The sequence below is a fragment of the Zychaea mexicana genome (genome assembly GCF_025766255.1).
Source record: "Zychaea mexicana strain RSA 1403 chromosome Unknown BDB00scaffold_82, whole genome shotgun sequence".
Taxonomy (NCBI): Eukaryota; Fungi; Mucoromycota; class Mucoromycetes; order Mucorales; family Lichtheimiaceae; genus Zychaea; species Zychaea mexicana.
Genome location: NW_026516745.1, coordinates 79,928 through 204,757, shown reverse-complemented (window position 1 = coordinate 204,757; position 124,830 = coordinate 79,928). Strand labels below are relative to the sequence as shown.

The 124,830-nt window shown below is 42.0% G+C and overlaps 13 protein-coding genes and 1 non-coding gene across 14 annotated transcripts in view; 6 read left to right on the top strand and 8 right to left on the bottom strand.

The window, feature by feature from the left end:
• Positions 1–24,363: 24,363 nt before the first annotated feature.
• Positions 24,364–24,863, top strand: BDB00DRAFT_931770 (uncharacterized protein; the record flags this gene model as incomplete). Its single annotated transcript, XM_053129051.1, has 4 exons — positions 24,364–24,415; positions 24,477–24,533; positions 24,591–24,777; positions 24,836–24,863. 4 exons carry the CDS (start codon positions 24,364–24,366, stop codon positions 24,861–24,863), a joined length of 324 nt encoding a protein of 107 aa, XP_052976000.1.
• A 9-nt stretch (positions 24,864–24,872) lies between these two features.
• On the top strand, positions 24,873–25,500 carry BDB00DRAFT_790864 (uncharacterized protein; the record flags this gene model as incomplete). Its single annotated transcript, XM_053120994.1, has 3 exons — positions 24,873–24,930; positions 25,170–25,331; positions 25,385–25,500. The coding sequence occupies 3 exons, from the start codon at positions 24,873–24,875 to the stop codon at positions 25,498–25,500; spliced, it is 336 nt and encodes a 111-aa protein (XP_052975999.1).
• Positions 25,501–38,146: 12,646 nt separating this feature from the next.
• BDB00DRAFT_841801 (uncharacterized protein) lies at positions 38,147–39,179 on the bottom strand (the record flags this gene model as incomplete). Its single annotated transcript, XM_053124843.1, is given in 3 exon segments — positions 38,147–38,240; positions 38,253–38,381; positions 39,157–39,179. 3 exon segments carry the CDS (start codon positions 39,177–39,179, stop codon positions 38,147–38,149), a joined length of 246 nt encoding a protein of 81 aa, XP_052975998.1.
• A 2,388-nt stretch (positions 39,180–41,567) lies between these two features.
• BDB00DRAFT_841786 (uncharacterized protein) lies at positions 41,568–41,848 on the bottom strand (the record flags this gene model as incomplete). Its single annotated transcript, XM_053124842.1, has 1 exon — positions 41,568–41,848. A coding segment is annotated over one exon (216 nt), but the record flags the coding sequence as incomplete, so codon positions are not given.
• Positions 41,849–42,073: 225 nt separating this feature from the next.
• On the top strand, positions 42,074–42,908 carry BDB00DRAFT_841779 (uncharacterized protein; the record flags this gene model as incomplete). The annotated part of the gene is made up of 4 exons (XM_053124841.1): positions 42,074–42,143; positions 42,166–42,371; positions 42,409–42,511; positions 42,661–42,908. Coding segments are annotated over exons 2-4 (418 nt in total), but the record flags the coding sequence as incomplete, so codon positions are not given.
• Positions 42,909–46,018: 3,110 nt separating this feature from the next.
• BDB00DRAFT_876079 (uncharacterized protein) lies at positions 46,019–46,483 on the bottom strand (the record flags this gene model as incomplete). The annotated part of the gene is made up of 2 exons (XM_053127437.1): positions 46,019–46,369; positions 46,472–46,483. The coding sequence occupies 2 exons, from the start codon at positions 46,481–46,483 to the stop codon at positions 46,019–46,021; spliced, it is 363 nt and encodes a 120-aa protein (XP_052975995.1).
• Positions 46,484–58,842: 12,359 nt separating this feature from the next.
• Positions 58,843–59,715, top strand: BDB00DRAFT_876073 (uncharacterized protein; the record flags this gene model as incomplete). The annotated part of the gene is made up of 5 exons (XM_053127436.1): positions 58,843–58,924; positions 59,036–59,188; positions 59,252–59,287; positions 59,367–59,537; positions 59,699–59,715. 5 exons carry the CDS (start codon positions 58,843–58,845, stop codon positions 59,713–59,715), a joined length of 459 nt encoding a protein of 152 aa, XP_052975994.1.
• Positions 59,716–60,314: 599 nt separating this feature from the next.
• On the bottom strand, positions 60,315–63,584 carry BDB00DRAFT_941448 (uncharacterized protein; the record flags this gene model as incomplete). Its single annotated transcript, XM_053129369.1, has 2 exons — positions 60,315–62,989; positions 63,430–63,584. The coding sequence occupies 2 exons, from the start codon at positions 63,582–63,584 to the stop codon at positions 60,553–60,555; spliced, it is 2,592 nt and encodes an 863-aa protein (XP_052975993.1). The 3' UTR covers positions 60,315–60,552.
• A 23,148-nt stretch (positions 63,585–86,732) lies between these two features.
• Positions 86,733–87,016, bottom strand: BDB00DRAFT_841693 (uncharacterized protein; the record flags this gene model as incomplete). The annotated part of the gene is given in 2 exon segments (XM_053124840.1): positions 86,733–86,965; positions 86,985–87,016. Coding segments are annotated over 2 exon segments (265 nt in total), but the record flags the coding sequence as incomplete, so codon positions are not given.
• Positions 87,017–88,941: 1,925 nt separating this feature from the next.
• On the bottom strand, positions 88,942–89,355 carry BDB00DRAFT_770070 (uncharacterized protein; the record flags this gene model as incomplete). Its single annotated transcript, XM_053119858.1, has 1 exon — positions 88,942–89,355. One exon carries the CDS (start codon positions 89,353–89,355, stop codon positions 88,942–88,944), a length of 414 nt encoding a protein of 137 aa, XP_052975991.1.
• Positions 89,356–107,494: 18,139 nt separating this feature from the next.
• On the top strand, positions 107,495–107,566 carry BDB00DRAFT_t92. Its single transcript has one exon. It is a non-coding gene; the product is annotated as a tRNA-Glu (tRNA).
• A 1,290-nt stretch (positions 107,567–108,856) lies between these two features.
• BDB00DRAFT_841644 (uncharacterized protein) lies at positions 108,857–109,245 on the bottom strand (the record flags this gene model as incomplete). Its single annotated transcript, XM_053124839.1, is given in 3 exon segments — positions 108,857–108,973; positions 109,081–109,202; positions 109,214–109,245. Coding segments are annotated over 3 exon segments (188 nt in total), but the record flags the coding sequence as incomplete, so codon positions are not given.
• A 6,663-nt stretch (positions 109,246–115,908) lies between these two features.
• Positions 115,909–116,468, top strand: BDB00DRAFT_601547 (uncharacterized protein). Its single transcript, XM_053117990.1, has one exon. The coding sequence runs from the start codon at positions 116,080–116,082 to the stop codon at positions 116,368–116,370; it is 291 nt and encodes a 96-aa protein (XP_052975989.1). The 5' UTR covers positions 115,909–116,079; the 3' UTR covers positions 116,371–116,468.
• Positions 116,469–124,320: 7,852 nt separating this feature from the next.
• BDB00DRAFT_931765 (uncharacterized protein) overlaps positions 124,321–124,830 on the bottom strand; it is a 654-nt gene continuing 144 nt past the window's right edge. The window contains exons 2-3 of the mRNA XM_053129050.1: positions 124,743–124,830; positions 124,321–124,649 (exon numbers count right to left, since the gene is read on the bottom strand). The exon at positions 124,743–124,830 is cut by the window's right edge and continues 43 nt beyond it. Coding sequence (XP_052975988.1) covers positions 124,397–124,649; positions 124,743–124,830 — 341 coding nt within the window. The 3' untranslated portion in view covers positions 124,321–124,396. The remainder of the gene's footprint in view (positions 124,650–124,742) is intronic.

Genomic DNA, 124,830 nt, shown 5'->3' with positions numbered 1-124,830 from the left:
AATATAGCAAGTGCCGTCGTCCATTTGGGATATATGTTGCTAACAAACAATTAAAGAGAGGCAATAAAAAAAACATAAGTTCATACTCAATACATAAGAGTTTGACCAGAAGACATACTTTCTAAATAGTTTCTATATACGGTCTGAACCATCACTGCAAAAAGAAACATGTATTACCTAGGAGTTTTGGGGTGAAACGAGGGGAATATGAGTTGACGCCACAAACACGAAACGGGTATTTCCCTGTCCTCACGCTCATGATAATGCTGCTCGTTCAAATGGATTCCGATTTGCATCTGTGGATGGTGAGATATCGGTGTGCGCAAGTCGTTGCAGTTGCTCGTTATATATAACGAACTAATATACACATGGTCTGTCCACAGTTGTTGCCGCTCCAAAAAAACAATGTCACAATCACGAAGCCAGTTTCGTCATATTCTCACGCTCATGATACTACTGCTCATTCAAATGGATTACGATTCGCATCATTAGATGGTGAGATATCGTCGTACGCGAGTTGTTGGAGTCGATAGGTATATATAAAGCACTAGTATATCCATGGTCCATCCACAGCTGTTGCTGCTCCAAAAAATGCCACAAACACTATGCAAATTTCCTCATATCCACACGCTCATGATAATGCTGCTCGTTCAAACATATTGCAAATCGCATCAGTGGATGCTGAGACATCGCTGTGCGCTAGTAGTTGTAGTTAATGGTTATATATGACGCACTATAATACACATGGTCCGTTCACGGCTGTTGCTGCTCCAAAAAATATGCCACAAACACGAAACCGGTATCGCCCTGTCCTCACGCTCATGATAATGCTGCTGATTCAAATGGATTGTAATTTGCATCAGTGGATGGCGAGATATCGTTGTGCGCGAATCACTGCGCGAAAAAGTAAATATCACCATGTTTGAAAACAGGGTGATATCTACCTATCACCAGGTTGTGCGCCAGAAAAAAGAATATGCAGCCTGTAGCAAATGCAGCAACCAAATTCAGTAGTCATTTACGCTGTTTTCCTTTATGTACAAGCGAAAAAGGGGCTCATGCACAATATCTGTGATGAACAACATCATTTTCATACATTTATTCTTTTTTGATGCATTCACTATACCCCCTACTGGACTTTTCTTCTTATACAATAGCCATTAGTGTAGCAAAACAACAATACGTTGAACTGTATAAAATGCAAGCATGCACCCTTCCCCCGACCAACAATTTAGCGTTCACAGGGTCATGTTCCTGCCCTGTAATAAAATATTTTGCGTTGCACTGAGGAGGGTAACGCATGATAAGAAAATATTTTGCGTTGCACTGAGGAGGGTAACGCATGATAAGAAAATAGGACCAAAGGGGAAGTGCATAATGTGCTTACAATGTAGTATCAAAAAAATAAGAAAAGCTCAGTACAATTATTGGAATCCCTGATCTTGTTCTTAATCTACACTTTTTTTTCACAATGGAGGACAATGGCGAAGGGCGTTTATTTCCATGCTTTTGTCCTACATGTGCGTCGACAAGCTTCGGCTATCAAATGGTGCCTTATAGAATCCGAAACTATCACCAGCAGCGTATTCTCAATGAATCTACAGATGGATTTTCACACAATGGTACTTCTTTCAGGCACGTTCTTCGAGGATTAGTTATTAATATTATGCGTTGCATATGTAGTGAATGCTATCGTAGCTTCTATCGAGGCTAGCTTCGGACAAGGACATCCATCCTCACCATCGCCGTTGCTTTCGGGCGACGATATGGATATGGATACGGATGTAGTAGCTGATCCTTCCTCTCCTGGTATGATGAGCTGTTACAATGATACTAGATGTGAATAAGTTATTTATCATTGTTGGGCTTATAGGCGCTGCAGCTAGTCGTCATGTTCCTTTTTCCGTCGAGGATAATGTTTTTGCTGCTGAAGACAGTGAGGCTGACAATGGCGAGTTGTCCGCCGACGATCTTGTTGTAAATGCTGAAGACATTGAGTTTGGTTATGATGGAGGCAACTTTGACAGAACTGCCAATATTGAACCAGGTTGGTTTGTAAAAAAAAATTTATTAAAGCAAATAACAGACTTTAACCATACTATATATCTCATTATTTGAAAAATAGACACTCACCTTCATCCTCCTCCTCCTACCGTTACCGAGGTTCACACCTACCCGCACCCCTTTGCCCTCGTCGTTCTCTTCCTCGTGCTATTCCAGCTACACTTTGTCTCCGAGCATCTCTCCTCCACCATCATTGACTTTTGTGTCCTACTTCTTGGTGATCTGCAGCCAAACTTCTCGATCCCTACCTCGCTTTCTACACTTCGTCGCATTACTGGCTTCTCTGCATTGACTGACCACTTGCGCAAATATGTGTGTTGTCCTCGCTGTCACAGCTTGTATCGTTCGACTGATCCACAGTGCCCAAGAACATGCACGAACGACGACATCCGATACAACAGCTTATGCGGCAATGAATTGTTTAAAGCCGCAGGCAATCCTTGGACTCCCATCAAGGAGTTTGCATATCAGCCCTTGTCTGCGAGTGTTGATAGACTTTTTCGGCGGCCAGGGTTTGAAGCAAAGTGCGAGGAATGGCGAAATCGAACACGCGTTGCCGACACCTTCTTTGACATATACGATGGTGATATGTGGCGAGAGTTCCGTGATCGTGACGGCAGCCCGTTCGTCGAGCAGCGCCGTTCACTGCTGTTGACACTCAACATTGACTGGTTTGGGCCATTTCTAAACTCGACTTATTCATGCGGTGCCATTTACATGACCATCAATAATCTTCCACGATCCGAACGCTACAAGACAGAGAATGTCATTCTTGTTGGTGTAATGCCTGGCCCACGAGAAGCGAGCACAACCGACATAAACAATTACCTTCGACCCCTGGTTGATGAATTGTTGGAATGGTACGGTGGAAAATCGATCAGTACGCGCGAGCATCCACAAGGAACTTGTGTCCGTTTAGCCTTGTTCATTAATGCTTGCGATATCCCTGCTGCACGGAAAACCAGCGGTTTTACGTCGCACGCGAGCCTTTGTGCCTGCCACAAATGCGTTCGCCAATTCAATGTTTTTCCTGGCACAACCAACATTGACTACTCTGGGTTTGATGTCGAAAATTGGGACTTGCGGACGTTCGAGGACAATCGAGCATGTGCTGAGCAGTGGCGGGGTGCAGAGACGATGAGTGCTCGACGAGATCTGGAACGCGCAAATGGGACGAGATGGTCAGAGTTGCATCGTCTTGGCTACTTTGATCCTGTCCGTTGCACCATCATCGACCCGATGCATAACTTGTTTCTCGGCACGGCAAAGCGCATGGCAAAGGTCTGGATGGACAGAGACCTCATTGACCGAACCGACCTCCAACAGATGCAGGTGCTGGCGAATGGCATTGTTCTTCCTCCTGACTATGTTACCTTGAACCGAAAAATCGAAAGTGGCTTCTCGTTCATGACCGCTGACGATTGGAAATCATGGTGCATTGTATACTCGCCTTTTGTGCTCGACGGCCACCTTCCCAGAAGATATCTCGAAAACTGGCTGATGTTTGTTGATGCGTGTCGCTTGCTGGTCAAGCCATCGATTACTGTGGATGAAATTGCAGAAGCAAACAACCTGCTCCAGCAATTTTGCACTGGTGTTGAACGGTTGTATGGCCCAGAAGAAATCACACCGAACATGCACCTGCATATGCATTTGAACGCGACGATCGAGGATTTTGGGCCGTTGTACGCGTACTGGCTCTTCTCGTTTGAACGGTACAACGGTTATCTGAAAGAGATCGACACCAATCAGAAAGACTCGTTTGAAATCACGTTTATGAAGAAGTTCTTGCAGAAGACTGGTGCTCGCGATTTTGTCCGTTCGTTTGAAGCCCACTTCCAGCACCACCAACACCATTTCTCTTTTTTGAATCGGTTCCTTGACCTTGTACAGCCGATCCCACGCGCAGCTGATGTTGTCCAGCGTCAATTCGATGTTCATGCGTTTTTGGCGTTGTCGACGGATGTTGGTACCATCCACTACGTTACAGGAAGTGAGCCGCTGCCGCCAGATGTATACCCCTTGCATTATGGACGGATAGCGTTTATGCCTGAGCAACTGTACAGTTTCTTGTTGGCATTTTACCGTGCTGTATATGACGATCATCTCGTTCACTATACCCAAGCTGGTGATGGGCAAGTTTTCATCAGTAACCAGTACTGGAAAATGAAGACGATAACGATGATGGGGCAGATTTACTGCAGTGCTGAAGCGAGATCGCGACGTGGTGCCCACGCTCAAGTTCTGTTCCACGTAGACGATCGCGGAGAAGCAATGGCCTGGCCATGCGAGATCCAATTTTTCTTTCGGCATGTGCAGTTGATTCGTGGGCAGCAGAGAGAGCATGTTTTTGCGTATGTTCGATGGTACAGCATCCACAGAGACAATGACGGCCGACGATTCGTGGATCCCTACGTTGAAACTTGGTGTAGTCGTTTTCGAGGCGAAGCGATGGATTGTATTGTACCGGTCCATCGTTTATATGGACAAGTTGCTGTTGTGAAACTGGGTGCACAAACTAGTGCAAATGCTAGAACAGTAGTCCTTCCCTTGGCGAAAAAGATGCTAGCATAATCAAAGCGTTGACTTTTCTTATCCATCCCTTCTAAGTTTCCGCTATTATTGATGAGTTAAATTGTTGTATATCGCAAAGGGAAATTCGGTAACTAAGTTGCAAAAAAAAGATGAAGTTAAATTCGAGATCCAATGCGGTGCGAACGAAAGAAGAGCAAAGCTACCAGCAGCTGTATACACACCACGTACAATTCGTATTATCCAGTAGCTTATGAGAACGGTTGTTAAGACTTTTTATCGAACTTGAATCGAAACTAATCGTACAGCAAATGTTATGGTTAACAGATTAGACGAAAAGCTTTTCCACTGTTGCTGTTTGTAATGCTTTAACGAGCACATTGAGTGACTCTGTTGTCTGTGCTGCAATAAGAGATGACAAAGAAGTGACGTGTCTAAGAGCAGTAGCCAAAAAGAAAAAAGATACATTTACCACGAGTGATATTTTTTATAGACTCCCCCCACTCCGAAAACAACAGCTGCATATGCAATAGTAACTTTTCTTTTGCCCACCCCTTACCCACACGACATGAAGCCGTGCAACCATTTTTTTTATTTTTTATTCTTAAAAATCAACTGCCCAACCCTCCAATTGCGCTCTTGCATCGTCAGACAAAGGTGCACCACCAACACCATCCACCCGCATCAATCTATTGACGTCTGCGTCTAGTCTCAGTCCGTCGAGTGTGCTTAAGAACTCATTTGCCTACAAACGATTTGTCAAACACAACTTCGACGCATTTACCAAACAAGCACACAACAATTACCCTCTCACTCCTCCACAAGGGCTTAAGTACAACCAAACGCTTGTCACCATCACCTTCGACGTCCGTCTCTTCTTCAGACATGTACTCCAACTGGAGCAATGCCTCCCCTCCCGGATATGTTGCATCTAGCTGTGCCTGATGCTGTCGGTAAACTTGAAGTCGGCGCTTGTGCTTCTACTTTCTGTGTCAGAACTGATTATACTAAAAAGAATGGATGGTTGTTTCTTTTTCTTACACTGTGGCGACGACTATTTCGGCGAGCCGACACTTTTCTTTGTGCTGCACGCACAGCCGACCGACGACCCTCACGACGCATATTAGCAAAAAAGTCGTAAATCTTTGTAGACAGTTCAGCGTGTGATAACTGGTACCGTCCACCACCATCGATGTACGACATGATGCGGGTACGAACAGCGCGATTGCGTGCTGAACGATAATCGGCATCCAACTGGAAGCCGCCGTCTCCCAGAGAACGATGGAAATGGCGGATTGCGCACTATAATTCGATGATACTATTAATCGGCTATTTACCTAGATATATCCATTAGTTTTCTTACAGAAACATGCCGCAAACGATGCACTGGAGGTTGTTGCATTGGAACCTCGGCTCGAGCTGGATGTTCAGCAGGAGAGGGCACAGGCTGCTGTTGTATGGCCAGGTTCTGTCTGGCAACGACGTTCCCCATCGCTTCAAATTGGTTCTCCAGCGCCAAGTTTCGCGCCTCCAATGCCCTGAGGCGATCCTCTATATTCAAAACGACGTTCCTGGCGTTTTCTTGCTCAACTGCCGCCCTACGCTCGGCGTTCCGTTGCTCTCTGGCGGCATTACGTTCTCCTATAGTAGGCATCTACACAGAGTCTTAATATACAACACTCAATGGATGTACACTAACTGCTACCTATTCACTTTTTTTTAGTAGTTAAACGTGAGGGAAGGTAAAGCAAAAAGAAGGCAGATTGTATTGAGGGGTTTTTAAGGGGAACACTTTATCATAGGATAGATCGATCGATGGTCTCCTTCCTATGCATAGTGAGGATGGAAAAGAAGCTAGTCTGCATGTACGGCTTTCTTTCTCTTTTTTCGTGTTTTCCACACATCCATTTTTTATCTCTTTCTTTCACTTTTTCCACTTTTCATACTTCTCCTGCCCTTTTCCAATTGCTAAGTACCCATTCACCAGGTATGTTATATCATCATGTACTATACGTTGTGTGCTATATGATTGTTGATATGTGTAAGCTCTTGCTATATACTTATAGCTCTTGTTGATTATGTTCTTTAGGTTATAGCTTTCATTTTCGCTATCAGGATCGGGTGGTTATGATGTAAGGTTTCTCTCCGTTTCTTTTTTATATGATCTCTACAAATACGTACAAGAATTGACTACTAACACTCTATCATGCTATAAGATATATCATCCACTCGACTGGTTGCTAGTAAATCTCAACGTGTCTCAAGTAGTAATACCTATGGTAAGTATCAAACGGCTTTTCTTCCCTTTTCCTTACTACCTCTGTTCTCTAAACCAATAACTGCTCAATCTCTTTATGTGGTCTTCCAATTGACGACACTGCTCCATTCCACACTTTACCATCTGGACATTTCGCTTTTGCTTTCTACCATTCTACTATATTCCGCTCTCCTCTCTATCACCACCGTCCATTATAGTATAAATCGACTACATTAGTACTAGTTTCCTTCTATCAATACTTGCTCCTGTTTTCTTTTGATGCTTGTAAAATTCTAGCCAATGACTATAATAAAATAAAATCGTTTCATTCAACTACAACGTAAATAATTTTACAATATCCATAACCCATTGGACAGATCAATACTGCTATCATTTTAATCCTATCTACACCTCCCTATACGCTAAATCATGCACATGCAGACCTCTGTAAAGAAATTGAGCAACACCCCTTTTTACGGAGCAACCCCTATTTCCGCGTGCATGCAGCAAAATATCACCATGCTCAAAACATGGTGATATGTTACATTTCACCAGGTTTCTACAAAAATATCACCATGTTAAAAAACCTGGTGAAATATACCTATCACCCTAATATCACCTGGATATCACCCTGTTTTTCACCTAGTGATATTCCCCTACCCACCTAGTGTTAGACCTTAATATTGAAGATATTGAAATAGATGATAAAGAAATGGATATAGAAAATAATGATGTTTTACAAGATTCATCTAAAAAAAGAAAACGAAATAAAAATAAAAATAAAGAAGATGTATATGAAGTTGAACAAATTTTAAATCATATGATAGATAATAATGGTAAATATATTTTCTATGTAAAATGGTGTGGTTATAGTAATGGGGATAATACTTGGGTTAAACAATCAGAATTTAATACAAAAGATATTATAAACCAATATTTGAAAGATAAAAATATCCAATAGTTCATCCCAAATAAAAAGTGTGATACCCCAAGTTCCTTATTCTGCCCCGACTTTAACTTTGGGCCCCCCCCAGTTTTCAATTTTTTTGAAAGTCAGATAGGTGAAGGGTAGCAGGCACAGAATAAAGGGACTTGGAGAAAAAATTGAGTGCAGCAGTATATGTTCTGTCAGCGATCAAAAAAAAGCATTGTAACTATATGGTCTGCCATTCATCTTGAGACAAGGTAATTATGAAAGTGCATCTGTAAATCGTAAAGCTCATTGAGAACGGGGAGCAGTAGTAAATAGTACAGGGAGAGCAATTATGATTTGCGGCAGAAATAAGCATCTGCACTTTTTTACTAACGCTCACTGTCAGGCCTGCTCAAATCAATTCTAATAGACACAACTGTAACAGCAATTCGAGATGAAGTTGGATTCAACACGTAATTATAATATATGCGGTGAGATGGAGGTAAGAACGAACGTATATATTGGATATACATAGGTGTGTGCGCGCGTGTGTGTTTGTTGGTATAGCATTGCGGTAAAAATGAAGGCCTTTCTTGTCTTTGTTCTTGCTCCAAACGCACACGATCATTTTGCCGATTCCTTTTACCATCGACGTCGACGCTTCCACTATTCAATAATCCAAACGTCGATGGCCCTTGATGAACGACGAAAAACATACAAGAACTTGTTACGGCGTGTTGGTACTCGATGCGCAAATACTTTTACAATACTCGTTTCCATACCTCGCGTATAAACACATACAATGTCCAGCCCGTTTGGCATTCGCCATCTCAAGGAATGGTCAAGGCTTATTTATTGTAATCTACAATGCTGATGGTAAGTGCTGCAAGTGTTTTCTAAGTTTTTATAATTATAAAGGGTGCACAAGTGTCTAATATTACTACTGTTCCTTGCTCTATCATACCGCCTCTTTCATTTCAGCAACCAGCAAAGATATCGGTGCAGCTAATGGGTACGCAGATCTTATGAAAGAATGGGTGGGATGCACATCCATTATGCTATTGAGCGGTCTATGTTATGTTACATACTGCACTTATTTTATAGCCCCGGAAACGTGCTCCCTCAAAGGATAGTATCAGTGGTTGGATATAGGAGGGATAAAAAAACCGTATACAGTAGTCGCTTTTAATAAATAATTGGTAGTACATGAAGAATATATAATGATGCAGTGATTAGGTACCTTTATTCAAAGTGCTTTAGATATAGCATTGAAGTGACAAAAAAACGGTTTTTTCATCGAATATGTAGTATTGTGGAATCAGTTGTTATGTCAGATTATTAAAAAGGCAATACTGACAATGTTGTACACGTTTCTTGTTCATGATTCCTGATCTCATACCTACATCTCGAAATCTCAAACATGAGCAACATCCCAAACGCTTCAACTATTACTCCTACTACTACTACTACTACCCTCCCAGTTTTGATCTCGGCCAACCTTGCCCAGGCGCGCCCTGAAAAAGTTGCCTGTCTTGTGTGGGAGCAACGCTTAAAGCAGCAACCACAGGAAACTGGTGAATGCTGGGTGTACAAAGACAAGTGGTCCCGCGAGGATGAGGAAGCGAAGAAGCAGAAGAAAGCAGAAGCGGCAGGCGAAGGTTAATATAGACACGCATAAAATAGAAAATTTAGCACAAATGTTTACACATGATGCAGTAGGCGTTCATGAGCCAAAACGACAGCGCAAGGTGACGAAGCTTTGGACGATCCGTTACCGCTGCCATCGTGCAACTCTGAGCTCCAGTACTGTGGAACTCGATCAAGAGAACTACGATGTAGATGGTGTTAAGCGACGTCCAGTTCAGAAAAAAAGCAAGCAAGTTGGATGCACAGCTAAGCTTAAGGTCACTTGCTATGCTGATGATCCTAGCTATGCTCATTTTGAGTATACTGGTGACCATACTGGCCATACACCCGGCAGCGTTGAAGATGTACAATACCTGCGAAATACACCAGAGGTCAACCAACGAATCTTGGAAGAATTGCGCAAAGGATATAACATTGGTGATATCAGAATGTACCTGCAGCATGAATATCAAGCATTGCCGAGCAGCAGCCGTGCAGCACACATCAATACTGTTGATGTCAATAATATATATTATAGATATCGGCAGGAATTGTACTCGAAAGCTGAAGATGATTTTGCTTCAGTTGAAGCATGGCTCAATGATTTCCGCTCCCAAGGCTATCATGTTTGGATTGGTGCTAATCCTAGCTACACAACAAATGCCAGAACTCCTAGCCAACAGCTTTCGAAAGAGCACTTTGCTTTCGGATTTGTTGCTCCATGGCAAAAGAACTTTTGTTAGGTACCTCTGGAAGGTTTATCTGTTTGGATGCAACCCATGACGTCTCCCAATATCCTGAATGTGTCCTATACACGATGGTTATTCGTCACCCTGTAGTTGGCCGTGGCGTTCCTGTTTCATACTTGCTGACCACTGATACGTCATCGACTCCTCTGATCAGTTGGTTCCAGTCATTGGCTTCTCTCGGACTTGATCCTACTCTCTTTACGATCGATCGTGATTTCGCCGAAGACAACGCCATCAAATCAGTTTGGGCGCAATCAACGATTTAACATTGCCTATGGCATGTTAAGCACGCGTGGAATAAAAATGTTCAATCCAAGGTTGTTGGCATGAGAGGTCGTACGATTGTGCAAGCCAGAGAATATATCCGTGGTCGTTTGGATGAAATCATGTACGAAAAAGACAAGGAGAAATTTACGTCGATTTTCCAGTCATTCCTTAGTGAAATGGAGAAAACGCAGCCATCCTTCCATGTGTATTTCGTACGCGAATGGGTTGACAGTCTAGGTGGCAGTGGATATCAGCGTTGGGCGGCGTGCTTTCAGCCAACAGTATACACCAATATGCAAACGAATAACTATATCGAAACCTGGCATAATCAGTTGAAGACAGAATATTTGAAACGCAAACGCTTGCATCGACTTGATGTTTTGCTTGAAATTCTTTCTTCTGATGTGGCGTTTGATATCCTTAAGGAGGTAAAACGGCTACTCGCGAACGTTGGCAAAATGGGTCCTTATGAGCACGCTATGCGTAAAGAAGAACAAGAAGCCGAAAAAGTGAATCGTGCAGAGCTCCCATCAAAAGTCCATGTGGTGTCTGCAACGAAGTATACAGTTCAATCCTTTGTTGACAGCAGCACTACTTACAATGTAAATCGATTTTTCATATAGTCATTTCCATGTTTCATTTCTTACTCTTATTACTTACTTTATATACTATCTATTCTAATAGGTCATTTCACGTAATAGCCAACTCATTTCTTGCTCGTGTCCAAAGTTTGATAGATCGTTGCTCCCTTGTAAGCACATGTTTTTGGTGGAACAGCATGTAAAAACCGGCACTGTACGTCCATCTATGGCCACCCACTAATATTGGATCGAGCATGCCACTGGATCAACGTCTCAAGCACTGCCGCACCAAGGTCAACGTCTTCCAACGCCAATGGATAAGCTCAAGGACATTTACTAACAGATATCACAGGAAACAACAGCAATAAGGCGCCTTCTGGAGAAATCCACTGTTCACGATGGGCAAGAAGCTGATTCTGTTGATGCTGTAATGGCCCGAATGACTAAACTTGCTGAAGATGCATCGAGCGTCAAAACCGATCTAAACAACATCCTATCCCTACCATCCAATGCCAACTTCCACCGCCAAAACAATTCTTGATCACCATTTCCTTTATTTCATCTTATTATCTATAAATATATCGTATAAATTATCAGCCAACTATATAAAGTATCACCTATTATTGCTTTCATAAAGTACTTACAATACAAACGATGAGAGACAATCCCACTCTTTTCTTTTGTCCCTCCTATATCCAACCACTGATACTATCCTTTGAGGGAGCACGTTTCCGGGGCTATAAAATAAGTGCAGTATGTAACATAACATAGACCGCTCAATAGCATAATGGATGTGCATCCCACCCATTCTTTCATAAGATCTGCGTACCCATTAGCTGCACCAATATCTTTGCTGGTTGCTGAAATGAAAGAGGCGGTATGATAGAGCAAGGAACAGTAGTAATATTAGACACTTGTGCACCCTTTATAATTATAAAAACTTAGAAAACACTTGCAGCACTTACCATCAGCATTGTAGATTACAATAAATAAGCCTTGACCATTCCTTGAGATGGCGAATGCCAAACGGGCTGGACATTGTATGTGTTTATACGCGAGGTATGGAAACGAGTATTGTAAAAGTATTTGGGCATCGAGTACTAACACGCCGTAACAAGTTCTTGTATGTTTTTCGTCGTTCATCAAGGGCCATCGACGTTTGGATTATTGAATGGTAGAAGCGTCGACGTCGATGGTAAAAGGAATCGGCAAAATGATCGTGTGCGTTTGGAGCAAGAATAAAGACAAGAAAGGCCTTCGTTTTTACCGCAATGCTATACCAACAAACACACATGCGCGCACACACCTATGTATATCTAATATATACGTTTGTTCTTACCTCCATCTCACCGCATATATTATAATTACGTGTTGAATCCAACTTCATCTCGAATCGCTGACAAAACATATACTGCTGTACTCAATTTTTTCTCCAAGTCCCTTTATTCTGTGCCTGCTACCCTTCACCTATCTGACTTTCAAAAAAATTGAAAACGGGGGGGGGGGCCAAAGTTAAAGTCGGGGCAGAATAAGGAACTTGGTGATACCCTACCCTATAATTTAAAGAGATTAAAAATATTTTTTTTTATTTTAATTTATTCAAGTAATTTTTCTATTATTTTTCCAAAGTTCATATATCCACCATTACATATGAAAATTTTCTTTGTTCTTTTCTTTTTAAACACCTTCTTAATATCTTTTTTATTTTTTTCTATCACTTTTTTATTTTTTTCTATTACTTTTTTATTTTTTTTCTTAGGTATATGAATCTTACTATGAATACAACATAGATAATCAGGCTTATTGTTACCTATGTTAGTATTTATTTTTTTCTGGCACATATGACCATCATTTTTTCCTTTTTTATATATATGAGTACAATAATTATCGCTACTAATCATATACCAGAAATGATTACTACTTTGATTGTAACTTATTTCATCTTTCATAATTTTTTGCATTAATCTTTTTTTGTCTTCTTTTTTTGAAACCAATACTTCATCTTCAAAATAATTATCAATAACTTGTTTCATTATATTTTGTATATAATTAATTATATTATCTTTGTTTATAGTAATATCAGTATTAAGTATGACCATTTTTAAATTTCTGTAAATACCAAGAGAAGTTTGATGTATTTATTTTTATATTAAAAAAAAATTCACTTTTTTTTTGATAATTAAATTTAATACTGATTTTGAAAACTCAGCCGATAATATAAAATCACCAGATGTAAAGTAATATAGAGACAAACCGACATGCCCTCTGTGTGAGCAATTTTGAGCAAATGAAAAGGGGTGTATGAGTGGTTTTTAAGGAAATAGAATTGGATAAAGGGAATGGAAGTTTTTTTCTCCTAACGAATCATTAGCAAGCCTTAATGCATAGGAAGCCACGAACTCGCCAATGTCACTGTGCCGCTTAAACATCTCCCCAACCAGTAAGAAGCTATGAATGGTATGCAGGAGATGTGTATCACCCGTAAACAAAACGGTCATTCAGTGTACTCTGAAAGTACTCTGAAAGCCATCATGAAAGCACTCTGAAAGCACTCTGAAAGTACCACTTTCAGTGTGCTTTCAGTGCCTCTGAAATCGCTTGCCAACTCCAGTGGGGGTTTGACTACCATACTTCTGGAGTGTATGTTTAGACCAAAAATAAGCTCACAAAAATAGTAGTCTATATAAGGCAGCTTCAGTGGCCATGTGACTGCTATTGCCGTTTTAGTATGTTGTTGCTATACATGGTAGGTACATGTACTGCAATTTATAGCTCTTTAGCTACAATATTGCACCTTCTAGAGGTCTTAATACACCTTAAATAAAGCCACTTTCAGTGACTTTTATACATCCTCATATGTAATGTCTAAAATAAGCAATGTGCCTGTCTTCTATAAAAGCATATTTAGATATATATACATCATATATATATGCCTACAAAGTTTTATAGCAATAGCAATAATAATAGATGAGCTATGGTACATGAAAGGAGAGATACTTAAGGATAGATTAACTAAAAAACACCTATATACTTAGTAACTTTTCATATCCTGACAAAACTTCAAAGGCTATCAGAGCAATGAGAAATGCTTTTCTCAAAAAACAAAAACGTACAATGTGTTAAGAATACCTTTATAAACATGTTCTACGTCGCAGAATATCGATAACTTCATTTCAGACAGCCCTGATAGGATTACTTTTTTTTCATGTCGGTGATCAAATTTATTCATGGTTTGAGACAGTATACACTATAAAAATGGATAAAGTTGAGGAAGATGAGATACTGGTTGGAAAAATTATACTTAGCCCTTTTTATATTCTTAGAGTGTTCTTTTTATTCCTACAGCAAAATCATTTAGTAATCAGTATTATGTCATTCTTCTCCAATTCCCTTATTCCGGCCCAGAAATAAGAGTTGGGTGTTCCCCCAATTCCCTTATTCTGGCACAAAAATAAGAGTTGGTAGTTCCCCCCACTCAATTTTTTTGAAGTTTAAGGTCAGCCGCCAGAGACACTGTACTGGGCAGCAGAGGGGCATTTGACAAAGTACTTATTCTGCCCCAAATTTAACTTTGAAAGTCAGTTGCGAGAGAGTGTAAAGACAGTTAAAAAAAACCGTTAAAGTGTACTTGTCATCTTGTTTCATAAGAGAATTGTATATTTCAACCATATGAAAGGTAAGTAAAGAGAGAATGGGAGGGGCAAGATCTTACCACTACAAGAGGAGAAACAAAAATGGAGGTAAAAAACAAACCACTTTTCATATAAGAAATAAACTTGGTTTGTTATTATTACTTCTTTACAACTTCCTTTTTCACCTCCATTTTTGTTTTTCTTATTGTAGTAGTAAGGTCTTGCCTCTCCCGTTCTCTTTTTACTTACCTTTCATATAGTTGAAATATACAATTCTCTTATGAAACAAGATGACAAGTACACTTTAACGGTTTTTTTTAACTGTCTTTACACTCTCTCGCAACTGACTTTCAAAGTTAAATTTGGGGCAGAATAAGCACTTTGTCAAATGCCCCTCTGCTGCCCAGTACAGTGTCTCTGGCGGCTGACCTTAAACTTCAAAAAAATTGTGGGGGGGAACTACCAACTCTTATTTTTGTGCCGGAATAAGGGAATTGGTGTTCCCCCCCACAATTTTTTTGGGATTTCAAGGTCAGCCACTAGAGGCGGAAACGGCTATTTGCACCACCCCACCTGCACCACCCCTCGGGTAGTGACTAGCTTTTTAGAGGTGAAATGGCATGGTGGGTGGTGAGAAACGATGAAGGGTGGTGAGAGGAGGCATATATTTCAATGAAATCTTTATAATGGGTCTATCTGTTATTGTTCAAGGTAACTATTTTTTTAAACCAAAAATTAATTTCACTAATTATTATCTATCTTATTAAAATAATAAAAGTTACATATTACACAAAAAAGGAAATATGTGTTCCTCTGCCAGATATTTTATCCTCTCTTCTGCGGAGGTGTGTATAAATTGCTTGCTACACAACACGTTTTTTCTTTTCTTTTTTTTATTTCAGTAATTTAGCGATCTAAATTGAACATGGCAGCAACAACAACAAACAAGTATCCGCCACGCCCTACAGATGAAGAGATCTGGGCAAAAGTACTCACTACGAGTCTATACGTGAGGCCTACCCCACTGGAATCAAGCACCTCGCATTCAGCTACAAGACTCTGTATATGGAACCAAACGCGTGCATGGGTCAAATCGACGAAGCAATTGTAGAATTTCACCAGAAGAAACAGCACGCTATGGAGAAAACCAAGAAATAGTTTTTTTTTTGTTATAATAAACTTTAGTTTGTCATATTTATGCCTTAAGTAAACGAGCGAAGCGAGTGAGTTCGGGTTTAGAAGGAAGTGTGGTTGGGGGGTACACCCCAACGGGAGGGCTCGCGGGGGAGAACGTCCCGCAAAAGTTTTTTTTTTTTTTGATCCCAACGCAGTAATAGTCAAACGTTCTTTTACTTTTAACTCTCTGACATGTCAACACCCATTTGTAACTCTTGCGGTTTGCCGGGCCACCAATGCGTAACTCATCGTGATTGCCTAAACAATCCTTCTAGATTGGCAATGCGCCAAAACAATGAGATTGATGAGCGCGATTTCGACATTGTTCGCGAAGCGCCAGAAGCTGTGCCTGTCTGTTCCAGTTGTGGGCAAGAGGGTCACTCACGAAGGTCACATCGTGATTGCCCTAATAATCCGTCAAACAACGAGAATCTCACTACACCTACTGCTGCTCCAGTTCATGTATGCTCAAGCTGTGGACAAGAGGGTCATTTGAGACGCACGCACAGAAGCTGTCCTAATAATCCTGCAAACCAGATCGAGCAAGAAAACGTTAGTTACTATTTGGATCTTCACAATGACACTGATGATTACTGATGACGCCGTTATAATTTAGCTTCATAGTATTGCCCGCGTTTCCACAAACTCCCATCCACTGCGCCATTTCATTGGTTCCATGGATACTGAATGTAGTAACTGCCATGCTCGCCTTTGGATCCAAGAGCGTGTATCTCATAGCTCTCTCCGTACGCCACGTTTCAATCTTTGCTGCCAACAAGGGTCGGTTGAGCTCCCACCCCTCAATCCAACACCTCCAGAGATTTCACAATTGCTACGTGGTACTGATGCTGCTGCTGAGGACTTTCGTACCAACATCCGAGTATACAACAGTGTTCTAAGCTTCACATCTCTTGGTGTCAACGTTGATCAAACTGTTGCTAATTCGCGTGGTGGAGCGTACAATTTCCGAATTCATGGAAGTGTCTACCATCGCATAGGTTCATTGCTACCGGCTGAAAATAATAGACCCGCCTTTGCTCAAATTTACGTGCACGATCCATCCACTGAAATTGCCAATCGACACGCCGTTTCCCCTGTACGCCTTAATGATTCCACTCTACGCCAATTACAGGCCGTAATGCATCGTATCAATCCTTTTGTCGAATCCTTCCAAGATATGAACGAAATTGCCCGCGACCAAGGGGTTGACAATGTTAGAATGCTCATCAGATCAGAGAATACTCCAGACCGTCGACGTTACAACGCGCCAACTGCCAATGAAATTGGTATCCTTATCGTGGAAAACAACAACGAGGATGCTGGCCCGCGCGATATTGTGTTGAGAACAAGATCCAATGAGTTGCAAAGAATTAGCGAAATGCATCGCTTCTATGATGCACTTCAATATGTTTTGCTTTTCCCTCAAGGTTCGTCCCTGCAATTATTAGCACTGTCTATTAGTATTTTGTTGTATTGAGATTACTTTAGGTGATGAAGGGTGGGCGATTAACGCAAACTCAAATAATCATGACATTACCATAATGGAGTGGTACAAATACCGCCTCATGGTTCGTGACGGTGCTGATGGTGATGCTGATGCCAACGATTTACATCGATTCGGAAAGTTATTCCAACAATTCATCGTTGATATATATGCGAAAATGGAATCCAACCGCTTGGGATTCATACGCCTGAACCAAGATCGATTGCGCTCCGATCTTTACCGCAATGTTGTAGACGCAATGAACGTGGGTGATAATGACTTGACCAGCGTTGGAAGACGTGTTATCTTGCCGTCATCATTTATCGGCTCTCCACGCCATATGCAGCAGCTGTACCAAGATGCCATGAGCATTGTGCGTCGCTTTGGCAAACCTGACCTTTTCGTTACTTTCACCTGCAATCCGAACTGGCTAGAAATTCAAGATTCCCTTTTACTGGGACAGCGTGCCCCTGATCGCCCTGATATCACTGCACGTGTTTTTAGACTGAAATTGAAGCAGCTGATGGAAGATCTCACGAAGAACATGGTCTTGGGCGATGTCGTTGCACACGTTCACACTGTCGAGTTTCAGAAACGTGGCCTCCCACATGCGCACATATTGCTTATCCTTTCGGACGAAGACACGCCACGCACAACTGCTCACTGTGACGATATCGTTTCGGCTGAACTCCCCGATGCTGAGCGCTATCCAACTGCACGTGCGACTGTTGAGCGGCATATGATGCACGGTCCATGTGGCATGTTAAATGCTCGATCCCCATGCATGGAAGACGGTAGATGTACAAAGCGATATCCTAAAGAGTTTCACGAGGACACGGCAATGAATGACGATGGCTATCCTGTGTACCGCCGACGTAACAATAGAGACTATGTTACGAAACCAGGAAATATCAGACTCGACAATCGCTGGGTGGTCCCTCACAACATCTACCTGTGCGCCAAATATGATGCACATATCAATGTGGAAATTTGCACGTCTATTCATTCGATCAAATACGTCTACAAGTATTTCTATAAAGGTCATGATCGTGCATCTGCCGCAGTTGTACAACAACAAGTCAACAACGATCCTGCAAATGCAAATGGGAATGACGAACAACCGGTCGATGAAATCCGAACCTTTCTTGACGCACGCTACGTTTCTGCTTCGGAAGGATGTTGGCGACTGTTTTCGTTTTCCTTACACCATGAATATCCTGCACACCAGCGATTGGCGGTTCATTTGGAAAACGAGCAGACAGTGAATTTCGGAGACGATGAAACTCCTACCGAAGTCGTTGGACGGGCACACGAAACCACGCTTACAGCATGGTTTCAATACAACCAAGAGTATGAGCATGCCCGCACGATTTTATACCCTGATTTTCCAGAACGACATGTCTTTGTTTCTGCTCAACGTCGATGGAAAATTCGTGAACGTGGTTTCAATGGCACCATTGGTCGTATCTACGCTGTCTCTCCTCGCGAAGTAGAAAAGTACCATCTTCGACTTTTACTTTATCATGTCCCTGGTGCGACATCGTTTGTTGACATGCGCACAATCAACAAAGGTACTCCAGAACAGGAGATCCTGCCTACTTTCCAGGCCACTGCTCGACGCCTTGGTCTTCTAACCGGCCAGCAAGAATGGAGTGATTGTATGGACCAAGCAGTCACTTACCAGCAACCACATGCATTACGGCGGCTTTTTGCTATCCTTTTGGTGTTTTGCCATCCTGAAGATCCTTATGCTTTGTGGTTAGATCATCGTGATAGTATGGCGGAAGACTATCTTCACACTGCACGTCAGGACATGAACGATCAAAGTTTGCAATTCACAGATGCCATATATAACCGCGCTTTACTGCAAATCGAATCCGTCATGGTTCAGTTATCGAGATCACTGCGAGATTTTGATGGATTCGTTGTTCCAGAGCCTGATGATGAGGATGATGACGTCGGTGCTGGAGAGCCTTTGCTCATCCGCGAGCACCGTCGATTGATAGCACGTCTGGCTTTACAGCCTCAGCGTCAGCTGCAATTCAATGAGGATCAGCAAACAGTTTTTGATGCTGTGATTCGCTCTCTCGATGCTCCCCAAAACGAGCCCAAACTGCACTTTGTTGACGGCCCTGGAGGAACTAGAAAGACATATCTTTTCAATGCTATACTTGAAAATGTCCGGCGCGCTGATGGTATCGCCCTTGCAGTGGCCACAAGTGGTACAGCAGCTCTTTTGTTGGATGGAGGACGTACGGCTCACTCAACCTTCAAGATTCCATTGGAGGTGAATCGAACGTCTATGTGCAGTTTTACACCTCGATCTGACACAGCAAGATTAATTAAAATGGCGCGTATCATTATTTGGGATGAAGCGTCCATGATAAGCCGCGACCTCATCGAAACTGTGAACCGGAGCATACAAGATACCATGCGCACTGAGGATCCTGCCCTTGCTGATGTCCCTTTTGGCGGTAAAGTTGTTGTGTTTGGCAGTGATTTTCGTCAGGTATGACCTTAATTTAGCACTAAGGTTTGGGGTGGTCAGAGTTAACAATGGGAGCACATCGGCATACGGTTTAATATTGTCTTATGTTTTGAATAGGTCCTTCCTGTAATTCCGAATGCTGAGCGCCCGCAAATTGTCGAGCAATGCTTGAACAGAGCTACTGCGATTTGGCGCTATGTTACAGTCCACCACTTACGCAATAATATGCGTGTTCAGCAAGCTGCTCATACAGCTGATGCTACAGAGCTACGCGAATTTGCCGAATACCTACTTCGAATTGGTGATGGTGCTGAGCCATTAGTTCCAAATACAGAAGATAGAGTCTTAATTCCTCGCCAAATGCTGATGTCGCGTTACAACACTAACGAGCTCATTGACGTTGTGTTCGGTGATCTGAACTCACCAAATGTGGACCGTGATTTTCTAACCAGTCGTGCAATTTTGACACCTAAAAACAAGGATGTTGCTGTTCTGAACGAGCGGGTTCTCGATCAGTTTCCAGGTGAATACCTTGAGGAGGTAAAAAGTGCTGACTCGGTCGACGATCCAGAGGACCAAATTGCTTACCCTCCTGAACTCCTCAATTCCCTTGATCCATCCGACCTTCCACCACATTGCCTCAAGCTTAAAGTTGGCTGCCCAGTGATGTTGCTACGAAACTTGCATACTGGAAATGGTCTCTGCAATAGTACTCGATTGATTGTTCGCTCTGTCCGCCGATATGTCCTTGAAGCCGAGATTGCCACTGGACCACAAACTGGCACAATTGTTCTAATTCCGCGCATCACCCTCACACCGTCGCAAGCCCGCTGCCCAATACAATTCAAAAGAACGCAGTTCCCTGTTCGATTGGCATTCTCAATGACAATCAACAAAGCCCAAGGTCAAACTTTTGACAGCGTTGGTCTCTACCTACCAGAGCCGCCATTTACACATGGCCTCCTATATGTAGCAATGTCTCGGGTCCGTAGACCATCTGCCATCCACATTATGGTCGATCCAGAAAACTCTACTTCACCTGATCAACCTGGGCTCAATACAAGAAATGTTGTATATAATGAAGTTCTTCTATAACTCATATACGAGCATTTATGCTTTTCTCTATCCATTACTATTGATATACTGTCCCTCTTTCCGTTGCTTCATATAGTTCTCTTTTCCATTTTTCCATTGACTTCACTCTACTCTAATTTATTTTTTTAATCCCATTTCAATACTTAGATTTCTCTTCTTTTACACTCATACCGAACATATATTATGTACTTATACTTACAATTGATAACACATAACACATTAGAGTAATGTAGGGTTTCGGGTGCTTTAGCAGTTAGGGTTTAGTAATATGCAAAGCGAAGTTGTTTAGGCTTGAATACTTCAAGATCACTGATTCAGCCATGAATAAGCAACGAGAGGGGGGTTTGGGGGGCTTGCCCCCCAACCTGGGGGTCAAGGGGGGAACCCCTTGCGACGCGTTCCCGTTGAATGACACGGAGCGAAGCGGAGGGGCTCATTCAGCCGAGCGAAGCGAGGCAGGGACCGCTTAAATACTTAAAAATTATATTACTTATAATTTTTTACATATTTATAATTTTACCAAAAACATAAAACTAAGAGTCACCCCCCCCTCCTTAACACTTTAACCATTTTACCATAATGAGTCCAAACTGTGCTGCTAGCAGTAGTTGTGCATGCTCCATGTACTGAATAGTTGGTAGGACTAGTTGAAGATAAGCAAGAACGGTGTTGGTTATTTTTGCAGCGCCTTGCAAAGCATAAAGAAAAGAATAACCCTTACCTCTTCCATTTCACTAAGTTATTAGTCTTGAGCCGTTGCAGTGAATGAGTTCAAAGGATCCATCAGTAATGCCATGACCTGTGATGCCTCGACTGTATGTCCTATAGACGGGAAATATATTAACAAACGATTGTTACTTTTTGTTTACAGGGCTATACATATGCAAAGAGAAAAAAAGCTTGTTCCATTTTGTACCAAGTCAATAATCCTGATTTCATATGTAAATGAGCTGTGGACAGATGCTAATAATGCTGCTACTGTCAAATGCCTTGCGAATGGGTGTGCAGTGACGATGAACCTGTTCTGTAAAGTGTAGAAAAAGCAACTATCAATCACGCTGTTACTGCCATGTTATACAAAGTAAAGAAAAAAAACTTTCTCTGTCTTTTTCCTTCCTCCATCTGAGACATTTACCATAAGAATCCGTCACCAAGTTGATCCTTTTGTGCAAATCCTCAATTTGGAAAGGGTTGTTGTAGCTAGAGCTTGAAGAATGCTTGGAGATGAACTTAAGAGAAAAAAAACTTTTTATATAAGAAGCACATGCACTTGGTGAAATTTTCCCTCTCTGAAATACTACATTGCTGCCTAGCACAGTGCCTCTAGTGGCTGACCTTGAAATCCCAAAAAAATTATGGGGGGAACACCCAACTCTTATTTCCGGGCCGGAATAAGGGAATTGCATTCTTCTCACACAGATTTATATTTGTCATCTACATTCCCGTATATGTCATCCTTTTTCCCATATAACAAGGTTTCTTTTTCCCATATAACAAGGTTTATTTTTCCGATGTAACAAGGTTTCTTTTTCCCATGTAACAAGGTTCTTTTATAAAATGCAATTATTATTAGTCACTTTAAATGAACTTACTACTGATAACTCTTGAGCTTTATATCTTTCTCTAATTGAAATTTCGATCAAATATACCCTTATCCCTTAGATATCATAGTAACGATTACTTATCTTCTAGTATTTCTCTGAGCTCAACACATCTCGCTATGATATAGCTTTTAGTAGTATGTTTCTGTAGCTATTATACCTAATTATATAAAACTTCAAAATTTTAAAAATGTGAACTTTCACAAAAACTAACCTCTTAGCTTCAATGGCTGGTTCTCTTGCAATTTCTGTGCTGTGGCTTAGAAAATTAGAGATATAAAAATTCAGATACTGAACTAGATATAGGTAAAATTTGAGGTCCGATGGATGACTCTATCTATAATTAGAGGGGGGGTACCTATATTGCTCATTAGCCTATCGCAGAGACACGCGACAACAATCGTTGTGTTCAGGAGACGTTGCACGTTCGATTAGTAGTCGTTGTGTGTAATTCGAATCAGTGTATCATGAGACCGTCGTCGTCTTCGTGATTGTTACTGCTATTTTTGCTGCTGGTGTATAACAATATCCACCACCGTTCCTACTGTTACTCCTTCCAAAATCATCGCAGAGACATGCTACAACAATCGTCGTGTTCGGAAGATGCTGCATGTTCGATTAGTGGTTGTTATGTACAATTTGAATCAGTAGATCGTGAGACCGTTGTCGCTTTGTGTGGTTATTGCTGCTCATATATGTTGCTGTATATAAAATAGCACCACTATTGTCCATCTTGGCTATACATTGTACAGGAAATCAATAGATAAAAAACAAAAAAAAAGAGGCACTAGGCCGTAAGAATGTTCATGAGTGAAAAGAAGGCTGGCCTTTACCTCTTTTCCTTGTAGATTTACACCAGATTTAAACAGTAATCGTTGGAGCGAGTCCATTTCCCATAGAAACAAAATCCGTCAGCATAATTCTGCTCCATCTACTAATTAAAACATAGCCTCCCTCCCCAATGCCTGAATGTTCTCCAGCGAGGTCGTCATAAAATATGTTACCTTTTTTTTGAAACCGTCTTCACTTTTACATTAAAAAAAGAATATGGTAAAGTATTTTTTTTTGTGGTAGAGAAAAAGAAAAAGTAGAGCACCCTTTGCTATTCCCTAGTAAATTCGCCCATTTTCCACCAATTACATTAGCTAAATCCCGTTGTCATTCCGTTGTCATCGGTCGCTACTTGAAATAAATTTTCGTTGTCATCGTTGTCATTATTTTCGTCGTGGCGACCAGGTTGCCATACCGAAAATGATTCTAGGCCCTAACAGATAGTTTTTCTTAAAAACTATCCTCGAAAAATCACATAGAAATTTCGTAATGGTAATGTGACGTCTTTTTTTTGTGACGTTTTATTTTTTTTTGTGACGTTTGTTTTTTTTGTGACGGTTTTTTGTGACGGTTTTTTTGTGACGGTTTTTTTTGACGTCATTTTTAGGTAATAAATATATAAATACTGCTGTTTCATCTTTCTTCCCTCTTTCTCTCACTTTTCTCACTTAAGGTAAGTTATTTCCTTTTTTGGGTGGTTGGGAGATTTTTCCCCTCTTCTTCCATATTTGGATAGCTGGTACTTTTTTCCCCTCTTCTTCCATATTTGGGTGTTGGGAGATTTTTCCACTCTTCTTCCATATTTAGATACTTGATACTTTTTTCCCCTCTTCTTCCATATTAGTCATTTCAGTCCTTTTTTCTCCTCTTCTTCCATATAAAGCAACCTTGGGCTACTAAGCTTTCTTTGCTCATTTTTTTCGCTCTATTCATTGCCATCTTTACCCCCTTTCTAAACATGCTCCTTGACATGCTATTTCCATTTTACACTTTTTTTACTAATGTTTTCACCTCTAAATCATCTTAATCCTCTACATTATCTTAATCCTCTTTAATAGCTCTTTCAAAATGCCTATCGACTGCCAGCTCTTCACCACTCTCCACAAAGTCACCGTCAATGGTAGGTTTACTTATAACTTGAACAAAATATGAACCATTAAAACTAATATCCCATTCACTAGTCCCCAATGCCACTCTCAAGCCCACCTTAGAAGCCATTTTAGAGGCAATGGATCGTGGTAAGTACTACTAACTGCTAACTACAAAATCATCACAAACTTACATAGTTATATTAGTCCCTATTGAAACTACCAAGAAGACCCTTAGAGGTTACTTGGCTGATCTGGACGATCTGATGCAATTGGAGGCTGATTGTGAAGCTCTGGTCCAACAGCAACAGCAACAACAACAAGAACAAGAAGATGTCGAAGAAGAAGATGTCGAAGAAGAAGTCGTCTACTTGACTCCTACTGAAGATGAAGCGTAAGCATTTTTAATACTTAAAATGATCATTTCCTTACTAAAATTAAATAATATATAGCTCCAACGTTGAGGAACTCCAACCCTAGGAAGCAGCAATGCGTGAAGACCCCTTCTACCGCAATTTTTGGTCCACAAGTAACCAACTAGCTAAAGGTAACCTTTCTTTATCCCATTATTTCTCAGTCTATTAATATTCCTTCATCTAAGTATAGTCTACAAGAAGTTCCATACTTTGGCTACCCCTAGACATGGTGCTCCTCTCACTTCAGTCATCCTTGAGCTGAATACCACTACAGTTGCTACTGCATCAGCTTGTTGTATTCACCTAGACCAAGATATAGAAGGCGTCAACTTTTTTAGTTACATCCATAACTACAACGAACAGTGACCAGAGCAAATCATCAACCATGCAATCAGCGGAACACCGTTCGAAGCCTTAGACCAAAAATTGATAAAGTCCGTCCGTGCCATCTTGTGTGCTTACCTCTACTACAAGAATGGCGGTAATCTAAATCAACTTGGCTATAAGAGAGAACTGAATAAATTGGCTAAAGGTACTTCCCAAATACAAACTTACACAAATTATTGCTAATTCCTCTTTTTCTAGTTGGATTGCCAAGATCTGCCAAGCCTAGCCATACAATAACTGTCGGTTATCGTATGCTGGCTTTCTACAAGCAAGCTGGCGCCTGGCCAATCCTCTTTTCAGACAAGTTTAACTAGCCTTTCTTCCTCTCCGTACGTAACCTTTTTCTTTCTCACCCTGCTTTTTTACTAAGAACACTGTTTATAAGGCATTTGTAGACAAATGTTTGGAATAACTACCGTTATTCTAAGGTTTCAACTACTGTCTCAATGACCAGCTACCCACGTCATCAAAAATCAAAGATTTTCTCTCACCACCCCTAATTATAATGATCATTATCTATTATTTAAAAATAAAACTTAATAACTAAATATATAAAATAAATTAAAAATAAGAAAATTAATAAAATATTGAACAGCCTGCTAACATACTTTCTTTAGTTCTCCTCGGATAACTGGGCTTATTTGGAGGAAAATGACTTTTCTCCTTTGCATCCTTTGATTACACCTATAATTCCTACAATGAACTACTTGACACCGTTTGAGAATATTGGCTTCTTCCTACATCATATTCAGTTATTAGTAAATATGATAGCTGAAGCTAAGAGTCAAGAACGTGCCTATGGCCATTTTTATCATACTTTTGGTCATTAGAAAATACATTTTGTCTCTCTCTCCCTTTTCATCATAACTTTCTTATCTTTTTCCACTAAATAAAATCATCAATGTCTTATATAAAAAACATGTCTTAACAAAAAATATACCTAACAATAGCCTTTTGATAAAAATTCCTAAGATACTGTAGAACCTTCTGGAATCTATCAAAACCAGTCACCATCTCTTTAAAGCTCCGTTTTCCAAAGCCAGAAAAAAGTATATAAAGAGCCAACGTTTGAAACACTTTTCTCCTTCCCCCAACTTTTAGTTACTAAAATGTAAGTGCACAGCTGCTCTTTACTATATAAAAGTCCTAGTTCCTTTTCTGTCTTTTTAGTGGGTTTTTTCTCCCTTCTTTCCTATTTAGTCATTTTGGTAGATTTTTCTCCTTTCTTTCTTGTTTAGTCACTTTGGTAGATTTTTCTCCTTTTTTCCTTTTTAGTCATGTTGGTGTATTTTTCTCCTTGCTTTCCTTTTCAGTCACTTGGGTAGAGTTTTCCCTCTTTTTCCTTTTCTGTTCTTTTGGTAGATTTTTCTCCCTTCTTTCCTTTTGGGTCATTTAGGTGGATTTTCCCCCTCTCTTTCCATTTCTGCCATTCAGTTACATTTTCACTCTTTAGCCATTATTTGAAAATCATCTTTTTCCTTTTCTTTTTTTACGTGATTCCGATGTAAATACTTATACTAATCATTTAACAATAGCTTTTTCAAAAACCCCTTTTTTTTTAAAATTCAAATATGTCTGCCAACAACTCTAGCTCTTACACTTCCAAGGTCCGCTCGTAGGCTTCGTTTGCCAAGTCGTCCGTCACTGGTAATAGCCAGTTGCCTGTTGAAAACTCGGTTTTGCCTTCGCCTTCGCTGCCGCAGCAAGAGCCTTTCCCTGCTTTGCCTGCTGCCCAATCATCTCCCTTGTTGACTTCTCTAGCTATTGCTTTGCCCCCTGTGCGTCAGGGTAATCGTTCACCTCGTCCGGAACGTAGAAACTCCTTGGAAAGTCTTCCTTCGGATTTTAGCTAGGACGATTCCCAAGAGGCTGCTACTCGTAAATATCATTCCTCTCTCATTTTTCTTTCCTATTTACATCTGATTCTCTGAAAATGAAAATGCACTTCTTTTTTTAGCTCCAAAGGCTGCTTCCCCTCCTTTATTGAAAAAAAGAAAGGTTGTAGGATCAAGCTCTCTAGTAGGAAATGCTCGTTCTAGTATCTCTAGTACACATACAAACCAGCCACTAGTCGCTCCTCGTCGCTCAGCCTTGGAAAAAGGAAAGTTCCGGGCTCAGCCCAGTGCTGTACATACACAGCAACCGGTATTGCAATCAACCCAAAAGTCTTCAATTGCAATTTTAGAGTGTTCAGATATCAGCCAAGGTAAACTTATAAAAGTATTCACACTGTCATTTTCTACTTACTGAAAATAATTCAATCGTCAAACTTTCAAAATACTTCAGATAATTGCAAAACTACAACTCCAAGCAAAAGTATGTATCCATAGTCAGTTTACTCTTTTACAATCTCTAATTTCTTACATCTTTATAGTCTTCAAAAGACGTCCAGCTCCTACCATCTCATCTACACCACTTTCTGCCCAGGCATCTCATCACCAATCAGCTCTGCCTTCATCAACATCGTCATTTACCCACCGTCTACACCAAAAAATTATTGATGCAAACATACCCGATAGCGGCAGTGACTATAACCCTAGTTGTTCAGTACATTCCTCAACATCTAGTGGTTCAGAGAGTGAATCTAGCAACAACAGCGGTAGTGAAAGCGACAGTACAGACCTGGGTACATCGCAACCCACACAGCATTCTGGTATTCTTTGCGGTATCGATGAATGCATTTTATATTTTTCTTCAAAATCTGCTCGTAAGCGACATATTCGCAAAACACACCAGAAAAAAGTTAATGTTAAATATCCAAACGATCATGGTGTGTATCTTTCCTATACCATCTACCATTTATATTGCATTGAAATACTAATCACTTTATAGGAAAAGTAACTACACTTCTTGTTGATGCTAAGCACTATGTGCATTGCCGTTGTGGCTTCAAGTCTACCAACTTTGAAGTTATACAGCGCCACTGTAAAAATTGTGATTTGCCAGTAGCTGCACCAACTGAGCAACCAACTGTCACTGTACCTGCACCAGATGTTTCATTATTAAGCAATCATGCAATCATTACCAATGCTTTTACTCGTCTGGAACCTGCCTTTGGCCAAACGTCAAACGTTGATACCGACCGTAAGCTGATCCCATGGTTTTTTGTTCACACAAAGTGGTATGACATTGTCGAACAGTGGAAAACAGGTACTTTTTTTTACTTTGATAGCTATTCTACATTTATAGCATTGTCAACTTGCTCACTATTCTCTTTCTAGCACACAACCAACACCAACAACAACATCCTAATCGCACATCAAGAAACATCCCTATCACTATCTATGATTTAACAAAGAAAATCCATGCAGAGGAAAATGTGCTAAAAGTTGTAGCAAAAGTTAATAAGCAGCTTTTTGTCCGCTTGCACAACTCTATTCACGAAAACGACTAAACCCTTCGTCGTTATCTTAAACAGAAAACGTAAGTGTCGCAACTATCTACTTTGTTTCAGTCATCCACTCTAACTTATTTGCTTTCTTTAGGCTCTCCGAACCACTCCCTGATCATAGATTCAACCAACTTGAGCGGCCCACTATCCAATGGTATACCCAAACTGGCGCCAATCTATTAACCTTCTTACTTCGCATCCGTCGTTCTCCTCACTGGTCTTTTGTTTTGGGTACCTGGTCTTCCACTATTTCTACCATACTCACCAATATCGCAACACTGTCCGCAAATGTCAATCCAGCCCAATTGTCATCACACACCGCCGCACAGATTGAATCAGAAATCTGTAAATTGTGGATAGCATTATTGAAAGAAGAAAAACGTTTTGATGTCGCAACCAATGGATATACTATTGCTCGTTTCATCATTGCTTCATCCTTGCAGTTTAATGGGCAATTTAAAGACGTAACCTCTATTGCACCTTTAATCTCCCAAGTCAAGTACTGGTTCCGCTTACTTTTACTTAACGATATTTACACACGCCATACAAATCAAAACTTAATTACAGTGTAAGTTCTTTGCTTTTTCCATTCTACATTAAACCTTCCACACTTGCATAACAAACTCTTTTTTAGCTTTACCACAAATTACCAAGATTACTTGATCGATGGCAAGTCGTCTGCATATGCTGCTATTGCCGAATACAGCCGGATTGCGTCAATCTCTGACTCGTCAGAGTTTGTCACTGACAAAATAATATGGACACCACACACAAACCATCTGTCACTTGCTATGGTCGAAACGAACGAGCGCATTCATGTACATGATTTGCGTCTCCTAGTCACCAACTTAAAAACCAGTATACAGCAAAACATCAACAAACTCACCTTTAACATCAACCTCGACAATCTCCTTCAATTCCGCAACAATAAACCAATCCACCTATACAACGATTTCAACAATCGCGACATCAATTATTCATTTTTCACCGACCCAAAGAACAACCTCCGTCACCAATTCAGTCATATTCTCCAGCACATACACACGACCCCACACCTATCACGTACTTATATTCAATATATAACCAATAACAACAATACAACTTACAATCTGTCCACCATTAAAAATTACATCACCACAGCTGAACAAATCCAACGCGATTTGTTCATGCTAATGCACCTCACATACGGCCAAACAGCTCGGGCCACAGAGCTAGAAGGCACTTTATTACAAAACACAACACACGCAACACGCAACCTGTATTGGTCAAACGAACATCAGACATTGATGCTTCTAACCACATATCAGAAAACACGAAATATCAAGCAACGCGACCAAGCAATTGCCCGTTTCATTCCTCACTCTCTTGTCCGCTTGTTTCTTAACTATATCACCTTCATCCGTCCCATAGAAAGGTATTTACATTTTAAAAGTCTACCATGCAATGTCTAACTCTATTTATTTCACTAGCCTCTTCATTTATGAATGCTCAAATTCCGACCAAAAAATGCTTGATACAATGGCATACTTCTTTGTGTGCAATGGCGTAAAAATGTCAGCCGACCTTCTCCGCACATATTTTCAAGCCCGCTGGCATCAACTCCTTCCTTCTCATCTGAGTTTTCAAGATTACCGCCATGTATCAGTCGCATTTTCAAGATAACACATCCAACATTTGCTGGCTCATCATGGCTCAAATTATACAGTGGACCTGCAGGCAGGCCACTCATCCAGAACTGCCGCATATAACTACGCACAAGCATCGACTGACTCAAAAGCACTTTCTTCAGTAGCAATAGAAGAGTATTTTATTGCTTCTGAAATGTGGCATGATTTTCTTGGTATGTTATCTTTGTTCTCATACTTTCACAACCTATCATTGAAATGTATTCACCACTCGTCAATTATAGGTGTCGGCCCTGGGCGTCATCTCTTTCCGGGTGCTATTCCGCAGGCGGAGCAGGATAGAGTTGCTGTCCAACACGGACAATTTCTGGCAAATGTTGCTGCTGCTGAGAACGTTGCATTGCTCGAGATGCAACACCGTTTGCAAGTGCGAAATGACTTGGATAGGCGCCAGTCAAAAACTACTTCCGCATCACCAGCACCTCAGCAAGGTATATCTTTTTTGCATTGATCTTATGTAAAAAATCATAATTAATATTGCTCTCTACTGTAGGATCACCTGTCACACCACAGCTGCTTAACGCACTTGGTAAAGCAACCAACTCGCTGTCGCCTTCCTTCCGCTCATTTGAACAGGCACAGCTTGTCACCACCGTCATCTCTCGGAAATCTAGCATACTTGCCATCCAACCTACAGGCTCTGGTAAGTCCCTGCTATTCCTTGTCCCTGCACTAGTCGAGCCACACTTGACAACAGTTGTTGTTGTTCCTCTCGTTGCACTTTTGGCCGATATGAAACGGCGCATTCAGCAAGCTGGGTTGTCTGTAATAGAATACACTCCCAATATTACTATACAGCACCCCTTGCCCAACATCATCATCGTCCAAGTGGAACATGCCAGCAGTCAACGGTTCCTCAACATTGTGCAGCAAATCAACGACCATAATCAGCTAGCCCGAGTCGTAATTGATGAGGTGCATACAGCAATCACATGGCGTTCATTCCGTCCGGCATTTATACACTCCTTTTCCTCCGTTCACTCACCGTACCATTCCTTCTTTTATCCGCAACAATTCCACCATCATTCGAATCCGACTTACATGACATGTTTGGCGCAGACCTTTCAATCATACGACAGCCGTCAATGCGACCAAACCTCTGTTACCAAATCATCAACACCAACAATCCGCAAGCTGCAGCAATATCACACCTCAAAGCTCAGCATTCACCATCATCATCACCATCATCAACGATCATCTACTGCTCTGCAGTAGATGCAACAACATCAATCAGTAATCGCCTCAGACAAGCATTACCACACCAAGCAGCAAAATATCATACTTCCATCGTAATCTTTGGTGGAAGAAAAACATTAAAGAACCACTTCCTTCGTTTCCGGTGAGCTTCAGATCATGGTTGCAACAAGTGCATTCGGTGCTGGCATCGATTGCTCTATAATCTCAACAGTGATTCACCTCGGTGGCTCTGCATCAATCCTTGATTATGCTCAAGAAACTGGTCGTTCTGGTCGTAGTGGTTCCCGTGCACGGTGTCTGTACTTTGTTGACGTTGAACGCCAAAAAAGACAGATACAAAATCTAAAAAGAGTAAACCAGCACCTATCCCCGTGGCAAGCATTCAATGATGTTATTTTAGCATCAAAGTGCATCCGGCAGATACTTGCAGAGTCTTTAGACTCTCAAGTTACCAACTGCTTTGGGTACGGTAATGTCGAGCTTTGCTCATATTGCCAAAAAATCAAAGGTATACACACAGTTTCATTTTACTAATCAAATTATTAGACACTTAAGCTTCCAACCTATTTGTAGATTCTCCTCTCCCTCCTTCTACTACTGTCCGCCCCTCAACCGATTGGATTATCGATCACACACCACCATCAATTGTACGTATCTACAAAGTCATCTTTGTTATTACTCTATCAGCATTTTGTACTAAGCTATACACCTTTCCTTAGCCGACACCAATTGACGCATATCTTGGTCTTTCTCGAAAGAGAAAGTACATATCAGATGCTGACAACTTCAAGTCAGTTATGATGATAGCCAAGGATCACTGCATCCCATGCTTATTCACTTTTGGCATAGCTGAAAGTGAGCATACAACCTCTCCCTAGTGCATTGCTCACATTGGACAATGCTTCCGTTGTTTTGGTGAGCACTATGTATCGAATCCTGCATATGTCAAGCCAGTAAGGGATGGCTTCTGTAAGAAATGCCTTGTGCCCAATCAGTGGAACCAAACCATCTTCCATGATGGTAACTGGTCAAACTGCAGTGGTACGTATGAGGACCTCTTATACCGTCTCTGCTGGGCAGCCTATCGGCGTAAGCCCCAATTTATCCGCCAAGCTGGCTACAACAAAAACCACCTTACGGCAATCGAAATACAACAAGACTTTGCCTATTGGCTTATAGCTGCTGGCCCCCACACATATCCCAATAATGCCATGCATCTAGGCCACATCATTCTATCACACTTCTTTGTTACATAAAACATTTACCTCTCTGCTCTCCTCTTTTTATCTCTTTACACACACTTTCTCTTCTCCCCTTCTCTTTTTTATTATACTATATCTCCCTTATCTCTATTTTCTCTTTTTCTTTCTTCGATTGCCACCCCCTTTTCTCTTATTTTTAAAAATATATCATACTTCTTTATAGATCGATTTACACATAAAAAAAAGTGTTCTAGTACTAAGTGTTTGCCTTTGTCCAAAAATGATACTTGATATCATTTAAATAGATACAATACAAATGCAAATCAAATACTTGAAGCTGCCATATAGCTATTTGTTATATTTTTCAGGTCGAATGTTTTCCCTCAAATTCTGCTGAAAAAATGACGATTGTCATTTGAACGTACATGCATGTATACTGAGCCCACTGCTTAAAGGGGCCAAAGATTCAACCTCAAAATCCACCTAGTCTACATAAGAGTATACTATATATTCAATAGTAAATTTCTCATATCACTATCATGTATTAAGTAAGTAAAGTTTTTCATCATAATAAATCGTGTTCCTGAGCCGTTTCTGATGCCAAATATCTAACAATATTGTGGAGTCCACCTGGGGTCTACCTGGGTGGACTGGGTGGACTGGGTAGACTTGGTAGAGTACACCTTCTGCTCAACAGTAAATAGCTTATATCTCCGCAATGTACTAATTAAGTAAGGCTTTTCATCATAATAAATCGTGATCCTGGGCCGTTTGGGATGCCAAATATCCAAAAATATTTTGGAGTCCACCTGGGGTCTACCTGGGTGGACTGGGTGGACTTGGTAGAGTATACCTTATGCTCAACAGTAAAAATGGCTTATATCTCTGCAATGTAGTAATTAAGTAAGGTTTTTCTTCATAATAAATTGTGTTCCTAGGCCTTTTCTGATGCCAAATATCCAAAAATATTTTGGAGTCCACCTGGGGTCTACCTGGGTAGACTAGGTGGACTTAGTAGAGTATACCTTATGCTTAACAGTAAATGGCTTATATCTCTGCAATGTATTAATTAAGTAAGGCTTTTTATCATAATAAATCGTGTTCCTGGGCCTTTTCTGATGCCAAATATCTAAAAATATTTTGGAGTCCACCTGGGGTCTACCTGGGTGGACTGGGTAGACTTGGTAGAGTATACCTTATGCTCAACAGTATAAATGGCTTATATCTCCGCAATGTACTAATTAAGTAAGGTTTTTCATCATAATAAATCGTGTTCCTGGGCCTTTTCTGATGCCAAATATCTAAAAATATTTTGGAGTCCACCTGGAGTCTACCTGGGTGGACTGGGTAGACTGGACCTACTAAGTAATTGCCGTGGCAACTCTATAGAACCGAACCGAACCGAACCGTGCGGATCCCTAATATGTAGGATAAATCATATAAACCAGTAATGCCAAAATCAGCTTCCATCTTAACTGCCAAGCATATTCTTTATGCCATTGCAGAAAAGCATCGTACATTCTTTTGTAGTTTATAACAGCTATGAAATACTAAGGCATGCAGCTATAAAGTCAAAAGCAATTATTGGTGCCGCCTTTAAAACTGTTCCATTTTTTAACCAACTTTCAAAGTTTTTCTCCAATGGAACTGTGATGATAGAGCTTTAATAAAAATAATAATGGACAAGATTAAGTATCTTTGAGATGATGTTTTATTCCAACAAAAGATAAAGCTCTTTTATATTCTAGCTATTAAGACGGCGATATCAATTCATCCGACTAATGGATAAACTATGTGATAGAGGATGGATCAAGGACGTATCAGAACTTCTATTAAAGTCGCTATGTTAATCGGGCACATCTTTGAAACCGGTGTTAGCTGATGTAATGGCCGAGGTACCTGTTGATAGGTTCATTGTCCTGTTCACGTAAGGTGGATCATCTGAGTGAGAGATTTTATTCAATAGTGTTTAGCCAAAATGCCGTAGTGTTCATATGTGTGTGCTATAATGTTTAAACGAATATCTTATTGTTGATATCTTAAGCAGTGTATTAATGTGGTTCACCATAGGAACACAATTATAATGTTAGAAGAATCGTTCGTCTGGGAACTACAAGCAACCATACAAAACTCTACTTAGGTATGCCGTAAATGATCCTCATAGCTTTACGAATGAGGTATTATACACACAACGATGCTTTATCTCTATTAGCCTTTATTCTATCCAAATACTGACACTATCTTCTTTCAAACCCGCCAAAATAATGCAACATTGACCCTACAAGATAATTCCTCTTTCTGTTCTTCAAAATATCGCAATTGTATTGCCGTGTTGACATGTTGACGTGCTAGTAGATGGTGTAGTATTGTTGTGCGTCGATTGGTGTAATCTAGCAATTTGCTGTTTATATGTGATCCAACATAACATATATGGTGCATTCACGGCTGTTGCTCCTCCAAAAAAATGTCACAGACATGAAACCGGTTTTGTCACATCCTCACGCTCATGATAATGCTGCTCGTTCAAACGGATTGCGATTTGCATCAGTGATAGCAAGATATCGTCATGCACAAATTGTTGTAGTTGCTCGTGATATCGACGCACTATCATAACAGCTCCGTTCACAGCTGTTGCTCCTCTATAAAAAATACCACAAAAATGAAACCGGTTTTGTCACATCCTCACGCTCATAATAATGCTGCTCATTCAAACGGTTCATAATTCGCATTGGTGGATGCTGAGATATCGTCGTGCACAAATTGTTGCTGTTGATGGTTATATATGACGCATTATAATACACATGCTCCGTTCACAGCTGTTGCTCCTCCAAAAAAAAATGCCACATACACGATGCAAATTTCCTCATATCCACATGCTCACGATAATACTGCTCGTTCAAACGGATTGCAATTCGTATCAGTGGATGGTGAGATATCGTCGTGCTCGATTCGTTGGAGTTGATGGTTATATATAAAGCACTAGTATACACATAGTCCGTTCACGGCTGTTGCTCCTCTACAATAAATGCCACAGACATGAATCCAATATTGTCACATCCTCACGCTCATGGTAATGCTGCTCGTTCAAACAGATTGCAATTCGCATCCGTGGATGGTGAGATATCGTTGTGCGCGAATCGTTGCAGTTGATGGTTATATATGACACACTATAATACACATGGTCCGTCCATAGCTGTTGCTCTTCCAAAAAAAATTGCCACAGACATGAAACCGGTATCGTCATATCCTCACGGTCATGATAATGCTGCTCGTTCAAACGGATTGTGATTCGCAGCAGTGGATGGTGAGGTATCGTCATGCTCGATTCGTTGGAGTTGATGGTAATATATAAAGATATATAAAGCACTAGTATACGCATGATCCATTCACGGTTGTTGCTCCTCCAAAGAAATTGCCACAAACACGAAGCCAGTTCTGTCATATCCACACGCTCATAATAATGCTGCTCGTTCAAATGGATTGCATTTCGCATCAGTAAATGGTGAGATATCGTCGTGCGCAGAATATTATGATTATAGCAATACACCAGTTATGTTCAGGTAAAAACCAAAATACTACCAAGGTTATTGATCGTAGATAAAAAAAGCGAATGATATGGAAACGATGTCGCCATCTCGTTCCACTTTTGTATCCAAGTATGTTGAAAAACCGGTCTATACAGGCTAGTGCACGCTATGTCGCCTTTGTACTGTAGTTTTTCTGATCGCGCTTAAATCGTCAAGTTAATTCACACTGACCGTTCTCTTTTATCTCTCAAAGCAAGTGATGGACAATGTTGTGGGTTTATTGAATGGCGTTTTTTGTGTATAATGTTGCTGTTCTTGGCGATTGGCATTGGCTTTTGCGACTAGTTGACAAAAGAATCTCTCACTGTCGTCGCCACGCCAAAGATATTCCTCAGGAAAAGGGACTGTGTTGATGGAAGCAAATTTTCTCTTTTTTAAAATAAACCAAACCAAGCACAGAACAATATTGTATAAAGAGCGTACACACCTTCTCGCAAACTCACGCACTTTTCTACTGGCACCACTGGAATCGTCAGCTTCTCACACATCTGGCTGTCTTGATTGTTTCTGGGTAACGCTTCTACAACAAATGTTTTAGAACTGACCGCCTTGCAGCAACTACAACATATCCATATCAAAACGACCAAGCTTACGCAACACTCGTGTTCACAGCACGCGAATTTATACAGAAACGATTGCAGACAATCATTTAGCAAACGCTGTGTACAACCCGTTGCATCCATCGTCATAAATTGCTTGAATCAGCAAACACGGAGAAACTGCACCACAGATGCGTGCATTTCCGGCGACAATCTGAACGATAAATGTAGCTCACTTTTTTTTTCGCAAACGACTTTGACTACGCTCACAGAATATGTCCAGCCCGGTCGGAAAGCAAGAGACATTGTTGTGATGCAGCAGTGACGCCATCTTTCTTTGATTCATCGGTACACCAGCAAACGAGCTCATAGCATGCTTGTTTATTCTCCACCAAGCACAGCCAAAAGCAATTACAATTGCTGCACGTCCACATCAACGCCACATTAGCAACAAGTCGGGTTTCTCAACAACCACTGCTATTTTTGCCACGAACTTTCTTTGATGGTCGGTTATCACTTAGAAGGTAAGCATTTTTTTTTCAATCGCTATTGTTATCAGTACATAATAAAAATAATTTTTGCAACGGACAATAACTACAAGTCTTGTGTATGCTGTGGATTTGACGTACGTGGGGGAACAGGCGTTGGGATTTACTGCAAGGAAGAGAAGGCTTAATAGATGACAAAAGGCTGTTATTTTATTTGCCTTGCAGTGCCTGGTAACCGATTGCCCATATGCATGTGAGAAAAGAGAAAAGTATTTTAATCAGTGGGCCATACACAGTACAATAGACTTTTTTTTAATAAAGAAGGGCGTATTTGTTTTGCGAAAGACTAGGAATGCGGTCTTGATACAGCCATTCTCATACTCACTGTAGTATGCCTTGTTCGTGCTCTGACAACAGCTTGATATTTTTCTTTCAACAACCCTGACGACTACGACGATGCAATAGATTCGACATTATGCATTCGTTTTGTGACGATCAAACCAACGATTCAACGTACACCTTATATTTGCAAATAATGCCGTGATATACAACACAGCTACAACTACCTACACGTGAGCACACACTTTTCTGTTTTTTTATTGCGATTTCGTGACAAGATTCAGAACACGGCAGTGTGGTTTGTGGATGAGTTATTTCACAAGCAGTAAATCGTACACTCTGAGGGAACAACAACGTGCGTAGATATCAATCTCTTTTTACACCTCCCAAATACCGTTCAGTATTATTACATACGCGTCCACTGTGTCTCTCAAAGCACTTTCTTTTGCGCAACCGCAAAGACAGTTTAGGTAAAGTCTAGCTTCTAAACCGTTGATCTTTATTGAAAAAGCAAAGTATAGCAACGTTTCTACTATGGCCACCACATCCATCCGTCACAGCCATGTATCCACGTATATGCCGCACAGAACCAACACAGATACGAACCATCTCCATCAACAGCCATCCTTGCATAATACCTCGTAAATATATATATGATGCTATCTCCTCCTGTCATAAACGGCACAAGCTCAAGCAAAAAGAGTATCTTCTCCAAAACCAGAAGCATCTTACACGGATAGACAATCAACGACGACCTTGTACTCGTGCTACAAAACAATCATATTAAGACCATCAAACACAGTCAGCCTACCACTAGTGCCAAACAGCATGACACCGGTCAGTAGAGTCGCAAGCATATACAAGTGCTTATGCTATTGAAAGTTCGATCGTGGTTTTTTTTTAGAAACAATTCACAAGCTGCATCACTATAAAAAAGTAATAACTTACATTTTTGCGAGCACAACAACAACAGGAATCAAGAACGAAGAGCGGCAGCACTGAGGCAAAACAATATGTGCTGTTTAGTGACGTACAATAGGCACCTCGATGCTGAGACGTGTAGGAATTATCAAGTATCCGATAAGAGCCAAGCAAGAGAGATGCCGGACAGAGTCAACAGTAACAACACAGGAATAAAGAGTTTGGTCCAAGGATCGTCCATTGCCGTCAAGCGAATGCCACGTAGAAGAGCACAGCAAAATGAGAGATTCGTTTCAATCGAGGGGCGTTCAGTGAAGTTGAAAGAAAAAGTGCGAGATGGGTAATATTCGAGTGCTGTTCGAGTGGTGAGATGTGAAAAAAAAATATAGGACGAGTGTCGTTCGAGTGCTGTTCAAAAGAAACGTGAGATGCGGCAAAGCTGGATTCTGATGGAGCGTGTGCAAGATGGCATGGAGCAGTTCGAGTGTTGGAATGGCGGCGAGCAGAACATAATAAAAAACAAGTAGAGAAAAAAGAAGTGAAAGAGCGAAAGAGATGCAGAAGCTACCTTTTGTGAAAATTTTTTCTTTGAGGAGCGCTACACCTTGAAAGGGACTTTACCCAAACACGGTGCTCATGACCATGGATGCCATCCCCTTTTCGCCTTGCCTTGTCGTTTCCTCACGTTCCCTCTGCCTTTCCCACCCGTTTGTGCTTGTGACAACACGTCTTTTACAACAAAATCTTGGTCACCGTCATTTCACTTTCCTCTGCTAAATCGTGTCCGATATACGTTTATATCTCTCAAATACACGTACACATACATCAGCACTCAAGAAGTATATAAAATAGCCAACAAATAAAACAATCCAAAATAAGAGGTGGTGGAGAAGAAGAAGAGAGTCCATATACATCCAAGCTCATCAATTGGAAACTCTAAACCCGGAACCTTAGTAAACCCGGACCAGGACTTGCGCGTTCGACTAAACCTGCTCGCTCACTGGCGTTCGCTGCCAGGCCCCTAAACCCGTTGCGCTTAATACCCTTCTTTTCAGCCTATTGAGTGTCTTAATGCCCCACGATGTCCTATGTTCATCAGTAACGTAGCTGCTTGAATTCATGCCAATGCAGTAAGATTAGGCGGATCGCGTGAACAACAGCATTTGCATCTATAGCATGAACCTGCATACAGCGGAAATGCTGCTGTTCCTTTTTTTCACAAACATCCAGCTCCACAATAACAAGCTTCAACGACGACGTATTGATGCTGATGCTCTCTTTTAGTTGCAGGTTTATTCTTCAACTGGGCAACCAGTGTCTCTTACACAAAAATCCACAGACCGGCCTTTTTATTTCTCCATAGCGTTTCCTTCATCACTATAGCATAGCCAGCAGAAATGTAAGGATCACATACCGATTATTTTTGTCTAGATAGTTTGCTGGATCTAAGCCTGAATCTGTGCAAAGATGATATGAGCAGGACGATGGATTGTATTTTTTTTGGTCGTGAGACATAGATTCCAAAGTGATCGGTGCTGTTGCTGTTCGGTGTGATGGGATCTTTGTTTGTATGTTTATACAAGTTGCACCAACAATATAATCAAAAAATTAGTACTGGATACCGTCTTTGTTTGAATGGTGCTGTGTACCTCTCCTTTTCTTTACAAGAAGAGAAAAAAAACACCGGCTGGCATAGAACATATTCATACGAGTTCGTATGTACGTGCAATGGCGTTGTTAATATCAGAAAACGCCGGTTTTGACCAGCAATTGGAATGACCACTGAGGAGTTGTGTAAAACGTGTGTTGTATATTCGTGCGTCAAAGTTTTATATGTGTTCGAGTGCTGTGGGTACGACTGCGCCTTAGTTTTCTCATTTTGATATGATAAACACGCGTGGCCAACACTCTGTATATATTACATCGTTGCAGGCGTGAAGATCTGCTAATCGTCATCCAGAGAAATTGTTGTATGCAAACATTCGTGAGAAGCACATGGTGTCAGTGATATCAGTAAAAGTGTATGCTGAGTTGTCAGAGATGCTTGTACGATCGATGGCTGGGAGCGTTCGTGATACTCATGATTTTTAGAGCTGTGCTGTTCTTTTTCAGCAGCACAGTCACTCAAAGACAGCATGATCATGGTTCACCGTCATATTCTTATGTATACGCTGATAATCAAGCCAAGTTATAAAAAAGAGATCCTTCTGTTTTTATTTCTTCTACTAGCGCCCTCACACAATCCGTCGTATCAGCAATCCGACAAAAGAACTGCCGTTCACAGCACATCTTCTAACCCGCTCAGACAGTAGCTTTTTTCTTTTTTAAAATTGATCGTCTTTATTCAAAATTTCTATTCTTCTAGTCTAACACTGTTGCCTTCAGCACACCAATACCGGCACTCGAAATTATATACCCCCATCACTCATCTACCATCAGCATGCCCAACACAACACATCCTGCCCAGCAATCACTTTTGACCACTTACCTGGATCCTCACACGTAACAATGATACAAAAATGTAGTATCTACATTACAAACCACTGCCGCAAGTTAGAATATGGCTCAAGCTGATCCAGCAATACATATACACCAAAAAGTAAAGTACCTTATCACACCAACAGCATATTGATATGGCTACACGATCAACGGTCTTGCACCTGTTCCATAAACAAACAAAATAATCGCCCATCCAAATTCCTCTGCTACCGTCACCAATACCCACAATGCCTGCCGTCAACGATCGCGCGTGTACATGCACTTGTTCATCCTATTAATCATTCTTGCTTTTTAATAAAACATTCCATAAGTGCTAACCAGCTAATATAAAGGAAGATCTTAAATTAGAAAAACTTACCATATGGATCATAACTTCGGCAAACGCATGTGTCCGAACAAAAGCTTAGTTCATCCATAGAGACCCACAGCAACAACACAGTCTCAGCCTTGATCTTGATAAATCCAAAACGGCGGATGAAGGCATACAGCTTAAGCATACACAGGAACGCTATGAGAACAGGTCATCCGTTTGGAGCGGCAGAGCAGCATCTATGCACAGCATCGTTGGTAAGCACAGGAAAACCATAAAATAAGACCGTCAAGCAAAGGAGCCTTGGAAACAAGCACGCCAAGAAGAGCCATAATACGTCCAGCAGAGTTAAGACACCCACGGAAAAGAATTCGTCTGCACAATGAGTAGAATATCCAACACGTCCCCAATCTTCGGTGGCAAGAGAACTGCGAGATGGAGCAAGTCAACGTATACGACAGCCAAAAAAAACAGAGTATGTATTGCAGGAGGCAGAGCAACATGGGTGCCGGCATTGCTGGATTCCATATACAAGAGCAGGATAACGTCACCACAGATGGCAGCCAGCACGATTGACGGTAGTGACAGGAGAAAACAACGTTCTGTTGACGGCAAGGACAGAGCACCCGTAGCAAGTGAAGATGACAAAGAAGCGTAATGTTCGAGTGGCGTAAAGTGAGATGCAGCAAGCGTGACCAGATGGCAATGAAGGACGTTGAAAGATGAAGCAATGTTGAGTAATAGTGAGTAGCAAAAGAACTTTGGTAAAAAAAAAAGGCAAAGTAAAAAGTAAAGCAGGAAGAAGAGGGAAGAAAAGAAAAAAAAAGAAGAGCGAAACAGCAGCGGTACCCCCTTGCTTCAGGTATATATACCGTTCTGGGGCCCCGAGCCCATCGGAAGAAGATGCTTTCCTATACATGCAGTGGTGGTAACTATGACAACCGCGGCTTTACCCCTTTCAACCCTTTTCCCATGCTTCCTTTCTTTCCTTTACTGCTTTTGCTACGCCCTTCCTTTTCCATTACTCCTCCTTTTACTTTTCGCTTCTTCTTGTTTACGTTTCCCTTTTCGTTTTCATGCTGTCACTCTGCTCGACTTGTTCTTTCTTTTTTACGTGTGCTACGTTCTTCCCTTTTCGTTCACTCTTGTCATTTTCCCACCCATTCCCTTTTCGTTACCATGGTTCCCTTTTCGTTTCCGTGTTCCCTTTTCGTTTCCGCATTCCCTTTTCGTTTCCGCGTTCCCTTTTTGTTCAGTCTTGTCATTTTCCCACCCATTCCATTTTCGTTCACTGCTTGTCATTTCCCCCCCATTCCCTTTTCGTTCATTGTTTGTCATTTCCCCCCGTTCCCTTTTCGTTTCTACGTTTTTCTTTTCGTAACCATGGTTCCCTTTTCGTTTCCGCGTTCCCTTTTTGTTCAATCTTGTCATTCTCCCACCCATTCCTTTTCCGTTACTATGTTCCCTTTTCGTCACCGCGGTTCCCTTTTCGTCACTCTTCCAAAAAGAGTTTGTCATTGTCATTTTGCTTTCCCCTGCTTAAACGTGTCCGACATAGATTTATCGCAGAGACATGCAACTACGACCGTCGTGTTCGGAAGAAGCTGCTCGTTCGACTGGTTGTCGTTGTATGCTATTTGAATCAGTGGATCGTGAGACCGTCGTCGCTTTGTGTGGTTATTGCTGTTATTTTTGTTGTTGTACATGAAATAGCACTGCCATTCTCCATCGTGGCTATACAATGTACAGGAAATCATTAACACAAGAAACAAAAAAACACGCACAAGGCCGTACAGAACGTTCACGAGCAAAAAGACGGCTAGCCTTTACCTCTTTTCCTTGTAGATTTACACCAGAATCAAACAGTAATCGTTGGAGCGAGTCCAATTCCTATAGAAACAATCAACACAATTCTGCTCCATCTACTAATTAAAACACGGCCTCCCTCCCCAATGCCTAAATGTTCTTCAGCGAGGTCGCCATAAAATGTGTTACCTTTTTTTTTTGAAACCGTCTTCGCTATTACATTAAAAAAAGAATATAGTAAAGTATTTTTTTGTGGTAGAGAAATAGAAAAAAGTAGAGCGCCCTTTGCTGTTCCCCAGTAAATTCGCCCATTTCCACCAATTACATTGGCCAAATCCCGTTGTCATTCCGTTGTCATCGGTCGCCACTTGAAATAAATTTCCGTTGTCATCGTTGTCATCATTTTCGCCGTGGCGACCAGGTCGCTATGCCAAAAATGATTCTAGGCCGTACAGAACGTTCACGAGCAAAAAGACGGCTAGCCTTTACCTCTTTTTCTTGTAGATTTACACCAGATTCAAACAGTAATCGTTGGAGTGAGTCCAATTCCTATAGAAACAAAATCCGTCAGCATAATTCTGCTCCATTTACTAAATAAAACACGGCCTCCCTCCCCAATGCCTAAATGTTCTTCAGCGAGGTCGCCATAAAATGTGTTACCTTTTTTTTTGAAACCGTCTTCGCTATTACATTAAAAAAAGAATATAGTAAAGTATTTTTTTTGTGGTAAGGAAAAAGAAAAAAGTAGAGCGCCCTTTGCTGTTCCTCAGTAAATTCGCCATTTTCCACCAATTACATTGCCCAAATCCCGTTGTCATTCCGTTGTCATCGGTCGCCACTTGAAATTAATTTCCGTTGTCATCGTTGTCATTATTTTCGCCGTGGCGACCAGGTCGCCACGCCGAAAATGATTCTAGGGCTGATGCTCCTTGAAGAAACCTAATCGCTTATATTCGATGTTGTCCTTTCTTTATTCGCATGCTCGTATAGCGTATACAAAAAAAGCGGCCTGTACTGTATAGACTGGTGCCAGTTTTGCTGTCTGTGTGCTGTAGTCATACTTCAATGTAGTATGTCGTTCGTATAGTAATTAACTTTGACTGTTGCTGTAGTGCTGCTGTTGCTACTAGAGTACGTTGCTGTCCTCGTCAAGTGGCTAATAGTTTCAGCAATTGCTACTAGTAAAAGAGATTAAACCATTCGCCATCCCAATGCCACAGCTCTTCTAGCATATAAACATCCCTTAAGCTAGATACCTTTTTTTGCAAGCGCCCTTGCTTCAATATGTATAGAATAAAAAGCGGCAGTAAACAAGTGTGCTGAAGAGTAAAAAAAATAATAATGATAAAAGAAGTGGAGCTGGCTCCCCTACTATTTTGCTGTCATGCTCGCCATTTTCCACCAATTACATTGACCGAATCCCGTTGTCATTCTATTGTCACGGGTCGCCACTTGAAAAAATTCCGTTGTCATCGGTCGCCACTTGAAAAAGTTTGTGGAAATCACACTGTTTTTGCCCAATGAAAAACGCCTATGGCGCTGGAAGCACTATTTCTCCGAGCACTCCTGCTGAACATACATAGCTCAAGTAGATATAACGCAACAGATGACAAGTTTATTTTTGCGGCAGTATGGTATCCATGATTATTCTGGTGGTGATGATGACATGATGACGGGGATGACAATAGTGGTAAAGAGACAGAGAATAACAGTAGAGGATCGTAAAAAACGTCGTTCTTTTTGGTGGGTGCTGATTTATTTCTTTTGTTGCCTGGTGTATAATAGAATCGCATATCCATCCCCGTTCCTGTCTCTACTCCTTCCAGAATCATCGCAGTGCCATGGGACATGAATCGTCGTGTTTGATAGACGCTGCTCGTTCTATTAGTGGTCGTTGTGTACAATTCGAATCAGTGGATCATGAGACCGTCGTCGTCTTCATGGTTGTTACTTTTATTTTTGCCAGTAGAGTGTAATACAATCGCATATCCACCAACCGTTCCTGCTGTTACTCTTTCAAAAACCATCGCAGAGACATGCTACAACAATTGTCGTGTTCAGAAGACGCTGCACGTTCGATTAGCGGTCGTTGTGTACACTTCGAATCAGTGGATCGTGAGACCGTCGTCGGTTTGCGTGGTTGCTACTTTCATTTTTGCCAGTAGAGTGTAATACAATTACATATCCACCAACTATTCCTGCTGCCACTCTTTCAAAAACCATTGCAGAGACATGCAACTACGACTGTCGTGTTCGGAAGAAGCTGCTTGTTCGCCTGGTTGTCATTGTATACTATTTGAATCAGTGAATCATGAGACCGTCGTCACTTTGTGTGGTTATTGCTGTTATTTCTGTTGTTGTATATGAAATAGTACCGCCATTCTCCATCGTGGCTATACAATGTACAGGAAATCATTAACACAAGTAGCAAAAAAACACGCACAAGGCCGTACAGAATGTTCATAAGCAAAAAGACGGCTAGCCTTTACCTCTTTTCCTTGTAGATTTACACCAGATTCAAACAGTAATCGTTGGAGCGAGTCCAATTCCTATAGATACAAAATCCATCAACACAATTCTGCTCCATTTACTAATTAAAACACGGCCTCCCTCCCCAATGCCTAATATTCTTCAGCGAGGTCGCCATAAAATATGTTACCTTTTTTTTTGAAACTGTCTTTACTTTTACATTAAAAAAAATATAGTAAAGTAATTTTTTTTTGTAGTAGAGAAAAAAAAAAGTAGAGCGCGCTTTGCTGTTCCCCAGTAAATTCGCCTATTTTCCACCAATTACATTGGCCAAATCCCATTGTCATTCCGTTGTCATCGGTCGCCACGTGTAATAAATTTCCATTATCATAGTTGTCATCATTTTCGCCGTGGCGACCTGGTCGCCACGCCGAAAATGATTCTAGGAGCAACCATGGGGTAGGTGCTGATAGGAGCAACCACGGGGCAGGTGCTGACAGGAGCAACCACAGGGCAGGTGCTGACAGGAGCAACCACAGGGCAGGTGCTGACAGGAGCAACCACAGGGCAGGTGCTGACAGGAGCAACCACGGGGCAGGTGCTGATAGGAGCAACTACGGGGCAGGTGCTGACAGGAGCAACCACAGGGCAGGTGCTGACAGGAGCAACCACAGGGCAGGTGCTGACAGGAGCAACCACGGGGCAGGTGCTGATAGGAGCAACTAAAAGGGAAGGTGCTGACAGGAGCAACTATGGGGCAGGTGCTGATAGGAGCAACTAAAAGGGAAGGTACTGACAGGAGCAACTACGGGGCAGGTGCTGACAGGAGCAACTAAAAGGGAAGGTGCTGACAGGAGCAACCATAGGGCAGGTGCTGACAGGAGCAACTAAAAGGGAAGGTGCTGACAAGAGCAACTACGGGGCAGGTGCTGACAGGATCAACTAAAAGGGAAGGTGCTGACAGGAGCAACCATGGGGCAGGTGCTGACAGGAGCAACTAAAAGGGAAGGTGCTGACAGGAGCAACTATAGGGCAGGTACTGACAGGAGCAACTAAAAGGGAAGGTGCTGACAGGAGCAACTACGGGGCAGGTGCTGACAAGAGCAACTAAAAGGGAAGGTACTGACAGGAGCAACCACGGGGCAGGTGCATCGACATCTGCTGCACACCTGCCCGACAAGAGCCTTAGAGTTAAATACAACCAGGTTTTCCTTTTGGTACTTGAACTTGGTCTACCTGAGCTTTGAACTCTGAAGACCTGATAATATTTTATCCAAGGATGCTTTCCTACACTAGGCAGAAGGGGTAATATAAAGGCGCAAAAAACAGCTGAATATAAGCTGAATATACTGCTTGTCATCCAAATATAAAACTATTTTATAACCGCTTTATAGTTCCTACAAAAGGCAGCTTTTTTATCACATATTCAGCTGTTTTCAACAGCTTTATAGTTGGTTTCCAATTTTGATAATAGGTAGTGCATATGCATAGAAAGGGACCCCCCAATTGCTTTACATACAGACTAGGTACTGAAGCTTCATCGTACATACAGAGGTCTGCATAGCATATTTTAGCGTGATCAATTTTGGGCATATACTAAACGGATGAAATAATCACAGCAGGTTTTGATTATTGTATAGCAGTGATGATTATCACAGTATGGTCATATACAACCGAATTTATTTATTCCATTACTTAAGTTTCAGAAAACATTTATAGAGCAATAAAAAGCATTAAAGGGGTGGTAAAGAATAAATGCAAAGGGTGAAAGGAGTCTTCTATGTATATGTGTGTGAATGTGGTGTATAAAATCTCTAGATGGTGATGGGGCAAAGGCAAAAGGGTGAATCATGCTGTGTATGCTAATGAGTCCACGATTCACTTAAGAAGAATGAAGGTAACCTGCACTGCAGCTAGACAGAAGCAAAAATATGGGTAGCTTTACCATACCTGAAAAGTTCCGCTTGGACGGTGCCAACAGCGATCGGACAGTGGGCAACCTGCATGCAGCAGTGCAAATGGGGATCTACGCGGATGTCCAGGATGGAAGACCATGCAAAGTATAAACAAGCTATAAATGAGGAAAGAAGGCTTTTAGTGAAAGAAAAACTGTAGAAAGAAAGTATGTAAACATTACAAAGGGAATACTTACAAGCTTCAACTCGTGTGGATCATGCCTATAATTTTGGATAGGAAAACCGGTCGAATCATGAGCTACATGTACATACGAAATAAAATATCCTTAATAAAAGCTGCAGAGACTTAGAGGTAGTTGAAGAGCGATAAAAGTAAAGAGTGCCTTACAAACCTATGGTATTGGGTCCTTGAGAGAATAGTGTATCGTAGCAGCCAGGAAAGAAGAGAAAAGGAAAAGAAAGAAACAGAAAGAAAGGCGTAAAATACGAAGGAACGATCGATGCGAAATATAACTAATCTGCAATACTGTTAAAGTCATGCTGACCATGCATTAAAAGAGTACCAAAAAAAACTAGATCCCCTACAATAAAATGATCCCCTGTAGATCCAGGTACTTGCATTTCATCAAACCTCTTTCCTCCAATACTTCTTGTGCCTGCACGATAAAATAATAAAACGAACGTAAACTATAATAACTACTGCAGCTATTAGTTAATGTTGTATATTGAGAGATGATAATACTATTTAGATGCCTACTGTAAGCGATCTCCAAGCCCAGCGACAACGGTGCATGGTGCAGCGTGAAAATGATGCCCAATAGCAGAACTATGTCCTGGATCAGTAGTAGCAATAACAACAGCATAACGTGCTCTTGGATACTATCCGTAATTTGCAGGCCGAGAACCAGGTACTGCATGAAAAGGTTGATAGAATTGGCCAAACAGTTGCCAATATGGCATATCGTACTGCCATAGTTGGTAGTGGGGCCCTTAGTGAAGGTCAAGGTGGTGGCGTTGGCGTTGGCCGTCAAGCTGAAGCGCGTGGTCGTCGTGTTCCACTTGTGTCTGTAGGTGCCATACTAGAGAACAGAGAGACAATTGTAAAAAAAAAGTGGTAAATATTAGAACAAGTAAAGTAATAGGAGGTTGAATAAGAGTATTGTCTTAACATCTGAAACAGAAATTAGTACGACGACTCAATGTTTTCTAGCAACATGCGATCGAACTAGAGGAACAGTACCCCGGTGGAAAGTCGTTGCTCCAGGACGGATGTATGTCGGAAGAGGAGACCGACAACGAAAGCAGCAGCACTGGTGTCCTGTGCAGTGGCAAGCATGTCTCAGTCTTCGTGCCTAAATGGTGTAGTGAGCGGGTAATTACTTTCAAAGTAGATTTCTTTACGCGTGAATCTTGACAGAGATGTTGTTTGTAGGCAAACGTCTTTCTGAAAAGCCTTGACGATTTCAGACCGGCTGTGGATGTTGACTTGCAGCCGAACGTGGTTGGACGATCAGTAGCACGAAAGGCAGTTACCTTGCGCTCGGCTGTGCATGAGCAGCTGCAAGACTGGATGTTTGTTTAAAGTAAATAAAGCGGTTGCCGGCTTATGCTGTATAGGTTAGGGGTGGGCAAAAATACGTCTGTATAATATGCGTATGTGAGTGTGCTATTTATTTGGTGGGGGGAGGAAGAAGCAAGAGGCCGCTCGTTTTGAGTAGTTGGTGGGGGGAGAAAGAAATAAGAAAAAGATAGTTTTGGAGGGGGAGGAGAAAAAATTGCTTCTCTTTGTTTTACGCCAACATCTTTTTAGGCAACGGAATAACGACTGTTCTACCACTTGTGTGCGTTTGATCGCCGTACTTTACAACTGCCACTTGACTATACAGACGATGAATGGGCACGATGCAGTACATGTCCTCAGCAAGGAAGTGGCTACGCCATATCTCCAGTTTTTAATCCACGAACAACAACTTATTACTGCTATAAATGCTATGCCAGCGAACAAAGGCAAAAACATGTTCTTTGAGCTGGGTGTCGACCTTTAACTCGTGGCGGAAGAAGTACTGGATTTCGCATGGCCAAGCGATCGGTTCGCCTCAATTTTCCGCTTCATACAGCACCTGTGCGTGTGTACCACGCCGCGATCTTGCTTCTTTGCTCCTATAGAGCTGACCCATAATGGTGATCGTCTTCATCTTGTTATAAAGATTGTTCACAAACACCCGGCTACCCTGCGCATCTCTGTAATGGTCCAGATGGGTACCATAAACGGATCGATAAAAGGCCAGAAGGAAAGTATATACTGGGTCAGGCATAAACGTTGCTGGTGCAAAATCTAACAGGTATGCATCTGGTGGTAGTGGCTCGCCTCCAGTGGCCTGTTCAGTACCAGTCGACAGCGCAAAAAATCTATGTGGGTCGAACGCACCACTCGTAGTGTCACCAGTTTGCTTCATCGGCTGCACGATGTCCAAAAAGCGATTCAAGAAGGCGAAATGGCTTAGCTTGTCCATGAAGCGGTGCTCAAACGACCGGACAAAGTCGCGAGCACCTGTCTTTTGCAAGAACTTCTTCATGAACGTCATCTCGAATGAATCCTTCTGGTTCGTATCGATCTCCTTTAAATATCCATTATATCTCTCAAAACTAAAGAGCCAGAAAGCATATAAAGGTCCAAAATCCTCGATCGTTACGTCCAAGTGCATATGCAGATGCATATTTGGCGTGATTTGCTCTCTGCCATAAATGCGTTCGACACCACAACAAAAGTCCATGTAACAGTGTCGGCCCAGATACTTACAATCGGGAACGTGAATGGGTAGACAGTGTGGATCAATGAATAAGGTGAGACTCGGATATATCAAAGGATAAAACGATAGGGATCCATATAACTCAGGATCCCGTCTTTATATATACGTCGAGTAATAGGGGGCTAGCTATCGTCTAAGTATTGATCTACATCATAACTTCTATCTAGAATATCCACGCCTATTACTCTATATTCAACCATGCGGTTGACCGCAAGTCATCCTATCGTCTGAACCATGCGTTGTCGATCGTCAACCATGCAGGTTGGATATCGTCGTAACGGTATGCACCGTTACATCCTCCCCCGTCTACTTCAAGAGGTCGACTCGAAGTAAAACGTCAGGTGCTCGCCGTCGATCCGTCGACTCGTCCAAAGTAATTCTTGATTTGCGTCGTTTCAATCGCCGTCCTTTGTAGCTCGTTAATGTCTGTGCGTCGATCTGCGAGTAGTATGCACCGTCCTTGTGCGCGTCCAAGTGGGTTCGTATGCTGGAACTCTTCTACAGCAGTGACGGATCGTTTTGTGCGTCGACTGGATAGAAATCGTCCCGGTCTAGGGTTCTCCCCCCGCAAATTAAAACGTCGCGAGAGATCCCAAAAGGTGGTCGTCGTGGTGAAATAGACCCAGAGGAACTATAAAAAAAATAAACACCACAACCCATTGCACATACAGTTACCTGTTTCGTCTGTGTTTGGGCGGACGACCACGGCGTCGAGGAAGTAAATTCGTATCCGAAGCTTTTGATGGCGTCGCTTCCTTGGATTGTTTGAAGTCTTGAAGAGCCTGGGCGCATTGGAAAGGTGTTCGGCGGGTTCCCACGTCGCCTCGTGTAAGGGATAACCTTTCCACTTAACCAAATATTGTAGCTTGTTTCGTCGCTTGCGCTCGTCGAGAATGGCTTCAACTTCCCATTCGTCTTCGTCGTCAGAAACATTGGTGATCACTGGTGGTGGCCGTTCTGGCTTGCGTCCCACATCGTCAGGTTCCAAATATTTCTTGAGGGCGCTCACATGGAAAACGTTGTGAGCCCTGATCGAAGCCGGCAAATCAAGCTTGTATGCCACGGATCCAATACGTTCAAGGATTTTGTAAGGACCCGCCCACCGTGGAAGTAACTTTCTGGCGGGAGCGTTGGAATAAACATCAGGATTCAAGTAGGTCGTCTTGACTAATACGTCGTCATCCACGTCGAATTCCAGATTACGTCGCTTCATATTGGCATACTTGGCTTGGTGATCCGTTGCTTCCTTGATTGCCTCAGTGACTTGAAGACGGATAGACTCCAAACGTGTAGCGAGAACGTCTGCTGAATCAACATCGGAGGAGGCAGATCCTGTGGTCAAAGCGAGTGACACCTATCGTCCCAAGTCAGCGTAAAAGGGTGTTACCCCTGTAGAAGCGTGCTTGGCGTCGTTGTAGGTGTGCTCGAGGACCGGCAGCCATTCGTCCCAATCCGATTGATTATATGCAACGTAATGACGAAGCATATCTTCAAGCGTTCGATTCGTGCGTTCCGTCTGTCCGTCTGATTCTGGGTGTAGACTGCTGGACAAATTTCTTTGTACCCCAAGCATCGTCGTCAAGGCCTTCCAGAATCTAGAAGTAAAGCGGACATCTCGATCCGAGACTACGTCTGATGGTAAGCCGTGCTGTCGGTATATCTCACGCAAAAACAGATGAGCAAAATCCTCTGCTGTATCAGTCGTCTTGCATGGAGCAAAATGTGCGCGCTTTGAAAACCGATCCACAAAAACGGCAATTGCATCGAACTTATGTAGCGTCTTCGGCAAGTGTGTGATAAAATCAACCGAAATCGAGGTCCATCGTCCAGAAGCTAGTTGCAATGGCTGCAACAAGCCTGCTTTTTTGGCATTTGGCAACTTGGTACGCTAGCACATGTCACACGTTGCAATATAACGTCGCACTGTTTTGTTCATATGTGGCAGTAGTAAGTTCGTCCAAGTCGTTCGACCGTTGCATCGATGCCGCGATGACCGGCGATTGGTGCGTCGTGTGCGTTATGCAAGAGGGTGTTGAGAAGCGTTGGCATGCGCGGCACACAGATTTGGCGTCGTCCATCTTTTTTGCGATAGATGATGCCGTCGGCTAGTTCGAACTCTTCGTCGTCGTCGTTCGTCCGAAGCCGAGTCAAAACGTCTGCCCAAAAAGAATCGTCCTTGTAGTGCTGAGTGCATTCCTTGCCAAGCGTCTCCCCCCTCACTGTGAGGACCACAGCACAAAGTTCCATTGATACGTCGGGGTGAGAAGGAGCGTTGGGCGGTCGTTTTGATAGAGCGTCTGCACCAGTATTCTGTTCTCGAGGAATATGATGCACGTCAAACTGATAGGCCATCAGCTTTTCCAACAAGCGGATCTGACGCTTGGAGAGATTCTTGTTGTTGGCGTGTAACGTCGAGATGGCGCGGCTGTCCGTGAACACTGTGAACTTTTGACCGTCCAGATGATGTCGCCATTGTTCTAAACAGTACGACACTGACAAAAGTTCTTGTTCGTGAACCGGGTAATTCATCTCTGCGCCCTTCAACGTCCTCGAAGCATAAGCAACCGGATGCAATAAACCGTCGTCCTACTCCTGTGAGAGGATACCACCAATTGACACCGTTGATGAAGCGTCCGTGTGTACGTAAAAGTGGCGGTCAGGATCCGGGATTGCAAGCACCGGCGCGGAACATAAACGTCGCTTGAGTTCCTGAAAGGATCTTTCACAAGCATCATCCCACTCCCAAGGAACGTCCTTACGCAGTAAGCGATTGAGAGGGGCAGTGAGGCCAGCATATCCATCACAAAAGCGTCGATAGAAATTACACAGGCCTAAAAAGCTCTGAATATGAGCAATTTTCGTTGGTCGTGGCCAGGTGGAAATTGCGTCGAGCTTATGTGGGTCGCATTTGATGCCGTCGCCTGAAACAATGTGGCCAAGAAATTCGACGGAGCGCATCCCAAACTGGCATTTCGACCGCTTCGCGTACAGTTTGTGGTGTCGCAACTTTTCCAACACCAACTTCAAGTGCTTGACGTGATCCTCGGCCGTCTGGGAGTAAATCAAGACATCGTCCAAGTAGAGAATCACGAATACGTCGAGATATGGCCTAAACACGTCCGACATTAAACGCATAAAGGTAGCGGGCGCCGATGATAGGCCGAAGGGCATTACTAAGTACTCGTAAAGCCCATATCTCGTCAAGAAGGCCGTCTTGTGTGTATCCTCGTCCTTGACCCGGAGTTGCATATAGCCGGAGCGGAGGTCAAGCTTGCTCAAATAGCGCGCCCCAAGAAGCTGGTTCATGAGATCTTCGCACGCCGGTAGAGCGCATTTGGATAGCACACTCGTCTTGTTCAAGGACCGATAATCGATCACCATGCGCAGAGTCTTGTCCTTTTTTGCGACGAACAGGACAGGAGCACCGTAAGGTGACGTCGACGGTCGAATCCAACCGTTAGCCAGCAAGTCGTCGAGCGTTTTCTTGAGCTCAGCCAACTCATGCGTAGAAAGGCGATACATACGATGAGCTGGTACTTTGGCGTCTGGCAGTAAAGGTATGGCGTGTTCGACACTGCGCTTAGGTGGTAGACCGTTGGGAACGTCGTCTGGGAAAACATCTTCGTATTTTTCCAATACGTCGTCAAGTCCAGGAACAAAAACACGATCGCCGTCCACCATAATTTTCTCTGCACATATACAACAAAACCGTCATCAGTAACGTCATTAACGAGTTTGTTGCCAGTACAATGAGAACGTATTGTATTTCCTTTGGTGTAGGTGGTGGTCGTGGGTGAACGTCATTCGTACGCCAGTCAATTTCCGGGTTTTCGTCATATAGCCAGCTTTTTCCCAAAATAACGTCATGGTCGTCGCTGCGTATTCCCGAAAAAAGGCGAATAGGTGTTGAAAAGTCGTCCATTACTACTGTTGCGTCCAAGTAGCATGTTGAATCGGTTGTTCGTGCGTCGGCAACTTTTACGAAAGAGCCAGGTGTTGATTGAGTTACGGAGATGAGTCCTGTTTGTTTCAGGAACTCAGCCGTCACAAAATCATGTGTTGCCCCGCTGTCAATCAAAATCCTTGCTTTGTGCCCACTAATAAAGCCATTTCGTCAGATCAAGATATGTCTAGCAAACTCCAATTCTCCCATATGAACAGTAGCGTCTGTTAAAGAGAAAGCATGGGAAGGTGCAATATTACAAATAAAAGGATCGTCTTTATTTGCAAAAATGCTACTAGGTAAGGAGGACAGAACGTCTACACTAGTATATGATGATGGAGGGGGGTCGGGAACCAAAGAGGAACCCTCGTCGCAATGGTCGTCCGCGGGATTAACTAAAGAAGTTAATGGCAAAGAATCGTCGCCAACTAGGCCACCAGCAGGAGTGGGCGCGTCTGCTGGTCGAACTAGTTTTTTCCACGGCCTTTGTTCTTCGAAAAGAAGGAGCCGCCGCCGTTGCCGCCGCTGCCCTTGCCGTTGCCGCCGTTGCCTCTTGTGGGCGGATCCGGGAACTTGGGGCAGTCCTTGCCCATGTGGTCGAACCCATAGCAGCGGAAACAGCGACCTTCGGCGATGCACTGCTTGGCAGAAAGGCCGCTTGCTTGGCCGTTGCGTTTCTGCCGGAACTGTTGCTGCGAGTGCCGTTGCTGCTCAGCTGCTTCGACCTCCATAGGGGTCGGGCCGGAGGGGGACAAGCTTGGGCTGTCAGCAGCTCGTAAATTGCTGGCTGACGACGTCGCCAAAGAGTGCGGGCCGGAGAGGACTTGGCCGCGACCGCGAAACGGGCTTGCTTCACCATAGGAGCCGTCGAAGTGCTCCGCCAAAGAGATGGCTTCGTCGAGCGTCGCCGGGTTTCCATGTGTGAGATGGGCGGCCACGGCTGGCTTCAGGCCTTCAATGTAGCGGTGCAAGGCCTCTGTGTCATGGATGTACCCCGCACCGTCTCGGAGACCGAGGAAAGCCTGGGTGTACTGCGCCACAGTACCGTGTTGACGGCACTTGGCCCAGGCTTGACGTCGCAACAGCTGGCTGTTTGTTGGAAGCTACCGTGCTCGGAACACGTCGCAGAAGGACTGCCAACCCGAAGGCATTTTGCCCCTCGTCGTTTCCGTCCGGAACCAGAGCAGGGCCGAGTCGCGCAGCAGCAAGGCAGCGTAGGGGACTTGCTTGCTTGCTGGTACACCTGCCAACGCGAAGTAGTGGTCGAAACCAAAAAGCCAGGCCTCGACGTCCTCTGGTTTCCCCTTGCCATTGAAGGGCGTTGTTGGCGTGGGGATCTTGACGCTCGAGTGCTCCCGTCGCTCGGTGCAGCGGTGACTGCTGCGTCGTCGCGGGTGGCGATCGTCGTCGCTGGAGTCAGAGCCGTTGCTGCTGCCGCTGCTGCTACTGCCGCCATGTCGTCGCGGAGCCTCTGCATAGATTGAGGCCCAAGTGCCGGTGATGTCGTTAACCACCGGTGGTTTGCCGGCCTGGGGCAACTTGTCCTTCGTGGTGGCTGGTGGTGCAGTTGTCGTCGCAGGCTGTGCCGCAGGTGGCGCATTGCTGGTCGTCGCATTGCCAGAGGTGGCAGTCGAAACCTGCGGTTGCACCAGAGGAGCGTGCATGGCGTCAAGGCGGGTCGACATGCGCTCGAACATGCTGGCAAAGTTCTCTGCCTGCGTCGCATGGCGCTGGTGCAAGTCGGTGATCAGATGCTGCTGATCGGTGACCGTCTGCTGCAGTGTCATAAACGTGACACGCAGTTCGTCCATGCTGCTGGCAAAGTTGGCATCGCCAGCGGAAAGCAGGGTGCCCAACCGCGCCGTCAGATCGTCGACAGCTGTGGTAGTGCGGGTGGCGGCCTCCTCCAGGCGGCCGAAACGACCGTCGATCGTATCGAGGTCCGAGCGGATGCCCTCAAAGTTCCGGCTCGTCGTTGCCGTGTGGCGTTGCAACTCGGCAATGGCCGACGCCGTGTTGGTGTCCATGGGGAGAGCCGTCGTCGCAATACTTGCTCCAAGGGGTATGGTTGGCTGCCCCTGATCGACAATGGGCGTCGTCGCCGCCTCGGCTGCCCCTTGATCGGCAGTGCCTGCGCTGGTCGTGGTTGCTACGTGCTCGAGGGTTGCCCCTGAGGTAGCCGTCGCTGAAGATGCAGCATCGTCTGCAGCATGTGCTGCACGGGCACTCGGACCCGAGGTACGTCCAATGGCCGGCGAGGACGAAGCACGGCCAGTCGTCTGGTTTAGGTTGCGGAGTGGGTGGTCTTCTGCCATTTTTGCTCCGGGATACGAGTGGTCAGTATCAGAAGAATCGGGTTGAGTGCTTGTACGTAAAGAGGTGCGACGAAACTTGAGTTTTTTTGTAAGTTTGGAAAAAAGAGTTCTAATACGTCCGAGGCCAAGAGAAGACTCGTTAGAAATTTTATTCTTGATGATCGTGCGACCAAGAGAAGTCGTGTGCATATCGTCTTGATATAGTCTCTGCTCAGAACGTCGAGCACGGTTTTACGAAACCGCTTCCGCTACCAGATGTAACAGTGTCGGCCCAGATACTTACAATCGGGAACGTGAATGGGTAGACAGTGTGGATCAATGAATAAGGTGAGACTCGGATATATCAAAGGATAAAACGATAGGGATCCATATAACTCAGGATCCCGTCTTTATATATACGTCGAGTAATAGGGGGCTAGCTATCGTCTAAGTATTGATCTACATCATAACTTCTATCTAGAATATCCACGCCTATTACTCTATATTCAACCATGCGGTTGACCGCAAGTCATCCTATCGTCTGAACCATGCGTTGTCGATCGTCAACCATGCAGGTTGGATATCGTCGTAACGGTATGCACCGTTACAGTCCAGCAAAAACGTATTGGCTCCTTCTATCTCGTTTATGGTGATGGAAGGCTTGACCAGCAATCGATAGGCGTTTACGAAGCCCAGCCAGTGAGCGAGAAGATGGCGGGGCAGATGGTTTTGCAAGACAAAGGGCGAGTATACGATACACCACGATTTCCAATCATCAGCGGTCATAAAAGAGAAGCCAGCTCCGATCTTCCGCTTCAAGGAAATGTAGTTAGGATGGAGCACAATGCTGTCTACTAAAACCTGCATTTCACAAAGGTCCTGCCTGGTAAGGTCGCCGTTTTCGATCCACATCTTGGTCATACGTTTTGCCGTGCCAAGAAACAAGTTGTGCATTGGATCGATGATCGTGCAGCGAACGGGATCGAAGTATTCAAGGCGGTGCAATTCAGACCATCGTGTTCCAGTGTCACGTTCGATCTGTCGGCGAGCAGCAAGTGTCTCGGCTTGTCGCCATTGCTGGGCGTTCTCTCGATTGTCTTCGCGTGTCCGCAATTCCCATTCGTCCAAATTGAATCCCGAGTAGTCGATGTCTGATGTACCAGGGAAAACAGGAAATTGGCGAGCGCACTTATGGCAAGCACAAGTACTTGCATATGAGGTGAATCCACTTGTTTTTCTGGCGGCAGGTATATCACAAGCATTGAGTAGGAGTGCCAAACGTACTTGCGCTCCGTCTGGACACTCATTCGTCCCGATCGTTTTCCAGTCATATCACTGAAGCAAATCATCAACCAATGGGCGCAGGTAATGATTCATGTCAGATGTGCTGGGTTCTCTCGAGGACCTGGCATTACTCCAACGAGTATAACGTTTTCGGTTTTATAGCGCTCAAATCGGGGGAGATTGTTGACAGTTAGGTAAATTGCACCACAGGAGTAAGTCGAATTTATGAACGGGCCAAACCAGTCAACGTTGAGCGTAAGCAAAAGCGATCAAATCTCTTCGACGAATCGACGACCAGCACGATCAATAAGATCTCGCCACATCACCGCACGAAAAACCAAATGTCAAGTGGTTAGAAAACAGCTTGACATGTGGTGGCAAGCTGTTGGGGTACCAAGGAAAAAACTAACCAGGTTGTATAGACTAAATTTAGTAGATATGCACCAACTACCTGATCTGCATTCGAGGTTATCCCATAACAGTAACTGAAAAGCGCGCTAATGCATGAGAGTGCTAAGAGCAATGCTATGGTTTCTGGCTACTTTGCTTTTAGAAAATAGTTGTTGGGGGGTTACATCCCCACTTTTTTTTTTACAATTTCATCTTACCCTATGTGAACACCCCCTATAAAAATGGCTTCCAGCAACTCTGTCCCCGATTCTATGCAAAATGACGCATCTTACTGCTCCTTCCTTCATGCAGAAGAAAAGCTTGTGTGATATTGTATTCCGTATATGTATCTGCATTATATATTTTTTTACATGAAGTTTATACACAAGCACAACGCAACAATGCGGCGGATGTATAAACATAATATGTAACACAGTATAAAAAGGATTTCTTGATCCCAGTAGTAGCAGGAGGAAAGACCCATTCATAAGTGAGTAAGGGACAACAGCGGGGGTCAATTTAAGGAAGAAAATAAAAAATGGAATCGTCCCAATTTGTTGTTCTTCGTCCTCATTGCATTCCCATCATGGATTATAATCCAGAAAGGGTCGAATGCTTTTGTCCGGAATGTTTCAGAAGCAGCATTTTCGGTTTTCGCGAGGTTACTCGTATACAAAGAGAGCAGCACACTCAGCGTGCTGTAAATTCGGCTAGAGAAGGAATCTCACACAACGGTATATTTGTTTCATAGTAGCGTTCAAAGTGTTGACATTATTTAGTAACCAGACGTTTCGTGAACACAGTAAGCGCTCCCATAGCCACTTTTGAAGGCGAACAGCCTTCCTTATCTGAAGCATCAGATAATATGGATATTGACGAAATGGATATTGGTGATGATGTTTCGAATGAGCCTTCCACTTCCCGTTCTCTTGGTATGTCGAGATAATTGATCGATAATAGAAAGAGAGTAAGATAACTTATTGTTGGATGAATAGCTATTCATGATATTGATGCTCCTTCTTCCTCTCCTGGTATGTTGAGATAAGTGATGGATAGTGTCAAGGAAGGGATATATGATTTATTGTTGAATGGTTGAACGGTATATAATAGCTGCTGCGAGTCATCGTTTGTCGTTCTCTGACGAGGACAATGTCTTTGGAGTGGAGGAAGACAGAGACAGTGTTGGCGGCACCGAACGTTTGCTCGATGCCGAAGATGTTGAATGGGATGTCGAAGCAGACAATGTGAATGAAGAAGAAACAGCCAGCATTGACGAACAAGGTGTGTGCAATTTTTTTTTTGGAAAACCCATTTTTATTTCACTCATTCAAAGTTTCTCATATCCTTCTAAAGATGCTGCTTACCTTCATCCACAAACACCCTTGCTTCCAGGGTATTCTCATCCCTACGTTCTTGTCCTTGTTTTCCTTGTTCTGTTCCAGTTGCACTTCCTCTCTGAACGAACGTCGAGCACGCTTATTGAGTTTTGTGCAATCCTTCTCGAAGATCTTCCTTTTCTATCTTCTGACCGTCTTCCTCTCTCTCTTGCCACATTGCGTCGTATCACCGGCATCGCTACCCAAATTGATTCTTTACGACGTTATGTATCATGTCCGACATGCCATACACACCCAGAGGAAACAAATCCTTTTTTGTATATAAATATTGATAAACTTTAAGAAACCATGATTTTATTGGATACAATTTCGGCCCGTTTTCAAAGGAGGTGAGCAGCCTCCCCCAAATCAACCTGGGAGACTTTTTTGGTGCGTCTTTGTTTGCATTTCTTGTACAAAAAGGTGTTTTGTGCACCCTCACCATCCGTTTTCAGGTGTGGCCCCCAACTCTCTCGCATATTCAACACCCCCCTCCTGGAGGTGAGCACCCACCACGCACACGATCTGTCCAATCACAATTGGTTTCCGCTAATTAAGCCGCCAGTTTTACAATGTCATTGTAATGAAAATGTAATTACGCAATCACAGAAAAATAATCAGTTTGTAGTTGTAACAACACTTTACTGAAGAGGCATAAAATATATTAATCAAAACTGGCATGTAAGAAAAGAAGCGAAAGACAAAAAATAGGATTTGGAGGGGCATAAAAAACGGACATAAGAATCATACAGAAAGAATATAAAAGGTGGTCATAAAACGCATAGAGAAATCATACAGAAAGAATATAAAAGAGGTTGGTTAAGATGCATAGAAGAATAATCAACAAAGGGTATAGGAATGAGACATAGGTAACGTATTAAGAAGAGAAGTGATGTAATGAAAAGATTGAAGGAATGGGTTTAGTAAACGATTTTTTCAAAGTTGTATGTCGTGTTTTTGAGCCACCAGCGAGTCCCAAACTTCGACTTATTGACGCTCAACGAGTCTCTCTGTGGCGCTCTCATTATTAGACTTTGTGACATGTCGAAAACTTCGACAACAAGATCTTCGTCAGTGCTATTAAGGACGAAATCATCGCGAGGTAACCGCACGACGATAAAATTGCTTGCGATGTCTTGAACGCAGCAATCAAAAATGCTTCGACTTTGCATTGACGCAGCTTCACCAGCAGCCAGAACAAAATCGTAAGCCTGAACATAGAGCTCGTCGCCTTGTTTCGCCGTGATGACACCTAGGGTCAATCCACTTGTCTTGGAAGATGTATGGCGGTTATAGAACAAGGCAGCTAGGCCAACCTTAAGCTTCTTACTGCTGTTTGTGTTGTCTGCCAGAACGAGCCCACTTTGTACCAACACAGGATCATACGAAGCGATAACACCTGGACAGCAGGTTTCCCAAACTCCTGAAAAACAATCCACGAAACGACCACCTTCACATGTATGACATAGCATATATTCTTCTGCAAATTTTCTGGCCACGTCTCGTCCACCGTTCTGCCTATTGGTGTGGCATAGAAGCTCACGCATAAATTTATGGTGTTGTTCACACCTCTCTGCTTCAGTATGAACGGCTCCACCAATTCGATCCGCATCTTGCGACAGATGAATAAGAAGATGTGCTTTCAATCTGTTGCACAGAGAAGAAAAGTTCATTCTCTGTATAGCGGTTGTTCGAGTAGCTGGAGTTCTTCTGCTTTCGGCGATCGGCGTTGTTGTATGCTGGAGATTATCTATTGCAGTCATTGTTTCTGCTACAGTCGTATCTAATTCCAACTTGTACTGATCGAAATTGTCGATCTTTTGCATATAGACAAGCGACGATAGTGCGGCAAGCTTATTGAAACATTCAAACATTGCAGAAAACGAATCGTGGTCCGTTGACAGTTGAGGGCTGTTGTTTCTTGCTCTTTGTAACAGCGAGGGCAGAAGCTGGACAAGAATTTTGAAGTCACCACCAAGAAACGATCGGTACATTTTCAACGAAGAGGTCAAGTTTCGGTGCAAGGCAGGAGAGTTGTAGTTGCGAAAAAGTAGAGTCAGACTATCCGTTTCTTTAGTTTGGATGAAGTACTGCATCGAAATCTTGAGACAGTATTTTGTCATCCCGAGCAAAATGGTATGCAGAATCTCGACTGGCAAATCTTTTGAGAGGTCCACGGCATTCAAGTTCAGTAGTACCTCTGCTCCAGTTAGCTTAAAGCTGAGGTTACTCCAGTCCGCTGTGGAGGAGGGCGTCATGCTGTTTGTGCCTCCGTTAAGTCGAACGACTCGGCCACTGTTTAATAGATGTACTCTACCATTTCGCTCTTCAGCTCCTCTCACAAAGTCGCGGAAGTCGATCCAAGTTCGTTCCTGTACCAAGTGAGATCCAGCACTGTATCGCAATGCGACAGGCTGACCAGTAGCATCGATGGGCTTGAAGGGATCCGCTTGCCAATAACAGTATCGACAAGGGTGCTTTGCCATCGACCCTTTGTTCAACGCCAGCTTGGCTTGTCGCACATTGTCACCACGGAAGAAAAGTACAGGTGCAATTACAAAGATGTCTTCACCAAGAATGGCGTCGTACATAACTTGGCCTCGTTCTAGCTGGCAAAGATCTTCACCAAGTGGCCCGGTCATCTCCCTCGCATTTATAGAGTGATTGCTGGTACATAAAAAGTAGTGGTTCTCGTACTTATTACTGTCCGTTAAATCAAATGCAGCGACGTTCATCATCCAAGTACCGTAGCAATTCCACTTCTTGGATCGATTGCCACTGGTATCATCGGAAAACAAGGAAAGTAGGACGACCCGAACCTTCAAATGTCTTCCGCTTTGAAGATTGGTCGGAACGCGATTACGGTATCCGAGAGCTTTTTGTATCATGCTCAAATGGATATCAGAGAGGCAATTTCTCGGTAACCATTCAATTTGGCCAGAGACGGTCAGTTGCAACGAGCAGATATCGTATCTTCCCTCCAGTTCTTGAATCGACATATACGGCATTGTCATGTTGGACAAAGGTATGTTCACTTTGTAATACGTAAGAAGAAGCAATCTGTTGTTGTCGTCTAGCGTTACAGGGTAGCATGTAGCAAAAACGTTTTGCTCCATAGTAAAGAACGTGTCGATGATTTGATATTGGCGAGTAGAACGGCAATAAACAACATCGCCAACCCAATAATCCGCCTCAGTGTTGAATAACTCCTTTGGAACCATTGGTGCCTGGAAATGATAGTTATCCTTCCATTTTCGACCTTGATTCAAGGTATAGCGTTTGTTCGCCGTAAAGTCAGGAAGAAAATGCTTGAGGAGTTTGACCTTGACTGGGTTTGACATGACCATACCCAAGTGGCTAGACGATAAGCCCCAAGTGAATGGTGTTAGTATTTTTTATCTGACGTGCACTTTTGTGAAAAGTGTAAATGTACTGCTAAGATACTACCTGGAAGGTTTGATCATGAATAGATCGGCAGGCTCCTGGCTCTCTCCTTTGTTGATTTGGCAACTGTGAACTTTGAGCTTGGGAAATTTTCTGCTGGGATCATGGCTCTTGCAAATTCTGTCATCCTTTGGTACGTTTTTAATCAGGTCGAAGCCCTCCGGTCTTGGTTGAATCAAATCTCGCTCCTTGTGAGATAATTCGATAAATTTCTCAAGAGCTGCAAAATCTTCTTTAAAATTCTGTTGGAGAATCTGTCCTGAGAGCCTTTGAAAAACAACAGGGCTTGCATCTCCATTTCGTTTTTAAATAGATAGAATGGGTTGGAGTCCCATCTATGGTAGGCGCCCTACTGCTGGTTGAAGTCGCTAACTTCCCCTTCATCAGCCTCGTGACTGTCATCAACTTCAAGGTAGGAGAAGTCCTCTTGATCAATAACCAAAGTATCATCGAAGTCATCTCCTTCGTCTCTAAGATCGCTATCCTCGGTTTCACGCGATTCGTACATCGACTCAGCAGGGACGTTTTGACTTTTAACAAATGATATGCATTAGTACTATATGAAACTCAGTTTTATATCCTCCACGGTACTTGCAGTGTATGCTTTTCACGAATATGTCGGTGAAGGTTTGAGTTAGTTGCATAAACCTTGTCGCAGTATTGACAGCGATGGATGTTATTTTCAGGTTCGTCAAGACGGAAAGTGGAAGTGGACATTTTGGTTTGATGTAAAAAGAAAGAAAACGACACTTGGTGCAGCTTAATTGTGTATTAAAGTTGTGACGGTGATGAATAAGGGGGTATATATATGACTTTTTCCGTGATTCTCACGTTTTTTCTCTCTTTCACATTTTCTTCGGCTAAAATATGGTAAGTTTCAACGTCTCAAACTACTAAAAGGGGGTCTTGTCCTCATTTTGTGCCCTTTCGCTTAAGTCAATCTTACTCAATTGTAACCTTTTTACTTCTTGTGTAGTTTCACGGGGAGGACGAGAGAGAGCAGGCAGCTCTTTTACATTAATCGCATGATAAGGTAATGGACGAAGTTGATATGTGTATTAGTCCTAGGATGCCTTTTCTAATCAACTGTTTATACCATACAGAGCAATAGCAAATACTTGCCGTCTTATGTTGTCTGATAAGTGAGGTAAGCATACTCATCCCCTCCCTTAGAATATCTACCTTCGTCGTGACCTGTATCCTAGCTAGAAGTATGACAGTAATAGTAGTAGTAGTAGTAGTAGTAGTAGTAGTAGTAGTAGTCGCGTCCGTAGTTCCATTTCTCTTTCTACTGTGTACTTTTTTCAAATGTCGTTTTTACAAATAAAAATTTTTTTATTCTGAACTGAAAAATCTGAACGCCCTCTTGCTTGCTTGTTTGTTTACGCCTATTGAAACGATCGTTGAAGCTTTCTCTCAATCCCCCAAAAAGCATAACCCCCACTCCCCCCACCTTGTTAGATGCTCAACCGAAAAAGGCAATTTTTTGAATCCTTCATTGTTTATAAACAAATCTGCACAAAAAACCTCTGGGTGTGTAGCATTTACCTTTTGACGCCAGATTGCCTACGTACATACACAAATAACGATATCCGTTACAGTCGCCTATGTGGCCGAGCATTGTTCAGATCAGTGGGCAATAGATTGTCGCCAATCAAAGAATTTGCTTACCAGCCCTTATCTGCGAGTATTGAGCGACTGTTCAAACGACCGGGATTTGAGACGATGATCGAAACATGGCGCGATCGCAGACGTGTCACAAATACATTTTACGACGTTTATGATGGCGACATGTGGCGAGAGTTTGCTGATCGTGCTGGTCGTCGCTTTGCCGCAGAGGTTCGTTCGCTGTTGTTGACGCTCAATGTTGACTGGTTCGGCCTGTTCACGAATTCGACATACTCATGCGGTGCATTATATTTGACCGTCAATAATCTCCCTCGATCTGAGCGTTACAAAACGGAGAATGTTATACTCATTGGAGTAATGCCAGGTCCGCGAGAGCCAAGCACATCCGACATGAACCACTACTTGCGCCCAATGGTCGATGATTTGCTTGAATGGTATGATTGGAAAACAGTTGGAACGAACGAGCATCCAGAGGGAGCACAAGTACGTTTGGCCCTACTACTCAATGCTTGTGACATACCTGCTGCCAGAAAAACCGGTGGGTTCACTTCCTATGCTAGCACTTGTGCTTGCCATAAATGCGCTCGCCAGTTTTTCGTATTTCCTGGTACAACAGACATCGACTACTCAGGATTCGAAATGGAGGAATGGGAGCTGCGGACACGCGAAAGCAATCGCCATGACGCCGAACAATGGCGGCAAGCTGACACACTTGCTGCTCGCCGAGAAATCGAACGCGACACCGGAACTCGATGGTCAGAATTGCACCGCCTTGAATACTTTGACCCTGTTCGCTGTACGATCATTGATCCGATGCATAACCTGTTCCTCGGGACAGCAAAGCGTATGACAAAGACATGGATCGAGAATGGCGACTTGACGAGGCAGGACCTTCGAGAAATGCAGGTATTGGCCGACAGCATTGTGCTCCCCCCCGACTACGTTTCCTTGAAGCGAAAGATAGAAGCTGGCTTCTCCTTCATGACTGCTGATGATTGGAAATCGTGGTGTATTGTGTACTCGCCATTTGTTTTGCAAAACCATCTCCCCCGCCACCTCCTTCAACATTGGCTGCAGTTTGTAAATGCCTGTCGACTGCTAGTCAAACCATCAATCACTATGGATGAGATCGAAGAAGCCAGTACGCTTTTGCTGTCCTTTTGCCGTGGTGTGGAACGCTTGTACGGAGCAGAAGAGGTCACGCCGAATATGCATCTACATATGCATTTGGATGTAACGATCGAGGATTTTGGACCTTTATACGCTTTCTGGCTATTTAGTTTTGAGAGATATAATGGGTATTTAAAGGAGATCGATACCAACCAGAAGGATTCGTTCGAGATGACATTTATGAAGAAGTTCTTGCAAAAGACAGGTGCTCGCGACTTTGTCCGGTCGTTTGAAGCCCGCTTCGATGATAGACCAAGCCATTTCGACTTTTTGAATCGCTTCCTTGACATCGTACAACCGATTCAGCAAAGTGTTGACATTGCGTATAGTACGTTTGACCCTCACGATTTCTTTGCGCTGTCGACGAGTACAGAGCTGGCCACTAGAAGCGAGCCATTGCCGCCAGATGCGTATCCATTAGACACTGCGCCAACAAGCTTCATGATTGAGCCAGTGTATGAGTACCTTCTCGCATTTTACCGGTCGGTATATAGTGCCGAACTCGACTACTATAGAGAAGCGCAAGCAGGCCGAGTTTTTGTCAACAACCGATACGAGAAAATTAAGACCATACGCATTATGGGTCAGCTATACAGAAGTAAAGAAGCGCGATCACGTCGAGGTGCACATGCACAGGTGTTGTACCAGGCAGAGGATCGAGGCGAGCCTATCGCTTGGCCATGCGAGATCCAGTACTTCTTTCGGCACGAATTGATGGTCAACGGCCAGCTTGAAAAGCACGTTTTTGCTTTTGTTAGGTGGTACAGCATCTTCAGCAGCAATGAGCCGCTATTTGTTGACAGTTACCTGGAGACGTGGCGTAGCCACTTTCGTGCTGAAGACATGGACTGCATCGTGCCCGTTCATCGTCTATATGGGCAGGTGGCAGTTGTAAAGTATGATCAAACGCATGCAAGTGGTAGAACTGTTGTAATTCCATTGCCGAAAAAGATGTTGGCGTAAATCAAATAGTAGAAGCAGTGCTACGATTCAATTTTCAAATTTTCTTTCATCCTCTCCGAAGCAGTCTCTTTCTCCCCCACACACCCCCACCCCCCATTCAGTTACATATGGTATAAACTTCTTTTGCCCACCCCAAACCCGCACAGCATATAGCTGGTAACTATTTTATTAGTTATGCAAGCATCCAGTCTTGCAGCTGCGAGCGCACCTTCTCGACTAAGGTGCCCGCCTTTCGAGCCGCTGTTCGTGCGAGCGCATTCGGCTGGGCATCAACAGTGGGCGCACTGTACTCGTCGAGTCTCGCTAAGAAAACGTTTGCCTATACCAATTTCTTCAATAAGATGTGTATGCAAAGAACACCCGCTTTCTAAATCATTACCCTCTCACTGCGCCATTCGGGCACAAAGACTGACACGTGCTTAACACTACTCAAGCCTTCAGCGCTCCCCTCATTATCGGTCTCCTCATCCGACATACATTCGGCCTGCAGCAATGACGATCCGCCAGGGTACTTCTCCTCCAGCTCGAATGCATGGCGTCGGAAAACGTTAAGTCGCCGTGTCGATTTCTGTTAACATCGTCAAGCTTCATTATTTTATGCGACGCCCTTCTACTACTACTTTTGCTTACATTGTATCGACGTTGGTAACGCCGTTTCGTCACTTTTCTCTGGGCTTTTGTTGCAGCCGACTATCTCGACATCGTGCGCTTATGGTCGAAGTGGTGGTAGACCATATTCCTGATATGGCCCTTGCTCAAGTTAAAGCACCCTTGACCGTGGACATACTCAACAAGGCGCTTCACAGCCTCCTTGTTGTAGCTATCGGTGAAACTGAGGTCGAGCCCTAGGCCAGCGTTTCCAAGCCGTCCATTGTAAGCGCGTATGCACTCCTTTTATATATGAAGGCAATATTATTTAATGAGCAATTTCTTTGCACCAGCCATCTCAATCTCTCTTGACAGAACACGACAAACTTACAGACGCAGTTGGAGTACGGCGGCCACGAGCTTGCACTTGCTCGCCACCATTCCTCTCATCGGTAGCATCAGTACCAGTAGTGGCACCACGAGTTACCATACCAGCAACTGCTCGGCCCATCGTGGTGAGCTCGGATCGCATCACCTGGTTCTCAGCTTCCAAACCAACGACTCGATCCAAAAGCGCATTTTGCTGCTGCTGCTGCTGCTGCTGCCGATCCAAGGCACTGTTGGCCTGTTCGACATCGGCCTCACGCACTGCCATACGTCGTTGACGTTGGGCTTGCAATTCAGATACAGTGGGCATCTATACAAGATCATCTCAGTATACATCACATAACTACAGCTGTAATGCTTCGTCTTGTCAACGCTCACTTTTTTTGGAGTAGGTACGAAGATGTATGTGGACAGAAAGAGGTTGGTATAATAGATTGTTTTGGATGTGGGGGGAACCTTTTATCGGGTGGGGGATTGTTTTGTCTGGTGCTCTTTTTTGTGCATGATCAGGGTCACTTTTTCTTTTGGTATTGCAGCTAGTTTTATTCCGCATCAATCTATCTCTCTCTTTATCCCGCCTCTTTCTCTTTCTTTTCACTTTACTTCCTCCCTTCTTGACGCGACGCACTACTCTCTCAAGGCTCGTAAGTACAGGTTCATGAAGCACCTCTTTACTCATGTTGTGGTCAAACTAGTTTTAACTTTTATGGCTCTATCTAATACCACTTTAATTTGGGTATTCTTATAGCTCAGGACGCGATCATCTGTTCTCCTGTCCAAAAGTGTAGGCGGCGCCATCATAGGACGAAGCTTGTAAGTTCTTCATTCTTTCTATCTATATACTCCATTTTTTGTCTTTGAACTACAGCCTTCTACCCATAATGCTACCACTGTTGCTACGATCTCTCATGCCAAACATCTAACTGGATCCTTCATACACGCTCAATCTCACGTCATTCCTAGTGTTGCTGCGAAAGCTGGTCAGTGCTGCCACACTTCATATGGCGCTTTTAGAAAAAGGTAACACTTCTATATTCACTTTCACCTAGTTGCAGCACAAACTTTTTGAGTGGACCGTGGGTCATCAACACACACGGCATTGTTGCGATTCACTCTTGTTATTTTCGGCCCCATCACCAGCTAGAGATTGTATGCATATTCACACAGACATACACATATACATAGATGCTCTCTTTGCTTTTGCTTTTATTGTTTGCTCCCGTTTTGACTCCTTTGAATCCTTAATAATTTTGTTTTGCTACTCTAATATTGAAATAAATAAAATTCAGTTGCTTATTACCATACCATCATAATCATCGCTGCTATATAAAAATTGATACCTACTGCGGTCATTTTATTCGTTTGGTATATGCACAAATTATAACATGCTAAAACATGCTATGCAGACCTCTGTCAGCTTGATACAGCTCTAGTACCCGGTCCATATGTAGAGAAACTGGGGGAACTACATTGCTCTTTGCATGCATATGCAGTAACATACACGCCTAAATTTGGATACCATATGTCAAGCTGTTAAAACAGCTTGATAGACCCTTAACTTGCTGTTACTACAGAAATGTCAAGGGGTTAAAAACAGCTTGATATCATCTTGACATGTCCTTGCCACCCACATGTCAAGCTGTTTTTCAACCCCTTGACATACCCTCTCCTGTCCAGTGCATGTCACCATCATAAACGTCAAAAAAAGCATTTGCCACACTTCTGCGATCGCGCCATGCTTCGATCATTGCTTCGAATCCCGGTCGCTTGAACAGTCGCTCAATACTCGCAGACAAGGGCTAGTAAGCAATTTCTTTAATCAGTAACAGGCTATTACCCGTGGATTGAAACAGTGCTTGACCACAGAGGCGGTTGTAACGGATATCGTCATTCGTGCATGTACGCAGGCAATCTGGAGTCAAAAGGTAAATGCTATGGCATTTTGGGCAAGATATATAACGACACAGGGAATCGATCTGGGCAGAGATGCCAGTGATTCGACGCAAGGTAGTAAGAGAGAGAGAAAGGCGGCCGGTGGACGGGAACGGAAGATCTTCGAGGAGGAGTCCACAAAACTCAATAAGCGCCGTTGACATATGCTCAGACATAAGGTGCAGCTGGGAGAGGACAAGGAAAACAATGACAAGGACATAGGGATGCGAATATCCCGAAAGCAATGATGTGCGTGCAGGAGAACTTGTAGTAGCATCTTTTGGAAGGTATGAGAAATTTTAAACGATTGTAATAAAATGGGTTGCCTTGGATACATATTAGTATATACACACCTCCTTCATCATCAATGCTGGCTGTCTCAATTACATTGCCATTGTCACTATCGATCTCCCATTCGACATCGTCTGTATCAAGCAAGCGATCGTCGCTTGCTATTGATTCCTCTTCTTCCTCAACCCCAAAGACAGTGTCCTCAGCAGAGAATGATAACCAGCGAACGGCAGCAACAGCTATATATGTTCAACTATAATTATTTTTTACTCTTTACTACTTTTTGATCGCTTCTCTCAGTATACCAGGGGAACGGGAGGGAGAAGGCTCATTCAAAACGCCATCGTCAATATCCATAGCACCGATATCCATATTATTCGCTGATGCCGACGGTGACGGTTGGGAGGGTGAAGGCTACTCACCTTCAAATGTAGCTATAATTGCACTCACTGTAATACGAAATATTTTATTAATACAGTGCCAACACTTGATATCCTACATCAGCAGCCATACCATTGTGCGACATTCTAGATCTTGCAGCATTCACAGAACGTTGAGTATGCTGTTCTCTTTGCAAGCGGGTAACCTCACGGAAGCCAAGAACAGTGCTTCTGCTACATTCTGGGCAAAAGCATGCAACTAGCTCCGGATTATTCTCTATGACGAGATGGGAATTAGAAAAAGAACAATGATCAAGACGATCGCTCTCTCTTTTCTTTTCTTTTGTAAGAGTGCACGTGTCCTTTCTTCTAAATTATTCCTGCATCCCTTTATCTTTTCCTCTTATTACACATAATAAAAACGAACGATGTATGTTTCTGCATCAAACACATTGATGCATTGCTCTAGTACAAGCTACACAACACAAGGAGCGGAATAGAGAAAACGCATATATAGGGTATTTAAGTATATGGGTCTTTATTGTTGTTAGAGAGACAAGTAGGTGTGCTGCATCATAGATGCACATGAGCTACCTGGTGCATATCTACTACATTTAGTATATGCACTCTGATGTTTTTTCTAGCTCATACCCCCAAAGCTTGACATCTAACTAAAAGCTTTTTTTAAACTACTGAATATTCAGTTTTTCGCGTGGTGCTATCTTATTATTAGTTATAAAATACAATAATCAAAGTAGAAAGAGAAATATATATACCTTTGAATATACTCTCCATATCTTCAATAATTAGTTGAAAGTAATCATATCTTATCTGGCGAACTGTCTCCCAAGTTAGTTTAGTCTTATTAGTAATATTACACACCCGGCAAAGGATTTTATAAATTAGGAAATAATTTTGTCTCCGATGGCAAATAACGAATGCTGATTGGCTAATACAGTGCATCCTGAAAAAATGAAGTGGGGGAGACTCCAAAATTTGAGGTTGGGGGTGCGATTTAAGGGAATTAAGGGGGAATTTCGGGTCATCTGATCCATCCCCACTCCTCAAACCACACATCTGTCGCACAATCGTTTCAAATTACTCGAAATTTCGCTAAGTCATCACCCTCTGGTAAACCTGTCAAGCTGCCAGTTTTTTTTTTCGCGAGTATCTTAATTTGCAAACATTGCAATAGTTGCGAGTAGAATGCGGGTTCGAAGAAAATCTTCCCATGAACGTGTTTTGTGTTTGATGTGACATTTTGCTTAAGAGAAGTAAGAATTGAGGAAGAGCATATTTGCATAAGCTGTTCTTTATATATTGTTCTGATTCGCCAAGACGAAGAGGAACAACTCCGATATATTATTAGGCAGCAACACGTACGCGTAATCTGACTCAGCAAGCTTTTCTTCTTGGCTTTTTTCTTCTTGGTCTGGCATGCGTAATCCTCTGAGGCATTGAGCATAACTTATTATTCTTAATCTCAGAGACTTCGACACTTCTTGGCTTGCATGTTATTACTAATCTCCTTAGATTATTTATATAGGATGTTTAACAACTGCTAAATATAAAGGTAATGTGTCAGCGTTAGATGGTTGATTAACAATGTACTAAAAGTATTACATTATTGAAGACGAAATGAGTCAGGTAAGTCCATCAAAATTAAAGGTTAGTATAAAATCTTAATATTATCAACATTATATTAGCTTATGCTTTAAACGCTTAAAGAAGAGTGTACACTGCTGGTAAGTTAAAGGCTCCTTTTGTTGTGTTGCTGCTATGCAATATTTTTTCCTCTCTAAGTGTGCTGCTGTCTGTTTGTAGGGCTATCTTAACAAATGACGAGAAACTCTTGAACGGTAAGCATGTCATTTTTCTATGTGTGTCTTTTGATTTCGAATACTTGACTCAAACACGTTTTAAAAACGATAAATTGCAGAAACCCACTAATGTCCCAGGATAGAATCCCAGGATTGGAACAAGCAAAACGAATCTCACTGTGCTTTTTTTGCTTCAGGATGAATTGCGATAGTATTATTGCTTTTTGTAAATTCAATCAAATAAAAAAAATTCTCAAAACGAATACTCCTGATTTCCATCGTTGATACATTTGCGTGCAACCCCCCACCCCACCATCACATTTTTGGGCTGGTGAGTGCTGGTACTTGCTCATCCATAAAAGGCAATTTTAGTGAACCTGCATGAGTCTAACCATATAAAGTGTTTCCAATTCTGAAAAGTTCTTGCTCGGGTGTGTAGTAGCACTAGAAATAATTAACAATTCTAAACCAATTTATAAGACAACATGTGGAGGTACATTCCGGTGTTGAAAAAAGGAATGAGTCCGAACAGTCCGCTCCAAATTACAGCTAGTACATCAGGAACTGCCATTTGCTCCTCTAGACTAAGAAAGAGGCATATCTCGGTGATAGTTAAGGCACTTTATACTACGGTAAAAAATGCCTTCTTCATATAGATACTGAATATAGGCCTCAGTACTTAAGAAGTAAGGCTCAGTAGGTGTAGGGATGTTGTTGTAGATTGGTATACTATTATAAACTAGTTAGTACCTTTACTTTTATACTTAACTCTCCTTTAAAAGAATACCTTGTAATAGTTTGTTTTATGTATAGAGATATAGTTGTATATGTGTATAAGTGTTTGAATAAAGGTATTTAGATATAGGTAGGAGAAAGAGTAGATGTAGTAGATGTAAATAGTGTAAAGGGTCCAGCTTATTTTTTTCTCGTGGGGAAACTGGGAAGACTAAAGAAAAAAAAGAATTCTCAAAAAGATATTGTATTTATACCTTATAAATGTATGTTACATAATTCAAATTCAGCTCCTATTTATTCTCTAAATAACCAATTACCCGTCTATTTCCTTTTTAGGAAGTCACGTGATCTAAGCCACTTACTAAGCCCCAAGGGGTGACTGTAAGAATTTACCCGGTGGCTCAGTAGCTTACTAAGTGGCTTAGATCACAAGACTTCCTAAAAAGGAAATAGATGGGTAATTGGTTTTCCCGACGGCTAAACGTTTTCCCAGGGGTTTGCTAAGTGGCTTAGATCACGTGACTTCCTAAAAAGGAAATAGATGGGTAATTGGTTTTCCCGACGGCTAAACGTTTTCCCGGACTAAGCAATAGCAGACATATATGCTTTAGTTTTTTTAAGGGTACTCTCAAGTAACGTGAGTCAACGTCAATACACAATTCTTAGAATGGAAATTCGGAAGAAATAAAAAAAAATTTGTATCCCACTATGAAACCATGGCTAATTCCAAATGTGCGTGTATCGACCCATTTGCTTGAGAGATCACAGTTGCTAAAACAGGTAATGATAGCGGATATCAACGATAAGTGATAACTGATGCGAGTTTCCCCTAGATATGACCATTAATTATACTTCAAAAAGGGCTCTGATATCTTTGCCGATGTATAACTGACAGCTACAGTTGTATCTAGCAGCATGATAGATATAACTGTGAATATTGATAGAAAACTAAAACACCAGTTGCAAAAAAAGTGGTAGATAGTCTATTATTGCATAATGGAGATAGGTGAAGATCCTATCATGAAGGTGAAGATACTATGATTTGTGTTTGCAATCCTAACAGCTTGTGAAAACTGTATGTGTAATTCTCCCACAAGCGATTCGGGTATATATAAAAGTAAGGTACGTTCAGTAGGAAGATGAGTAATTAACTTTTTATTTCAAAATGTCATCCCCAGAACAAACACCTTATGAACTCTCAATTGTTATCGTTAATCCTGGTAGTGTAGGTCATGGCAGTCGTGGTCGTGGCAGTCGTAGCGGTCGTGGCAGTCGTGGCGGTCGTAGTAGTCATGGTAATAGTAGCGACAATCGAAGCAGCACTCCTATTGTTTAAGCCAATAACCTGTTTAACAGCAACATACAAAGCAACGAAAGCAACAATGACACCACTGCATCCTAATCTTCTGTCGCGACACAAAGCTCCCCTGAACATTGGATTGAGGCTGAAGAAAGGGCGTTGCTAACCGCAGTCTCTAAGCATTATGATGAGCTTACGCATCCAAGAGACAACAATCATCGCGGCCGTACATAGGATGCAATCATTGAAGATTTCAAGAAAGAGTGTATACCTCCAATTGTTACTGATGGCACTCATGAAAGCGAACAGTCTTTGGACGAGCAGCAGCCAGCACCTTCGTCTCTTGTCGTCGAGCCGAGCAGTATTTCGAGCGACGATCAAGCGACATCATCACCATTAGCAGCAGCAGCAACAGCAACAGATCCATCGGCTTCAGACTTTACAAATGATAATAGTACTGTCGAAACTTTCGGTAATGTACGAACCAAGCGCGCCATCAAAACTAAGTGGGAAAGAATGTGCAGTCATTACCATTCGTGCTTTACTGAACGCCATCAGCAGACTGGAGGGTCTGGTGACATAGACGACTGGTATTTATATAATGATATGCATGTATTGCTGAAGGATGACCCGAGGTTCAATCCTGAATTCCAGTTCGATTCTTTCCGAGGCATTCGTCGTCACACCGATACATAAACAGCAACCGACAGCACGCTGCAGCCATCCGTAAGACGTCGACGATTGACTCCTGCAGAATTGCGGCATGAAGATATGCTTGAGTGGATCGATGCCACCAACCAGCAGAGCGAGGAAGCAAGATCACAGCTGATCGAGCTACTCGATCAGTAATATAAGGAAATCCTTGAAGCTCAAGAAAGGCGCCACTAGCAACAGCAACACACACAACAGAGCTTTTTAGATTTAATGAAGCAACTTATTGACAAGATGTAGAATCTTTTTTGTTTGATTTTTTATTTTAAATTCAATAAAGTTTTTTTTCCTTCGGGTTTTTTTATATAATCAAGTGCCTCAAAAGATAGCTAGTTATGAAGACATATTTAGTTTTTATCTGCGTCTATAATGGCGATTATATTGACGGAAGCTCTCACGATCGCTATGCCGATTCTCGTACAAGTACTGTACTAGTTCATTATGTTTCCACATACCTTCATTTCGCAGTTGTGTAGTGGTATGGCGCACACCACGACCTCTGTCATTGATAGAGTCAGAAACTTTGAGTGGCTCTAGAAGCAAATCATCGGTTATCGGATTAGGTACAAATGTGCTTTCGGTATGAAGATCGTCGTGATCAATGCATAAATTATACAGAATACAGCAAGCAACAATCGTCATCGTCATTGATTCTACATCCAGCAAATATAGCTCGTTATGTAGAAAACGCCATCTGCACACCAATTGGCCAAATGCCCATTCAATAATATTACGCATTCTCAAATGTATATAATTGAAATATGCGTTGTCACTGTAGCGGGGTTGTGGTAAACCACACTACTTGAGATTGATCCGGACAACTCACCCTACTCCGCTGTCTTTGTAACCATTAGAACGCAGTAGAGAGAACACCACACACACGGATGAATCACATTATTACATAATTAGCACCATATCGATAATCTCTCAAACATGGATTACCAATCGAGAATAACTCAGGACCAACCATTGTATACACATTGTCCTATTCTTGAGTTAGTCAGCACTTCCTTTGAATCTAGCTTATCTGAGTTGAGCGAAGTGTACCTGTCAAAGAGCGGATACCAAGTCCAGCACTGACAAAGGTGAGACTTCGCCAAATAAGGAACACACTGATCACGGCAAAGATGACTCTTTACAATTGAAAGACAACGTCCATTATCATGGCCGACAAACTCAACCTTCCCATCCTTCTTCATCTTTGAAACATCCGAAATCCGGCATGTCCGCAATCCATTCATCAGTTCATCCAAACGGAAGTCTAGACACCATCTTCAACAGTATATAAAGGGTTGTGAATTCATTCAATAAAAATCATCTCATATTTGACTCTCACTGTATTTTCATATTGTCTCTTATTCAATCTTTTACTCTATCCACAACCCACGTTTATCACAGGGGTGCTTGAGCTAGGGGTACTCAGAAAATCCGGATTGGCTGATCCGTTTCGTTTCGAATTGAAATGAAACGGATTAAGATTGCATTTTTTACGAAACGAAACGGATTCGGATTCGAGATTGCTGATCCGGATCAAAAACGGTTCAAAAGTTTGCGATCCGTTTGATCCGTTTGATCCGTTTTCCCCATGTCGAATGCACAGCATGCTAATTCTAGTACAATGCACCTCAACTCACAACTCCATTTATAGAAAACAAAAACGAGTTTTTATTTGTGCTAAGTTAGTAAAGTTGTAAATAGTGCAGAAGTAAAAGTAGCAGTAGTATCCATACTGTAGCAGCATCAAAGTACCGACTCTGCAAACACCAAAATATATGATGATAGATCCTCTATTTTTTCAACTAACACATAATATTGAGGTATGCTTGCGTTATATAGCCATCCATCTACTATCGTATATCAAAATAAAGCAGAATGGCCTCGCTGTTCTTATGCCATACACTATGACGGAAAGAAACATGGCTGTCCAATACTTATTTCTACTATTTGATGTGATCATAAGATTTTGAGCTTGTTTATTGCCTAGAAGAGAACTGTATACCTATCAGTTAGCTTAATTAACTAAAGCTGTATTATAGAATATAGACATCTCCTAAAGGCTGAAAACAATAAACGAATGATATGATAGCAGTAATGGATAAAATCAAAGATAGATGAAAGTTAAGAATGGCATATACACTGTAGCGGAAAACAAAGCATTGATCCCGGAACCAAGTAGGTAGTTATCAGCAAAGTCAAGTAAAAATGTTTTGCTTATCAGTAGGATAGCAGTGTAGAAAAAGTCAAAGTAAATGCAACGATTTTCAACGGGCAGTTATCAGCAATGTCAAGCAAAGTATGTCTCGTATATCAGGAGCATATCAAAGCAAATGGCTCCGATGTCAACGGGATTTGTTATCAGCGGAATCAAGTAACGGAATCTCGTAATTCGATAGTGATGGGCATAAGCATACACGGGAGTGGAAAAGTAGAAAGCTTATCAGACATTATAATACGGAGGCACCCACTGAATATCGATAGCTGTTTTATTTAGCAAAAAAGCAAACCCAGTTTGCACCGATAGCCTGATACCGTAGATCTTTTTGAGTTGGGCCCAATTGTGGCGGAAATAAATTACGTTTAAGGAAATTACGTCCTATCCTATCAAGCGTCATCCCAGCGCTGTAGCGGATCGTTAATGCACGATGTAGAAGTGCTTTACTATCATGCTTGAGAATCTATCATGCTTAAAAGTCTATCATGCTGCAAAAAGAGATGTAAAAGAACAAGGAAGCAACATATATATAAGCAAGAAGAGAAGAACGATTCAAAGGCATATCTGCATATTTTTATTTTAATAACCGAGTAAGCTATACCACTTTTCACTTGCATTATTTTGTGATGTATCCTACCACTTTTCTTTACCATATATTAATACACTGCCATGCCTGTGTAGATACTTACAATGAACCAACCCGAGTTTTCAATTCTTGGTAAATGCCGTCTTTCCACCAGCAATCATAATGACTTGTCCGATCATAGCGAAGTATGTTTATATCATAAACCCATTGCATCACAAATACATACCTGACCATCTGTACTAATATAAGTCGTTACTGTTGGTTAGGAATCATCAACTCTTGCTCGGGCCCAAAGCTTTATGTCAGTTGACCGCCAATCGTCTGCCATGTCAACCGATGCTGACATCGTTGAAACGGAGAGCACCAGCGATATCGTAAGCGTCATTTCAGGTACCAATAAGCGGCAAACCAAGGGAAAAACTGTCAAAGCGCGCAAAAGTTGGGTGTACAAATGGTTCAGAGAGGCCCACGAAAGCCAGAGTGGCGGCATCTTTTATTATTGCAATGTTCCGGTCGGCAACGGTTTCTGCAATAGAAAATACCAAGATCCCAAAGGTACTACGACGGGTCTATCCAACCATTTGCTCAAGAACCACAATATTACCAAGAATACTTCCGTTGATGCACCACTACAGGGACAAACGCTCGACGCCTTTCTTGCTCCTGGTTTAAGCGTTTCCAGGTTCAGCTCTGAAGCATTCCGTCACGCACTTTGTCTTTTTCTCGTGTCTGCTGCTTTGCCATTTGCGATCGTCGAGAATCCACGGTTCCAGTCGCTGCTGAATCTTGCACAATCAGCACCGACAACTACGCATGTCAAATTGCCAAGTGACAGCACTGCCGCCCGCGATTTGTTTGACATATACCATATCTACCGCACTCGCATATTCGAGGTACTGAAAGACGTGCCGTTCCTAACATACACCGTCGATGCCTGGACAAGTGAGTGGAGGGCTTCTTTTCTTGGTATCACGGCCCACTGGATCGACAATGATTGGAACCAGCAATCAATCGTCCTTGGTCTGGAGCTTCTCACCGGTCCACATACAGGAGCCAACATGGCAGACGCATTCCTCAAGGTGCTGGGTGACTGGAGCCTTGCAACAAAACCATTCTTCTTGACGGCAGATAATGCTTCCAATATGAACACAATGGCGCAAAACTTGGAGTTCTAGGTCGGTACGGATATTTTTGATGCCACGCAGAACCGTATACCCTGCATATCCCATGTTTTGAATTTGGCAGTGCAGGCGATTCTCCACGACGGGTTGCATGGCGAGGCGTATAATGATGAGCAAGAAGCTTTAACTGGTAGCGACGATATAGCAGTGTTTAGTACAGGTACGAAAAAACACACAAGCTAACAGTACACACACCATGTTAATTATCATCGTCGTTTCTCTCTTACCTAGGCAAAACACTGCGTAAGCTTCGTAAAGGCATTGTCAGTATCCACGCGACACCACAAAAAAACAATCAATATCTCGAGACATTCAAGTCCTTACACCAGCCAAAGCAAGGCGCCAGTAGAGAAGATGGAGGTGAAGATGTTGCCGGGTCTTCAGAGGAGCTTGAGCTGATCTTGGACGTGCGTACCCGCTGGAACTCCACCTTTGATATGCTGCAAAGGGCCTTGAAAGTGAAGTGTAACTACAATCGAGCATGCCACAATATAGCAGGTCTACAGAACTACTAGCTGACAGACACTGAATGGGTTTGCCTGGAATGTATCTGTGAGTTGCTCCATGAATTCGCCAAGTTGACGCCGTTGCTATCAGGTTCCTCATATGCCACTATGAACCTCGTAATTCTCAGCTACAATCGATTGCTAGACAAACTTGAGCATTACCAAGAACAATGGAAAGAAGTAAGTAAACGTTTAATCAGCATAAATGTAAAAACACTCCCGTATAGAAGCAGTGAAGTTCTAAAACTTTCCTTTGCAATTGTAGACGTGGCCGGAACTTGCAGCAGCTGCAAAATGCGGGTGGAATAAGTTGCAAGGATATTACTGCAAAGCAGAAGGATATGCGTACGCTGTTGCGACGGCCATGGACCCGCGCCTAAAGTACGAATGGTGGGAAAGCGAGAACTGGGGTATATTTCGGACGGACGCAATCGAGCTGGTCGAAAAGGCGTGGGAGTCCTATAAGCCAAGCAGAAGCCAAGTCATGACTCCTACAAACCCCGATGCACTGATCAAGAAGGCGGCCATCAACAAAGACCAGCTTGAGAAGTACATCCAGGCGGATACAGTGACTGATCCAAAGGGTGGGGCTGACAACGGCGTAGTGTTGGAATATTGGCGATCGGAAATGAACGACTGGCCCGAGTTGAAAAGAATGGCACAAAGATACTTAGCAATTCCAGCCTCGTCGACAGGATCAGAGCGCACGTTTTCTCGTGCAAAGCAGTATGTTCCTAGCTCGCGGAACAGACTTGCTTCGAAGAAGCTAAAGGCAAGTGTGTTGATTGACTCGTGGAGCAAATTTTTTGGTGAGAAGTAGGCTGCAACAAAATTTATCCCTTTTGGTTTTCTGAAGACTGCTTTTTTCTCTTTTCCCCTTTTCCCTTTTACCTACATCTCTTCTTTCCGTCATCCTCTTCCCACCTTTTTTTTACTTCTTATACACTATTTGTTCCGACGTTCTGGTTGTTACATATAAAAAATAAATAATTTTTTCCAAATACATTTTATACTTTGGAATGCTTTTTCAAATCTTGCTGCCTGTCTTTATTGCTTTCTCACCATTACGACACACTCTATAACGACTACGATAAACTTCACGATAACTCAATCCTGGTCATAAGAAAACGTGCTTTTTTTATGTCGTCATTTCCCATTTATATATACATCGTTTAATGAGCCTTGTGCTGACGTGCTGATCCGAAATTGATCCGGATTCAATCCGGATTCTCACGAAACGGATTGGAACTGCAGTTTTATAATCCGGATCAGATCCGGATTTCAAAAAATCGATCCGTTTAAAAACGAAACGGATCCGAGTTCGCTGCAATCCGTTTCGAATCTGTGAATGAAGACCCCTAGCTTGAGCATCAGGAAATAGTGTTATCAACCACGGGAGCAAAGGGTATGCCGAATCTACGAACAAAAAATGGAATGTCAGAAATATGTACCATGATTTCAACAATGGTCTATGCTGAACAATTTGTTCTTTACCTCCAAGTATAAATGTTCCATTTGGGCACACGGATTCTGCGTTAGCAAGAAGTTCGTCATAAAAAGCAGTAGCTTGAAAGGCTCTTGAATCGTGATTTCGGCCTATAGTATATAAGTCGTATATATTAGCCAAGAAAGCAACTAAAATAATTACATTAATATGTTATGCCTTACCGCTCTGCCCTGCATAGATGTAGGTGAATCGCTTTTCTGAATCACAAATGGCAACCATGTTCAACGAGTAGTTGTTTTTTCTGTCGACAAAGCGATCGCCACTGTCACCTGGTTTGAAAATTCGAACGAGCTTCCCATCCAAAGCACCGAGTACATTTGGGAGGTGAGTAGGTCCGACTTCAAATATTGGTCCAAGCTCTCCATATTGAAACCCTTCAACGGTTGCCTTGATAGCTTTATTTCCGGTCAGCCATCGGATTATGCCACCTTGACAGTCGGCCATTGCCTCCAAAAATCGTATGGTAAAATTTCTGTAGGATCTATGCGATGTACCAAGCAAAGTTTGGGCCATACGGTAATTGACATGAGCATTGGCAAATCTCCAGATTATTAGGCCGACTTGGATGAACACAGGTGTGGCGTTTTGTGCCGTAAATTGATACAATTGATGTTGCGACAACATATTTACAAGGGCATTGAAAGTGGCTGGTTTCATACAATAATGCGATTTGAATCCACCTGGTCCATCTGTGTCCAGAAGAGCTAGATGCGTAACTTCCCAGTATGTTGTATTTTTTAAACACAATTGACGCATTGCATAACACGGAAATGTAGCGGCGATGATACAGCTGACATGATATGATCAAGAGAAAAAATGGTTCGGTACATTGGCAAAACAGTGTTGATCATGGAGAGTTGGTTGATATTGTCGTCGTCATTATTCGCAAGAAAAAAAAAGATGTAGCCTTCAATCAAAAGAAGTAGGATGCTGATAATCGTTCTTCTGTGGACAATTTCTTGCTGGGAATCCATAATAATAGACAGAAGGTAGGATGAAGGATATAAAAGGTGCGAATAAAAGTTGAGTGGAACAAAACAAGAAGTATTACTCAAAGTCGCTGCATATATAGAAGATATTTTCTTATCGGTAATGTTCTTATCATTTTATGATATGTAGAACTATGGAATCGGTCACTGGGCTTGCAGGGGAATATCAAGGGGTAGAAAAAAGCTTGATATTATCTTGATATACAGCTTTATTATAAAATATCAAGATGTTTTCAAACACCTTGATATTTAGCTTTTCGAGTAAATATCAAGGTTTTTTTACACCTTGATATTTTTATGTGCATATGGTCCCCCAAGCTTATGATTTGATTACATCATACATGTAGATGTCTATAACGGTCTTACCATACATTGCATATGGACCAGGTGCCTTCTGTAGTAGGTTCGTAAAAAGAAGGATTACACATTACATATTTTCGTTCTTTATATTACACATATAGTAAACGGACAAAGCATGCTATTGGTTTTTATATTCATGGTCTAATATATATACTATTATGGGTGTTCACAACCATCTTTATTATTATATTTGTATATAAAATCGAGTACAAGATTATGCTTTATAGAACAATAAAGAACGTCATCAAATATAAGTCTACGTTATGTGATGATTTTAAAAGGAAGGCTGTAGTTGAAAAGAGCTAGTGCAAAGGACAGCGATCCTACTATGGAAAGATGCATATTGAGTCAATTTATAAGTGAAAACAAAAACAGCGCAGAAGGAGATGTTCATAGACGATTTTGAAGATGACATACCTAAAAGATACATTGAAGATTGTTAGTGAAGAATCCAGAATGCATTATTCATAGGATGAAGGAGTTAAGACCAGCCGCGAAAGGAGAAGTTTGATATATACTAATAGTGCGGAGATAACGAAGCTCGCTATATGTCATAAGAAAAAAATACTAATAAAGATATACATACATATGTGGCCTTAGTCCTTACCATCCATATGAGTCAACCATAATAGTAGCACTCCATTTCATCACGTTAGGAAACATTAGCAAAGCATGACTAAGTTCGTAGTGTACATACGGCACGGTGAGAGGAATGGTACATTGTAGTTAGTCAGGGTTATGGATAAATAGTATATATAGTTATAATAGAAAAAAAGAGAAACTTATACTCCTCTAGCTAGTATATAACATTTGGCAGCGACGGCAGCTTCAAAAGGCATAAAGTACGAACTTTGTTGTAGGAAATGGTATAGTGAAGGCGTGCACTAGTATTAGCAATATAGGTCGTAGGAAATGTAAGGAAAGGATAAAAGCCAAGAGGATCACCTTCCAACAGGACCATAAATAAAAATCGAAGAAGGAGGAGGAAGAGAAAGGGAGTGAACCAAAGAAAAAAACCTTCAAAAAGTACTCATTACATGCATACTCACAAAATCCGATAGAAACATTTGTAACAGATTATGCAAGTAGCATGTCAATTCCACCGACTGATACTTCATCCATCTTTCTGTACACCAACTTTACCTACCACCTTACACCTGAGGTTATGAAGGCATGACGAAGCTGTATCCACTTGGCGTTCCCTTAGTACTGAATATTAAAGCGTTGTAGAAAGTAGTGGCCTGTGCAAAAGCCAGGACTATAGTGAAAAGTAACAGGCCATGCAGAAAAAAAGGAAGTGTAAGAAATAATGTATGGAAGCAGTCTAAGTATATATGCAGAGAAGAGGATTAACTGAGACCGTTGATTACTCCCTCAACGCATTCTATATTGTGCAACTTTATTACCATACTTTTACTTTTATGAACCTCATCTTGATTATAATTGTCATTTACAACAGTATGAAAAATAAACACATTCAATCAGCATCGTAAAACATGTGCTGCCTTGTAATATGCGATGAGAATGTTTGTATATATAAAATGCATTATAACATCTTTTTTTAGATCAATTGGTTTCAGCATGATATCAATTATGTATACAAGAGCAGCATTTTTGGCTACTCTATATATGTTTGTAAGACAGCACTATATAAAGTACATATGATCTTCTGATGCAAGGGTTTGTAGGGGGATTATGAAGATAATGCAGAATAGTAGTAGTGTGAGACCAGTCATTTTTTAGATACATCAAATGGTGCATACTGGTGTATGTGAAAGAAAACTTATAAAAGACTTCTCTTTTTAGCCAAAGCATACACTTGGAGTGCTTCATCCGATGTAGTAGTTGAGTAACTAACATGAAGTTCTGTTCTTGCAGCTATTGCATATACTGGGAACTTTTTGTACCAATATAGTAAATTTACATACATAAACAGAATACTTCATGCATAACTACCGCATCCAATCTCCAAAAACCCCTAACTTCTGTGGAGGCCCGCCTTGCCTCTTTATATATAAATATTAAGGTCTTTCAAAAGCCCTTTATATTGGACTTTTCGCACGGTGGGTTCCGTCTAAACAATAAGTTGGTATATCTAATATTATGTAAAATGGTATACTTGACCCTCCCGGGTATTGCTTGATAGATAATTAAATATCAAAGTAATATTTTCTCAGTCGCATGGACATGTAACAAAAGATCCGAGACAATATCCTTTTTGGGAGTGCTATGTCAACCAAGGGGTTGATACGGCAGTTTTGCTCTTCATTTCCTTATCACGGATATGATATAAATTACATAAAAAAATCCTGTATTCATTATATTACTTTTATTTGACTCCCGAACAACGCGCTATTACTATTTCTAGGGTGTGTCGACGTTGACTCATGTTGCTGGAGAGTACCCTAAGAGGCTTAGATCACGTGACTTCCTAAAAAGGAAATAGCTGGGTGATTGGTTTTCCTGACAGCTAAACGTTTTCCTGGGGCTTGCTAAGTGGCTTAGATCACGTGACTTCCTAAAAAGGAAATATACGGGTAATTGGTTTTCCCGACGGCTAAACGTTTTCCCGGACTAAGCAATAGCAGACATATATGCTTTAGTTTTTCAAAACTTTGCATTGGTACACTCTTTTTCGAAATCAAAGTCGTGTGCCACGGAAAAGGAAGTCAGAGGTTGATAAAAATAGAAGTTGTGTTTGGCCAGAAATCAATTCGGATGATGACAAATTGAAAGTCGTTTCACAGAGGAAAAAGTTGTCGCACAAAAAAGCTTAGTAAAGCCATCACTATAAAAGCACAACGCCTCGTTGAGGTCAAACCTCTTTTCTCTTTCACTATACTACAAATTATGAATGGTTAATTTTTTTATGAAGATGGACAGGGCCATGTTGTTGATGAGCATAGCTGCCCTGAACCCATGGATTATGTTGTTGATGAAGAAATGTACACCCTTCAAACAATCAGTTCTCACACTGATTATTTGCACACTCTTCATCATGTACACAACTATGAGCCTGTTGTTGTGCATGTGGACGAAGTATAGAGTAAGGACGTTCATATGAAAGAATCAGTTACAAAACGAGATTACACAGTCTATACGGATCAGGACAAAGTAAGATTCTTTAAACTGATGTTCGAGAAGGTTTTGAGTGCGTCAGCTGCTGAAAAGCAGTTGGGAATTCATGTTCGCTCGGCGCAAAGGTGGGCGCTGCAGTATGAAAAAGATCCTGACGGCATATTTAAAAAGGGTAAAAGCTCTGGTCGTCCTCGCATTCTCAACGATGAGCATAAGAGAATTATTTTAGAATGGGTTGATGAGGATCCATCAATACTTCTTGAGCAATTGATGGAAAAATTACGTCAAAGATTCGAAGGAATCCAAGTATCTAAGACAACACTTTATCGGTTTATGAAGAATGAATGCAACTTATCTTTGAAAAAAGCCAAGTTTCAACCCATTGATAGGAACAGTGAACCCAAGATCCAAGAGCGGTTTGACTGGATACGCAAATGGGATGAGACAGACATGGATTTTAGAAAAAATTGTGCTTTTCTTGATGAGTCTGCCTTCTATATTAACATAAAGCGTAGTATGGCGTGGTCAAAAAAAGGATCTACTGCTGTGGTAACTGTCCCAAAAACAAGAGCAAAAACGACTACTATCCTGGGTGCAATCTCTGCATCTGGTCTGATTAAATGCAGCTTAAGACTTCCACAGGTTTTGACCAGAAAATAAAAGCGAACAAATGCTTCTGAAATTATTAGCAGAGGAACTGTCACTGGTCATTATCTTAGTTTTCTCAAGGCTACAATGGATGAGATGGATAAGTATTAGCACATGAAAGGTCATTATGTGGTCATGGATAATGCTCCTATTCATAAAGCCGAAGATATTTCTCGGTATATTGAGTCTAGAGGATATCGATGTGCTTATCTTCCATCATACTCGCCTGAACTCAATCCTATTGAACAGTTTTGGTCCGTTCTCAAGAGTAAAGTTAAACGCAACAGGTTCTTGGAAAGCGAGATGTTGATGACACGAATCAGTGAGGCATCAAAGTGTTTAGAATTGAGTGATTTTGAAGGATTTGTTTCTCATTCTCATAAATGTTTAGATAGCTGTTGCAACGGAGAGCCATTATGATATAACGTTCAGTTTCCTTGAACAATTTATAATAACAAGTAAAAACACAAAAAAAAAAGTTGAGTATCGCAGGTGTGCAAAGAACGTTGAGGCAATCGAGCAGGAACTGAAGACAAGGAACAAATCATAGTATTTGTTCTCTCTTATAATAACAAAACATAAATGTTTTTGTTATTGGTCTAAATTAGGGATCCGTATCAGAACCGTAGAACCGGAACCGAACCGAACCGAAACCGAGAAAATACGGTTCGGTTCCTGTCAAGAACCGAACCGGAACCGAACCGGTTCTGTATAAGTAGAACCGAAGAACCGAGAGGCAGAAGATTGCAATCAGCGATTTTGGTAATTAGTATTAAGTAGGCTATAATGGAAGTTACGAACAATGTTATTCCGAAAAGACCACGAAGTAGTGTATTTGCAAGCCATACTTTATTGAAAAACTTAACAAAACCTGCAAAAGCAGAAGGGAGTAAAAAATAGTAAAGAAGAGAAGAGAAAAAAATAAAAAAACACTTCTTCTGACGGCAGCTTGCTTTCTCCGCCCATGACGCACATCATTACTTGTTCCTCTACTTTGCTACCCACAATGCATTTTTCTCCATGACGTACTACTTTACTAGATTTATCATGGCTTCTCGATCAGTTTTATCAAGTTTGTGCATTCCGTTTGAGATTGCGCATTCTGGGGCTCATAACAGAATTATCTTACCCATTCACCCTTTGCCTTTTATGAGACACTATACACTATACACACGTAGAGACACAGCAGCTGTATGTACTGCCGGTTGTGGTTCAATTCCTCCAATGTTACGATAACATATTGTACTAGTAATACTAAGTCGCTCTAAGTAAGTACTATAAGCTCCACTTTTTTTTGTAAAAACTGTGCTTCAATCTTTTAACTATGCAATGACCCACATCGTATGAGAATGTTTACATTCTGTTTCTCTTATTCATTTTGAGATCGCTGTTCAATGTACAATAATAAACTATTCTTTTTTACTGCAGTATTCAAGTATACCGCGACATTTGAACACACACATCAGCTTTCATTTAAAGATACCGAATCTTGCCTTTTTTATATACATGATGGGTTCGGTTCTTCGGTCCGGTTCTTCGGTTCTACGGTTCTCATCGGTTCTAGTTGGTTCGGTTCTTGCTTTAGACGGTTCGGTTCGGTTCCCTTTAAGAACCGAACCGAACCGAACCGTGCGGATCCCTAGTCTAAATCTCATTATCTAGCCCCACACGTTTCGAAAGCAAGTTTCTCAACCACCCCTATTTTATATTTATGAAATCTTTATGTTCATAAAGATTACAAAAATATTTAATGATTACAAATTTCATTAAGAATTACAAAATTAACAAACTATATTTATAAATATAGTTATTAATTTTTAAACTTATAACATTAAAAAATATTATAATTTTTTAATGACCTATAAATATCTTATAATCCTTTAACTATAAGTTATATTTCGACGAGAGGTGTCGTCGAACATCAATGCTGGGATCAACATTATGGTATAGTGATGTCGTTAATATGTGACTCGAGTACTATTGAGTGGACAAAGATTTCAATGCAACACTCATTTTCAATGTTTAATGAGAAAATTTAAAAAGAAAAAGGAAAGAAAAAATAAGCTTTAAAAAAAACAGGGGTAGGTATGAATGTTTGTGTATGATTCAATCATTGCTCAATTCGCAATGATGGGGTACGTTGGGAATCTTGTTGCATTGTGAAATTTTTCTGCCAATTCAGTATAGTTTGGCAATATCGATGGGCAATCGTGGCTGGCTTGTTAGAGACAACACACTTATACCAAAAGACCTTATTTACGGCCAAGAGGAGACGAATGTTGCACAAGTTGAAAAATGCAGGAATGCCTTCTAAGGAATGAGGGAATGTAATACGAGCGATTTCGAACAAAGCATAAATGCCCCTGACAGTCAACTGTTGTAGGTAAAATGTAATGGTGAAATCTAGCAAAATAAAAAGCAAGTGGTAAGACTTCCAATAAAAAGGGAGTAAATGGTGTCAAATTTACTGTTAATCTGAAAAGCAAGGGTGGAGTCCAGCAAGGAAACATCAATGGAGTTTTTACAAAACACTGCTAGTCTTAAGAAGTCGACGGAAATGTTGTGCATTGAGGTGCCTTCTGGTTCTGCCTCCCCATACCCTCTGGAGCCCACAAAGGATCCTTGCTGCTTGTGGTAAATGGCAGCATCAGGCGAGCACTTCCGCGTTCAGTTGGCGCCGAGTTACTCCATTGCAAGTGCATATTTCGAGTAGGGTCAGACAGCAGTGTCGAGAGGATAGGATCAAAATAGGTACTCCACAAGGCAGTTTCACTTGTGTTTTTAACATTCTCCGGTGTCGATGGTAATTTTTGTATGCTACAGGTGAGATAAATGTATGTTATTTGTTACGATTTCAACATATTTCTTGGTCACTTATAGGTTCGCAATGCCTCATAAAAGACGGCGTGGTCCATAATCCAAACCAGCACCTTCTACAATGAGTTTTACAATGGTATCGTCATAGGTCGCACTGCCCATAGCCAGATCGGCAAACATCGAGGCAAAAGTTATGTAGACCTGATCCGGCAGATCCATCGAGTAATCCATAGAAGATGCACGCAAAGAGGCAGTTAAGTCGTTAAGCAGACGATCGCCAAACACCTTGGTTGCAATGTTGCTATGTTGGCTGGCATTCAGGATAAACACGTTGAAAAGGGATGCGATCTCATTGCAATAATCCTCTGGAGAGAGGGGACCGTGCTTCAGAACCAAGGATCGTACAGCAACCTGATATTGGCAAAACAGCACACAAATATTGACCCCATTGAAGAGCCATTTATCATTATTGCTTATGGATGTTGACATGACAGGTGTTGTTTCAGTATCTTCGTGGACAGTGGCATCGTCGGTAACAGCATCATCTTCGGCTACAGCATCATCTTCGGTTACAGCATCATCTTCGGTCACAGCATCATCTTCAGCCACAGCACCTTGATTGGTGGGATTGTTCATGACAAGCTGCCTCACCAAATCAGTACGTTGTGTGGCCACCTTGTCAATGACTTCGTCCATTTCAAGAACGATCTTGTTCATGTTGTTTTTCGACATACATTTTGACCAGAAGATCAGATAATCGGCTGAGTTAGTCTAGGTCTTGAAATTCGTCATTATGATCTTGGAAGTACCAGAATTGAAATACTTGGAGTTGGTGGCGATGTTCGTGAAGCGCTGTTCCGCCGACCATCTATCCAATGGCTCAAACTTTTCAACAAACGCCTTGAAAGACAATGACGTTCCAGAAGAAATGCACCAATCTACATCTTTTGGTAAGTCGATCTTAGTTTTCTTACTGGAGCATTCGGCTTATGCTTGTCCTCTCTTTTCACCCGACACCATCGTAAAGAGGTAACTTCACGCCACAGAAAAAAAAAGAAGTATAAAATATAAAAGTAGGTTCGAAGATAAAAAAAAAAGAGGATCAATTTTGACCGTCATTTTGAATAAAGTCTAGGATCGGACCCATAAAAATAGGAGAGTCTTGTTCTTCCATTTCTTCATTTCGCTTGCAAGTCGTGTCCTTTTCCAGGTAAGTAAACATATACACGCTGGCTTTTGGACGTTGGATTTCGCGGAGCACTAAGTCTAGTAATCTGAGAAGGCCATTCCTCTGGGGTGGACTGGAGATGAACGAATACTGTTACCGACATCTGCATCGTTTATATATGGACACATGTTTAGGTTCCTTTGCCTTGTCGTCTAAAAGCAGAATTAGAAGAGAAATTACTAACCACTTGTTTTATTTCCGTGAGTCACGACTTCTACAATGCCAATGTCTTGATCGCAAACGTTCCATGTTGCTCCTACCCTATAAAATGTGCGAGGACTACTATTCTATTGGTGATTGCATTTGCACAAACTGCCCATAGATGTTTTGACCAAAGGGCTGTTTGTGACGGGCGGCTTCCTCGCCGTGGGAGAACCACGATGGTCTCCACTTTTTAATGACATCAAATAAATACTACTTACTCGATATCGTATGCCTCTATCTCCAATTGCTCTTCTGAAGTTGCTAAAATAATGGGATATTTGATATGTTCGCAATTATGGACTCTGTATGCTATGACAAATATGCAGCTTTTCGAATCTTGAGGGTCATGGTGATCCTGTATCCTTCCTCTTATCTCTCTGACGGCGTGCTGTCACCCTCTTCTCATCCTCTACTCTGTAATATTTACCCATGTGCACTTTGGAATCATTCTTCCCTACCTCCCCCAAAATGACAATTTGTTTCAATAAACCCAATATGCCATGACAGTTGTGATTGCACTAAGAATAGTAGTGCGACCAATACAACGCACACTTCAGGGCGCGCTCTTCACCACACTCTTATTTTGGAACAGGCTCACTGGTGGAACACTCAAATCTGAAGCTGATGACGCTTTTTTTTTTTAGCTCAACTCTAGATGGCGCCCTCAAGTCACGTATTAACGACATCACTATACCATAATGTTGATCCCAGCGTTGATGTTTGATGACACCTCCCGTCTTCAGTTCCTGCTCGATTGCCTCAACGTTCTTTGCACACCTGCGATACTCAACTTTTTTTTTGTGTTTTTGCTTGTTATTATAAATCGTTCAAGGAAACTAAACGTCATATCATAATGGCTCTCCGTTGCAACAGCTATCTAAACATTTATGAGAATGAGAAACAAATCCTTCAAAATCACTCAATTCTAAACACTTTGATGCCTCGCTGATTCGTGTCATCAACATCTTGCTTTCCAAGAACCTGTTGCGTTTAACTTTACTCTTGAGAACGGACCAAAACTGTTCAATAGGATTGAGTTCAGGCGAGTATGATGGAAGATAAGCACATCGATATCCTCTAGACTCAATATACCGAGAAATATCTTCGGCTTTATGAATAGGAACATTATCCATGACCAAATAATGACCTTTCATGTGCTGATACTTATCTATCTCATCTATTGTAGCCTTGCGAAAACCAAGATAATGACCAGTGATAGTTCCTCTGCTAATAATTTCAGAAGCATTTGTTCGCTTTTATTTTCTGGTCGAAACCTGTAGAAGTCTTAAGCTGCATTTAATCAGACCAGATGCAGAGATTGCACCCAGGATAGTAGTCGTTTTTGCTCTTGTTTTTGGGACAGTTACCACAGCAGTAGATCCTTTTTTTGACCACGCCATACTACGCTTTATGTTAATATAGAAGGCAGACTCATCAAGAAAAGCACAATTTTTTCTAAAATCCATGTCTGTCTCATCCCATTTGCGTATCCAGTCAAACCGCTCTTGGATCTTGGGTTCACTGTTCCTATCAACGGGTTGAAACTTGGCTTTTTTCAAAGATAAGTTGCATTCATTCTTCATAAACCGATAAAGTGTTGTCTTAGATACTTGGATTCCTTCAAATCTTTGACATAATTTTTCCATCAATTGCTCAAGAACTATTGATGGATCCTCATCAACCCATTCTAAAATAATTCTCTTATGCTCATCGTTGAGAATGCAAGGACGACCAGAGCTTTTACCCTTTTTAAATATGCTGTCAGGATCTTTGTCATACTGCAGCGCCTGTTACCGACTAGGTAGCAGTTAGTCAAGGAACCTGGGCCCCGGCCTGGGTTGTACAAAGCTTATTAGGCCCAGCAGTATATAAAGGCTGGCTGGGCTGGGAAAACAAAAAGTAACCTCTTTTCCACTGAATCATTCACTGACCTGGATAAACGCTCCCTATAGACAAGGCCCTAGTCTATAACACTTGGTAGCGGAAGTTTCGATTCATCAATCAACAGTCAACAAGTTATAAGCAAGTCAGCAAGAGCACGTGCAAGGACAAGGCAAGCTGAACGAACAAGAACAACGTCAAGAAATAAAGCAATTCTGGTCAAGCTTTCTATCAACACCAGCAGACCAGCTATTAGAGAAATTTGCATCTCAGAACCAAGAGAAGAGAGTGCAAGACCCACATACTGGAGTAGACTCTTCTAGTCAAGCAAGTACCAGTAAACAGATTATTAGCCCTAAGCCGACACAGTCAACTTCGACTAGGAGCAGGTATTTCGACGCAAGTGAAGCCATAGAGCAAGAAGTTCTGGACCACGAAGTAGCTCCTGGCAATACGGAAAACCTAAAGGAAGTAGGACAAGTTCCCTCATTGAATACAAGTATTATGAACGAAGCACAAGAAGTACCTATACCCACGGATCCAGGTGCCGAGCCCCGCCACATAGGTGACACAGCGGCACTAGCCCTGCAAGAAGTACACCACCTCTGGGACCAGCTCAATACTCAACTCCCATCAGAAATGCATAAGGTCTATGTTGCCTAGGACAAGATTCAAGAACAAGTAACGACCTTGTCGTCTACTATGTCGCATGTAGTAAGCAAGTTACAAGAGATCACGGCAAACCAAGAAAAGGTGACACAAGTAATGTCGGACAAGGCGCAGCATGAGAACCCCATAGGAAAAAAGGCGCACAGATCCCACGGTCAGGGCACCCGATCTACACAGGCATATGATGATCCTTCTGACTCCGATAAGGACTCATCTTCATCATCTGATGATGATGCCTCGGACCCAGGGATGAAACAGGTGAACAAGTCCTCAGACGAAGACTCCGCTGGTGAGGGTGACTGCAAGCAAGGATCCCACTCACACTCATGCAGCCCTTACAAGTTCAAGCCACCAGAAGAAAAGTACTCAGGTAGCCCCTACAAGATCGAATCCTGGCTATTCAACCTCGAGGAGTATTTTACCAAGGCCAACATCAAGAAGAATATGTGTGTCGCTATCGCAACAAGTCAAATGGTAGATGATGCGACCCTATGGTGGCGTATGTTAAGACAAGCAGACCAGGCCCCTAAAACATGGCATAAATTCAAGAAGGCGATTCGCGAACGATTCTTACCATTGAATGTCTATAAGACCAATCGCCAACGACTCGAGTCCTGTCGCCAAGTTGGTAGCGTGACCAAGTATAACTCGGCATTCCAAGCTGCATTTGTTGAGTGCACTGACGTGAGTGAGGCGGAAGCGCTCAGCCGTTTTGTCAATAGTCTCAAGAGCCAAACCAAGAAGTATGTCGAACTCGAGGAACCCAAGACTCTTCGCAAGGCAATGAAGCTTGCTGAGAACTATGACAATGCCAGTTTCAGTACCCAAGGTAGCCAACACCACACGTCACACAAGAATAGCTCACCTGGTAAGAAGTTCAAGAAGCATTTTGGCTCCCGCCATTTCAAGGACCGCTCTCGAACATTCAAGAATGACCCCATGGATGTGGACCAGACTGAACGGATTCCCACTAAGCTTACCTGGGAGCAAGCTCGTAAGGAAGGTCGTTGCCAATACTGTGGCTCCAAGGAACATATCAAGAAGGAGTGCCATCTTCGCTCCATGTCCCACCCAAAAAACTAAATTTGTTAGTACGTAACACACTGCCAGGTCGTGCTGACAAACAAGATATAAACCCTGGCAAGGATCCTGACAAGAGTCCTAACAACTGTACAAGGCTCGAGGACAATTCAGCACAAGGCACAAATAGCGAACAGAGTAGTGATCATCGCCATCAAACAATAAGAATTACCGGACATTGTCAATCTTATCCCTGTTGTTTTTTGCTTGATTCTGGTGCTACCCACAATTTTGTCTCCTTGGACTTCATCAATAAGCATGGCCTCCAAGATTTGCTTAAACCAGATACTGGGTCGATCACATTTGGCAATGCATCTCAGGCAACATCCACCTACTTTGCAGACCTGAAGATCACTCTAGGCCCAAGTTCTTCGCGGAACATCCGGGCTTATACCGGCATCAAGAGCTCTAAGCACGACCTTATCTTAGGCAAGCCATGGCACTTCGATGAAGAACCCTAGATTGATTGGCGATCACATAAGGTTATTGTGGCGGGGGAGGAGATCCTGGCTCAAGGACATATTGGACCCCATCAAAAAACCCCAGAAGTACAATTTATCTCGCGCCGACAATTTAACCACTTATGCCGATGGAACGAACTCGAACTATATGCACTTGTACTAACAGATTGCAAGGATGAGGGAATGGATACAAGGAAGGCAGCTCAAGGAGCTGAAATGTATAGCTCTAATGCTCTACAAGCTAGTTGACTCGTACGCTGATGTGTTCCCTGCGGAATTGCCCTCAGGACTACTACCACAAAGACACGTCGATCATACTATTCCAATGGAACCTGATGCTAAGATCCCAGCACAGAAGCTTTACCGGCTCTCTAGTCACGAATTGGGTGAACTCAAGAAGCAACTTGACGAGTTAATCGCCAAAGGATGGATCGAGCCAAGCAAGTCACCCTATGGCGCCCCGGTACTATTTGTTGCTAAGAAGGATGGAAGCTTATGAATGGTTACGGACTACCGTGCATTGAACTCAACAACGATCAAGGATGTTTACCTACTACCTCGCACAGAAGAACTGCTCGACTAATTACAAGGTGCCAAGGCAATATCCTTATATTGCCCCGAAAATAAGAACTGGGTCTCCCCCCAAGTTCAAATTTCATTTCAAAGTCAGTTGTGAGTGGCGTTGACTTATATTATTTTTCAAGCTGATTTTTGGCGACTTGCATCTTTGTCATGGCAAACCAACTACTGCAAATCGTATGAGCACATTGGTTGTGCTACATGGCAACCTTGGCATCAGAAATGCTCTATAGTTCTTTTTTCAAAGAGGCTTAAAAAAAAAAGTGCGGCACAAAAAAGGCAGCAAAAAGCGAAAGGTAAGCTATAGCTGAGCGCGTTTTCTAGTTTTCTTTTTTTTCTCATTCTGTTTTAACTAATCTTGAGAAATAATATTACTAGGATCGGTTGTAAAGAGATCCAGCAATGTGAATACGATTTCAATTGTTCAAATCAGTGGTGCTAGTAAGGAAACTTGCGTGTATACTATAACCGGTCATTAGGACAGCTGGGTCTTGGTGCCTTTTCCTTCCACTGTGCGGCAACGATTCCCAAAAGCTAACTTGCTTGGTGCAAATTCGATTAACCGATCTGATGACTGCATGCTAATCAAAGTTTGATCGACGAGCAGATTTAATGGAGGAGCAGATGTGTGAGATGGTTCAAAGAAAAGGTAATAAGGAGATCAGGTACGCTCTTTTTGTGTCAGCCTCATAGTAGAACCGTGTTTATTATATTATATATATATATATGTACATATAGAGAACGAGGACGAAAAATAAATGAGATGGACTATGGCAGCGACCTTAATTGATATACAGTACATATGCTGTTCGGACTATTTGATATAGAAGGGATGATGGCTTTTGCAAAGGCCTTGTATTTGGATGAATATATTATACAGGATGAGGGAGTACTCAAGTGGAAAACAGTGTGCGGATATACGAAATCATCTATCGTGAGTGTAGTAAACATGCTATGTTTTACATCTGACAAGCAACGTTCGCCAAAGCATGGCTATTATGAAGCCTACAGCGATGCAGTCATAAGAGAGTACTTGGATGGGCATTATTTTGTGTAATTTTGAGCAGACTTTTTGATTAGTTATCTATAGGTGGTTCTTGGTTATTTATATAGTATGATCAGTCTTAAAAATAGGAAAGAATGTATGTAAAACAAGATCAATGGTTTTGGCGTTGGAAATTAGAATTAGGAGGAAGGGAAAGAGATCTGTTAAGAGTATTTCAGATGGTTGATACATCTTCAATTGTGTTTCGTAATTTGGCTATAGCCGCATCAATGGAATCCGTTTCGCCATTGCGCACCATAGATTTGTATATAAGACGTTTTAGATTGGTTGTCTCACGATGCAGTTCAATAGCAATCTCTTCAAGCTGATCTTTTCGTCCTTGCTCAGGTGGATTTTGTTCAGACAAGGGTAATGATGGTGCTACTGCTGCGTCTGCTACTTGTGCCCAAGCCTCTTGAGTAGCAAGGGAAGGGCGCACCGTCACTTCTTTTTCCGTCCGTTGTTCTACCAAAAACACATGCTTGCATGGGAACAATGTACGGTCAAACTTTGGGTAGGTGCAAGTGACAATCTATCTGTTATCGGCAGTTACCTACATTATAAAAGTTGTCAGTGAACAATGTCACAACGTTTATAGAATATACATGAAAACTTAGTACATTATAAGTGAAACCGTTGCCTGTAAATGATGCTACTGTGTATACGCCTGGAGACAAAACGTAAACCATAAGTGGCAACTGTGCACGAGTAATCTTTTCTGCCTTGATCTCTTCTTTACGAAGCTCATGCTCTTTAGCACTCATCCGCCCAACATTTGCAGTAAGGCGCCTTACTTCATACTTGATATCCATTGCAACATCAGATGCAAGGAGTTGTAGGACTATATCAAGGCAGTGAACTCGCTTACGCTTGAGATAAATGGTTTTGAGTTGGTTGTGTCAACTCTCAACATAGTTGTTCGTCTGCATATTCGTGTATATATGTGGCTGATAGCAAGTTGCCCAACGTTCAACTGCTTTACCATTGAGTGCATCGATCCAATACTGGCGGAAGTACGTGGCAAAGAGGGCGTGGTTTCGGCGAAGGTAGCTAAGAACCTCTTGCAACAAGGAATGGAATTGCTCTTGGTTTTGTGCGTATATGAGAGTACGCAGCCGTTCGCGGACATTCTTCTTGGCCCTTTCTCCAGTGACCTTTTCTTGTATGTTCTTATTCCACGCTCGCATAACATGCCAAAGGCAATGCTGGATTGTGCAACCAGGCCAAACAGCTGTAATAACCAGGCCAAACAGCTGTAATGGCATTATCCTCTGCAAGGTCGCGGTCAATGGTGATACGCTGTGGTTGTAAGCCAAGAGAGGCCAAAGAGGAGAACCAACCACGGAGGGGAGTCGATGACTTGTCATCAGTTAAGAGATATGCAACTGGAACACCACAGCCAGCAACAGGATGATGAACCACCATTGTATATAATACACCTTCAGAGTATTGGCATACATCATGCGTAGCATCTAATGAGATGAACTTTCCAGCTCTACCCAGTAGCAGCTCCTTCTGCCAGGGAGCAATGAAGCCAAAGGAGAACTGGTAGGCAGAAAGAAGCTGTGCACCACTGCTATCGATACCTGTCCATACATGATAGCCATTGGTATGGAAAGCATTGAGCCATCGTTGAACAGAAACAAAGTCATCAGCATCTTTGTGGACTGCTCCTGTCGAAATTTATAGTATACATTATATACATCAACAGTGTTGACATAGGCATCACGACGATTAAGATCCAAATGACCAAATTCATGCTGGAGATAGTTGCGAATTTCTCGGACGTAGTAGCCTTTGCGTAATTCATCGAGGATCAGCTTCTTGAGTTCGTCCGAAGAAGGAAGATACTGGACATCTTCTGTGGTACCAGGTGTATGGCCAGTATGAGAGCCGATATACTCGAAACGAACAGCATCAGGTTCTGCAGTATAGCGAACGACATAGAGCTTTGCCTTGCAGCCAGTTTGCTTGGATCTTTTCTGGATAGGTCGACGCTGTATGCCGTCGTCTGAGTCGTCATCTGAAAGACCCTCTTACTCTACACCATTATGCTTCAAAGGGCGGTCCCTACGATGGCATTGGTAGCGGACCGTGAAGAGCTTTTTAGAAGGCTTGTTTCGTTTTACAGCTGGCCCTTCATCAGTATTGTTTTGCAGCTGTTGCTCCTTATTTCTGGCTTTAGAAATGTACGGTCAGCTTTAAATATGAAAACGGATAGTCTACATTCATTTACTAATATGTACCAGCAGCCTTCTTCGATTCTGGGTCATAAGTATCTTTATAGACCCAGCACTCTCCTGTTTCATGCGGTTGACGTGCAATCACACGTTTATATTTGTGTTGCTCTTCGTCTTCATCATATACACACATAGTTGGACGCATGTTGAAAGTACTAAATGGGATCAGTACAGGGCTCGAAGCTTCAACAGTATTGTTGTCGGTGGTGGCGTTGTTAACAAGAGGGTTGCTCATTTCGAAATTGCAATGGAATGGAGTAAAATCAGAAGAGTTAACGAGATCGGTAAACAAAATTCAGGCACAAACATTTGTTCTTGTAACACAAAAAACTTTCTAAAACGAGCATGGTAACAGCAACTATGTAACATGACCTCAAAGTACACTTTCACTTTGATATGATCATTCTTTACAATGGTGCACAAACCCTTTATATGTGTACTTTTAATTGAAGTACTCTCTTATGACTGCATTGCTGTAGGCTTCATAATAGCCATGCTTTGGCGAACGTTGCTTGTCAGATGTAAAACATAGCATGTTTACTACACTCACGATAGATGATTTCGTATATCCGCACACTGTTTTCCACTTGAGTACTCCCTCATCCTGTATAATATATTCGTCCAAATATAAGGCCTTTCCAAAAGCCATCATCCCTTCTATATCAAACAGTCCGAACAGCATATGTACTGTATATCATTCAAGGTCGCTGCCATAGTCCATCTCATTTATTTTTCGTCCTCGTTCTCTATATGTACATACATATATATATAATATAATAAACACGGTTCTACTATGAGGCTGACACAAAAAGAGCGTACCTGATCTCCTTATTACCTTTTTTTTGAACCATCTCACACATCTGCTCCTCCATTAATTCTGCTCGTCGATCAAACTTTGATTAGCATGCAGTCATCAGATCGGTTAATCGAATTTGCACCAAGCAAGTTAGCTTTTGGGAATCGTTGCCGCACAGTGAAAGGAAAAGGCACCAAGACCCAGCTGTCCTAATGACCGGTTATAGTATACACGCAAGTTTCCTTACTAGCACCACTGATTTGAACAATTGAAATCGTATTCACATTGCTGGATCTCTTTACAACCGATCCTAGTAATATTATTTCTCACGATTAGTTAAAACAGAATGAGAAAAAAAGGAAAACTAGAAAACGTGCTCAGCTATAGCTTACCTTTCGCTTTTTGCTGCCTTTTTTGTGCCGCACTTTTTTTTTGAGCCTCTTTGAAAAAAGAACTATAGAGCATTTCTGATGCTAAGGTTGCCATACAGCACAACCAATGTGCTCATACGATTCGCAGTAGTTGGTTTGCTATGACAAAGATGCAAGTCACCAAAAATCAGCTTGAAAAATAATATAAGTCAACGCCACTCACAACTGACTTTGAAATGAAATTTGAACTTGGGGGGAGACCCAGTTCTTATTTTCGGGGCAATATAAGGATATTGTCTCTTGCAAACACCAACACATTGCCTTTGCCGACCTTTCATTGGAACCTTCCATTGATGTCATAGGAAGCGAATAGTTGCCACCCAACACACTTGCAACTATGTCCTACGGAGCAGAAGTTACTTTGCATGACCAGCGATACGAATTGCTTATTGAGCATTACCAAGTACACTACAGTCAAGTAGACAGCATATCGAGCCAGAGGGAAGGTCGAACGTACTGCGAAGCTCGTATTGAGAAGTTCCCCACTATCTAGATTTTTGGCCAAACATATTGATCCACAACTGCTCGTTCCCTTTGTGGATCGCATATTCAAGCTCTGTTTCTGCAGTATGACGGTGTTGTTGCTTGGACGGGCGAAGTGCAGTATTATTTCTACCATCATCTGCGTGTAGACAACGTCCCCAAAGTTCACTATTTTGCGTATATACGTTGGTATCAGACAGCACCATCTATACAACGATTCAAGGCTGAAGGCCTCAAGGAGTGGAGAAACAGTTTTATAGCTGACGATCGACTCTGTATACTGCCAGTTGACCGAATCTTGTCGCAGGTCGCTATTGTTGCATATAAGTCTCAACAAAATCAAGAAACATCAAAGATTGTTGTGATTCCGTTGGCACATAGAGTAGCCGTGTAAATAAAATAAGAAATATACAGAAAAAAGAAAAGAAAATGGGGAGCAAAACTCTGTTGCAAAATGCTGAAAAAAAGGAGAAGTAAAAGGAGAAATTTATTTGGCCTAGTCAGGTAATGTATCTATCGTTTTGCTGCTGACGACAACCGATTCGTCGACTACTTGTCAGTGTGGTACCAAATCATCTCTGGCTTTTCTCTTCTTCAACAACGCAATAAGCTTATCCAGCTCACACAGATATTCGACGACCTTAAAGTATCATAGTCCGTTTAATTATATTCTTATAAAAACCCACTTGCCCTAATATGAATTTGAAAAACTTGTTACTTGCTAGTTATGGTTGCTAGGGATAGCAACACACAAAACCTTCGGCTCTCCTACTGTTTCGTTGTCAGAAATTTTGGGCGACATGCACTCGTGAACTAGGAGACGCTCGCCATTGGGCCATCGCAATCCCAAAGTCGCTTGATGCGTGGCGTTCGCAACTTTTCGAGCCTGCAGCTTCTGCTCAACCGATGAATTTAAGTGACTCAATCAAAATAACCAACAAATCTTTTTGCAACACAAAAGTAATAAGTACTGACTCGCAAAACACACCCAAAACCTTTCTTCTGGAGCTTAAGCCTGTCATTGCTGCTGCTCGCCTCCTTCTTCTGGCTGCGGAAGTACTGGTGGACCTTCTCTTGTAACTGCTTCTGGTCCAGAGGACAGCTATCCATAGCACCTAGGCAACATGCTATGATGGTTGTAGTTACCTGTTCGTTATGACAAGAATGGAAGGTCTCATCATACTTGAGTTCAGTACCTGGGGGAAACGCACGATGGCGTTAATGGATGTGCCTCTGGTACGTATTGACTACTTTTAAAAAGACTTATTAGAATCTTTTAGATTCTCAATTAAGTCTAAATAACAACCTACCAGTTATTTAGGATTGATTTCATCAAAGTCAAGACCTCTTCAAAAAAATCAAAGATTTTTTATCAGACCCCCCCAGCATTAGGAATCAGACTATCGATTCGATTTTAACAAATCGAATAAAATAATAAAAAATAAGATTTATTTTTTTATATTTTAATATCTTAATGATTAATAGATTTCTTAATTTTAATAGAAATCTTATTATCATAAGAAATTCGATTAGTCATCTAAGTGACAGCTACAAAGAAGTGTATTACAAGAATATCAATTGACTTACAAGCACTTTTTCCACTTCGCCCTTAGACACATGAGATGTCGTCGAGGCAACAACATGCTGCTACTGCTGGTTCTACTGTGCCTAAGCATAGCTGTAATACCGTCCAGTTGACGGCATGTTGCCAGATGTTTGGCTTCCAACGTCGCACACATGTCTTACAACTGCACGACGTTATCACGAAGGCCAGCGACCTCTATTGCTGCTGCATGTTGCTGGCGTCGCTGGGCGATCGCGCTGATGGTGTTGTTGTTGTTAGTGGAAGACATCTAATAACAAGGTTACAGGTAGGTCAATCTTAGAAAAAGTCTCATTGTATATGGCTTTGATCTCTTTAGGCTTTACATTTTAGACAGATTACGGAAAACAGATAAGAAGCATAAAAAGTGGGACTGAGTCGACCTTATATCCTAGTAGTGTGTATGTTGATCAGATTGTAAAAAGCACAGATAGCAGGTATATAAAGTAGGTTTTGTGGTTGTTCCTCTTTTTCCCTCTTTCTTTCCATTTCTCTTCTGCACTCAACAAACATATAGTCTCTTCTTAAGTAAGTATTTCTTATTTTTTCTCCCCTGCTAACTTTTGAGTCGCTGTTGCTTTTTGATTATTTTTTCATCTTCACGTAACTGTTTCTTTCTTTCCTTTATGCTTTAGTCAAGAGCAGCAGTATGTTATAAGTCCTGAAGGTGAAAAAGTAAGCTTTCTACTTTCCAATTCAATTCGTTTTCTCTTTTTCTTTACTTCCTGTTCAACCTACTCATCTTCACGTCTGTTTGTTTTCTCTGCTAGCTGTTATACCCCATTCTATAGTGTGCCATAATTTGGGTTAGTAGCACTGGAGTGTGTTGGAGTGTGTAACTACTTTATGGGATCATCGTCAAACTTACTTTTTGTTGCTCTTGTAGTTCCCTTTACCGCGGTGTTTAGCTTATAGGTATGCTTTGTACAATTTTACCATTGAGAAACGTTACATTATATATTGATGCTAAATTTATTAACTCCTATACGTTTCTCATTCCATATCCGCTTTCAAATCTATATCTTTCAATCTAGCCCTGGCCATTTACATCCATAAGCTTCCTCCTCTTATTGGATCCGTCCCCACCGCTATAGTTCCCTCCATACTATAGCATTAGCCATAGACTTAGTATTAGCTATTATCACTGCTACTGTCACTATCAAAGATACAGGATTTTTCATCTCCTAGCGGACGTTTGAACTTTTATTTAGGCAGAAGGGATTTAATTTTAGGCAGAGTGGACATGAATGTTATTCTGAGTAGACATGAATGAAAGTTAATCTGGACATGAATAATAATTGATCTGGACATGAATGAAAATCGAGCTGGACATGAATGAAAATCGAGCTGGACATGAATGAAAATCGATCTAGACATGAATGAAAATCGAGCTGGACATGAATATAAATTGACCTGGACATGAATAAAGATCGTTCTGGACATGAATATAAAACGATCTGGACATGAATATAAATTGACCTGGACATGAATATAAATCGATCTGGACATAAGTAAAATCAATCTGGACAAAATAAAAATCAATCTGTACATGAATGAAAATCGTTCTGGACAAGAATAAGAATCAATCTAAACATGAATAATAGACAACCTGAACATAATAACAGTCAACCTGGACATAGTTTTAGTCAACTAAGACATAATAAAAGTTGAAGTAGATAATATATTAAGTGTAGCAGAGCAGAATATTTGAGTACTTAAGATTTTCAATTCAAGTCAAGACATAATAGAAGTTAAGCAGTACAAAGCCAATGTCAAGATATAGTACTATGGCTGGTTCACTCGTGACAAAAAGCTTGTAGGCTAATGTACAGGAAATGGCAAGGGTGCGTCAGAGACTCACTGTATGCATAAGCCTATTTTGCTGCTGTGGGAACAGGGCCTGAGCGTTTCCCCTTCTTTCATTTTACCCGGGTTGAGTTTGAAACAGATTGGAGGCTGGTGGCTGAGGTAGGTGGAAAGTGTGGGGTTTGTTAGCAGCAGCAGGGATCTTTTTTTTTTCTCATTAGCATTCGCCATGGCAAATCAACAGCTGCGACGCACACTTGTAAATGGCTCCTACTCTCTTCACGATGAACAAAAAACAAGGAAAACAAAACGGCGCAATCCACGGATTTATTGAAAAACGAAATGAAGGTAACTGTTTTCTTAAGAAAAGCATGGGCTCAAGATTTGTAAGGAGTAGACCGCCGTTACTGCTGCTTAAAAAAAACGCTGGGTAAGTGAACAAGGGAAGGAAAAGGTTATCGGTTGTGCTTGGGGTATAGCTTAAGTGGACATATGCCCATTCAGAATTACTGCTTCTTTCTCTTTTTCTCTGTATATACGTGATGCACCATCTTGCACCAATCCAACGTCAAACGTACGTGCGTAATACAACATCGTCCTCTACCTGCACAAACGATTCGTACTCACAACAAGAACGACGCAACAATCTTCTTCTCCATTACTCAAACACAATCATATACAACATGACGCTGATCCGCCATTGGCTTACAAAACATACAGCCTGACGCGAATACTTTTTACCTTTTGCATATACCAACGTTAACATCGCCGGTCTTTATGGATAAATGAGCTGTAGATAGCAGGAAGGATAACTGACGGGTTTCTTTCCTTTTGTGTTGCTGTGGATTGGATGAAAATAAAGTATGTTGACCGTTATATAAGAAAGACAATGAAGAAGGTTCCATAAGAGTTATACAAGTGCGAAGGATGTTGTTTCGTGGTGAAGGATGGTTATTGTAATTATTGATATTGCGTGGCAGAGCGTCTGGTGCCATGCACGGTCTCGCGTTTGTGAACCCATTTGTAGCCACACAATTCCGAGATGCGATCCTTGAAGATCTGCCATCGAGCAGCAGGAACGCACACGATTTCATTTGGAATGAGTGCAAGAACTCCACGTACAGTCGAGTGAGAGAGAGCGTAGCGAATGTCGTCAAGCGTAGTAACTTGTCGGTTGTTCATAGTTGTTGTTATTAACAACAAATAAAGTTGCTGTTGTAATAGCAAAGAAATTTCCTCCTTCATAAAAACAAACGCCTTTTCTTCTTTGTCCCTGCCATATTATCAACACCGCTCAGAGCTATATCCGTGAAGCACTTGTAATAACATACAATCCCATCTCACACCCGTTCATGCAAACAACTGAAACATAATGACTACATAATGTATGATCTTTTACTTTTATTATTTTATCCCAACCATAACATCTACAGTAACAATAATATAACCCTACATTCCACCCGTCAGCATATATAACTACCTTATCCATCAAGACCGGCAATGTTGTGTTGGCATATGCAAAAAGAAAGGTAATCGTCGTTGCCATCGTGTGTGTGCGAGTACAGCGAATTGCAGAGGAGGATTATAGTTGTGGTGGTGTGTATGCATCATAAGAATATAATTATCATCGCGTTGATGTGTATACAAACAGCAAAGAAAGAGATGACCGTCATTACGATGATGATGTGCTTGAGCGTACAAGTATTAAAACAAAAGACCGGCGTCATAGTCGTCATCGTGTAATATGGGCGTACATGATAGTGAAAGGTGAATACGTCAGGCTGTATGTTTTGCAAGCCAATGGCGGATCAGCGTCATGTTGTATATGATTGTGTTTAAGTAATGGAGAAGAAGATTGTTGCGTCGTTCTTGTTGTGAGTACGAATCGTTTGTGCAGGTAGAGAACGATGTTGTATTACGCACGTAAGTTTGACGTTGAAATGGTACAAGATGGTGCATAAGTATATACATAGAAAAAGAGAAAGAAGCAGTAATTCTGAATGGGCATATCTCCACTAAAGCTATACCTCAAGCACAACCGATTACCTTTCCCTTCCCTTGTTCACTTACCCAGCGTTTTTTTTAAGCAGCAGTAACGGCGGTCTACTCCTTACAAATCTTGAGCCCATGCTTTTCTTAAGAAAACAGTTACCTTCATTTCGTTTTTCAATAAATCCGTGGATTGCGCCGTTTTGTTTTCCTTGTTTTTTGTTCATCGTGAAGAGAGTAGGAGCCATTTACAAGTGTGCGTCGCAGCTGTTGATTTGCCATGGCGAATGCTAATGAGAAAAAAAAAAGATCCCTGCTGCTGCTAACAAACCCCACACTTTCCACCTACCTCAGCCACCAGCCTCCAATCTGTTTCAAACTCAACCCGGGTAAAATGAAAGAAGGGGAAACGCTCAGGCCCTGTTCCCACAGCAGCAAAATAGGCTTATGCATACAGTGAGTCTCTGACGCACCCTTGCCATTTCCTGTACATTAGCCTACAAGCTTTTTGTCACGAGTGAACCAGCCATAGTACTATATCTTGACATTGGCTTTGTACTGCTTAACTTCTATTATGTCTTGACTTGAATTGAAAATCTTAAGTACTCAAATATTCTGCTCTGCTACACTTAATATATTATCTACTTCAACTTTTATTATGTCTTAGTTGACTAAAACTATGTCCAGGTTGACTGTTATTATATTCAGGTTGTCTATTATTCATGTTTAGATTGATTCTTATTCTTGTCCAGAACGATTTTCATTCATGTACAGATTGATTTTTATTTTGTCCAGATTGATTTTACTCATGTCCAGATCGATTTATATTCATGTCCAGGTCAATTTATATTCATGTCCAGATCGTTTTATATTCATGTCCAGAACGATCTTTATTCATGTCCAGGTCAATTTATATTCATGTCCAGCTCGATTTTCATTCATGTCTAGATCGATTTTCATTCATGTCCAGCTCGATTTTCATTCATGTCCAGCTCGATTTTCATTCATGTCCAGATCAATTATTATTCATGTCCAGATTAACTTTCATTCATGTCTACTCAGAATAACATTCATGTCCACTCTGCCTAAAATTAAATCCCTTCTGCCTAAATAAAAGTTCAAACGTCCGCTAGGAGATGAAAAATCCTGTATATATAACATCAATAAAATCCTTTATTGCTATAATGAGATTTATTTACTATTCATTACTGCTATTCTAAAACCAAAAATTAAATCGGTTTCTATTTGTTGCTTTTACCATCATCCCTTTTTTTTCGTCACTATAAATCGATGCACATTATAGCTGATCAAATAGATATAGGGAGTACCCAGACTGTTCTGCAATGTAATATATAGTACTATCATCTGCATACAAAGAATTAGGGCATGGGGGTATTATGCTGCTCCTACTTGCATTACGCGAATAACCTAGTGTATTCCCTAGAATCTCACTTTCAGATGTCGAATAACCCACTGGGTTATTTGCTGTGTTATTTTTAAAAATACTATAGCAAATAACCCACTTTTCAACTATGTTATTTGCCCAATCCTACGCAGTATTATATATTTTTCATATTTAGAAACATTCCTCCATCACTACTAATGCTACATAGTTTACTTTTAGTGTTGCTGAAGGGCAGCGGTGCTGCGTTCGGTGAGGGGGCTGTTGCTGCAGGTACATTCGGACTGGGGGTATGGTGATACCTCTTGGCCGTTGATAAACATATCCGCGGAATTGATGGTGTTGGGGGTGGCAATCTCTGTTGTAGTAGGTGAAGGGGTGGTGCGGCGTTTTTGCCGTTTTTGCTGTGAATTTCCTTCTATAGGGGAAGGGGTCTTCTTGATAGGGGAGGGGATATGGGTTGCCCGCTGTGAAGCACGCCGTTTTGCTCTAATAGGCAAAGCCGATGTGAGGCGTATGGCCGATTCTGGTGCTGTGGGTGATGCAGGCACGGCTGTTGTACGTGGTGAGGTGGGAATATTGGCGGTTGCCTCGGGTGTTACGCGAGGCGAGTTCGAGGTCGTAATTTTTGGGGGGTGATCGGAAAAAAGGACGAGTTTTTGGGGGTGCAGATTGAAGAAAAGTATAAAAAGAGGTGGTTTTCGCCGCGCGCGATGCTCGACAGATGTCTCTCCTCTATGGTCTAGTGGCTAGGATCCCGGTCTCTCACACCGGTGGCCCGGGTTCAATTCCCGGTGGGGGAACATTAAACTACTAAATATAGTATAAATTGTTTTTTGCCATTATATATATTTTTGTTATATTGTCGTAGAACACATACTTCCTTTTTGGATTACATTCCCCTTCTTTGATATACTTCTTGCTTACTACAGCTACTTTTCCTTTTGTCGTACAGTCAACTATTACATCATTGATTACTTCATAGTTATTCTTTATCATCATCCAATTGTATACTTTTATATCATATTATTCAAAGGGGTTTCTGTTGTGTTTTTCTATAATGCTGGCATCACAATATCATGCTGAAACAGAAACGTTCGTAAGCCCCTTATATCTATACTCAAACCGCACCTTGATTTGTCTCGTTGCTATATACTCATATCATTGTTTTACAATATCCTTATTCCGCCCCTAAAATAAGAATTAGGTTGGCACCTCCCCCCCCCCATTTTCAATTTTTTTTAAAGTCAGTAAGGGACCATCACTGGGTAAAGGACTTGGAGAAAAAAATCAAAAGCATGTCAGCCATACAAGTTCTTTATTCCTTCATAAATATGAAGGTTATTAGTGCTGAACTAATTGTAGTATATGTAACAAGGTAAGAGCAAGTCCAGCGGACTCGCTAAATCACCGATTTTGCTAAATTTAACAGAAAATTATAGCTAGTTGACACTCCAGCAGACTCGCTAAAATAACTAGCGAAATTAAAGGATAGCTATTATCAGACACATTATCTGTCAAAGTTGACAGACTTTGATAGACTTGCTAAAAAATTTTCTTGTGATCTTTCTGTTCCTTCCGTCAATCTTTTTTTCCTATATAAAATGAGCAACAACAACAACAATACCCCTTGTGAGTCCCTTCCCTCATCTTCGGAAGCCTCCTCCTCCTCCTTACCAACCACCACTATTAACTCTACTTCCCGTCCCTACCACCTGTGGTTGTAACTGGATGGAAGACAAGGACGAAGATTTGTGTGCCTCATGGCTCAACATCTTGGTCGATCCTATCGACGGGAGCAACCAGACTGCCTCGCATCTATGGGATTGAATCCACTCTGAATTCGGGTCTCGCCACTAGGATGCCAACAATACTGGCGCGTTGATGAACCGCTGGGGTGTCATTCACCCCAAAGTTTCAAAGTTCTGTGCTTGCTTGGCTCAAATCGAAAGAGTAAATACCAGTGGCACGACCCCAGATGACTAGGTAAATTTATAGTAACTAGTACTCTTGAAGTGTTTCTGTTTTTATTGTATGTAATGCTAAATAAAGAAAACATCTCCTTACTATCAATATAATCTTATTTTACCTGAAGATTGCAGCTAAGGATCCATATCAGAACCGTAGAACCAGAACCGAACCGAACCGAAACCGAGAAAATACGGTACAGTTCCTGTCAAGAACCGAACCGGAACCGAACCGGTTCTGTAGAAGTAGAACCGAACTGGTTCTGTAGAAGTAGAACCGAAGAACCGAGAGGCAGAAGATTGCATTTAGCGATTTTGGTAATTAGTATAAAGTAGGCTATAATGGAAGTTAAGAGCAATGTTATTCCGAAAAGACCAAGAAGTAGTGTATTTGCAAGCCATACTTTATTTGAAAACTTAACAAAACCTACAAAAGCAGAAGGGAGGGAAAAATAGTAAAGAAGAGAAGAGAAAAAAACACTTCTTCTGACGGCAGCTTGCTTTCTCCGCCCATGACACGCATTATCACTTGTTCCTCTACTTTGCTACCCACAATGCCTTTTTCTCCATGACGTACTACTTTACTAGATGCAAAGTACTTATTCTGCCCCAAATTTAACTTTGAAAGTCAGTTGCGAGAGAGTATAAAGACAGTTGAAAAAAAACATTAAAGTGTACTTGTCATCTTGTTTCATTAGAGAATTGTATATTTCAACTATATGAAAGGTAAGTAAAGAGAGAACGGGAGAGGCAAGATCTTATTACTACAATAAGAAAAACAAAAATGGAGGTAAAAAACAAACCACTTTTCAGATAAGAAATAAACTTGGTTTGTTATTATTGCTTCTTTACAACTTCCTTTTTCACCTCCATTTTTGTTTTTCTTATTGTAGTAGTAAGATCTTGCCTCTCCCGTTCTCTCTTTACTTACCTTTCATATGGTTGAAATATACAATTCTCTAATGAAACAAGATGACAAGTACACTTTAATGTTTTTTTTTCAACTGTCTTCACACTCTCTCCCAACTGACTTTCAAAGTTAAATTTGGGGCAGAATAAGTATTTTGTACTAGATGTAGCATGGCTTCTCGGTCACTTTTATCAAGTTTGTGCATTCTGTCTGAGATTACGCATCCTGGGGCCTATAACAGAATTATCTTACCCATTGACACTTTGCCTTTTATGAGACACTATACATGCATAGAGACATAGTAGCTGTGTGTACTGCCGGTTGCGGCTTAATTCCTCCATATTACGATAACATATTGTATGATACTAGTAATACTACGTCGCTCTAACTACTATAAGCTCCACTTTTTTTTGTAAAAACTGTGCTTTAATCTTCTAACGATGCAATGATACACATTGTATAAAAAATGTTTACATTCTGTTTCTCTCATTCATTTTGAGATCGCTGTTCAATGTACAATGATAAACTATTCTTTTTTACAATAGTATTCAAGTATACCGCAATATTTGAACACACACATCAGCTTTTATTTAAAGATACTGAATTTCGCCTTTTTTATATACATGATGGGGTCGGTTCTCCGGTTCGATTCTCGGTTCTACGGTTCTCGTCAGTTCTAGGGGACCGGGTGAGGTTATAATGATTATGCTCTGATTTATTGGTACTAGTTGGACAAATAGCCACAATAAGTTGGTGTAACCAAAATAATTTTCATAAAATTATATTATGTATGTCTTGGCATGCATATATTTAAAAATTTTAAAAAAATAAAAATTGAATTTTTTTTATTATATAGAAATAATACTTCATAATATTAAACATGAACAACATAATCACATTCAACAATGACAAAATCGTTCTTGATACATTAAGTATATTTCTAAATAATAATAATATAAACATTAAAGAATTTACTGAAGAAACAATTTATGAAAAATATGATATAAATTATAATATTAATAAGAATAAATTATTAATAAAACGTAAAGCATCAAAAAAACAAAAAGACTCATCTAAAAATAATTTAAGTAAAGCGAATAATGAAAGAGATATTATTTCTGTTAAAAAAGTAAAGAGAAAACATTAAAGGAAAATATAAAACTAAAGGAAAAATTACATAAATATGAGAATTACTATGAAAATCCTGATACATTACCTCCAAAAGAAATAGTTGCCGAAAATTCAAATTCTCAGCAATCCTCAAATCCTCATATTTCCGAAGCAATGTTAGAAAACACCTCTGGTGCAGATGCCTCATAGGGTGATTCTGATAACGATGAATGTGAATCAGGCGAGGGTGAATATATGTATATAATTGCATGTAAGCCCTGTATGGATAAATCAAATGATACTTATGATTGTAGTTTTATTGATGAACTTATTTTAAAACTTGAAAAGGAAAAATATAAGTATAAAAGGTTTTTCAATTCATACTTTAGATATTATATTGATTTAATAAAAGCAAAAGAAACAAATAGGGATGATATTATGCAAATGTGTCAAGAGCAAATGCAGAAGTTAATCATTGAATATAGTCAGATATATACACATGAAAATGAAAGTGAAGATGAATATAGTGATGATTCTGATTAAACTTGTATCGGCCATTAATGGCTATACCGTTTAGGACAGGCTTATTAACTATAACAAAATCAATAAACAACTAACAGCTAGACAAGTAATAGCAGAACACCCTAGTCGGTTCGGTTCGGTTCCCTTCAAGAACCGAACCGAACTGAGCTGTGTGGAACCCTAATTGCAGCAGCCAAGAGCCTGTACCAGCAGAAGCACAGCAGCAGTGGCTTCAAACTGGAACACTGCTGGAAGGTTCTCCGGTATGCAGAGAAGTGGCACAGCCAGACCGAAAGAAGTATAAGAAGAAGAAGAAAACCTGCTGCCGCCACTACCAATGGCAGTGATGGCGAGGAAAACGACGACGTTGACGATGACGACGATGGCCATAGCCGGCTGATTGGCCACAAACAGGCTAAGCGCCAGGCCACCGACAATAACCAATGGGAGAAGATGTGTGCCGAGCCGTTGGCTATTGAGCGAGAGCAGCTTGCTCTCTCACGAGAACGATCTGCTGCTCTCGCTCAAATAGCTGACCAAGAGATCATGGCGACTCCCATAGATGGCATGGACGACGTCGCCTGTGCCTACTTCACAGCTATGAAGGCTCGGATTTTGGCCCGCATTGTTAGTGAGCAGCAACAACAACAACAACAGCAAGAAGAACAGGAAGTAGAAGAAAGTGATGAAGAAGAAGAGTAAGGAGAAGAATAAAGCAATGTTTTTTAAGGAAAAGAAGTTCAGATGGAGGTTAAGAAAACAAAAAACGAAAGCAAGAAAAGGAAAGAGGGAAAAGGAGAGAAAAGGGTGGGGATGGAATAGGGGTCGTCATTAACGGATTCGAAACGGATCGAGCGATTCCGAATCATTTCGTATAAAACGGATCAGTTTTTTTGCAATCCGGAATGGATCCGCATTGTAAATATGGGATCCGAATCCGTTTCGTATAAATCCGGATCAAATCCGAAATCTGAGTATAGAGTTAAGTTTTGAACACAAATTACTGAAAAGTGAGCTTTAGATGGTACAAGGTGGCATTTATTTAATTTAGCAGTAGTGAACATCAGAAAAAAAGAAGAGGATAGGGAAGAAGAAAAAGCAACCAGGGCATGGCTACTGGAAGAAAGTAATAAAGAAGTTGAACGATCAATGGGGCAATGACACTAGCTGGGCTTTGAAATAATGAAAAAAAGGGAGGGAAGGGAAGTGGAATCATTTTTGTAGGTGACCATAGGTCAAGGGAAAGGGAAGTAAAAAAGGGAGGGTTAGTACGAAGAATTGTAGAACTGCTGTTTGTTTTCTCTAATACAACGTAGAAACGGCGAACAGTAACTCCTTCTTAACTTTCACCAAAATACTTGGACCACGAGTCGAGCAGCACACTTGCTTCCAGTTTGCTATACCCAAGCTAATTCCGTTCACTTGGGATGTATTGCTTGGCACGGGAGAGAAGCCATTCAGATCCTGTTGATGAGGCTGGAATCGCCAAATATTGGCATGCCATTTGCCTCAACTCTTGGCCACTGTTCACGTCCCTCTGCCAAAACTCCAAAACGATCGAAGTATACTCACCGTCGGACTCGTCGATTACTGTATCTGTGGAAACATATCTTTCCAGCTGGTCCGTGTTCGATCTCCTCTTCTTGATCAACGCATCTGGGTTTGATGGGGAAGGTTCTTGCGTTCTTGATGGCTTGTATGTTTGCCATGTCTTCTGCACCATCTCAATAGCCTCCTCGCGATACTCTCCCCAGTTCTCGTCTTCCCACCACTCGTATTTTAATTGAGGGTCCATGGCAGTACAGTAGCAACAGCAAAAGAGTGGCCTTGAGCCTTGCAGTTGTACCCTTTGAGCTTTTCCTAACCGCATTGTGTTGCGTGCACCAGCCCAGGCCACGTCTAACATATAAAGAAGTAGTTGTGTAAGTATGTGATAAATAGTGTTCGATGGAAATACGCATATATAGAGTTATAACCTACATCCTCCTATTTATCTATGTATAGTTCGAGCTTTTCAAGCAAATGGTTGTAAGCAAGAATGACCAGATTCATAGTTGCGTAGCTAGCGCCAGACAGCAATGGGGTCATTCAGGCGAACTCATAGAGTAACTCGGCCACCTTCTCCAGACATGTCCATTCGTCATCTGTCAAGAAGTATCCTTGAAGGGCCTCAAGATTCCGGCACGTCGTATTGTATGCATGCTTGACTGTAAGAGCTCTTTGGAGCATGGCATATGTAGAATTCCAACGAGTGCGAACGTCCAATACTAGCTCACGGCGATCTTCAATCTCGTCCTGATCTATGGCTTCGTCGTTATCGTCGGTAGTTGGATGCTGGTGGGCAACGACCTTGAACGAGCTATGATAATGATCCAGTCTTTGTGGAGACGCTCTGATGGCAACAATCCCTTTGCGAAGCTTACGCAACGTTATGCCTAAGGTAAATTAAGCTTAATTACTATACACATGTTGATGGGTGGATATTGCTTTTTTTTGCTTATTTACCTGCATTGATGGTTGTAGTTATTTCTTGGTTGTCACTGTCCAAGGCTTGCTCTGCATTGTCGTACGCTTCTACTTCTAAACCTTTGTGGAGGATCGCTTGCACCGCCAAATTGATTATATGCGTGATGCAGGGGATACGATTCTCTTCGGCATCAAAGACATCGTGTCCAACAGCAAGTTCAATCTCTGTGGCCATTATCGTCATATTGGATGTATTGTCGGTAGTCAGAAAGAGCGGCTTGGACACGAGGTTCCAATCGTTCAAAACTTTCAGGAACGCCCCCGCCATGTTGGCACCAGTGTGAGGGCCGGAGAGAAGCTGGAGACCTAAGGCAATGGATTGTTGGTTCCAGTCGTCATCGATCCAGTGGGCAGTGATACCAAGAAACGGAACCTTCCATTCACTTGTCCAAGCATCGACAGTGTATGAGAGGCACGGCTGAGCTTGCAGGATGACATCAATACGGCTTCACTGAACCTGGTACATGGTAAGCAAATCATGGGAGGCAGTACTGCCTCTTGGAAGTTTGACGTGGGTGAGACTTGGGGCTGATTGCATGAGGTTCAACAATCGCTGGAAGTAGGGATTTTTGACAATCATGAATGGCAATGCAGCAGACACAATGAACAAACACAGCATCCTGCGGAAGACCTCTGGATCAAACTGTTGGAAATGCGGCGTGGTGCTGCCTCCCAAGTAAGTGTGGAGTGTATTATCTTTTGGTGGTGCATCAACGGGCGTGTCCTTAGTGATACCGTGCTTCAACAAATGTTTTATAAGGCCAGTGGTTGTTCCTTATGGATCCTTGTACTTTTTAGGCGTTCTATACGGAGTATGAAATCGCCTTCTGAAATCACTTGGGCCGTCTGTCTGTCTGTCTGTCACGCTTTTCGTTGCCATGACAACACTATATGGTGTATGGTTGTATTTTACTACCAGAGATAAAGTCCTCATAGCTTTATAAATTGTTGTACTTATGATGGATTCTAGTTAAAGAAGAGTGGACTTCAAGATCAAAATAAAATTTATTAACAGCGATTCTGGTACTCATTATTGCAATGGGGATGTAGCGAAAAAAACGAAAGGAACGATGCAAAAAGTGCTGCAGGAGAGAGAACTACAGGTTATTCGACACGTATTTTTTCTAGAAGATATATGCTACCGTCGGCCTGATTTGAATTTAAAAAGGTTGATTGTAACAGGAAGAGTTGCAATGGCTTTAAAGTGTTGCCTGATTCAACTGTTTTGAACAAAGTGAGGCGTAAAGTTCGCGTCCTGTCAAAAGTTTGACAGTGTTTTTTCTACTTGTATGCAGTATCCGAGTTTTTATTAATGCGCAGCAATGGAACACTGCAATAGGTCAAGCTGGATTAGTGACGTGTATTGCATTGACAAAACAATGAACTTGCGTGTCAATTAGTTTGCATAGTTGTGTGCATCCATATTGAAATACACGTTTATCGTATTACCAAGAAAACAAAACAAACCGCTATAAATGGCTCGTCCTCGAAATACTGCTCACAGAACCGTGCATCTGCTGCTGAGCGCCAGCGCCGTGCAAGAGCTGCCAGAACCCAAGCCAAAGTGGGGGAAAGACGAGTAGTAGATCGCGATCGTCATCGTCGTGCACGAGAAGATGAAAATAGCCGGGATGTCGAACGGGTATGCACCACTCTGTATTCCTGCATAATAACTTGAGTTTCTTACTATAGTACAATCCAGGAACGTGATCGTGCGGCACACAGCAAGCAAGAGAAATACCGAGTATCGTGACGCTGAACGGGTATGCACCTACCATTCCTATATCCAACCCATTGTTGAATACCATATCAGCTGTACCATCATTGACGTTTAAATGAACCTTATGTTATATATTCAGGAACGTGATCGTGAGGCACGACAGCAAGCAAGAGAGAATACCGAGTATCGTGACGCTGAATGGGTATGCACCTACCATTCCTATATCCAACCCATAGTTGAATACCATATCAGCCGTACCATCATTGACGTTTAAATGACCCTTACCGTTATATATTCAGGAACGTGATCGTGAGGCACGACAGGAAGCAAGGGAGGATGTCGAGTATCACACCATAGAGCAGGTATGTATCATATCCAATCCATAACTCGCTGTGCTTCATACATTTATGTCACTACGTCATATATCAGGCTCGCACAAGAACCAGACGTCAGCAGTCAAGGCTCTCTTGGCAATCTGTAAGTGCCACCTACCGCAACCGAATCGCTGATGGCCCCGACAAAATTTGCGAGTGTTGCGGAGGGTTATTCTTTCGAACGTCGATGGCTACCTTAACAAGAGAAGCTATGGTCGCGGCTCGTGTTCCGGAAGACATAATCCGCGATGTGTTTGCGGTGAATCAGGACGCTGCATCCTCGCTCTTTTGTGCAACCTGCAAGTCGCATATCTCAAAGAAAAAGACACGACCAAAGCTATGTCTTGCGAACGGCCTACGTCTACCCAACGTACCTGATTCCTTGTCGCAGTTAACAAGGTTGGAAGAGAGGCTCGTCGCACCGCGCCATGTTTTCCAGACAATTTGGCTGGTCATGGGTATCCACGGGCAATATTGATCAAAAGGTGCTATTGTAAACATCCCTGTATCTGTACAAACAACAGTGACCTCGTTACCTCGACCAATACAAGATGCAAATATATTTCACGTGGAGAACGTACACGTACAGCTGGCTAGACGTTTACAATACAGGTGCAATTACGCTGATGGTAACGTTCGCCCACAACTCGTCTACGAAGCTCTTCGTGAGCTGATGGAGACTACTCTCTACCAAGAGCTCGGCATTCAGGTGGCAGAAGAATGGGTGGAGAACAATTCTATAAACACAAACGCTGCGAATTCAGAAGATGGGAGTGGAGAGGAAGAACAAGAACAAGAGCCGGAGGCACCGCCAGAAGGAGCCATAGAAGCAATTACTGAGACTGAAATCCGAAATGACACCACCACAGAAGAGCAGCTAATCAACTCCGGTATCCAGGAGACGCTCCTCACCGGAGATTTGGGTCTGCGCCTGGCTCCAGGAGAAGGGCGAACACCCTTGCCGTTGCTATTGGACACTGATAGCGAATTTCTAGCCTTCCCGCAAATATTTGTCGGAAGACGCCTCTGACCAAGTAACGGTGCAGGACGCCCACTGACATATGTCGATATAACGAAATCCTTAGCTCGTTGCTATAATCGAACCGCCGCATCCAGATCAGACTATTTGCTGTTCATGGATCGAAAGCGCCAGCTCACACAGCTCTCAAGCAACATACAGATTTGCCTGCGAAAGCGTACCATGTCCGGTCCTAATAGCGATCGGTTGTTTACAGTCTCCGATGCTTTAGATGAAAATCTGGTCAATTCCATGGTTACACGCGATGCTGCATACAAAGTATTCTACGGTATCCGGTCATCAGGGGAGTACTGGCGTCAAGAAAAAATGAAGCTGCTTTCGATGATCTGCCAACATGGGCTCCCCACGTTGTTTGTCACTGTCTCAGCCGCAGAAACACAATGGACAGCATTGCTTCAAATATTGGCATCTGTTGTAGACAGGAGACAGCTTACCACTGAAGAGGTGCAGAACATGGATGCAGAAGAAAGACGGCGACTTATCCAGGCAGATGCGGTCACTTGCGCTCGGTACTTTGATATGCGTTTGCGAGAGTTGATGAAAACATGGAAGTCGACAGATGGTCCATTTGGCAACCGGACAGTGTTGCATCGATACCATCGGATAGAATTTCAACAGCGTGGCTCACCCCATGCTCACATGCTGCTATGGCTGTCGGATGCCCCACTGTTTGATGCTGATAGCGATGCAGAAGTCATAACATTTATTGACAGCATCATATCCTACAATACAGCGTACGAGGAGGATGATACGGAAATGCTTTCTATATTGCCCAGACAAAATCATATGCACACAAGAACGTGCAAGAAGCGGGACAGACCCTATATCAAGTGCAGATTTGGTATCCCATTCATGCCAATGGATGAAACGCGTATATTGCGGCCGCCCATTTCTGATGAACTCTCACTAGAAGATTTAAGGCGATATAAACTAGTAAGTTTTTTTTGTGCTCATCTGTTGCTGAAGATTATTCGCGTTCTCTGATCATGCATAATGAAAAACTAAAATTATTCACAATAGAAATATGCCGAGCTACGTACTTACGTCGAATCATTTAACGCCAATACAGCCCCACATATCACGTTTGGTGCATTTCTTGAGACTAATGACATTTCGCTTGATGAGTACCTCCTTTGCATACGAGTTTCGCTTCAGAAAGAGAAAATTTTCTTGCAAAGAAGACCGCGTGATATGTTTGTTAATGCGTTCAGCGAAAAAATCTTTCGGCTCTATGCAGCAAACATGGATATCCAGTATGTACTAGATGCATATGCGTGCTGTACATACATTGTCGACTATATCAACAAAGAGGACTGAGGATTGAGTGAAACGATCGAACAAGTATATCAGGAGCAACAGCGGAATAACACATCGATAGCAGGAATGCTCCGTGGTCTTACGAACGCTCACTACAATACCAGTGAAATATCAGCCCAAGAGGCTGCATACAACATCCTGCGCCTGCCAATGTCTGTAGCGTCGTCCGCAGTAGTCTTCATTCCTACGTCCCCGCTGGAACAAAGAAGACGTATCCTCAAACCTGCGAACGAATTACGCCGAATCGAAGACCGTACATCTGTCGATTGTTTTGTTCCCAACATTTTGGATCACTACACCAACAGACCTTTGATCATGGAGAATGTTACTTTAGCAAGTTTCGCTGCATGGTACAATTACAGCAGAATCGGTAGGAGAGGGGCACAACAAGAGGAAGATAGTTCCGACAGTGACAGACGCGACGCCATTGATAGCAGCAGAAACAACAACAGCAGCAGCATCAGTAGTAGTAGCAGCAGTAATGATAACAGCAGCATCATTGGTAACAGCAGCATCAGCGGTAACAGTCTTGAAGAGAGCGACAGCAGCGATGATGATAGCAGTAGCACTACTACGCAGAGGTCCATTGGTACTTTGGATGCTGAGCAAGATGGCACCACTGGTAATTGGATCCGCTTACAGAACAGCGATGGATTTATAAAGCGCCGCAAGTCACCCAAAGTAGTCCGATTCCGTGGCTACAAGTTGCATCAAGATTCGCAGAACTACTTCCGGGAATTGGTAATGCTCTATCATCCATGGCGTGATGAAGAGTTCGACATTCTATTTGTTGACTATGAGCAGCAATTTCGGCAACACCAAGACAGCATTTTGTCAAACCGACGTGAATTCACAACGCTTGATGATGCCGCACTAATGGCAGCATTGGACAATGCAGAAGAACAACACGCCGACAACGAAGAAGAAGAGGACCATCAAAGGTCGTTAGCCAATCCACTGGACGAGTATGAGTTTGACGATGACGAGACAAACAATCATGTGGATGTGATGACCGAAGCTGGTGCATACGGACGTGCATTATATCAAGAAACATTTATACACCCCGATCGTCTTAACAATGACGAATACGAGGAGCTAATGGCTGGCATGAATGTCCAACAGCGCGATTTTATTTATCATGTCAAGCATCGTATCCAAGCGAGCAATGAACCGTTCCATTATTTCCTGACCGGTGGAGCTGGCACTGGAAAAAGTCGTGCTGTGTCGGCATTATACCAAATGTTGAGTAGACTATTGGACGAAGAGGTGCAACATCGAGATCGAGAGAAGCCCTCTGTATTACTATGTGCTCCTACTGGCATGGCGGCATACAATATTCATGGCCAAACAGTTCACTCAGCTTTTCACTTACCAGTCAATCAGCGTGGTGATAATTTTGTCGAGCTTTCTGCTGATGTAGCGAACACGATGAGTACACAGCTTGCCGAACTCAAGGTCATCATAATCGACGAGATTTCAATGGTCTCTGAGCGCCAATTTCGTTATGTTGATCAACGGTTGCAGCACATATTCGGCAATCAACGGCCGTTTGGTGGATGCTCAATGATCGCTGTCGGCGATTTCAACCAGTTACCTCCTGTCAGGGCACAAGCAGTATACAGTACAAATCTCGAAAATCCATATCTCACGATGTTTAATCAGCCATTATGGCACCTGTTTCAAGTCTTTCGGTTGACAATTATCATGCGTCAGCGGGAGGATGGTGCCCTAGCGAACGCTTTGAATAATATGGCGCAGAATACAATGACGGCTGCTGATCGTGAACTTTTGGAATCAAGAACATTCGAATCAGTCCTAGCCTAGGCAGAGGAGTTAAGGCCGGTTTACCTTTACCACAGCAATGCCGAAGTGAACAGCAAAAACGATGAAATTTTACAGCTGATGACAACACCCTCGGCAACATCAGCAGCCATTGATATACCTACTGGCGATGGAAATGCTCGTGCCAACAGCAAATGTTGGACAGGGTCAGAAATTCAGCTTACAACGAAACAATGGGTCTACCAACGGATATCTTCTTACGCATTGACGCAAGATACATGATGACATGCAATCTTGACACCAGCGATGGTTTGGTGAATGGTGCCACTGGGTATTTGTGCTGTTTCGACTTTGCTACCCACAGGGACCGACGGGACCGAAGACCACTTCGAATTTGGATTGAATTTGATGACCAGCAAACAGGGAGAAAACAGCGAGAAAAGCATCGACACTTGATGGAGCAGCGCGACATCGTAGGTTGGACGCCTTTGGAGATGGAGTTAAAACTCATCAAGCCTAGGACCGATTCAACTATGGGTGTCTTGCGTCGTCAATTTCCAGTGGTGCCAGCGCAGGCAATAACCATCCACAAATCACAAGGTCAGACGTACGATACCGTAGTGATTATACTACCTAGATGTGCGCTCAATTGCTATTTGCTTTATGTGGCATGCTCGAGAGCAAGAAGAGCTGCTGGATTATTTCTTATTGGGACATTTCAGAATCCACCGTCAGGACCTAGAGAAGGATTGCTAGCAGAACTACAGAGACAAGAAACAATGAAATTGATACCGCATTTCAAGTTTCTTCACGATGATCGCAGAAATTGTCATCAGTTCATATTTCACAACGTACAAAGCTTACGAAAACATTTAGATCTTGTCAAAAATGATCAAGTGTATTTGGTGTCTGATTTCTTGCTCTTTGCGGAAACATGGACTTCACCTAGCGATACTGACGAAGAGCTGGCTATCGACGGCTTTACTTTGGTAACTCGACAAGACAGTAGTACCGTGGAGTCTCCAAGCTGACGAGCCTTTGGTACCGCAGTATATATTCGCAATAGCATGGTTCTGCAAGTTCAACGTGCATATAGCTACTCGCCAAATGCACGTATCAGTATGTCAATCATCGTATATAGTGGGCCATTGACGGTATCGAGCATCTATGCCTCGCCTCGAGCTCCTATTGACACCTTGATTGCTGCGTTGGACGAACTACTTGTAAACCATCCAAACACTGCATATATACTCGCTGGAGATTTTAACATAAATCTCAACTCCCCAGAGGATGCTCGCACTTCACGACTCCTACAGTTCTTTGCTACTCATCGACTACTACCCGCCCTTGCCCCAGAAATATCTACAACACGGTCCGGCACATCCATTGACGCATATTTTACCAATTTCCCTGCTACGACATTTACTGCAAACACATACACCACTGTATCAACATCCACACATCTACCGCTGTATTTACGCCTTGGCTAAAGAGTAATAAACATATTTCTTGCATTGTATTTTTTGGGCGTTCTATACGGATTATGAAATCACCTTTAGTGTTTACCTTGACCGTCTGTCTGTCACGCTTCTGAAAATGGAAATAAAAGTGCGGCCCTTGAAATTGACCACGCTACCACTGCTGATAATATTAATATCACAGCTTCAACATCGCACCATTCCTCTTTGTATTTGTAATAACATTTACAATTAAGAATATATAAATAATTCTATTGATACAGCTCTAATAATGAGTATCAGGTGTGGATACTTCATATTTATCTTGTGCTGGATAAGACAACAAAACTCTGATCCATCTTTGTATACGAAAATACTGATCCAGCCTCCAATGCTTGAAATGTATGGGGGCTTGCCCCCACCTCACGGGTCTACGGGAGCCCAATCTTTGAATGACGCGGAGCGAAGCGAGGCACGTGACGTTGTTGATTAAGACAGTGATACTGAGTTTAATTACACACAACGGAGTATCAAGTATAGAACACCTTGCCAAGGGCCGCCGCAGGCGACTTTTACTGCAGAACTTATCTCCCATGGGATAGCGGCAGTAGTAGTAGGTGATATTCTGGGCGTCGTTTACGCCCTCGAACCATTTGTACAGCCAGCTCTTGCGTGCTTTAACCCCTTTTACTTTCAGCTGGTGTTGCACGGAGGTCAATACACCGGTTTCGCCGTTACTGGTGTTGTCAATCGCCTCATTGTCATAGTCAGTGGACATCGCAGAAAACTGGCGGGCTGTGGAAGGTGAGCTACCCATACGGTCAGGCATTGACGAATCCTATTTAAAGTCAAATAAATGTGTTGGATCAGGTAAGTGAGGATATACTGATATTCTTATAGAATGAAGGGTCAACTTACTTCATCAGACCAGTCATTATCGAAAGCAGAGGAGTTTCGTTTACCAGGGATGGAAAAAGAAGACAGATTCATGGTGGAAGGTTAGAGTAGCTATTCCAAGGTATGTATAGTGAATAAACAGGTATGTGATTATCGGTATGAAATAGAGAGCTAGCTATATGTGAGGAATATTAGGAATGCCTACCGTTATCTGGATCAATAATAAATAGAATTGTATGTCTTCAAACAACTTTTTTTTGCCCCTTTTATATCTTTAATGTCTTGCTCTTTTTTTACTTCTATTAAGAACTACATTGTTCACGGATATCCATGTGATTTCAAATCTTGGTAGCAATCATGACCCAGTTCGCAAAGGCAGATATCATCCTTCGGGAAATGTCGCCATGAAGACAATCATGAAAATTAAGATGACAGTTTCCTAAAACGTCAGATCGCTGCTATCGGTGCTTGCTGGGTTGCGGTCTTTTCGTCCTTTCTCTGCTCAGCATGACAGAGCTTAGCACTAAATGACGGAAGAACGAGCTACTTCCGGATCTAAAGCATAGATGAATGCTTTTACGGATCCTCCCTAACCGGATGTATGCTATCACATGTGCATCACCAAAGACGACTTCGATTGATTGGTATAATTTTTTTATACAACTATACCACTGATATATAGAGCGAAATAGATCAACGATATTTGAAGTTATCATATAATCAGCATTCGATAAGCTATGAGTATTTCTGCCTTAACAGGAACGGATGTAATGGCATTATAGATAACGCTTATGCATAGGAGAAACAGTAAAAGACGACCCAGCCTGATACCATTACTAAAGATGCTATCCCTGGTTTGATATCTTCAGATGCACACTTAATGAGGGGGTGGATGACATCAGCGGGGTCAATTTATAGGAAGAATGCACAAAAGAAAAATTACTGGGAGAAAAAGCAAGTGCACACTTCTTGATATTTGATACTGCTACTTTTAAAAAACGATTTCTAACAAATCAGGTTGAACGGAATGTACGCGATCAAAGGTACAGCATCAAAAGCAGGAATAATTTTACTACAAGCGAATGAATGAGTGACAGAAAATTGCGGAAGTGAAGGGAAAGCTCAGAGTTATTTTTTTCTTTCAATATAGTTGCTATTGCCTGTGCGCCATAAAGTCTTGAACGATTTCCGACCTAAGCGATTGAAAGAGTGGACAATTTGCTGACACGACCCTTTCCAAGCAGCAGCGGAATAAGATAAAATAAAGCAGCTTTATAAGCTGTATAGCAGAAGAGATAGAGGAAAGTGCGGCTTTTACTCGGTTGGCTTTTTGCATACAGAACAACTGATAAAAGTGTTATGTCGTTTCCACAGAGATCGCAAAAGCATTGACGAACACAGTGTTGGGAACGTGGAAGGATGCACTTGTTAAACGCGACGGCATTAATAAAGCGAAAGGAAAAGCTAAAAACAAACAGTTTACCATGTTGCTTTAAAGTATAGTATGATTTAGATCTCAAGGATGCCTATGGAGTACAATGCCACTGCCGGCGCCGCTCTATTTACTACGACCAATGCATGAGGGCAACGACGATTCGTGTTTTACTTCTTCATATGAAGAGCATAGGGAATGGAAAGAGGATTATCAACTATCAGCAAGTATTGAGTGTCTATCCTATGGAGTAAGTGAATGCACACAATCTTATACTGTATAATATATGTATGTGTTTGTATGTGTCTTTGTGTGTATAGTATTGCCTTCAGTTTGGCTAGTAGTGTGCGGTGTATTTGAAACGAGGCAGTTACAAGCAGCTGCTTCCCTTTTTTTCACCTATCCCTCAACAATAGGCACGTCGAGTTTATGAATCCCTCTACAATTGCCATATATTGCATTCCTTTAGGCATTAGCTACAACGACTTAATAATAAACCAAGACTTTGATTATAAACGACTACCTTTAAACCTTTTATTATATGTAGTATATAAAAATGCATAAATTCTGTTCCCCCTATTCATCCCTTCAGCTTCGCACTTTCTTTCGCATTCCTTAACAATCTACCAATTACAAAGCTAACCATGAGAATTGCAATAGAAATAAAACGTATCAAACGGATCAATCTGGAATGGCACCTTCCAATCCATTTTGAATCCGGATTGCTCAAGCTCAATCTGAATCTGTTCCGATCCGTAAAAGCCCTCGCTCGAATCCGGTTTCTTCTCATTCGAAACGAAACGGATCGACGAATCTGGATTCGATGCCGGTCCCTAGGATGGAAGTAGGGCTTATGTATCCCGTTCACCTTCCATTTGCCAAAGATGTTCCATGAGATCATGTCTCAAACGATCATGCGTGTTTACATCCCTAAGTTCTTTGTGACGTCGGATGAAATCTTGCAAGATGGATGGATTTTCTCTTGCTTGATCGAAGACTTCTTGCGAGTATCTC

Bases quoted from the DNA above. Each gene is read 5' to 3' on its own strand.
- BDB00DRAFT_601547 (XM_053117990.1), top strand. From the start codon at position 116,080: ATGGCTACCTTAACAAGAGAAGCTATGGTCGCGGCTCGTGTTCCGGAA.